The sequence below is a fragment of the Dipodomys merriami genome, unplaced genomic scaffold, assembly GCF_024711535.1.
Source record: "Dipodomys merriami isolate MVZ:Mamm:240054 unplaced genomic scaffold, mDipMer1.0.p SCAF_60, whole genome shotgun sequence".
NCBI classification, from domain to species: Eukaryota; Metazoa; Chordata; class Mammalia; order Rodentia; family Heteromyidae; genus Dipodomys; species Dipodomys merriami.
In genome coordinates, this window is record NW_027206180.1 from 2,961,118 (window position 1) to 3,084,529 (window position 123,412).

A 123,412-nucleotide genomic window follows, 5' to 3' on the forward strand; every position below is an offset into this window, starting at 1 on the left:
TTGTCAGGAGGATTGCAGTCTGAGGTCAGCCTGAGCAAAAAGTTTGAAAAACCCCATCTCAACTGAGAAAGGCAAGGTGTGGTGGTAAGTGCCTGCTATCCCAGCTGTGCTGGCAATGTAGATAGGGGGATCTCAGTCCAGCCTAGCCTGGGCATAAATGCCAGATTCCATTTGGAAATGATTAAAACAGAAAAGGAGGCGGGGGGGGGGGAGGGGGAGGCCCAAGGGGCAGAGCACCTGCTGCTTTGTGAGAATGATGGAAAAGCGCGGGGAGGCGGGAGGTGACAGAGGTCAGGTGGGGTGTGTCCAGCTGAAGGAAGGCATGAGCCCCATGGAGAGACCAGGCATGAAGCACAGCTGGCACAAAGGCCCTGAGGCCAGTCAGAGCAAGAGCAGCAGAAATGTTTGTGGCTGGAGTACAGTGAGCCGGGCTGAGGGGCTTTTAGAGCTGAGGGCGGCGGAGAAAATAGAGCCTATAGTTCTCAGTGACTCTCTAGACTGTGGGGAAACTGAGTCAGGAGCTTAGGCTGGTGGAAAAGAAGTGGCCTTGGTAGGTCTGAAGGGCTAAAGCTTGGCCTGTGCCCAGCACTGTGCCACCATGCCCCTGTGACCCCGGGCCTGGCCGGACGGGCTTTGCGGGGTAAGGCCGGCTGGGCCCCGTGGTTTGAGAGGCGTTGCCACGGGCCACCACCACTTCCAGCCACAGGAGCCTGAGCGGAGCTGGTAGCGAGAGGGAGGCCAGGCCACACTGGGCCATGCCAGGCTCCTCCCGGCCCCGGGAAGGGGCGCTGACCCTAGACTGTCCCGTGCCAGGTGCCAGGGCTGCTGGGCCAACACCGGTGTTTGGCTCAAATTCCAACAGGCGCAGCCAGGTGCACGGCCCCAGCCAGGGCCCCCTCTGGGAGCCCCGGAAGGGACAGTGGGGCGGGGTGGCCGGCCAGGCAAGACGGCAACCTCAGGAATGCCAGGCCTCGCCCCAGCTTGGCCTGAGCTGTGGGATCCCCAGTACCCCAGCCCCAGCCTGGGTCCCGGGGCGCCCTAGGGCAGCAGACGCCCTGTCCATCCAGGCCACACAGGCCCAGGCTGTGCCACCCCATCAAAGCCTCTGTGTGTTAGGGTTCACAGAACAACAGCTCTAGGCCATCTAGAAATTTATGTGAGGTCCAGGCAGGCTAGGTTTGAGCCCTACTGCCTCCATGTCCTCCTGTGTGAGCTTTGAAAACTTGCTTAACCTCTCTGGGCCGTACCTGTGAAATGGAAACAGTACTTCCCCAGCAGGATTGCTGCCTTAGCAGTGCTAGGCCGATCATGTGACTGTTTGTGGGACAAATATGACTGTGTGGCGCTGCGCCCTCTGCAGTGCCCTTGGTCCCACTCCCAGAAGCCCCTTCGTGGCAGTAAGTCACAGGTTCCCCACTGTGCCATGAGGTTACGGGGTTCCTGGATGCCCCAGTGTTGGGGAGCAGCCAGCAGGTGTCCGGGCATCACGGGGTGCGTGGGGTTGATCATTTATTAAGGATTCAGTGCTAGGGCCCCTCAAAAGACAAGTGCTAGCAGGGCTCTGGTGGCTCACGCCTGTCATCCCAGCTACTCAGGAGGCTGAGATCTGAGGATCATGGTTCAAAGCCAGCCCAGGCAGGAAGGAACAACTAACCAGCACAAAGCTAAATGTAGAGCTGTAGCTTAAGTGGTAGAATGCTAGCCTTCAGCAAAAAAGCAAAGTTTTGCTAAGGGTCCCTGAGTTCAAGTCCCTGGACAGTCACATCAGTCACATTCTCTCTCTCTCTCTCTCTCTCTCTCTCTCTCACACACACACACACACACACACACACACACACACACACACACCAACTCAACCCCAGCATCCAACCCGCTGTGTGATCTGGGCCATGTTACCGAACTTCTCTGATCTCAATCTACAATAGGCAGCTTGTAAGGAGCACCAGATACAGAGTATGAGTGGGATTTTACTTCCCATCCTCCACTTCTGGTTCTGGCCTTCACCAGGCTGTCCTCAGCCTTCTCTACCTAGACTGGATTTCTCTTTCTTTCTTTCTTTCTTTCTTTCTTTCTTTCTTTCTTTCTTTCTTTTGTTGTTGTTGTTGTTGTTGTTGTTGTTTGTGGGGCTTGAACTCTGGGCCTGAGCTCTGTCCCTCAGCTCTTCAGCTCAAGGCTAGCACTCTAACACTTGAACTACAGCACCACTTCTGGTTTTCTGGCGGTTTATTGGAGATAAGAGTTTCATGGACTTTCCTGCCCACTATCCTCAGATCTCAGCCTCCTGAGTAGCTAGAATTACAGGTGTGAGCCACTGGCCCCTGGCTTCTTTTCCTTTTTATTGGTTGTGGGGCTTGAACTCAGGGCTTGGGCACTGTCCCTGAGTTCTTTTGCTCAAGGCTAGCATTCTACCTAATGTGTGCCACAGCTCCACTTCGGGCTTTTTTGGGTAGCTAATTGGAGATAAGAATCTCATGGACTTCCCTGCTTGGGCTGCCTTGAACTGTGATCCTCAAGATCTCAGCCTCCTGAGTAGGTACGATTACCAGCTCCTTGTTGGGTCCGCTCTCACCTCTTGAGTTCAGCCAGCTGTGTTGCTGTCACAGGACCTGCATCAGGTAGAGGAAGCTCTGCCATTCCTACTTTAGTGAACATTCCGATCACAGAAAGCATGCTAGGTTTTGTCAAATGTCCTTTCTGTGTCTAGCATGATTGTGTGGCCCCTTTAACTTTTATTTCCTGCTTGAAAGCTTTGGGTTGGAAATGTTGATTTTTGTGGGGTTTTGTTGTTGTTGTTGTTTGTTGGTCATGGGGCTTGAATTCTGGGCTTCAGTGCTGTCCTTACACTCTTCAGCTCAGGGTGAGTGCTCTACTGCTTGAGCCAAAGTGCAACTTCCCGTTTTCTAGTGGTTTATTGGAGATAAGTGTCTCATGGACTGTCCTGCCCTGGCTGGCTTTGAACCGCGATCCTCAGATCTCAGACTCCTGAGTAGCTAGGATGACAGATGTGAGTCGCCAGTGCCCAGCTGTGGGTTTTGTTTTTTTTTTCCAGGGGTGAGGGTGGGGTGCAATTGTGCAGCTCCCCTATAAGCCACAGGGTCGGGGTTCACAGGTAAGGCACTGAGGGCCAGAGAGGACAAAGTAGCTCCCAGGGTGGGGGTTGGTTCAGGAGTTGAGGAGCTGGGGTAGGAACCAGCGCAAGATGGAGAACCCGGGCTTGCTAGTGCTTTTTGCTTAGAAGGGAGGAAGGAAGCAGAGGAGGGAGGGAGGGAAGAAAGGAAGGAAAGGGAAAAAAAAGGAAAGGAGAAAAAAGAATCCATCAGTCGTTTCCTTAACCGTCTCCAGAGAGATTTTCTGCGGGTCTCCGGTCTCCCTAGTAATGGCCTGTGGTGTTCTGCCAACTTCCTCGTACCAGAACAAGGGCAGCGGTTGGGCCCAAGCCAATTTCCTCTGTTATTAAAAACAACAACATGTTAGCTTGGGCGCCATGGCTCTCACCTGTCGTCCTGAGAGCCGAGGATCTCGGTTCAAAGCCAGCCTGGGGAAGGTAAGTCTGTGAGACTGTGGTCTCCAGCTAACCACCAGCAAGCAAGAAGTGGCGCTGGGGCTCCAGTCAGAGTGCTGGCCTCGAGGGAAGGAGCCGGAGAAAGAGCCCGGGCCCTGGGTTCGAGCCCCACTACTAGCCTTTAAACAAGGAGAGGGCAAGCGGGAGTTTCAGGGGTTCGCCTGCCCATTCCACAGACAGGGGACGCGTCCGCTGGAAGCGGGGAGGGGCCCGGGCCTGGGTCCGAGCTGCTGGAGCGGGGGAGGGTGTCAGGAAACTAGGAGCCACAAGTGGGGGATGGGGCTCTGAGATGTGGATGAAACGGGGGGGGCGGTCCCAGGCTTGCGAGTGGGGTCTGGGTGTGACCTGGGGTGAACCAGGAGGCGATCAGAGGGTGCAGGGCGGGGCAGGAGGTCTCTGGGGGAGACCTGGGTGCTGGCGAGCCGCGGGGCCCGACCGCACGCGGAGGCGCGAGGAGCGGGAAGGCCAGGCAGCGTCTCGCCAGCCGCCCGCCCAGGCCCCGCCCCCCCAGGCCGTGCTCCACCCCCAGGGCCACCATCGCTCCCGGGCCCCGCCCACAGAGGCGGGCGCCCCGCCCACACGGGCCCCGCCCACCCGTCCCGCCCGCTCCCTCCCGGCGGCGCGGCCCGCGCAGATCTCCTGGTTGACAGGCGCCGGGGCTGGGTGAGTGCCTCAGGGGTGTCTCCGGGGACGCGGACGGGGTCCCGGGATGCCGCGCCCTTAGCAGGACTTCCGGATGCCGTGGGACCCCCGAGAAGCGGCGGGATCGGGGAGGATGGCGGACGCGGGAGGGGCCCCGCCGGGAAGGGTCCAGCCTCGGGGCGCTTCCCCCCCACTCCGTGCGGCAGGTTGGGCTCGGTCCCCGCGGTCGGGCCGCGTACTTGGGGGCCCCTCCCCGGAGAGGACGCCGTCGGCGCGGCGGCGGCTCAGGAAAAGGCGCGATTCGCCCCAGAAGCTTCAAAGCTCAAAGTTTCAGAATCACAGGATTCCGAAACAAAAAGCATCTCGAAGTTTCGGGGTCTCCCCGGACATCCGCGCGCGCCCGGGTCCGGCCCGGAGGGGTCCGGGACCGCGTGCCCTCGGCGGGGCCCCCGGGCCACAGGGGTTCTGTGTCACCCCTGCGCCCGACAGATGCTGGGGGGAAGCCTGGCCGGGGTGGGCGCCGCCCCTCGCGGCCGGCCCCGCCGCAGCTCTCCTCCCGCCCTCTGGTTGGGATCCCGGATCTGCGGTCCGCGATCTCCCACCTGGGTGGTGCGGTTCCGCCCGCAGCTCCAGTCCCGACGGCGGCGGCGGCGGGGAGGGGAAGGGTGTGGGTGTGTTCTCTGTTTGGGGCCACTTGGTCTTCTCTACTTTTCCTGCCGGTTTCCTCCTTCCCTGTTTTGGAGCTGATGTCATTGGCTGTTGAAAATAATTTCAAAAAGCCACTCACCTTCTGAGCCCCCACCGCACCCCATCAGCCTTAACAAAGTGCGGTACCCCCCCCCAGCTGCATGGATCCCACTTTGGGGTCATTTTTCAAGGAGGCGAGATTTACATTCATGTTGCCTGACTCTGCGTCCCCTCCCACCCCAGCTTCGCAGACGGGCTCAGTTATAATAGGGCTAATCCAGATGGCTGTAGAGAAAGGCTAAGGTGGTGCCTGGAATTCCTCCAAGGCTTGGTTTTATCAGTTGGATCCGGAGCCAGAGGGTGTGGACTGGCATGGAAGAGCACCCATAGTGCACCTGGCTCTCCTGACCGCCAGCCTGGCACTGCCATCTCAAAGAGCTCCGACTCTGGAATAAACGTCCATTGTAGGCCTACTACAGGAGAGGCCCATCGCCTCCTCTCTACTTCTTGTTTTATGGCATTAATAATGCATGCTTTCATTTATGTTTGAAAAAGTATCCTTGCAATGTTTTGGTGAATTGAATCACTCAGTGATGGAGCGGAGACGTAGCATCCATTTCTTAAGATACTGGAATGAAGTAATTCCCTGTCTTTGGCAAATATATTTCCCTTTGTTCTTCCTTCATTTGCTTTTATGGGCTGGCTGTGGAGACTGATAACATTACTCTTGTCCTGTAGACAAACAATACAGAAGAAATGGCTCCTGGCCCTGAGGGGCATGTGTGGGACAGGGGGTTGGGGAGTACTGGGGATCGGGGTATAGCTCCCTATTGCCCCTGGAACTCTGGAAAGTAAGGGAGAAGTCAGGTTGTGGGTCAGGGAGCATTATGTGGGAAAACCCGAAGTGAGAGTACTTGTGGGTACACCGTTCGAATAAGCAGAAGATCCTTAGCAAGCCTACAGAGGGGGTACAGGCAAATCCAGGGTGAAGGGTAGCAAAAGGGGAACCCACAGGGCGAAAAGTGCTGGAAGGCCCTTCCAAGCCTAAGCTAATTTTCAAGAAGAGAAACAGAGCCTGCTTTCCTGCTGCTAATCAAATCACAGACCTGCTAATCTGAAGCACAGCCTAATTTCACATTGAGACTCAGCAGAGGGGGGAGAGGGCTTACCTCCAAAGATGCGCTTCCCCAAAGCCGTCCAGCAGGCAGGAAGAAGGGAACCCACAGGAGGAAGTCCCAGGCTTGGCACTATGACTTGGTCTATTTGATTTTGCTTTACTGCCATAAAAATAGCCTAGCAGCCTGGTGGCCTATCTCTGTGGGTAAACAGACTTCCTTAACTCCATGTTGCTGTAGTCCACACATGGTTTTGATGTCTGGAGACCATTTGGCCACCCATCTCTCTCTCTCTCACACACACACACACACAGATCAGTTCTGAACTTGATGTGTGTTTGCTCCATTCAGAGATGCTTTGGAAGCCCAGTACTGCTCCCTGGGTCTCCGGCCTCTCACCTCATCCTCTCGCATCCTCAGCTGCAGTGACAGTGACAGTGACAGGCTGGGACCCTTTGGAGCCAGGCAAGTTGTCTCCTGGCATTGAGTCTTGAAGAATTTTCTGGGTGTGTTAGCCGGGGAAGTCCCCTTCCCGAGGGCGCTGCCAACACTCTCAGTGTCTAAAGATGAGGTTACTAGAGGAACGAGTAACAGACTTCTTCCGGGAAAGTTTCATGTGACATGGAGCCTTGCAAAGGCCCAGGAAGTGCCATTTTTAGATTAGATTCACTGACACAGGACAGCCTGCTGGACAGGTGCAGACAAGAGGCTGAGGGGACCTGGCCAACCTCTGCTCAGCTTCTCCCTGGGGGACCTGTCTTCTTTCCTTGTGGGGATGGGGCCCCTGTGAGCAGAGTGATCAGAGTCTTCTGATGGCTCCCAGACAGGGTAGGTATCTTTCATCGAGGGGCCAGGAAGCTTCTAGAAATAGTCTCAGGCTCCATGATAGGCTTTCCCCAATTTGAGGGGAGAGGAAATTCTGGTACCTCATAACAGGAGGAAGTCGGAGAGAGAAGGTTTTGGTTCTGAGGCCCATCCAGCCTCCTTGGGCTCAGAGTTCCAACCTCCTAAGCACCATAATCTGGGTGATTACTTTGTGTACCCTAGTAGTATGTGGACAGAAGAAGGAAATGGTCTAGGTGGTGTTTTGGGGGGGGGGTGACATTGCCCTGTATGCCCCTCTCCCTCCTAGGGGGTTAAATCACTAGGATTCAAACCCAAAGCTTCTGAGAAAGTGGGGGTGGAGTAGACAGGACTCGGGGGCCAGTCAGTTGCTTCAAGGGCCATGTACTGGTGTTCTCAAGCTTTCTGTAAAAAACCAGGTGCTGATGGCTTGCGCCTGTCATCCTAGCTACTCAGGAGGCTGAGATCTGAGGATCCTAGTTCTAAGCCAGCCCAGGCAGGAAAGTCTGTTGAGACCCTTCTCTCCAATTAACCAGCAAAAAGCCAAAAGTAGAGTTGTGGTTCAGGTAGTAGAGTGCTAGCCATGAGCTAAGAGACAGCCTCAAGTTCCTGAGTTCAAGCCCCAGTATTGGCACATGCGCGCACACACACACGCATACCCATCTATAAAAATATTACTATTTTAGGAAGCGTGGAAGGGGAGGACGGGCATTGTCTTGCTGTGTGCAGTTTTCCTCGTGTGTGGTTGTGTATCTTTTGTCCCTTGTTTCTCTGTGACTGTCACCAGGATGACGCGGGCTGGGTCATGGGTTCCGAGGTGTTTGCGGAAACCCGTGGCCTCTGTGGGAAGGGGGCGTGTTTTTATGTGCTGGTTTCTGGAGGCGCAGCGCACTTTCCCATGGGTCTGTTTCCTACCCGCAGATGAGCGTCCACAGATTTATACTCCTGCTATATTTGAGCCTGACCTCAAACTTTCGGTCATCTTATCTTTGATTTGTGGGACTTTTGGCCCGAGAGAAACGCCCTGAATTCCAAAGTTGGAAGTTGAAATATTCCTCTGAAGAAAAAATTTTGGGGGGTCCTCAGGAGCTTCTGGTAACAAGTTGTTTTTCATGTGTGTGTGTGTTTGGTTGTTTTTAAACTGGTATTTGAATTCACTGGGGGGGGGGTCAAATTCCTGTTTCCTCTCCTGAAAACCATTTTTGGCCTTCCCTGGCCTTCCAGGCTGGTTTCTGTCCTGTTATAAATGAACCCATCATTTGCATGTCATAAATGAGCCTACAATTTGCATGTCAGCCCCCCACTTCTTTTGGCTTAAGGAATCTCTCCCCCTCCCCTCCTCCCCTTCCTCGCCTCCCGCCTACCCCCCCCCCCCCCCCCCCGGGGTCATTCCTGTGAGCTACATATTCTTGGAACTCTGCCTATGGTTCTTTGCTGGGCTCCGGGGTGGGGGAATTGAATACTTCTTCTTTCTTTGAGGAAGAATTGATCTTGGTGTGTGCAGTTGGTGGTGAAGAAGCTGCTGTCTGCCTTTGCCTCCACTCGCCCGCCTGGAATGCCAGGCTGTAGAAAGCAGCTCTCTGCAGCCGTGTGCTTTGAGCCATGTTTCCCTCCCACATGTTGCTGAAACTTAACTTGTGGGAAGTTTTGAAATGGACATCTGTTGAAGAGGAGAGGAAGGTTTATAGACAGACATAAATGTGCATTCAGCTGCGGGGAGGGTCCTCAAAGCCTAGCCTTTTGCTGATAGTTTGAGGCCTGCCTGTCTGCCTTCCTTCCCTCCCTCCCTCCCTCCCTCCCTCCCTCCCTCCCTTCCTTCCTTCCCTCCCTCCTTACTCCCTCCTTCCTTCTCTCCTTCCCTCTCTCCTTCCCTCCTTCCTTCTGCTTTGAGATAAGGCCTAGTTAGTGCAGCTTAACCTAGTTCCTTACACCTGTTTCCAAGTGAGATCCCTAGAGTTAGACATTGTTGTGTGTTGAGGGTGGGAGGTTGTCAGTATTGGGGCTTGAGCTCAGGGCCTTGCACTCTTACTTGGCTTTTTTTTTTTTTAATCAAGGCTGGTGCTCTACCACTTGAACCATACCTTCACCCCCAGCTTTTTTGCTGGAAAATTGGAAATAGGAAGTTTTAAGGACTTTCCCACCCTGGCTAGCTTTGAACCACGGTTCTCAAATCTTAGCTTTCGGAGTAGCTAGGATTATAAGCGTGAGCCACTGGCACCCAGCTACATCATTTTAATATTGGTGTGAGTATTGATTTGCAAGAAGGATGTCAAACTAGTACCAAGAGATCCCCTTACGCAGGTCCCCATTTTACCACCCCAAGTTACCCCAGCACATGCTGGCACCGCAAACTCTGTGCTGGGTTTGGGGCCGGCCAGCATCATAACCACCGTCTGAGTCTGAGCCAGGTTCCTGCCGAGGGAATCATGGTGCAGCCTCCTGTCCGCCCGGCCTCTAGTAGCTTTGGGTAGTGTCCTGTTTCCCATGGCCTTGACCATCATACCACGAAGAGATGGCGCAGAAAGCCCCTCGAGTTGGGTCTGTCTGCTGGTTGGTTCTCTTGATTGCTATGGGGCTCTGGGTTCTGGGGGAAGACCTGTGTGCAACGAGCCTTTCTGGTCCCACTGGGGCTAGTGCTGCCTGCGTGAATGTCATTTCTGGGGTCGGGAGCAAGGTGGCAATGGTTACTTTTCCTCTATGCGATTCCCCTGACCTGGATTTTCAAAGAGCCCCCTAAGCCTAGTGGTCAGGAGACGATGAGGCTCCTGGGGTGGACTGGCTGCCAAGATTATTTGGAATCCATATGTGGGAAAGATGTGGCTTTTCTTCCTCATTAAAAAAAAATAGACCTTCAGAGCCAGGTATGTGTGTGGTGGTTCGGGCGTGGGAGTGCATGTCTGTAATCCTGGCTACCGGAGAGGCTGACATAGGAAGATCTGTGTGCAAGACTCTGAAAACTGAAGCAAAAAGGCCTGGCCCAGGCTCAAGCGGTGACTGCTCCTAAGTAGCAGAGTATGAGGCATTGAGTTCAAATCCCAGTATTGTGAAATCAACAACAACAACAACAATAAAACCAGATTGGTTTTTTTTTTTTTTTCTCCTTTTTCAGTGCTGAAGATGGAACCCTGGTACTCTCAGCCTTGAGGCCCGGGGCAAGCAAACAGCCCATCTGTGCTATATGCGCTGAAGGTTTAAGAAAAAGATGCTTGTGAGTCCCGAGTGTGTGGTTGAGACCTGTAATCCTCACTTCTCAGGAGGCTGAGACTTGAGGATCATGGTTTGAAGCCAGCCCAGGCAGAAAAAAAATCCAAGACTCTTATCTCCAGCTAACTAGCAAAAAGCCATGGCTTTTGTTTAACTAACAAAAAAACCCCCAAAAAACCATGGCTGTTGCTTACGTGGTAGAGTTGAGCTCAGGGATAGTACCGGGCCCTGAGTTCAAGCCCCAGTGTCGGCACACAACTTGTAAAGAGCTTCCATCAGCGGTACTGGGTTCCAGCAGCCCCGACAGCTAGGCCCCAGAGCCCAGGAGCCGACAGGGCCCCCGGGCCCAGGAAGTAGGCAGGACTCCAGGGCCCCACAGATGGCCGCTAGCTTACTCACTCCAGGATGTACCCAGCAAGGGCTGCGTGTTGGGGGGCAGCTTCCTGACCTTGACTGTTCCAGAACCCACCAGACACAAGGGTTCACAAGGCCTGGGCATTCTATGAAAGAAAAGGGAGGTCCCTTCTGCCCCACACCCTGACATCAGAAACTCACTCTGTATGAGTGCCCCCCTCCCTGCCCCCCGCTAGCTGATGGAGAACTGGGGACAGCTGGCCCTATACAAAGTCTGTGCCATGCCTGTCAACCTTTGCTCTTTCCTGTCTTGATTCCCTCCCTCCCTCCCTTCCTCCTTACCTCCCCCCTCCCTCCCTCCCTTCTTCCCTCCTTCCTACTTCCCTCCCCCACCCTCTCCCTTTTTTCCCTCCCTCCCTCCCTCTGATTCCTGGAAGGGAGCAGGAAAATTGAGCAGGGTTCTACCTAGAATCTTCTATCTCAAGGTGGAGGAAGGATGTGGGGTGTGGGGGGGAAGCCTCCTCATTCTAGGGGGAGAGAGGAGGTGAGTGAGAAAGGAAGTAGAGATCTGGGGGCTCCCTTAGACCAAGCACTCAGGAGACCTAGGCGCATAGCATGCCTTAGGGTGTCATTCCTGAGCCCCAACACTATTAACTCTTCCGCCCATGGGGCTGCCACATCTTCACTTTGCTGGGGTGCAAGTCCTAGGAAGGCTTGTAAGCCGCAAATTGGGGGCCCATGGTGGGGGAGTGGCATGGGGCAGCCATTGGCCCCAGGCTGGAGTTTCAGCAGCGTCTGGGGTAGTGCAGAGCCCCAAATGCACACAGAAGCTCACCCTCCCTCTTCTCTTGTCTTTCTCTCCTTCTCTCCTCCCCGCATCTCTTCCTCCCTTTTCCATTTTTCTCCTAAACCTTAAGAAGGCAGAGACAGACAGACAGACAGACAGACAGACAGACAGACAGACAGACAGACAGACGGACAGGTTGATTAGGAAAAGGCTAAGATGCTGTTTGGGGGTGGATTAGAGGCTGAGAGTCTGAAAGGTCCCCCTCCTCCTAGTTCTGGAGCTCAGGGCTGGGTGGTGTTGGGGTGAGCCCTGCCCCCCAGGCAGGCCCCCCTCCCCAGCTTTGATGTGTGTCTCCCTGTGGTGAGTGACCCCGCCTTGCTGGGTTTGGAGACTTATTTTTAGGACCTAACTCTCAGTTTTTGGCAAGAGTCATACTTGTTTTGGGAGGGGATGTTCTAGCTGCGCTCCAGCCCTTCATTATGGAACCAGAACCCACTGTGAGTTTCCCCCAAAGACCCAGCCTGGCACCGTGAGGACCACCGAGTCTCAGCCCCACCTCTGACAGCCAGACTCAGTTTCCTTTTGTGTCTACTCCTACACCTACCTATTGGCTAGCTGCGTCTGTAAGGCTAGTGGGTAGGGGCACAGGGCTTGGAGAAGGGGTTCCCTCAGTAGTCCTGGGGGTAGGTCCCAAGCCCCCCTCGCCCACCCCGCCATCTTCCAGACTGCAGGTGCCATGTTCCTTAGATGCAGGTGCACCCTGCCACCCTAGGTGCTGGCCAGTGAGCTGGAAGAGCCGCGCGCTGTGCATGCTGGGTAGATGGTTGCTCCCGAGGAAAAACCACTTCTTTCCTGTTCTGTGGCTGCTCCCCACCCAATATCTTCAATCACTCGTGGCTGTCCACCAACGGGAAGCAGCTGCTGGAATCAGAAGCCTGAATCATCTGCAAACAAGGAGGGAGGGAGGCAGTTCAGGGGACAAAAGGCCAGAGATGACATCACTCCTGCCTGGGCCTGGGGGGGACAGGAAGTGCGGGGACAGACGTGGGGATGGGGGCACATGTAATGACTGATTTTGCTCAGCAGGGAAGAAATGTTCCCTCCGTCCCCAGTTCTCCCCCCAGCACCACCATGCTGTGTGTGTGTGTGTGTGTGTGTGTGTGTGTGTGTGTGTGTGTGTGTGTGTGTGTGTGTGTGTGTGTGTGTGTGCGCGTGCGCGCGCGCTTTGTATGTGTGTGTGTGTGTGCGCATGCATGTGTGCCAGTACAGGACTTGAACTCTGGGCCTTGGCACTATCTCTTTGCTTTTTCATTCAAGGCTTGCACTCTACCACTTGAGTCACGGCTCCACCTCTGGCTTTTTTGGTGGTTCATTGGAGATGAGAGTCTCACTGACTCTCCCGCCAGGCTGGCTTTGAATCCTCAGATTCAGCCTCCTGAGTGGCTAGGATGACAGGCGTGAGTGGGGGGGGGGGGCGGTGGAGAGGGGCTCTCTTCTGTGTGTCGTTGAAGTATGAATCTACGCTGCCAGGCATGGCCCAGCACCGCTCTGGCTTTGTTCATGCGACTCCACGTTGCATGCCTGGGAGAAGCTTGTGTTCCTACACACAAGACCACTTCTGTTCGGCCTCACGTATGTTAAGTTTGTGTATATGCTGTCCTAGCTGGAGCCTCAGTTTCCCCCGTGGGTGCTCTGTGAGAGGCCTGGGTGTCTGTCATCTTGCTTTTACCTGTAGGTCTTTTTTTTTAATTTTTTCCTCTGCCATATAAACTTTTATTTGAGCATACTTTTAGATTTACAGGGAAGTTGTGAAATGCACACGGAAAGTTTCTGTGTGCACTGTGTTCTGTTGCTAGAACACAATGACCTCTTGAGTCATGCCTCCAAGTCCTTTTTTGCTTTATTACTTTATTTTGTTTTGTTTTGTTTTGTTTTGGGTCCAGTCGTGGGGCCTGAACTCTGGGCCTGAGTGCTGTCCTTCAGCTCTTCAGCTCAAGGCTAGCGTTCTACCACTTGAGCCACAGCGCCACTTCCAGCTTTTTTCTTTTTGCTTATGTGGTGCTGAGGAATCGAACCCAGGGCCTCAGGCATGCAAGGCAAGCGCTCTACCACTGAGCCAACTTCCCAGCCCCGCTTTGTTACTTTTTCCATAGGTTCTTCCTAACTTTTTACCTGGGCCAGCCTGGATTGTGATCCTATTCACCTATACCTGCATAGATAGGGTAACAAGTGAGCTGCCATGCCCGGATTGTTGGTTGAGATGGGGTCTCTCTAACTTTTTTGGGTGGGCTGGTCTCAAACTCTGATCTTCCCCATATCTATCTCTTGAGTAAGTAACTGGGATTACAGGTGTGAGCCACCACACCCTGCCACATAGACTGGGTAATTTATAATGAAATATCTCAGCTCAAAGTTCACTGAGTGGCCAGGAGGTGGGAAGGGGGGTCAGGGAACCTCCTGTTCTCCCAGGGTTCCTGTCCACCTTTGTGCTGTGTGCCCTCCTGTCCTCTGGCTCCCCTTGGTGTCTTGGCCCCCACAGTTTAGCAGAGTGCTGGTGCCAGGAGGTGCCAGGAGTGAAGGGTGCGGGGGGCAGGGCTACGCCGCACAGCCGCCGCCTGTTTGCGGTCTCACTGTACTCCACCCGCTTCTCCTGCGTGGGAAGGCCCAAGCGTGGGTCAGCGTGGTGATCCCAGCCCCAGGCTCCACCGTGAGAGGAGATGGGGGCTGGAGACAGGAATGATCTGGGGGCACTGGTGGGGGCCAGTCTTTCTACACTCCAGTGCCCAAGCCTCGAGGACACCTGGGAAGAAGAGCCAGGGTGGGGGGCACGGGGTGGGGGAGGGAGCAGAGGCGCCTGGGGGGCTGCTCAAGGGCCTGGGGCTGGGGGGTGGAGAGGAGTCAGGGCCCCCCAGGAGCACCTGCAGGGTGTGCAGGTGGCTTAAGGAATACAGAGTAAAGCCAGGCTCAGACCTGCCGTCCTAGCTGCTCAGGAGGCTGAGATCTGAGGATCCCCGTTCAAAGCCAGTCCATGCAGGAAAGTCCCTGAGACTCTGATTTCCAATGAACCACCAAAAGAAGCCAGAAGTAGTGCTGTGGCTCAAGTGGTAGAGCGCTAGGCTTGAATGAAAAAGCTCAGGGACATTGCTCAGGTTCTGAGTTCCAAGTTTCAGTACCAGCATACACACACACACACACACACACACACACACACACACACACACACACACACACACACACACACACACACACACACACACACACACACACACACACACACACACACACACACACACACACTCCAGTTTCGGGGGTAGGCTTGGTTGTGCACGCCTGCAGTCCCTTCCTTGGGAGGTGGAGGCAGACGGTCACAAGTCCAAGGCCAGGCTGGGAGCCCAGATGGAGCCCACAGCTGTGAAGGGGCGTCTACTCCAGTCTCCCTGGAATTCAGTCAGGCATTCCCGGGCTCGGCTCCAGGAGGCTCCAGGAAATTGGGTCTCCTGGCCTTTCCCCCTTTCTGGGGCCCACCTGCATTCTTTGGCTGGCTCCCTGTCCCCTGAGGCCTTGGTCCCATGGGTAATCCAGGTCATCTAAGACCCTTCCACACAGGTGGACAGTCCCTGTGCCATTTAAAGGGACAGTCACGAGGTCAGAGGTCTGAGGACATCCTTCTGTCTGCAACACGGGGGTAGGGATTTAGACTAACCTGTGAATGTCTGCTGTGAAGCCCCCTTCCTTTCAGCCCGCAGTCTCTATCCAATGACCCAGATAGGCCGTTCCCATGGTGTCCTGGGAGAGGTGCGAGGGGGGTCATTGGCCCACTTTCCAGATGAGGAAAAACCGAGGCCCAGAGAGAAACTGGAAGTTCACCTCAGTTCCCATTGATGGGAAATGGTAGAGCTGGGATCTGTGAGCCAAGGAGGCCTGGGCCAAGCTGTAGACCTGATGTAAGATCCCACCCTGTTGGTGCTGCCTGTAATCCCTGCTACTCAGGAGATGGGGGTCGGAGAAGGCAGGTGTGGCTTAAGTCGTAGAGTGCTTGCTTGGTGAGCATGGGGCCCTGAGTTCAAATCCCGTGCTGATCTTCCAGTCCACCTCTTAGCTTCCTGTGAGTCCTCTCGTTTCCCTCTGTTTTGTCCATTCCTCTTCAGCATCTCCCCCACCCCTTTCCCCCATGTTCTGACTGTTCCAGAATCCTTGGCACCTGCAGACTGGGCTGCCTGAGTCCTTTGGAGCTCGCCAGCCTCAGTTTCCCCACAGGCTGGCTCCTGATGGGCTTCCGCCTCACCTCTGAAGCAGCTGTCCACCTTGGGCCCTGTCCTGTCCTCCTCCTCCTCCTCCTCCTCCTCCTCCTCCTCCTCCTCCTCCTCCTCCTCCTCCTCCTCCTCCTCCTCCTCGCTTCTCCTTAGTGCTCTGCCGGCAACAAGCAGGTCAGAACGTGCTTCACCCGGAGCCCAGGTCGCCGTGGCTTCTGTGGGGGTGGCAAGAAGCTCATGATGGCGGATGTGCACGTGTGGCGTGGGGTCAGCCCTCACCACATCCTACTTTAGACCTTGAGCCACAGGATCTTGGGAGGGGCTCCAGAGCCCCCCTCTGCTCTTCCAGGGGTTTAGGGGGAAAATGCCTTCCTCTTGGCCAAGGTGAGAGGATTCTAGAAGCTTCCCAGCCTTCGTGGAGGTCAGTGTGAGAGCAGGGATCCCCATATCCGGGGTAAAAAAAGGGGGTCCCCCAGAAAGGCCAAGAAGCTGAAAGGCTGGTGGGGTCCAGTCACCTCTCCCCAGACTGTCCTGGGTCCATAGCATTTCCTGGGTCTTGGGTCATCATCTGGAACATTCCTTGTCATGGAAAACCTTGGTCTCTAGAGCAACAGGTACTCACTGTCCTTGAACTCTGATCTTCCTGCCAATGCTGAGATTCCAGGCGTGCACTACCACACCTGGCTCCTGTGAAACTTTGATCCTGTCAATCAGTTAGACTCTGCTCCTCTTATCCTGTCTCTGTCACCTGTGGCCCGGGGGACACTTTCCTGCCCTGCGCCGGCTCACACTGGTTCCAGAGTCAGGGATGGGCGCTGGCAGAACCAGAGGTGGCTTCTCCGGCCCAGGACGCCCACAGCGCTGCAGAAATGAACCCCACTTTGAGGTTGGGGAAGTTGGCATTTCCTTCCTGTCTGATTCCACCTTGTTCCCACGCCCCCGCGCTCCCTGCTGCACAGCCCTGCCCCCGCCCCCCCCCCCTCCAGCTTGCCAGGAAGGGCAGGAAGGTTCCAGAGGAGCCTCGCCACTCCCTCCTCAGCCAGGCAGCGAGCTTTGCGGCTCACACGGTGCCCACGAGGCGCTCTTCCACCTGAGCCAGGCCCCCGGCCCTTTTGGCTTGTGATTTCCTCTTGGGACTCACTTCAGCCCCTCCCCCCACACCTACCCCTGCCATACAGCTGGGATTACAGGTGTGTACCACCACACCCGGTTTAGACTGTCAGGGCTGAGATCTGAGGCTCATGGTTCAAAGCCAGCCTAAGCAGAAAAGTCCCTGGAACGCTTACCTCCAGTTAACCAGCAAAAAGCCAGAAGTGGAGCTGTACAGAGCTCAAGTGGTAGAGTTCCAGCTTTGAGGGAAAAAGTTCAGGGGCAGCAGGCAGGTCCTGAGTTCAAGCCCCAGGACCAGCACACGCATGGTTTTCTCCTTGCGGTGGCTGTAATGCAAACCAGATTGGGAGGTGCTGCTGTGTAGCAGGGTTTGGGGTGCAGTGAAGGGTCACATGGCATTTGTCATCTGGGCTGTGCCCAGCGGGTCACCAGGGCTCAGAATGGACAAAATGCTGGATTTTCCTTGTCCCTGGCCAGGGTGATACTGGCTGTGTCACTTCGGGGCTTGGGTGCAGCATGGAAATGAGGAACCTTGGTTCATGAGGCGTGGGGAATTTGGGGGCACGGTGGGGCTGATGGCTACTTGGGGTACACACTGAAACCAGCCCACGCCCTGTCCTGCAGGGTGGGAAGGCCTCACCCTACAAGTCTGTGCAGTGATAGGTAAAAAGAGACCTGCAGCCTGGGCGTGTCTGTGGAGGGGTTGGGCCGGACTTGGGTACCCGGGCTTCGACTCAGTCTTTGAGGTGGACAATCAAGGGCCACTCGCAGGTCACAGGGACAAAGACGAACAACTGGCGAAGGGGGAAAGAGACCCCTCTGTGTCTTTTCGTTTCCCCACAGTGCTCCCCATTACTATGGCAACCCAGACCCCACAAGGGCCGCCGGTCTTGAGCGGTCTGCTGACTGCTCAACCGTCCAGGCCACAGCTGGGTTTTTCCATGACAGAAATGTGGCCTTGCTGTTTGGTTGCATTTGGAAATGGGGGTTTCCTCTCGTTTCTCCTTTTATTGCAGAAAAGGGGGGCATATGGAGGCAGGACCTCCACCGTTGGGCGGCCCTGAACACACCTTCTGGGGTGACATGGGGGTACGGTTAGACACAAAAGCCAAGGAAGTATGTCTTTCATTGTAATAGGTTTAAGCGAAGCGCAGTGACGCCCGCCGCTCCCGGCTCTGTCCCAACTGACCAGCCAGGGGACCGGCCGGCCACCCACCTGGGTCTCCACGCCCCCTGCCATGGGGCTGTACCCCAAAGCCTCACACTTCCTGGAGGCTTTTAGAAGCTTCTAGAATCCACCTCACACCTATCTTGCTGCATTTCTTGACTGTTTTAACCTGTGTCCTGGGTCCCGCTGGGAGTGTTATTCCTCAGTTCCTCCAGTGGGGTCCCAGAGGCTCCCCTAGCAGCCCCTGCCTCTAAAACAGGTGATCATGGCGGGGGGGGGGGGAAGGGGGGAGGGAAAATGTCCAGGCCCCGCAGTGAGGCCGGCTGGACAAACAGACTCACAAAGCCACCACTGTCCCTGCCGCTGCCCGGGCCGCGCCAGCGCCCAGCGTAACCCGAGCCGCCCTGGCCAGCCCTTCCTGCCCCTCCCCAGCCATGGCGCCTGGCAGGCTTTGTGCCAAGGGGACACAACTCAGAGGCCCCTTCTAGACTTTTCTTCCACTCGCAGGAGTCACCGGCCTCCTAACCCCCCCTCAGCTCGCCCCCTCCCATGTCCCTCCCCGCCATGCTGTCATCCAGATTGGGGCTGTGTGTGCATCTTGGCACTGCCCTGACCTTGGTGATCATTTGTGTGGGTGTCTGCGCGTTCCCGAGGCAGGAGAACATGGCGGCTTTGGGCCGATGCCCGCATGGGGGAGACCGAGGCCCCGGGGAGGGGAGGTGTTTGTGGGATTCCTGGGCACGAGATTTCATGGTGGCCCGCTCTTGGGGACCCTGGTGATGGCCGGGCTTAGTCACCTTCTCCCATCTCGTTCGTCAGGTAGAAGACTGGAGACATGGCTTTCTTACCCAGCTCCTTGTGTTTCTGCTTTAGGTAAAATGTCAGTTCCTGGACCTTACCAGGCGGCGGCGGTGGGGCCATCCATGCCCACCGCACCCCCGTCCTATGAAGAGACGGTGAACAGTTACTACCCAACAGCCCCAGCACCCATGCCGGGGCCTGCCACGGGGCTGATGGCAGGCCCAGACGGGAAAGGTGTGAACCCACCTTCGTATTACACCCAGCCGGGGCCTGCGCCCAACCCCAACGCAAGTACGTGGGACCCTGTCCCCCTTAGCCCTTAGCTCCTTTGCCCTCTGCCCCTGGCTTGTGGACTCTGGCAGTCAAGTGACTTGCTTAGGCAAGACTGGCATGGTAGCACACACCTGTAATCCCAGGCCAGATTAGACTACAGTGTGATATTCTGGCTGAAAAGTAACTAAAGCACCAAGTCGGAGGGGGTGGTTCAGGTGGTAGCGTGCCTGCCTGACAGGCAGGAGGCCCTGGGGGAGTGAAATTGCTTCAGGCCTGCGTCGGGCAGGCCGCCCTCTTGTTCTGGCAGCTGCTTCTTGCTCCTTGCTCGCTGGTCCTTCCTGACACCCAGGTGTGCCCAGGTGTGCACTGACTCAGTGTCACAAGCACTTAGAAGGAGCTCTCCAGTTGTGTGAGATGCTAATCAGAGCATGTGGGCCTACTTGTCTGACTTATACCTCAGTTTCCTCACCTGTAAGTAGGACACAGTGTTCAATGTGGTGATACATATCTGTAGTTCCAGCGACTTGAAAGGTAGAAGCAGGAAGATCATGGTTTAAGGCTGGCTGGGGCAAAAGTGTGAGACCTTATCTGAAAAACAAGTTTAAGCAAAAAGGACTGGAGGTGTGGCTCAATTGGTAGAGCACCTACCTAGCAGGCATGAGACTCTTGTGTTCACTTCTCCAGTGTCAGGGTAAAAGAAATCAACAGCCAGTGGTCGGCCACCGGTGGCTCATGCCTGTCATCCTAGCTACTCAGGAGGCTGAGATCTGAGGATGGCAGTTCAAAGCTGACCAGAGCAGAAAAGTCCCTGTGAGACCCTTATCTCCAATTAACCATCAAAAAGCCAGAAGTGAAGCTGTGGCAGAGGGCTAGCCTTGAGTAAAAAAGCTCAGAGACAGCACTCAGGCCCTGAGTTCAAGTCCAGACTGCACAGGAAATAGGATCAGTGCAGTAGTGAGCTGCGTCATTTCTGGGGAGAGGGCTGGCATGGAGCGGCTTGGGCTCCGGGCTGCAAACCCAACGACACGGGGACGGGGTCCCTGCATGTGGCAGCTGCCCTCGCCCTGGGCTTCCCAGTGTCTTACCTGCCTCCACCAGCCCTCCCCCTGATCTTGGGGTGCTGGGCCCCCCCAGGGCTGTGTGAAGAGCGCTGTGGGCGGATCCAGTCCCCATTCCTAGCACAAGCCAAACCAGCCTCCTGCCCTGCCCGCCCTTCGCACCCTGGCTTTCTAGTTCACTCCTCTGAAACCTCCAGTTCAGGGCTTGCAGCATCCGCTCGGAGTTGGGCGGCAATCTGTGGTAATTCTAGAATATTCCCACCGCCCCCCAGAGAAGCCCCCTCAACCCTCCAAGTCCTGCCCCCACCCACCAGCCACGCACCTCTGCCTTCAGCACAGCAGCAGCGGGGCCCACCGGGGACTCGAGAGGGGCGGGCTGAGGGGGACCCCCGGGCGGCCTGAGAAGGGGGAGGGGGAGTACCCGGGTCACCCAGCACCACCGCCGGTGCCTGCTGCCAAGATCTCCCCATAGGAAGGTTCCAGAACCTGTTAGCAAAAATTCTGGAAATCGGCCACTGTTCTTTTCCTCCTCCCTTTTTGTAATTTCTTCCCTCTCCTCCCCTCTCCTCTCCTCCCCTCCCCTCCCCTCCCCTCCCCTCCCCTCTCCTCCCCTCCCCTCCCCTCCCCTCCCCTCCCCTCTCTCCTTTTCTCTCTCTCTGTGTTAAAATATACACAACATGCAATCAATTTAAACCTTTTCTTTTGCAGTACTAGAGTTTGAACTCAGGGCCTTGTGCTTGCTAGGCAGGCTGTGCTGAAGGCAGAGGTGCGTGGCTGGTGGGCGGGGGCAGGACTTGCAGGGTTGAGGGGGCTTCTCTGGGGGGCAGTGGGAATATTCTAGAATTACCACAGATCGCCGCCCAACTCCGAGCAGATGCTGCAAGCCCTGAACTGGAGGTTTCAGAGGAGTGAACTAGAAAGCCAGGGTGCGAAGGGCGGGCAGGGCAGGAGGCTGGTTTGACTCGTGGCAGGGCTGTGCTAGAAATGGGGACTGAACCCGCCCACAGCGCTCTTCACACAGTCCTGGGGGGGCAGCACCCCAAAGAGCCTCCAGAGCTTTTGACTTTAGCTTATTTTTGAGGTACAGCTTCATTCTCTTGCCCTCAGAGCCTCACACTAAGATCCTCTGCCTCCCAGATAGCTGGGGTTACAGGAGTGTGCCACCACACCTGGCTCCATTTTAAGGTACAGCTCAGTGGCAGTAAATGCATTCGCCCTGGAGGACGCTGTTACACCGTCCTGCTCCAGAACCGTCCTCTGGGAAGCTGCCATTCTGTCCCTCTTCCCCTCCCCCGCAGACCCCGACCCCCAACATGCCACTTCCAATCTCTGCGTGCTTTCCTGGGGACTTTGCAGAGGCTGAATCATATCCTCCAATTCTTACCCTTTGGTGACCAGCCTGTGCCACTTGGCACAAGTCCTCAAGGCCTATTTAGGTTGTGGAACGTGTCTGAATGACCTTTCTTTCTTTTTGGCTTGAACTCTGGGCCTGGGCACTGTCCAGCTGAAGGCGAGTGCTCTACCATCTGAGCCACAGCGCCACTTCCATGCCCACACTTCCATCCACACTGCGGATGGACCACTTTCCATTTGCCCCTTCATCTGTGGGCAGACATGGGGGTAGGGGCGGAAGAGGGGGGCTCAGGTGTCTGTTGGAGCCCCTTCCCTTTCCCTTCTGGGGCACTACTCTCTCCCTGCCCCCCTCCCTCCATCGCTAGCTGTCCCCGCTCCAGCGCCTGTGCTTTTGTTACCAGTTGCAGTGCAGACGGTGTACGTGCAGCAGCCCATCTCCTTCTTCGACCGCCCCATCCAGATGTGCTGCCCCTCCTGCAACAAGATGATCGTCACCAAGCTGTCCTACAACGCCGGCGCCCTCACCTGGCTGTCCTGCGGGAGCCTCTTCCTGCTGGGGTGAGTCTGTCCCCCTCTACTCCAGGCCCACACGCAGCCAGGGCCCCTTCCGGGCATCGTGGGATGACCTTTCCTTGCTTTTCATTATCTATCATTTATCCATCTATCATCCGTCTATCATCTATCCATCTGTCTGTCTGTCTGTCTGTCTGTCTGTCTGTCTGTCTATCTATCTATCTATCTATCTATCTATCTATCTTTGTGTACTAGCTGGAGCTCAGGGCCTAGGCAAGCTAGGCAGGCTCTGACCATGCTCACTGCATCCCAAACCTTCACTTTGGGGTCTTTCTTCTTCCCTCCCATGCTCCCTCCCTCCTTCCCTTTCTCCCTCCCTTCCTTTCATTCTTGTGTGTGTACTTGCCCTGGGGCTTGAACACAGGGCCTAATGATCTACCCCTTGAACCACAGCTCCTCTTCTGGCTTTTTGGTGGCTCATTGGAGATGAGAGTTTCAAGGACTTTTCTTCCTCAGGCTATGTCAAGCCCTGATCCTCAGATCTCAGCCTCCTGAGTCATTAGGATGGCAGGTGTGAGCCATCAGCAACCGGCTGATAGATACTTGGGGATTTTGTGGGAGCAGTGTGGTTGGTTTCTACCCACCAGATGCCCATAGCACCCCACAAATTACCCCAGGCCTGCTGTGTTCCCCTGTGGAGAACCACATAGCTCAGACACTGGGGCATCTAGACACCCCTTTCCATGAATGGGCACACAGAGCCACTCAGACCAGGCGGGTGGGAGGGGCTCAGGGGCTTACTTTTCTTCTAGAATTTCATACCTAAGTTATCATGGCTGCCTGCGAGAAGCTGTGGATATTCTGTGCATTGGCTGCTTCCACAGAGCCTTCCAGAACGGCTTACTCTTTTCTGTGTGAGGCAGTGGATGTGGGCTGTAAATATTTATGTCTGTGCAGGTGTTCTCTCAAAGAGAGGCTTGTTCTGCTCTGGGAGAGAAATCAGAGGGACCACAAGTTTTCCCCAGGCAGATGGAAGGAAGGAGCTGGGCATGCTGGCTCACACCTATAATCCTAGCAACTCAGGAGGCTGAGATCTGAGGCCTGGGGTTCAAAGACATCCCAGATAGGAAAGAAAGTCCATGAGACTCTTGACCTGAAGTAACTATCAGACAGCAGTGAACAAAAACGTATGAAGCCATGTGTTCAAGCACCAGCATCATGCATATGTATACATACACACAGAAGTTTATCACCTTTGGATCTTTGTATTAAAATTGACTTTCATCTTTTAAACCAAGGAGAGACAGAATAGAAGGAAAGTTCTGAGTCCCTCTGCTGAGGAAGCATTTGAAACCCAAGTATCCTTTCTGGCTCACCCTGCTTCTCAATGGCAGAGGGCAGCCAGGTGTCCACACACTCGCTGTGTGGCTGCGGGCAGGTGACTTCACCTCTCTGCAGACCCGGGGGCTGCTGGGAATGGAGTCGGCAGTCTGTGCGGACATGGGTGCTCTCAGAACCCTAATACTAGCAGAGACACGGCCCACCTCCAAACCTAGGCTCTGCAGGCGCACAGGGTTGGGTGATGCGCCCGTGTCTTTGTTCCCGCAGGTGCGTGGCGGGCTGCTGCTTCATCCCCTTCTGTGTGGACGCCCTGCAGGATGTGGACCACCACTGCCCCAACTGCAAAGCCCTGCTGGGCTCCTACAAGCGCTTGTAGGCCCAGGCCAGCCTCCTGTCCCCCGCCCAGTGGGGAGGCCCCGTGTCTCCCCTCTGCAGGGGCTCCACCTCTGTGTCTTTTTTGGGGGGAAGTGGAGTTGCAAAACCAACAACCTCTAAACCCCAGAAATGGCTGCTGGAAGTCATACCTGGGACTTGCAGAGACCATGACCTTGACAGCAGGTTCAAGTTCACCACCGCCCCTGGAGATTCCCTCCTAAGATGGCCGCCTTATTTACATACCCACATTTGCATACCCTCATCTGCATGTCTTCATCTGCATACCCTCCAGGACCTGCTGTCTGCTGGCTTCTCCAGCCTCAGTGGGCCTTTCTGGTGTTGTCTTTGACACAGCGGCCATTGCCTTATTTCTTAGACTGTTCTGTCTGAGTATGGCCGCACCACCACAGAATCTGGCCTTACTGAGTTTTGGGGCTGGGCTCTCAGAATGAGTAACTGCAGACTTTAGTGATCTAACTCATTTGAATTTCTTATTTTTTTTAATGTATGGAAAGGGATATTAACACCAGGTGTGCACCACCGAGGCCATAAAGGCAAAAGGCAAAAGGAGAGAAAGAAAGCTTCATTTTGTCATAATTCTGATGTTCTTGTTTGCCAAGACCCGAAGGGATTTTGGACTCCGAGATCTCCACCACTCTGACCAAGATTTGGTTTTGGAAGCTTGCAACCACCTGACAGGCTCCTATCCCCATATCTGCTAGTTCACATTCTCTCTCTTTCTCTCCCTCCCCCCCCCCCCCCCCTCGCGTGAGACTGGGTCTCACTATGTTTCTAGGCTGGGCCTGGAACTCTTGAGTTGAAGCAATCCTCATGAATAGCCAGATAGCAGGACTATAGACATCTGCTACTTACCTGGTTGTTGTTGTTGTTGTTCTTTTCTTTTTCTTCTTTGACACAGAAAAATGAGTAGTGGCCTTTCCATGAGTGTTCTTGAAAACTTCTTAGCTGAGTACTGGTAGCTCATGCCAACATTCCTAGCTATTCAGGAAGCTGAGATAAGATTGTGGTTCGAAGCCAGCTCAGACAGGAAAGTACATCAGACTCTTCTCTCCAACTAACCACCAAAAGAGATGGAAGTGCAGCGGTGGTTCAAGTGCTAGACCTCTAGCCTTGTGCAAACAAGCTCAAGGACAGTGAGTACCCAGGCCTTGAGTTCAGGCCCCAGGACCAGTACGCACGTGCATGCATGCACACACACACACACACACACACACACACACACACACACACACACACACACACACACACACACACACCTCTCTATTGTGCACAGATCCGTTTGGGTGGGACTGTGAGGTCTTCTCATTTTGGGTCATCTGACGTCTTCCCTGGTTTGGCCACAGTCCCAAAGGACACTCATGTCCGCTATGATTCCCCAGAGGCGCAGCTGTGGGGTGACAGCGGAGGACCCCCAGGTCCCTGATTTCCAGAACCCCAGTGGAGGCCGAGTGCGCTGCGGCCGTCTGTGCACTGGCGCTGCAGCCAGGCTCCACGGAAGCATCAGACCTTGAACTCCAGCCGTGCCGTCGGCGGCTGTCGGTCTGCTACGGCCCTGGATGGACAGATGGCCCCTGTGTTAGGAACATGCCCGTGGGATTTCTGAATTCTGGACACCACATGGTACTTTGGTGTGATCTGCTTTCCAAAAATAAAGACCTTGGTTCATTCGGTGACCTGTGTGTCGGCTCTTGGGTTGGGGAGAAAGCCGTCCCGTTGTGTTTGCTATGAAGTGTGTTTACTATGAAGTGTGTGTATGTGTGTGGTTTTTGTCTGTCTGTGGATTTGAACTCAGATCCTCACCCTTGCCAGGCAGGCACTCTTGCTTGACTTCCAGACCAGACGCAGACGCAGACGCAGCTGCAGCTGCGCATCTTCTCCGCGGTGCCAGGCCTCCGGGCTGAGGAGCGAGGGTCGGGGTCTTGCGGGAGGAGCCGCGTGGGAACGCCTTGGTGCTCAGCGCTGACACAGGGCCTGAGGTAAGAGCTTCTGGGTCTGGGCGGCAGCTCTCGTAGTGCACAAATGCCGACTGAAGGGCTTGCCGATGCCCGCTGCGGATGACTATAGTCCAGGTACATTTTGCCAGGTGCTGTGGCTCTGCCTGTCATTCTAGTTACTCAGGAGCCAGGTGTGAGGATCACAGTTGGAAGCCAGCCCTGGCCAGAAAGCCCTTGAGACTCTTACCTCCAAGTGCACAACCAAAAGCAGGAAGTGGAGCTGTGGCTCAAATGGTAAAGTGCCAACTTGAGGAAAACAAAAAGAAAACAGCTCCCAGGCTGTGGGTTCCAGGCCCGGTACTGGCGTGGCACATAGAAAGGAAAACTTCCACTGTCTCCCCTCCCTCTCCTGCTTTATCCTCTGGATTTGTCTGTCTGGACGCTGCAGGTGAACAGGCTCAGCAGTTTGGGGGAGGGGGGTAGGGGGGGTGGTCTGGGTTTTGCGTCACTGAGATGCATGCTATCTGGGGTGTCTCTGGAGCATTTTCATGTCTATGGCTGGATTGCGATTTATCTAGCAGGTGCCCAAAACAAATTCAACTCACGTTTCTTTGTATAATAATGGTCAGCAGCTTTCTTTTGTTGCTGTTAGTTGTCAGGCTTGAACTCAGGGCCTGGGCGCTGTCCCTGAGCTTTTGTGCTCAAGGTAAGCGCTCTACCACATTGAGCCACAGCGCCACTTCCGGTCTTCTGATGGTTTATTAGGGAAAAGAGTCTCCCAGACTTTCCTGCCTGAGGCTTTAACCTGTGATCTTAAAATCTCAGCCTCCTAAGTAGCTTAGATTACAGGCGTGAGTCACAAGTACTGGTATGAGCAAATCTTTTTTTGACACTGTCACCCCTTCCTTCGCTCTCCTAGTTTTTCCCTCCATGTTTCTTTTCTTTTTTGTCGGTTGTGGGGCTTGAACTCTGGGCCTGGGCGCTGTCCCTGAACTCTTCAGCTCAAGGCAAGCACTCTGCCACTTGAGCCATAGTGCCGCTTCCAGCTTTTGCTGTTTATGTGGTGCTGAGGAATCGAACCCAGGGCTTCGTGCATTCGAGGCAGGCGCTCTTCCACTGAGCCACCTTTCCAGCCCCCACGTTTCTTCTTTTTAAATATAGTTAGTGGTGCTGCTGGAGTTTGAACTTGGGGCAGGTGCCTGCCACTGAATCATGCCCTCGGTCCGTTTTCTTTTTTAGGGTTACTGAAGGTGAAGGGGTTGGGGTTCTGGAAGGAGAGGGGGGCGTCTAACATGCTCTCAGGCCCGAGTCTCGGGGTGTGCCGGGCACAGCTGTGGGTGCGCTGGGGCTTCAGTGCGCACAGCTGAGGATGATTTGGGAGCGGGGCGGCGCCAATAAAGCCCAGGCGGGGGTCGCGGGGCTGGCCCCTCGCAGCAGCAGGACGTGGCACCTGGAGGTGCGGGGCCCTGGGGGACAGACAGAAGCGGATGGGGCGCTGTCTTGGCCCTGGCCCACACGGTCCCAGTGAGGTCTCAGCACCCCAGTTTCTCGGCCGGGCCCCGCAGAGCTCCTGCCGGCAGCAGGAAGGTGAGTCTGACCTTGGACTGCGCCATGTGGGAGCAGAGAACGAGGAAAGGTAAATTAGGTTTGTGGGTACCAGGTGGGGAATAACCCATCCCCCGACTTCCCTGCGGGCAGAGCAGGGGTGAACACCAGCTACTCAGATGTGTTCTGATCCTCTCAGGCAAGTGTCCCCTTTCCCACTTAGCAGACGAGGAAACAGGAGTTCTAGGGGGCCCCTCTGCCCTTCATCCCTTTTTCCTGCTGTGTAGTATTCCATAGCATAGCTGAGCCCCAGCATGGGTACTTGGGTGTTTCTCAGTTCCGAGCCATCAGCGTGGCTGTGGACGGTGGCGGGGGCTGGAGAGGAGGGGAAGTGCTGAGATTTAAACTCTGTGTCTGCCATTCCTCCCCAGCCACAGCCCCATGGGAGAAGCACCTTTGAATGCGCATGTCTTTCATCCCTAAGATGGAGCCTCTTGGGGTGAATGAAATGAGAGTCCGTTAGAGTCCTTATTGAACAGTGCAAAAATAGCTTGTATGGCCTCAGTTTCCCTCTGTTCTCCACCTGGACATAATGTAGAGCCTCCTTATCCTTTTACGTTGAGTGAGCCCAGAGAGGGCGAGAGACATACAACTAATGTAACGTACAGTCAGCAAGGAAATGAGCCCTCACCACCCTGCCCTTCCCCTCAGGCCCCCTAGGCCTCACTGGACCCCCAGTCTCCTTCTTGAACCCTTTCCTGGCCAGGCCTTTGACTATTCAAGTCAGACCCAACTGCTATTTATCTTCTTGCTGGTCTTGGGGCTTGAACTCAGGGCCCGGGCACTGTCCCTGAGCTCTTTTGCTCGAGGTGAGTACTCTACCACTTGAGCCACAGCACCACCTTTGGTTTTCTGGTGGCTCATTGGAGACAAGAGTCTCACAGACTTTCCTGCATGAGCTGGCTTTGAACTTTGATCCTCAGATCTCAGCCTCCTGAGTAGCCAGGATGACAGGCATGACTCCCTGGTGCCTGGCAGGGCCTTATTTTTTAGAAGCTTCTCCAGTGTGGAAGGCTCCGAACTCTGGTTCTGGGAAAGGTAAAACCAAGCAGACAGAAAGACAGGGCTGCCTCTCCAGGCCGGGATTGAGGAACGGCTTTGTGCAGACCCGGGGGCGGGGTGGGGTGAGTTCCAGGTTCATTGGCTTTAACCACCCACCGCCCATTGCAGTAATGAGACATGCCTGTGCTCTCCATATTTTCACCCCGCTACTGGCGCACATGCGCACATGCAAATACCAAAAAGAAGCAGGTGACATCGATTTAAATTGTTTTTCTTTTGCCAGTCCTGGGGCTTGAACTCCCAGCCTGGGCACTGTCCCTGAGCTGCTTTTGCTCAAGGTTAGTTATTGGGGTGGCGGGGTGAGGGCGCTCACTGGCATGTTGAGGACCCCAAACACCACCCCCCAGATGCTCTACCACTCGAGCCCCAGCTCTATTTCTGGTTTTCTGGTGGGTAACTGAAGATAAATTGCTCACAGACTTTCCTGCCCGGGCTGGCTTTGAACCACGATCCTCAGATCTCAGCCTCCTGAGAAGCTAGGATGACAGGCGTGAGCCACCAGCACCCAACTTCAAAACTGTCTTAACCTTGATTTGCATCCTGAGCACACTTGATATCTGAGGCTTGTGCAGAGCGAATGTGGACGGTAGATTTGCCTTGTAAATTCTTGGTCTGTCTGTTGGTCTGTCAGCTTGTCGGTTGTTCAAGCTGGGATTTGGGCAGGTGTCGGCTGCATTCACAGCTGCTTGAGGGTTGGAATGAGCGAGCGGAGCGGCAGCTTTTCACGCGGGTGGAGTGAAATGGAATGAAGCTTTCGTGGCGCAGTGGCAGGATTGCAGGTGTGGTGGCCGCGGTGGCCGCATGGCGGAGGGGGTGGGGTGGGGGTGGTGGCCTGTCCCGCGAGGTGGTCGGAGCTGAATAACTGCATGGACGGGGTTGGGGTGAACACCGGGTGGTGGTGGGACACCTGGGCCCACACTGTTAGAAAGCATGGCCCTTCTGGAAGGTTCCTGGGAGCTGGGCTTGCAGGATAGCTGGGGTGTCATGCGAGCACATGACCACATTAACGGCACTGGGTTCAAGTCCCCGTGAGCAGCTGGTGGCTGAAATACGTTGTGTTTGCTGCCATTTCACAGCGCAGCAGCCATCGAGGTGGCGGGGACCCTGGATACAAATAGGTGGTGGAAGGACTCGGGGTGTGGGCACCCTCAGGCCAGACCTGAGCAGGTGGGGAGAGGGTGGGCGGGGCTCAGGGATGAGGTGAGGGGTCCCTGGCACGGGGTCCTTGCCCCGGAGGTGGAGGGCACCGAGCTCTGTGGGTCACTGTGTGGTCACTGCGTGTCCTCCACAGCGTCGATGGCAGGGGCAGGGCGGGGTGCGGGGCTCGCGGGGCAGCGTTGTCTTGGTGGACCCACTTGCATGTACATGCCCAGCTTCCCTTCTGTCCATCCATCCGCCCACCCTCCCATCCACCCATCTCTGTGTCCATCTATCCCTCCGTCCACCTATCTGCTAATCCATTTGTCCATCCATCTGTCCATCCTACCATCTGTCCATCCATTTTGTCCATCCTCCTGCACATCATCTGTCCTCCACATTCCTGTCTACTTGTCCCTTCTCCCATACATCTGTCCTTCATCCATTTGTTTTTGTCTGTCCATCCTTCTGTCCATTTGTCCATCCATCCCTTTGTATGTCTACCCCTCTGTCTATCCATCCTCCCATCAACCCTTCCCGCCCCCCCCACTTCTGTTTGGCAGTGAAGTGAATAAGCTGTGGCCCGTGCTGCTGGTACCCACGTCCACCCTGGGTCGGGGACTCAGTGTTTGATCTGTAACCCAGGAGAGAGACTTGGGGCAGAGGAGCAGATGGATCACAGAAGCTTCTAGATACCTTGGAGTGCACTGTGGAGAAAGAACTGGTTAGCAAGGGCATTTTCTTTTCTGGTTTTCCCCTTTCTTTTCTTTCTTTCTTTTTTTTTCAGTCCTGGAGCTTGAACTCAGGGCCAGGGCACTGTCCCTGAGCTTCCTTTGCTCAAGGAGCCACAGCTCCACTTCCAGCTGTTTTGGTTTATGTGGTACTGAGGAATCGAACCCAGGGCTTCATGCATGCTAGGCAAGCAAGGGCATTTTCTTTTCTTTTTTTATTTTTTTCTTGCTAGGGGGGGGGTTCAGTCGTGGGGCCTGAACTCTGGGCCTGGGCGCTGTCCCTCAGCTCTTCAGCTCAAGGCTAGTGCTCTACCACTTGAGCCACAGCGCCACTTCTGGCTTTTTTCTTATGTGGTGCTGAGGAATCGAACCCAGGGCCTCAGGCATGCAAGGCAAGCGCTCTACCACTGAGCCAGCAAGGGCATTTTCTAAGGACAAGGATCTGATTCCACTTTCCAGGCCGGGCCTAATGACTATCTCCTCCTCCTCAGATGGGACCAAGGTGGGGGGGACCCAGTCTTCTCCCCCTCCAAGCTGAGCCACTTTTGTGACCCTCAAGCCTGGAGCCCCCCTGGTTCTCTTTCCCTGGGCTCCCCTGACAGTGGCTCTGCGGAGCTCCGCCCTTCTCACTGAGAACTCCTTGTCAGGAATCTGCTCTGTTCCCATCTCAGTCACCTGTGACCTGGGGGACACTTTCCCGCCCCACCCCAGTGTGTGTCTTAGTCTCCATACCGCATCAGAGCATTGGCATTGGCAGTGCGCAGGACGCCCACAGTACTGTAGAAGTGAATGCCGGTTGGAGGTTGGGGAAGGTGCTTTCCTTCCTGTCTGATTCCACCTTGTTCCCACAACCCCGCGCTCCCTGCTGCACAGCCCTGCCCCCGCCCCGCCCCCCCCCCCCAGCTTGCCAGGAAGGGCAGGAAGGTTCCAGAGGAGCCTTGCCACTCCCTCCTCAGCCAGGCAGCGAGCTTTGCGGCTCACACGGTGCCCACGAGGCGCTCTTCCACCTGAGCCAGGCCCCCGGCCCTTTAGCTTGTGATTCCCCCTTAGGACTCACCTCAGCCCCTCCCCCCACACCTACCCCTGCCATACAGCTGGGATTACAGGTGTGTACCACCACACCCGGTTTAGACTGTCCAGGCATCTCCTCCATCCCAGCAAACAAGGACCTTGGTCCCCAGTTCACAATACCCGGTAGCAGGCAGCCCAGGCTGCCGGCCACCATTCTCCCTGCTCGTTGGACCCCAAACCCCAGCTAGATGAACCTTGAAAGTATCTCACTGGCTGGACACAGCAGTTCACACCTGTAATCCTAGCTACTCAGGGCTGAGATCTGAGGCTCATGGTTCAAAGCCAGCCTAAGCAGAAAAGTCCCTGGAACGCTTACCTCCAGTTAACCAGCAAAAAGCCAGAAGTGGAGCTGTACAGAGCTCAAGTGGTAGAGTTCCAGCTTTGAGGGAAAAAGTTCAGGGGCAGCAGGCAGGTCCTGAGTTCAAGCCCCAGGACCAGCACACGCATGGTTTTCTCCTTGCGGTGGCTGTAATGCAAACCAGATTGGGAGGTGCTGCTGTGTAGCAGGGTTTGGGGTGCAGTGAAGGGTCACATGGCATTTGTCATCTGGGCTGTGCCCAGCGGGTCACCAGGGCTCAGAATGGACAAAATGCCGGATTTTCCTTGTCCCTGGCCAGGGTGGCACTGGCTGTGTCACTTCGGGGCTTGGGTGCAGCATGGAAATGAGGGACGTTGGCTCACGAGGCGTGGGGAATTTGGGGGCTCGGGCCCAGTGGCTGCCTGGGGTGCACACTGATACCAGCCTAGGCCCCGTCCCCGTATCTGCAAGGTAGGAATGGCCCCTGCTTCTGGAAGAAATGACATGGGGTGAGGAACACCGTCCAGGCTCCGCAGTGACTCACCACCACGGCCCTGGCCGGCTGGACAAACAGACAAAGCCACCACTGTCCCTGCCACTGCCTGGGCCGCGCCAGCGCCCAGCGTAACCCGAGCCGCCCTGGCCAGCCCTTCCTGCCCCTCCCCAGCCATGGCGCCTGGCAGGCTTTGTGCCAAGGGGACACAACTCAGAGGCCCCTTCTAGACTTTTCTTCCACTCGCAGGAGTCACCGGCCTCCTAACCCCCCCTCAGCTCGCCCCTTCCCATGTCCCTCCCTGCCATGCTGTCATCCAGATTGGGGCTGTGTGTCCATCTTGGCGTTGCCCTGACCTTGGTGATCATTTGTGTGGGTGTCTGCGCGTTCCCGAGGCAGGAGAACATGGCGGCTTTGGGCCGATGCCCGCGTGGGGGAGACCAAAGCCCGGAGGGGGGGTGTCTGTGGGATTCCTGGGCACGAGATTTCATGGTGGTCCGCTCTTGCGGACCCCGGTGATGGCCGGGCTTAGTCACCTTCTCCCATCTCGTTCATCAGGTAGAAAAGACTGGAGACACGGCTTTCTTACCCAGCTCCTTGTGTTTCTGCTTTAGGTAAAATGTCAATTCCTGGACCTTACCAGGCAGCGGCAGCGACAGGGCCATCCATGCCCACCGCCCCCTTGTCCTATGAAAAGATGGCCCCAGCACCCATGCCGGGGCCTGCCACGGGGCTGATGGCAGGCCCAGACGGGAAAGGTGTGAACCCATCTTCGTATTACACCCAGTCGGGGCCTGCGCCCAATCCCAACGCAAGTACGTGGGACCCTGACCCCCTTACCCTCCTTTACTCTTTGCCCCTGGCTTGTGGACTCTGGCAGTCAAGTGACTTGCTTAGACAAGACTGGCATGGTAGCACACACCTGTAATCCCAGGCCTGATCAGACTAAAATGTGATATTCTGGCTGAAAAGTAACTAAAGCACCAAGTCGGAGGGGGTGGTTCAGGTGGTAGCGTGCCTGCCTGACAGGCAGGAGGCCCTGGGGGAGTGAAATTGCTTCAGGCCTGCGTCGGGCAGGCCGCCCTCTTGTTCTGGCAGCTGCTTCTTGGTCCTTGCTCGCCAGTCCTTCCTGACACCCAGGTGTGCCCAGGTGTGCACTGACTCAGTGTCACAAGCACTTAGAAGGAGCTCTCCAGTTGTGTGAGATGCTAATCAGAGCATGTGGGCCTACTTGTCTGACTTGTACCTCAGTTTCCTCACCTGTAAGTAGGACACAGTGTTCAATGTGGTGATACATACCTGTAGTTCCAGCGACTTGAAAGGTAGAGGCAGGAAGATCATGGTTTAAGGCTGGCTGGGGCAAAAGCGTGAGACCTTATCTGAAAAACAAATGTGTGGTTCAACTGGTAGAGCACATACCAAGCATGCCTGAGACTCCGAGTTCAAATCTCCAATATGGGGAGGGGTGGATCAATAGCCAGGTATGGGTGGCTCACACCTATAATCCTAGCTACTCGGGAGGCTGAGATCTGAGGATGGTGGTTCAAAGCCAGCCTGGGCAGAAAAGTCCCTGTGAGACTCTTATCTCCAATGAACCACGAGAAAACCGGAAGTGGTGCTGTGGCCCAATGTGGCAGAGGGCTAGCCTTGAGTGACTGAGCTCAGAGACAGTGCTCAGAGCCTGAGGTCAAGTCCAGACTGCACAGGAAATAGGATCAAACTGTACACTAGTGAATTACATTTATTCCAGGAGAGGGCCTTGTGCTTGCTAGACAGGTGATTTTACCACTTGAGCCACACCTCCAGAGCTTTTGATTTTAGTTTATTTTTGAGATACAGCTTCATTCTCTTGCCCTCAGAGCCTCACACTAAGATCCTCTGCCTCCCAGATAGCTGGGGTTACAGGTGTGTGCCACCACACCTGGCTCCATTTTAAACATTTTTAGGTACAGCTCAGTGGCAGTAAATGCATTCGCCCTGGAGCACGTCTGTTACACCATCCTGCTCCAGAACCGTCCTCTGGGAAGCTGCCATTCTGTCCCTCTTCCCCTCCCCCGCAGACCCCGACCCCCAACATGCCACTTCCAATCTCTGCGTGCTTTCCTGGGGACTTCGCAGAGGCTGAATCATATCCTCCAATTCTTACCCTTTGGTGACCAGCCCGTGCCACTTGGCACAGTCCCTGAGGCCCATCCAGGCCATGGCACGTGTCGGACCCTTTTTAAGATCATTTGCGCCTTTTCAAAGGACATAAAGCCCCCTCCTCTGGGGACAGACATGGGTTCCACCCTGTGGCTACTCATCTCAGCTGACTGCTGGAGCCCCACTCTCTCCCTGCTGGGGCCCTGCTCTCTCCCTGCACAGGGGTGGAGGGGAGGTGGGGGTGGGGGCCTCTTTCCCTGCCACCCCCCCAGCTCTCCCTGCTCACCAGCGCCTGTGCTTCTGCTGCCAGTCACGATGCAGACGGTGTACGTGCAGCAGCCCATCTCCTTCTTCGACCGCCCCATCCAGATGTGCTGCCCCTCCTGCAGCACGATGATCGTCACCAAGCTGTCCTACAGGGCGGGCACCCTCACCTGGCTGTCCTGCGGGGGCCTCTTCCTGCTGGGGTGAGTCCGCCCCCCTCGGACCAGGGCCTGTGCACAGGCCAGGGCCCTAATGTGCCTTTCTCCGATCAAACAATCTGTTCTCTCTCTCTCTCTCTCTCTCTCTCTCTCTCTCTCTCTCTCTCTCTCTCTCTCTCTCTCTCTCTCTGTCTGTCTCTCTCTGTCTCTCTCTCTCTCTCTCTCTGTCTCTCTCTCTCTCTCTCTCTCTGTCTCTCTCTGTCTCTCTCTGTCTCTCTGTCTCTCTGTCTCTCGGGTTGTGGGGCTGGAGTTCAGGGCCCCGGCAAGCTAGGCAGACACTGACCATGCTCATTGCTTCCCCAGCCTTCCTTTCTGGTCTCCCTCCCTCTGTCCCTCCCTGCCTCCCTCCCTCCTTTCATCCATTGCTTCCTTTCTTGTGTGTGTGCTGGTCCTGAGGCTTGAACTCCGGGTCTGGGTGCTTGTCCCTGAGTTATTTCACTTAAGGCTAGCGTTGTAATCCTGGAGCCACAGCTCCACATCTGGCTTTCTTGGTGGTTTATTGGAGATGAGTTTCAAGGACTTATCTTCCTCAGGCTGACGTCAAACCCTGATCCTCAGATCTCAGCCTCCTGAATCACTAGGATGACAGGTGTGAGCCATCAGCACCTGGCTGATACATACGTTGGGATTTTGTGGGAGCAGTGTCCTTGGTCTCCACCAGCCAGATGCCCATAACACCCCACAAGTTACCCCTGGACAGAATCACATAGCTCAGGCACCAGGGTGTCTAGAAACTACTTTCCATGAGTAGGACACAGAGCACTTAGAGCAGGTGGGCTTGGTGGTGGTGGGGGGCCCTCAGGGGCTTCTTTTTCTTTTAGAATTTCATGACCTAAGTTATGACTGCCTGAGAGAAGCTGTGGATATTCTGTGCATTGGCTACCTCCACAGAACCTTCCAGAATGGCTTACTCTTTGCTGTGTGAGGCAGTGGAGGTGGACTGTAAATATTTATGTCTGTGCAGGTGTTCTCTCAAGAGAGGCTCGTTCTGCTCTGGGAGAGAAATCAGAGGGACCACAAGTTTTCCCCAGGCAGATGGATGGAAGGAAGGAGGGAGGGAAGGAGCTGGGCATGGTGGCTTACACCTATAATCCTAGCAACTCAGGAGGCTGAGGTCAGGATTGTGGTTCAAAGGCATCCCAGATAGGAAAGTCCCTGAGAATCTTGACGTGAAATAACTATCAGACAGCAGTGAGCAAAACTGTGTGAAACCCTTTGTTCAAGCCCAGCACCAGCACACACATGCGTGCACACGTACACATAGAAGTTCATCACTTGCTGTGTGGCTGCGGGCAGGTGACTTCACCTCTCTGTGCAGCCCCAGGGGCTGCTGGGAATGGAGTCAGCAGTCTGTGCGGGCATGGGTGCTCTCAGAACCCTAATACTAGCAGAGACACGGCCCACCTCCAAACCTAGGCTCTGCAGGCGCACAGGGTTGGGTGACGCGCCCGTGTCTTTGTTCCTGCAGGTGCGTGGCGGGCTGCTGCTTCATCCCCTTCTGTGTGGACGCCCTGCGGGATGTGGACCACCACTGCCCCAACTGCAAAGCCCTGCTGGGCTCCTACAAGCGCTTGTAGGCCCAGGCCAGCCTCCTGTCCCCCGCCCAGCGGGGAGGCCCCGTGTCTCCCCTCTGCAGGGGCTCCACCTCTGTCTTTTTTTGGGGGGGGACAGAAATGACTGTTGGAAGTCATACCTGGGACTTGCAGAGACCATGACCTTGACAGCAGGTTCAAGTTCTTGTCCACCCTTGGAGATTCCCTGTTGAGGTGGTTACCTCATCTGCATACCCTCATCTGCATATCCTCCAGGACCTGCTGTCTGCTGGCTTCTCCAGCCTCAGTGGGCCTTTCTGGTGTTGTCTTTGACACAGTGGTCATTGCCTTATTTCTTAGACTGTTCTGAGTATGGCTGTATCACCACAGAATCTGGCCTTACTGAGTTTTGGGGCTGGGCTCTCAGCTTGAGTAATTGCAGACTTTAGTGGTCTAACTCATTTGAATTTCTTATTTTTTTTTTAATGTGCCGAAAGGGATATTCTGCACCCAAGAGGCTATAAATGCAATAGGCAAAAGGAGAGAAAGAAAGCTTCATTTTGTCATAATTTGTGTTCTTGTTTGCCAAGACCTGAAGGGATTTTGGACTCTGATCTCCACCACTCTGACCAAGATTTGGTCTTGGAAGCTTGCAACCACCTGACAGGCTCGGTCCCCCCATTTGCTGGTTCACACTTTTTCTTTTTTCTTTCTTTCTTTTTTTTTTCTTTTTTTTTGTGAGACTGGGTCTCACTATGTTTCTAGGCTGGGCCTAGAACTCCTGAGTTGAAGCAATCCTCATGAATAGACAGCTAGCAGGACTACAGACATCTGCTACTTAGCTGTTTTATTTTTTCTTTTCTTTTTCTTTGATACAGAAAAAGAAGTGAGTCATTGCCTTTCCATGAGTTTGGGAGGTTCTTAAACTTTTTAGCTAAGCACTGATAGATAGCTCACTCACTCCTATAATCCTAGCTACTCAGGAAGCTGCGATAAGACTGTGGTTAAAGCCAGCCCTGGCAGGCGAGTCCAGCAGACTCTCCTCTCCAATTAGCCACCAAAAAAGCTGGAAGTACAGCTGTGGTTCAAGTGCTAGACCTCTAGCTCAAGGACTGTGAGTACCCCAGCCCTGAGTTCAATGCCCAGGACCAGTGTACACATGTACACACACACACACACACGCGCGCGTGCACACGCACGCGCACACACACACACACACACACACCCCTTCTGTGCACGGATCCCTTTGGTTTCTAGTGGGACTGTGAGGTCCTCTCACTTAAGTCATCTGACATCTGTCCTGGTTGAGCCACAGTCCCAAAGATTTCTGGATTCCCCAGGGGCGCAGCTGTGGGGTGACAGCGGAGGACCCCCAGGTCCCTGATTTCCAGAACCCCAATGGAGGCCGAGTGCGCTGCGGCCGTCTGTGCACTGGAGCTGGAGGCTCCACGGAAGCATCAGACCTTGAACTCCAGCCGTACATTTGGCGGCTGTTGATCAGCTATGGCCCTGGATGGAGACATGGCCTCTGTGTTAGGAACATGCCCGTGGGATTTCTGTGTTGGGAACATGCCCGTGGGATTTCTCTGTGTTAGGAACATGCCTGTGGGATTTCTGAATTCTGGACTTTGGTGTGATCTGCTTTCCAAAAAATAAAGACCTTGGTTCGTTCAGTGACCTGTGTGTCGGCTCTTAGGCTGGGGAGAAAGTCGTCCTGTTGTGTTCACTGTGAACAACCTTTCATCGACGCAGGTCTTTAGTTGTCCAGACAGGCTGAGTGGCTTGCTGTGCTGAGGTCAGTTCAAGCCCCGGGTGTCACTGATGGTCACAGCCATGGCTCTCACGTGGCTCGCTCAGCCCCCTCCCCCAACAAAGTGTGCTTTGTTCACTGATGGGGCGGGTGCCACCAGGTACGGGGAGAGCGCGAGGAGATGCCACCTGCCCCTGCCCTACATGGCTGCCCGGCCTGGTTGGGAAGTCTGCTAGGGTGTGGCTTGTGTCGTCCCTGGAGCTCTGCGCCACGCAGTCCTTGTGTGGCTGGTCTTGTCATGTGGCCAAGTTTGTGGGTACACTGGGATGGTGCTCTGAAAATCAGCTCAAATTGTTATTCATGGTGTGCAGTGTCTTGCCTTCATTCCAAAGTGCCAGCGGGTGCCAGTGGCTCACACCTGTCATCCCAGCTACTCAGGAGGCTGAGATCTGAGGATCAGGGTTCAGAGCCAGCCCCGGCAGGAAAGTCTGTGAAACTCTTCCCTCCAATTAACCACTAGAAAACTGGAAGTGGCACTGTGGCTCAAGCAGTAGAGCACCAGCCTTGAGCAAAGAGCCCAGGCCAGGAGATTGACAAAAAACAAAACTGTGAAATATGGGTCGTGGGGAGTTTAGTGTTGGGTGCCTGGAATACAAAGCATTCAGTTTACAGTGTGTTGTGTGTGTGTCTGTGTCACTATGTTTTTGTGTGTCTCAGACACTGATTTTGTCTGTCTGTGGATTTGAACTCAGAGCCTCACCCTTGCCAGGCAGGCACTCTTGCTTGGTTTCCAGACCAGATGCAGACGCAGCCGCAGCTGCGCATCTTCTCCGCGGTGCCAGGCCTCCGGGCTGAGGAGCGAGGGTCGGGGTCTTGCGGGAGGAGCCGCGTGGGAACGCCTTGGTGCTCAGCGCTGACACAGGGCCTGAGGTAAGAGCTTCTGGGTCTGGGCGGCAGCTCTCGTAGTGCACAAATGCCGACTGAAGGGCTCGCTGATGCCCGCTGCGGATGGCTATAGTCCAGGTACATTTTGCCAGGTGCTGTGGCTCTGCCTGTCATTCTAGTTACTCAGGAGCCAGGTGTGAGGATCACAGTTGGAAGCCAGCCCTGGCCAGAAAGCCCTTGAGACTCTTACCTCCAAGTGCACAACCAAAAGCAGGAAGTGGAGCTGTGGCTCAAGTGGTAAAGTGCCAACTTGAGGAAAACAAAAAGAAAACAGCTCCCAGGCTGTGGGTTCCAGGCCCGGTACTGGCGTGGCACATAGAAAGGAAAACTTCCACTGTCTCCCCTCCCTCTCCTGCTTTGTCCTCTGGATTTGTCTCTTTGGACGCTGCAGGTGAGCAGGAGCAGCAGTGTGTGTGTCGGGGGCGAGGATGGCGGGGGGTGGGGTGGGAAGGAGGAGTCCTCCCCAGGTCCCGGTCTGGGTTTTGCGTCACTGAGATGCGCACTATCTGGATGTCTCTGGAGCATGGCAGGAAGAACAAACGTTCTTCAAGTCTGTGCATGGACTGTTTCACCCCCACCTGCCAGCAGGTTCTCCAAACGACCTCCACCCCCACATCCACCCCCACAATCCCCCCCACAATCCCCCCACCTCCACCCCCACAATCCCCCCACCTTCCCCCCTACAATCCCCCCACCTCCACTCCCCCCCACCCCCCCGCTCCAGCCAAACACAAAAAAACAAAGCTGGTGATTGTCAAATGGCTACTCCTGGTATTGACCATCCAAAGAAATGAGTGGCCATGTTTCTGTGTATGCCCCAAGAGAAGGGGTGGGGAGGGGTGGGGTGGGGTGTGAGGGGGAGGGGCGGCTCGGGGTGCTGGGCTCAGGGGCTGGGTGCAGTGGGGGCTTCGGGGCGCGCACAGGTGAGGATGGTTGGGGAGGGAGGGGCGTCGCCAATAAAACCCAGGTGAGCGTTGTCAGGCCGCACTTCCGGGTCTGACGCGCTGGCCCCTGGGCCTGACGCAGCAGCAGCAGCAGCAGCAGCAGCAGCAGCAGCCCCTAGAGGTGCGGCTGGGGCGCTGGCAGGGGCGGGTGGGGGGCTGTCCCAGCTTTAGCTTGGCTCACCAGTCCCGGTGAGGTCTTAGCACCCCAGTTTCTCACCCAGCCTGGCGCAGCTCCCACCGGCAGCAGGAAGGTGAGTGTGACCTGTGACTGTGCCGTGTAGGAACAGGGAATGAAGAAGGGTAAATTAGGTTTGTGGGTACCCCACTTCCCCGCGGGCAGAGCAGGTGTGACTACCAGCCACGCAGGCTGTCCTGACTCTCTGGACACTTAGAGATGAGGAAATAGTTCTGAGGGGCCCTCTGACCCTCACCCCTTTTCCTGCTGTGTAATATTCCATGGCATAGCTGAGCCCCAGCTCAGACACTCGGGGCGTTTTCCAGTTTTGAGCCCTCACAACACGGCTGTGGACAGGCGCTTTGCCTTCTGGGTGATATGGCGGTGTGGGGTGGCGGGGGGCTCGGTATGTGTTTGGCTCTTTGGGGGGGAGGTGCTGAGATTTAAACTCTTGTCATCCCCCCCCCCTCGCCACAGCCCCAGGGGAGAAGCACCTCTGAACGTGCATTTCCTTCGTTCTTAAGATGGAGCCTCCGGGAGGGAATGAAACGCGAGTCTGATGGGGCCTTGCCTTATTGAGTAACTGTGTGGACTCAGTTTTCCTCTGACCTCTCTGTTCTCCACCTGGACAGTGTAGAGCCTTATCGTTTCTTGTCCTTTTATGTTGAATGAGTCTGGAGAGGTGGAGACACTTTCCTAAGGACACACAGCTAATGAAACAAATCAGCAAGGAAATGAGCCCCCACCACCCGCCCTTCCCCTCTCCCCAGCCTCACTTGCCCCCCGCCCCCCCTTTCCCTCTTGCACCCCTTCCTGGCTGGACCTTTGGCTTTTTGAGTCAGACACAGTTGCTACAGGGATTGATTTATTTTTTTAAAGCTTCTCCAGTCTGGAAAGGCTCAGAAGTCTGGTTCTAACTACAGCAGAGGCAAAAGCAAGCAGACAGAAAGATGGGGTGTCTAGGCCGGGCCAGGGTTAAAGAGCTAAAGAGCGGCCTCAAGCAGACCCGGCCGAGGGGGAGTTCCAGGTTCATCTCCTTAACCGCCCACGCCCTGAGGGAGCCTGATGGGAAATGTCTGTGCTCCCCCCCTCCAGTGCCTGCGCACACCAAGAAGAGCAGGTGAATCCCTCCCTCCCTCCCTCCCTCCCTCCCTCCCTCCCTCCCTTCCTTCCTTCCTTCCTTCCTTCCTTCCTTCCTTCCTTCCTTCCTTCCGGTTGTGGGGCCTGAACTCTGGGCCTGGGTGCTATCCCTCAGCTCTTCAGTTCAAGGCAAGCGCTCTACCACTGAGCCACCTTCCCAGCCCCTGATAACTTTTTTATACTGCTTTTTATTTTTTTTTTATTTTTTGCTTATGTGGTGCTGAGGAATCAAACCCAGGGCCTCAGGCATGCAAGGCAAGCGCTCTAGCACCCTAATAACTTTTTTAAAGTATATATTTTTATTGTAAAGATACTGTACAGAGAGAGGGTTAGTTACATGAGTAAGGTAGTGAGTGCATTTCCTATGGAGCATTGTTATCCCCTCCTTTGTTTTTCCCCTACCTTCCCTTCACTCCCCACCTCCCCAACTTTTCCTCCCCCCCTTGCCCTGTGCCCGAAGTTGTACAGTTCGTTTTCAACATAGTGTCTTGTACATCTCATTGTTACAGTGGATCCACCTGGATCCCTGTTTAAGCATTTTGTTTTTTCCCTTTCCCTCCCCAAATTAGAAAAATGTATATACAAGATGCAGGGCACTGGAATCAAATACAGTGAAAACAGGGGCTATACCATGGGGGAAGAACATAAAAAAAAAAAAACAAAAAAAATCACATAGTACATTTAAAATACATTTAAAACAATAGCAAGGGGCTGGGAAGGTGGCTCAGTGGTAGAATGCTTGCCTTGCATGCATGAGGCCCTGGGTTCGATTCCTCAGCACCACATAAGCAGAAAAAAACAGAAGTGGCTCTGTGGCTCAAGTGGTAGAGTGCTAGCCTTGAGCTGAAGAGCTGAGGGACAGTGCCCAGGCCCAGAGTTCAAGCCCCACAACTGACCAAAAAAAAAAAAACATAGCAAGAAAGATAAAACCACTTGTATCCCTATCTTGGGGTTCATTTCATTTAACATCATCCTTTTTTGGGGGGAGGGGGTCCGGTCATGGGCCTGAACTCTGGGCCTGGGCACTGTCCCTCAGCTCTTCAGCTCAAGGCTAGCACTCTACCACTTGAGTCATAGCGCCACTTCCAGCTTTTTTTTTTCTGGTCATATATACATAGCTTTTGACCTTTTCTGCTTGTCCTAGATATATACTAGTTATTGCAAATAAGGGAAACCATGGGACCAATGTTTCTTTGGGCCTGGCTTACTTCACTTAATATAATTTTTTCCATTTCCTAACAAATAGGGCAATGTCATTCTTTCTGATGGAGGCATAGAATTCGTGTGTGTGTGTGTGTGTGCGTGTGCGTGTGCGCGTGCGCGCCATTCATCTATTAAGGGGCATCTGGGTTGGTTCCATATCTTAGCTATGGTAAATAATAACTTTTTTTGTTGGTCATGGGGCTTGAACTCAGGGCTTGGGCACTGTTCCTGAGCTTCTTTTGTTCAAGGCTAGTGCTCTACCAGTTGAGCCATGGCACCACTTCCAGCTTTGTGGTGGTTCATTGGAGATAAGACTCAGCGTACTTGCCTGCTCAGGCTGGCTCTGAACCCAGATCCTCAGCTCTCAGCCTCCTTAGTAGCAGGGATGGCAGGTGGGAGTCACCAGCACTTGGCTGAAAAACTGTCTTAACCTTGATTTCCATCCTGAGTGCATTTGACATCTGATGCTCAGGACGGAGGAGTGTAGACAGTAGGTTTGCCTTGTAAATACTTGGTCTGTCTGTCTCTGTTGGTCCATCGGTGGGTCTGTCTATCCGTCCATCCATCTGTCTGTTGTTCAAGCTGGGATTTGGACAGGTGTCGGCTGCATTCACAGCTGCTCAAGGGTTGGAATGAGCGAGCGGAGCGGCAGCTTTTCACGTGGGTGGAGTGAAATGGAATGAAGCTTTCGTGGCGCAGTGGCAGGATTGCAGGTGTGGTGGCCGCATGGCGGGGGGGGGGTGCGGGGGGGGGTGACGGCCTGTCCCTCGGGGTGGTCGGGGCTGAATAACTGCCTGGATGGGGTTGGGGTGAACACCGGGTGGTGGTGGGACACCTGGGTCCGCGCTGTTAGAAGGCATGGCCCTTCTGGAAGGTTCCTGGGAGCTGGGCTTGCGGGATGGCTGGGGTGTCACGTGGGCACATGGTCAGGTGACCACATTAACGGCACTGGGTTCGAGTCCCCGTGAGCAGCTGGTGGCTGAAATACATTGTGTTTGCTGCCATTTCGCAGCGCGGCAGCCATCGGGGTGGCGGGGTGGGGCGCTTGCTGGCATGGTGGGGACCCTGGATACAAATAGGTGGCGGAAGGACTCGGGGTGTGGGGTCCCACAGGCCAGGCCTGAGCAGGTGGAGAGAGGGTGGGCGGGGCTCAGGGACGAGGTGAGGGGTCCCTGGCTCGGGGTCCTTGCCTCTGGAGTTGGGGGGCACCGAGCTCTGGGGGTGGCTGTGTGGTGTCTGTGCAGTGAGTGGCGTTGACGGCGGGGCGGGCGGGGTGGGCGGGGCTCCAGGCGGCGCTGGGCGTCGGTGGGCGCGTCCTCCGGCTCGTCCTGGTGTCTGCGCATCACCTCCACCTGCCCCCATGGATATGTCTGGCTTCCCTTCTGCCCATCCATCGTGTGTCCATCCATCAGCTCATCTGTTTGTCCATCTTCCTACATGTCCATCCATCTGTCCTTCCATTTGTCCATTTTGTCCATCCCATCTGTCCATCTACCTGTCTGTCCATTTGTCCATCCTCCCATCTGTCCATCCATCTATTTGTCCATCCATTTTGTTTGTCCATCCACATATCTGTCCATCTATTTGTCCATCCTCCTATCCATCTGTCTGTCCATCCATCTGTCCGTCTGTTTTTCCATTCTTCCATCTGTCCGTCCATTTGTCGGTCTACCCATCTGTCCCTCCTCCCATCAGCCCTTCCCCCCACTCCTGTTCTTGACAGTGAAGTCAGCAAGCTGTGGGCTGCGTGTGGGCAGGCCGCTGGGGACTCGGCGTCTCTATCTATAATCCGGGAAAGAGACCAGGGGCAGAGGAGCGTGTGTACCGGGGAAGTTTCGAGAACCTCTGGAATCGCTGTGGAGTCAGAACTGGTCAGCAAGGGCATTTTGTAAGGATGGGGACCTGGCCCACTCACCAGGCCAGGCCTCCCGACTATCGCCCCGGCCTTAGAGGAGACCCCAGTCTTCTCTCCAAGATGACCCCCTTTTGTGACCCTCTAGTCTGGAGCCCCCTGGTCCTCTCTCCTGGGCCCCCCCTGACAGTGCTGCGGACACCACCCCCCTCCCCACTGAGAACTCTCTTGCTAAAAATCCAGTGCTTCGGGAACCCGGGATGGAGCCAGGTTGAAAGGCTTGGGGTCTCCTCGGAGGGGTCCGCTGTCCCCAGCATCATCAGATGCGAAGTCAGAGGCCCTGCTTGCCATTTCCAGATGGCTAGGGCAGTGGGGACTCGGGTGGCATTAACGTCCCCTGCTTTGGGACCCCACCAGACTGCTGAAGACCTGGGACCACCAGCAAGGTGGAGGGGGGCCGGGTCCCATCGCCCCCTTAGCTGAGAGCTTGGGGCAGTGGCGCATTCCCCTCTATCCTGGACATACATGTGTAATTACTGGGGGTGGGGGGGCTTGAACTCTGGGCCTGGGCACTGTCCCTCAGCTCTTCAGCTCAAGGCGAGCGCTCTACCACATTGAGCCACAGCGCCACTTCTGGTTTTCTGGTAGTTCATTGAAGGTAAGAGTCTCATAGACTTTCCTGTCCAGGCTGGCTTTGAACCACAATCCTCAGACATCAGCCTCCTGAGTAGTTGGGATGACAGGCGTGAGCCACCGGTGCCCGGCTTTGTATAATTTTGTGTGTGTGTGCCAGTCCTGGGGCTTGAACCCAGGGCCTGAGCATCTTTGTTCAAGGCTGGGGCTCTACCACTTGAGCCACAGCTCATTTCTGACTTTTTGATCATTAGCATAGATAAGAGTCTCATGGTCTCTCCTCTTGTGCTGGCTTTGAGCCTCCATCCTTCAATCTCCGCCTCCTGAGTCTAGGGTGAGCAGCACACGCCATGGGTGCTGGTGTCTCAACTTCTTTCCAGAAGTTGTCATCACTTGGGGAGCGATCTGCTTCCGCAAGGACCTCCTCTGTGTTCATTAAAGGCAGCTTCTTCCCTCTTTCAAAATAAGGGCCTCTGTCCCCTGAGCCTGGGGCCATTCTCATGCCAGTGTTGGGGAGGGGTGAGGAGTCCAGCTGACTGATTGATGGGCTTTGGCCTGCCCGCATTCCCAGGCCGGGCGTTGCTGGTGGGAGCTGGCGGCATTCCTGCGCTCGCTCTGTGTTGGATGCCTGCAGCTTCTCCCCGGTGCTCATGGCGACCAGCGTCTCCTGGGCAGCGCTGTGGCCCCGGCTCTGCTCTGACCGCTGGCCTGGGAGCCGTGGGAAGCCACGTGCCCTGGGCACCCGCGTGCCGGTTGCTGCAGCTACGGGGCAGCCACTGAGCCCGGACAAGGTGCAGCGGAGCCCAGCCTGGCCATCCCACAGAGCCCCCAAGCCAACATGGGGGCAGTGGGGTACTTTGGGGTCTCCAAGGAGCAGAGATTGGGTAGCTACAGCTCATGCTGATACTGGGAATGTGGGCCCTTATTAGATGCTGTGTGCAGCCAAGATGTAATTCCCTCCCTCCCTCCTTCCTTCCTTCCCTCCCTCCCTCCCTCCCTCCCTCCCTCCCTCATCCCTCCCTCTTCTCTCTCAACCACTCCCTTCTCTTTGTGGGTGGTATGAATGGAGCCCAGGGCCTCGTGTGTGCTGAGCTGTGCCATGCAGCCCAGCTCCAGCCGCAGACAGGTGCTTGGGAGCCGGCAGCACCGCACAACGGGCGTTTGTTTGCTTTTCACTTTGCTGGTCCTGGGTTTTGAACTTGGGGCCTGGGCGCTGCCCTGAGCTGCTTTTGCTCACGGCCTCTGCTCTCCCTCTTGAGGCACAGCGCCTCCCCAGGAACACCAAAAAAAGTACTTTTTCCCGACTTCGGGAACCCTAACCCTCAGCACATCACCTTTATAATAACAATTTTCACAAAGGGGGGAAAAGCTGGTTTATTTTAAAGCCAGCCACCCGCAGTCCACACCTGTGATCCCCACTGCAGAGGCTGAGGTCTGGAGGATCACAGTTCTAAGCCAGCTTGGGCAGAAAAGTTGAAGAGACTCTCTCCAAAGTAACCAGCAAAAAGCAGGGCTTCAGGTGTGGCTCAATGGTAAAGCACCACCCACAGCAAGCTGAATAAATGCGGGGGCCCTGAGTTCAAGCCCTAGCGCTGCCAAAAATAAAAATTAGGCTAAGGAGGTTAACAGCTTAGACTTGAGTCCTGGCTCTGCTCTGGGTAGCACACGCCCCTGCACCCGCGTCCCGTCCCGCGGGCCAGGCCTGGGCCCTCCTTCCTCTCTTGGGGGTTGCAGGGTGGGATGGGGTGCGCCAGGGGTGTCTAAGCTCCATGCTGAGTGGGCCCAGGCTGGGCCCAGGGCCTCCCCAGGACCCGCAGCAGGCAGCTAGCGTTTCCTGTGGCCAACCACAGCCCAACCCTACGAAATGGAAAATTCCAGAAAGAAACAGTCTCTCGGTTTTATACTGTGCCCTGGCTGAGAGCTTGCGTCATCTGGTGTGTGTGTGGGGGGGGTAATTGTGCCTTTGCGCTGGTCTCGAAGCTGTCAGGTAATGGGGGGGGACTGCGTTCTCTCACAGCACCTTCACAGTGTCTCCGCTCATTTGCACCTGTGGTTGGCGCGTTGACTCCGCCCCCAGAGGGCCCGTGCGGGTGCCCACGACCCTCTGTAGGGCTCCCTGGTGGTCTCCCCGGACCCCAGGGTCCCCGTCTGTCCACAGTGGGGTCTTTGAGTGGTCAGCTGAGCCCTGGTTGTGGGGACCCCTGTCCTGTCTTGGGGGGAGCAGGGGCAGTCAGGGTGCCTGCTTGTCCTGTGGCCCTGGGCTGAGGGACAGCTGCTAGCCTGAGACCCAAGGGACTCTGAGAGAGGAGGCTAAGCTTCCCAAAGCAAACATCTCCGGAACCCCAGGGGTTCTGTGCATGCTGGTGTGAGGCATGCCAGTAGGCCTCAACCTACTTAGTAAATATGGAAGGGAGGGGCAGGAGGGAGGGGCCTTGAACTCAGGGCCTGGGCTCTGTCTCTGAGTCTTTTGCCCAAGGCTGGCACTCTGCCACTCTGAGCCACCGCGCCACTTCCGGTTTCCTGGTGCTTCATTGGAGATCAGAGTCTCATGCACTTTCCTGCCCAGGCTGGCTTTGAACCAGGACCCTCAGCTCTCAGCCTCCTGAGTAGCCAGGATGACAGGTGTGAGCCACCTTACCTCCCTCCCTCCTCCTGCTCCCTCCTCTTCTGTTTTGGACAAGGTCCGGCCGTAGCCTAGACTGGCTTCCACACTGTGATTCTTCTGCCTCAGCCTTGTGTGGGGGATTACAGGTGTCCCTGCGTCCCGCAGGAGGCTGGCTCACCTGCCCGCCAGCAGGTGTCCACCAGCAGGTGGGGGTGGCTGGGAGGACGGCTTCCCATCCAGTCCACGGGCGCCCGCCCCGCCCTGCCCCCTTGGTCCTTGAGGCTGCGGGCCTCTCCAGGGGCACGCCATGGAAGTTGGCTGTTTTCTTCCGGGGGTGGGGGGGGGGTGGCAGCCAGGTGGCTTTGGCGCTGTCTGGGGTACTGTGGTACCCAGAAGGGACAAGGGATGAGGTCTTACTAGTTCTTGGGGTCCTGGCTTGGCTTTCTGTCTGGGGACCTGTGCCAAGAAGGAGATTAAATGGGGAGGCTGGAGTTTCCCATGAGGGAGAGGCAGAGGCCCAGCTTGGGCCTGACTGGAGCCGAGGCCCAGCAGATAATGGGGCCATTGTTCCCGCTGGGCCTCTGGCTAGGCTGGAATTAGCATGCCAATGCACCCCGTGCCCTCCAGGGAGATGGGGTGCATTCACGGCAAGTGCTGTGGAGAGACACCCTCCCCCCTCCCCCAACCGAGGCCAGGGGATCCTCTGAGCACTTACCCAGGAGCCCAGAGCTGATGGGGGTATCTCAGAGTGACACCAGGCCCCTGAGATAGACCATAGTCACACTCGCAAAAATGCACGGAGATCTGGAAACATTGTATTGATGACAAGACACAGGAGCTGATCTCACACCTTTAATTCTACTCCGGAAGATTGCGGTTGGAAGCCAGCCAGGGCAGGAAAGTTTTTGAGACTTTTTTGTTGGTTATGAGGCTTGAACTCTGGGCCTGGGCGCTGTCCCTCAGCTCTTCAGCTCAAGGCTAGCGCTCTGCCACTTGAGCCACAACGCCACTTCCAGTTTTCTGGTGGTTTATTGGAGCCTGTCTGGGCTGGCTTTGATCTCAGCCTCCTGAGTAGCTAAGATTACAGGTGTGAGCCACCAGTGCCCAGCTTGAGACTCTTATTTCCAATTAACCACCAGAAAACTCTAAATGGAGCTGTGGCTCAAAGTGATAGAGTGCTAGCCTTGGGCAAAAAAGCTCAGGGACAGCCCCTAGGCCCTGAGTTCAAGCCCCATGGCCGACCAAAAAGCAAAGGGAAATCTTGGAAACTCCACTAAGCTTTGCACCTCCAGGGTAGACCTTACCGGGCAGGGTAGACCTCAGGACCCCGTTTGCAGATGGGTAAACTGAGGCTCACGGATGCCAAAAGGCTGTGTAAGTGGTCCCCACACAGCTGAGATGACAGGTGTATACCACCACACCCAGCTGTTTTGTGCTGAGATGAGGTCTTGCTGACGTTTTCCCCTAGGCGGCTTGAACGGCGGTCTCCTCCCCTTATCTCCTGAGTAGCTTAAAATATCTGGGCACTGTAGTTAATGCTTGTAACCTCAGCTATTCCATTGGGCTTTTGAAACCTCAATAACTGGATGGACAGCTGGATTCATTTCCAGGTTGCAGGTAAGACAAATAGAGCTGCGGAAAATTGAGCATAGATTTTCATTTTTCTCAGGCAAACATCTAGAAATGGAATCAGCAGGCGTGTGTAACTGCATGCTTGCTTTCTGAGGAGAATGTCCAGCCTGGTGTGGTGGTGCATGCCTGTACTCCCAGCGCTTGGGAGGCTGACGCAGGTTAACAGGAGAGAAGAGGATCTCAGATTCATCCACCCAGGCTTCCTCGGGAACTGTAATCCTCCAGATCTCAGCCTTTCGAATAGCTCTGTTTACAGGCCGGTACACCAGCACTTGGTGTTCACTGGGTCTTTTAGGGTACGGTCTCCTTCCTGCCCAGGTGTGTGTCTGAGCCTTGATTTACCCATCTTCCTGCTGGATCACAGGCATGTGCATCCTTTCCCTGGAGAGGGAGTCTCAAAGACATTTCTGTCGGCATTGGCCTTGAACCACGATCCTCCAGGGCTCAGCCTCGTGGTGGCAGGATTGCAGGTGTGTGTGGGCCAGTGAGGAGGGGCCCTGGTGCTGAGGCTTCCCTCTTGGCCCCCACACGCCCCTTTCTCCTTTTGTCCTGTCTGAAGAATGTCTTCTAGGTTCCAAAAATGATTCTCCTGCTTGTGGCTCCATGTTGGGGGCGGGGTCCTCCTTGAACCAGTTGCTGCCTGCAGGGTAGGGGTGGGGCTCCTGCCCCGTGGGCTCCCACATGGAGACCCGCCGTGGGTCCCCGCGCTGTGTCCAGGGACTTTTCTTCCTTTTTCCTTCAGAGATCTCTGTCTCTTCCTTCTAAGCACCTGTTGGCAGCAGCCATTTAGCCCAGTGCTGTGGCTCCTGCCTGTAATCTTAGCTACTCGGGAGGCTGAGATTGGGAGGATCGTGGTTCAAGGCCAGCCTGGGAGAACACCTTGGGGGACCCCCCTGTGTGCTGAGCAACGCATTTAGCATCTCGCTTAGACTTAGTAAGTTCCACTTGATGTATTCAAACACTTCAAATGCAATTCACACCAATAACGCGTAGGCCTCATTCTGGGCGTGCCCCACGCCCGGGGGAGCTCGCGTGGCTCGTCACTTGGTCCAGAGGTTTGGAGGGGAGTGTGTCGGCGTGACCTCCAGGCTGCTCCGTCGCTGGAGGGAGAAGCGGCCGCCTTTCGGGGCGGCTCCAGCAGTGGGTGCCAGGTGCAGTCCCGGGGTGGCAGGCCGCTGTGCCGCGGGCTCTGTGCGCTCTGGGTTTCACACACGCGCAGGGCTGCCTGGGTGGCAGCTTCGCTTCTGGTCACGGATGAGGGCGGAGCTTGCTCTGGTGAGTCTGGTTATCTGGTGGCTGATGGCCGTGGTGGCGGCTCTGCGGGCCCCTTTCTATTCCACAGCGCTAACGCCCCACGTCTCACTCCTCCTACAGCTTAGTATTTTATGCTACTTCACAGCACACACACGCGCACACACACACACACACACACACACACACCCGCAGTTGAGTCCTGTTCAACAGCCTACCACTCACGAACATGCACTATTCACTGCACCACCTCTGCCAACTGGGTGGGCCTGATGCTGTGGCCACAGCTGGCCTGGGGTGGGGGGCTGGGGTGCAGGACCGTCCTTCCTGCACGGGGGAGAACTCAGGGCCACTCTGTCTCGGGTCCCCGAGGTCGGGGGTCCCGGGGCTCGGCATGTCTGTGAGCGGTGCAGGTCCCATCGGGGACAAGCGTGCGAGGACGGAACGGCGGATCCCCAGCCAGGCCATGCTGGAGCTCTGGAGGGGGCGTGGGGACAGGAGTCTTGAGGGGTCCTCCGGGGTCAGGCCATCCACTGAGATGGGGGTGCAGGGGGTGTCCCCAGGAAAAGCTCTTCCAACCACCAGGGCTCCCGAAGCCTAGGGCCGGTGCTGTGGTTGTGGGGCGCCCCTAGTGCTCCTTGGGGACACAGTCACCCTGTCCCCAGCACCTGGCCGGATCGCACAGGATCTTCCCCCTGGTTCGTTCTGTCTGTCCTGCCCTGGAGGTGGCTGCGTGCGCAGACCGCAGGGCCAGCACAACCCGGTCCTGGGGGACCCCGGGGCCGTGGGCAACGGGGGGGGGGAGGGGATGGGCGGCGCCCGTGCCACACATGGGCCAGGCAGGGCTGCACAAAGGTGGCTCCTGCCCTGCCCTGCGTCTCTCTGCAGCCCGCAGAGCTGGTGGGGGCCGAGGCCAGCCAGGCCGCAGCCCGGGGCTCCTGGTCACAACCACAGAACAGGACTTTGGGGGGGGGGTCACCGAAGCCTGGCCACACAGCACCAGGGACTCAGTTACACCCAGCGTGGCCGGCAGGGGGTGGCCTGCAGCTCGGCCCACGCCGCCAGCTCTGGCGCCATGCGAGAGCAGGCTGGGTTCCAGCTACTCGTTACCCTTGACCGAGACCCGGCCGCCTCTGTCGGGGATGGTCGTCCTCTTCGACGGAGCTTCAGGAGGGACGCACATGGAGTGGTGAGGGAGGAAGGGGACACCCGCCTATCCAGCCCAATCAACCCTGGAGATCAATGGGGTGGCAGATGTCGCAGCCAGATTGCCCTCACATCCATGGGTTCCAATAAAGCTTTATTGTAAGCCCGGCGCGGGTCCCCGGCGGGGCGGCCGGGGTGGGGGACAGCCCGGGCGCTGCAGGGACACTGAGGCAGCAGCCCGCACCGCCTCTCCAGCCGCCGGGCGGCCGTCCCCCCCCACCTCCTCTCAGGTCCTGTTCTAGGGTTTCTGTGCGTGGATCTGGGTCATCTGCTGACGCCTGGCGAGAAGCGGGCGTGCCTGTGTGGCCTCAGGTGGACGCCTCAGCAAGGGGACAGTGCGCGTGCCTGTAATATGGGGGTTGACTGGCTGGCAGAAGTGTTTCTATGACCGAGGTGACAGTCACCCCCTCTGTGGTCACGTCCAGGTCCAGGTGACCTGCCAAGTCTGAGCTAAATCTATCTGCGATTCCCCAGAGGGCCCTGGCCATCCCGGCGAGGGACACACGGGAGGGACAGAGGGCAAGAGGCTTCCCAGGTCCCCCCCCCCCCCCCGCTGCCACAGCCTGCCCGCGTCCTCTCACTCCTGGGCCCAGGCCCGGGGGTCGTGACCCGGCCGGCGGCAGCTTTCCCAGGCACACCCAGCTTTCCACTCCTGGGCCAGTCCCGCACCACCTCCCCCCTCCACGCTGCTACCCCCCTCCTTACCCTGCGGAGGCTGCTCAGCAGCTAGGCGATGGCACCTGCCTGGAGCGAGCCCTACAACTCCCCCCGCTTCCAGAGGCCTCAGTTTCCCCTCCAGCGGCACCAGATGGTTCTGGCTCTGATCCGCCTGTGGCACGGGGGGCTGCGGGCTGAGCAGGCGGCCAGCTCCTGAGTTTGCTTCCTGTAGGGAGTGGAGGAAGTGTGTTGGAGGTTGTGGGGTTCAGGGGTGACACGGGGTGCATAATGGAAGGGACCAGCACGTCCGGGGCGGGGTGCGGATGCTCCTCGTGAGGGGGGCTGGCCCCTGGGAGGGTTCACAAGGGCTTCCATCTGTCCTCCACCCTCACCCCAGCCAGCGCCCTCCCTCAACCATCCCCCTCCCTCTGTCCTCTGGAACCCGGGGTGGGGTGGGGTCACAGACGTGCAGCAGGCGCAGGGCCTGGGTACTGGGGGGGGGTCACAGACGTGCAGCAGGCGCAGGGCGCGGGGATTCACGCGCTGTGTGCGCTGTGGTCTCCTGTATGCAGTGCTCCGTGCTAACCAGTTCCGAGAAGCCAGAGGCGAGGGCTCCCTCGGGGCCGGGTGGTGCAGGGCGAGGTCTGCGCTGTGGATGGGCCGCAGCTGTGGGCCTGTGTCCCGCCCCGCGGTGGCCCCGGGCGCTGATGCCGGCTGCCTAGGGCTGAGCGGGCAGGCGGCCTCTAGCGGCCATGTTCGGAGCTGCAAAATTCCAGAGCGGGGAGGGAAGGAAGGACTCCCCTCCTCCCCTCTCACTTCCCCCTTCCTCTCCACCCTCTCTCCTCCCTCCCCTCTCCACCCTCCTCTCCACCCTTCCTCTCCACCCTCCCCTTTCTCTCTTCCCATCTTCTCTTCCCTCTCCTCCCCTTCCTTTCCATCCCCCCTTTCCTCCTCCCCTCTCCCCCCTTCCTCCCTTTCCATCCCCCCTTTCCTCCTCTTTCTCTCTTCCCTACCTGGCCACCCTCCCCTTTCCTCTCCTCTCCCCTCCTCTTCCTGTCCACCCTCCCCTTTCCTCTCCTCCCCTTCCTGTCCACCCTGTCCTTCCTCTTCCCTTTCTTCTCCCCTCCCCTCTGTCCTCTTTCTCTCCCCTTCCTCTTCCTCTCTCCATTCCCCCTCCTCTATTCCCTTCCCTCCACCTCATCTTCCTCCCCTCCTTTCCTCTCTTCTTTGTCCTCAGCCAGGGCAGAAAAATCCCTGAGATGCCATCACCCAACTAACGAGCAAACAGCCAGGCCGGAAGCATGGCTGAGACTCATCTCTAACTAATAAGCCAAATGCTCGAAGTGGCCCTGTGGCTAAGATGGTAGAGTGCTAGCCTTGAGCAGAAGTGCTCAGGGACCGGGACCGCACCCAGGCCTTGATTTCAAAGTCCACACCTCACAAAAAACATGCCCAATGGGACAAGCCATCCCTGCAAGGAGCACCTAGATTCCCCCGTGACGCCTCCCCCCCCCCCCCCCGGGCCAGGCCAGTCCTGACCATCAAGAACCCTGGAGAGGAGAAGATATGCCATCACATCCTAAATGGAGCCACTTTGTGTCTGCCCTTTCAGAATTAACCAGAGCTGGGAAATCCAGAGCAGCAGTTAATAAGCCTGCCCACCTCATGTCCATACCTGTCTTCCTTTCTACCCGGATAGGAACTGGCATTCTTATCTTTGGTACCTGCAGTTTGTATTTATAGTCAGTCTTACACGCAGGACGCTGCCTGGGCAGCCTGCCGCCATCTATCACCCAGACATCTACCAAGGCCTTCTGCAGAGACCCTAACTAGCCAAGTCCCCCAAGTTTTAATTTTCAGCCCTGAACCCTTCCTTTTGCTGTTTGTGCGCCTTCTATTTTTTCTGATTGCTCAGCCCCTGCCTTGTGAGATTTCTTTCATCCAAAGCCACACATGTGTCCACCACCAAGTAAGGGCCACAGCTGCCTTCTCCTGGACCAGAGGGGACATCTGTCTCCTCCCCCTCCCCCCCTGTGGATGCCCTTTGCCAGCAGGAAGTGGCCGTAGAGTGTCTGTGTCCCTTTCATAATGATCAAAAAAGCCCAGGATGTAAGATCTGCCCAGGAAGACCCCTGTGCGAGGCCCTGCGTGAATCTGCCAGTAGACGCCCATCCCTCCAGCGGTTAAGTCCCTGCCCAGTACCTGTGCTACCCGGGCGACCGCACACCTGCAGGAGGGAGAGGTCACATCTGCATCTGGCATGGCCACACCTTCTCCCCGCCCCTACCTTCCTTAAACCCGGCCGTGTCTCCAACCTGCACTGGGGGCCGGTGGCTCGGAACAAACTTCTTACCTGCCTGAAGACCGAGTGGTAGTCTCTTCAGCAACCTAATTAAAATCTAACACCGAGGAGGCAGCTTCTCCTTTGAGTTCTCAACTGAAAAAGCCGGTAGAAGCCAAGAGCCGTGTCCTTGGCCCGCTAGGCGAGAGGCCGGGTGCTGTGAGGCCCGCGGGCCAGCAGGGGGCCCCCGGAGCTCCATGCTGAGCCCTGTGTGTGTGAGATTGCCATGTATTACAATGGGGCTTCGCTGACAATGTACCTTGAGCAGATTCACCCTCTGTTCTACTAAGCTTTAAGGAGCTTAGTGGGTTTCTGTCCGCGACATGAAATCCTGCTTCAGTCATGACCCATCACCCCACTTTCCCAGACCAGCCCCTTTTGTAATCATAGTCTATGAATATGATTTTCTTTTTGGCATAGGCTCCTTGTCCTTGCAGAGCCTTCTGAACAAAGGGCAAAGTGCTTCTACCTAAATCCCAGGGCCCGGGCTGGGAAGGTGGCTCAGTGGTAGAGCGCTTGCCTTGCATGTCTCAGGCCCTGGGTTCGATTCCTCAGCACCACATAGGCAAAAAGAAAAAAGCCGGAAGTGGCGCTGTGGCTCAAGTGGTAGAGCGCTAGCCTTGAGCTGAAGAGCTGAGGGACAGTGCCCAGGCCCAGAGTTCAGGCCCCACAATCAGACAAAAAACAAAAAAACTAAATCCCAGGGCCCCTGGCTTGAAAGCAGAAGCAGGAAGCCCAGAGTGGCTGGGAGGAGGAGGTGGGTGCTGCCCCACAGTGGGGCTCATGGGGTGCCCACAGCTGCCCTGGGGCTCCAAAATGGACGTGGATTCAGCCCTGAGGGGAAAATCGCATCCTAACCACGCCATCAGCACGTTGTCAACCATCTTACCCAGATGCCCGCACACTGTCAGTCACCCTTCCTGCGGGGACAGGGGGGAGGTGCACCAGTAAGCAGGATAGGAACACACTGCAAAGCAAGGGCGCATGGGTGCGTGTGTGCACGCCCAGAAGTGAAAGAAATGGGAGGGGGAACAAAGGAGGAGACAGCAATGCTTGATGAGAAATGGACTCATTACCCTGCCCAAGTCATTGTAACCCCTCTGTACGATATTTTCACAATAAAAAAAAAACAAAGCTGAGGAGGCAGAGTATGAGAGGATCACAGTGGGAGGCCAGATTGGAAAGAAAAATTCATGAGACTCATTCTCAACTCCCATAGCAGTGTCCGGTGACACCTATCGTCTCTAGCTCCATGGGAGGCTGCGGTGGGGAGGATCGAGGGGAAAGGCAGCAAGACTCCATTTGTACAAAGGGAAGCTGGACACACTGCTGAGATCCCAGCCACTCGGGGGAAATCCAAGGCAAGACCCGGCCCTTGAAAGGACTCGTGAAAAATGGGGCTGGAGGCATGGCAGCATGCACTGCGCTGAGCCTCAAGTTCAAACTCGGGGTCCCCACCCCAACAAACAAGTAGGCCAGACTGCGGTTCCATGCCTGTAGTTCTAGATATTCAGGAAGCTGAAGCAGGAGGACCTGTTAAAACCAGCCTCTTGAACAATGATGGTAAAAGCAGAGGCTGGGCCTGGGCACCGGGGGCTCCGGCCTGTCATCCTACTCAGGAGGCTGAGATCTGAGGATCATGGTTCACGGCCAGCCCAGGCAGGAAAGTCCGAGAGACTGACTCTTCAATTAGCCACCAAAGATCCAGATGTGGCGCTGTGGCTTAAGGGGTGCTAAGGAAGCTGAAATCGGGAAGATTTCAGCCTGGGCAAAAAAGGTGGTGAGGTCATCTCAGCTAGCAGCTGGACATGGTAGCACAGCACAGAGTGTGAAACAGGAGGATCACAGGTCTGTGGGAAAGACCCGATCTCAAACTAACACTGCAGAAAAGGGCTGGCATAGCCCATGTGGTAGAACCCCTGCCAAGAAAGCCTGAGGCCTTGAGTTCAAACCCCAGTACTACTGAGAGGGGGGGAGAGAGAGAGGGAGGGGGGAAGGAGAGGGAGGGAGAGGAAGGGAGGGAGAGGGGAAGAGAAGGAGAAGGAGAGATGGACAGGGAGAGAGGAGGGAGAGACCAGGAGAGGAAGAAGGAGAGGAGGGAGAGAGGGAGGGGAGAGGGGGAAAGGGGAGGGGGAGGGGGGGAGGGGAGGGGGAGGGGAGGGGGGGGAAGGAGGAGGAGGGGAGGGAGGGGAAAGGGGAGGGGAGGGGGAGGGGAGGGGGGGGGAAGGAGGAGGAGGGGAGGGAGGGGAAAGGGGAGGGGAATTCAGCTTTCCTGCTGGTGGAGTGTGAATGAGAGTACTGAGTGTAACTATTACGTCATGAGGTAGGTATTTAAATAATACCCAGAGCCCGTGGGGCTGCACCAGCCCTGGCCGCGGTCCTGAGCCCTTGTCCCACCCGGGCAGTGTGTGTGGCTTGCACGCCAGCCCTCCTGACCTGACAGGCCCACCCAGACGGAGGAGGGGCACTTCCAAACATTTTCACAGTCATCCCGGCCCAGCTGGGAGATGGTTTTTTAAGATAGGCTCCCCCACCCCCCAGTTCCTGGGGCTTGAACTCCGGGTCTGGGCGCTGTCCCTGAGCTGCTTTTGCTCAAGGCTAGCCCTCTACCACTTGAGCCACAGCGCCACTTCTGGCTTTTTCCTTTGATGTGGTACTGAGGAATCGAACCCAAGGCTTCATGCATGCCAGGCAAATGCTTTACCACTGAGCCACCTTCCTGGCCCTGGGAGACATCTTTTTGAAGATCAGGTGACATGCTGCACTCATCCATCAAGAAGTCCAACCAAGGGCGATGTTTCACCGCGAGGATCGGCTTCCGCTCCAGTGGGCAGCAGCCTAGATGGCTACATGCAATGTGCGTGGGGCCCCTGGGCTGGCCGGAGATCCGGAGGATCCAGGGGGAGGCCTAGACAAGAAGAGTGTACCAGACTCCCGTACCCACCATGGGAGTGTGCCCATGCGCCTGACAGCCAGCTATGTCCATGCCAGGACAGGAAGACCAGACTCTACCTTAAAAAGACTCAAAGCAAGCTGGGCACCAGAGACTCACGCCTGTAATCCTAGCTACTCGGGAGGCTGAGATTTGAGGATTGCAGTTCAAAGCAGGCAGGCAGGAAGGAAAGTTGTGAGACTCTTATCTCCAATAAACTACCAGAAAACTGTGGCTCAAGTGGTAGATCACTAGCCTTGAGCTGAAGAGCTGAGTGAGGCACAGCACTCAGGCCCAGAGTTCAAGCCCCATGGCCAAAAAAAAAACAAAACAAAAAATCAGGCAGGCACCAGTGGCTCACGTCTATAATTCAGGAGGCTGAGATCTGAGGATTATGGTTCAAAGCCAGACTGGGCAGGAAAGTCTAAGATTCTCTTATCTCCAATTAACCACTAGAAATTGGACGTGGTGCTGTGACTTAAAGTGGTAGAGCACTAACCTTGAGCAAAAAACCTCAGAGAAAGCACCTAGGCTGTGAGTCCAAACCCTACAACTGACCAAAAAAAAAAAAAAAAAAAAAAAAAAAAAAGCTGGGCCGGTGGCTCACGCCTGTCATCCTAGCTACTCAGGAGGCTGAAATCTGAGGATCATGGCTCAAAGCCAGCCTGGGCAGGAAAGTCCGTGACACTCTTATCTCCAATAAAACACCAGAAAACTGGAAGTGGCGCTGTGGCTCAAGTGGTAGAGCGTTCGCCTTGAGCTGAAGAGCTGAGGGACAGCGCCCAGGCCTGGACTTCAAAGCCCTTGACCGACCAAAAAAAGAAAAGCAAAAATGGGCCAGGAATGTGGCTCAAGGGGTAGAGCACCTGACTAACAATTACAAGGTTCTGAGTTTAAATACCAGTACTGCACACACACACACACACACACACACACACAAAACAAAAGCAAACAGGAGCTAGACGCTGGTGGCTCACGCCTGTCACCCTACCTCCTCAGGAGGCCGAGATCTGAGGATCGTGGTTCCAAGCCGGCCCAGGCAGGAAAGGCCATGACACTCTTACCTCTAAGCACCAAAAGACAGAAACACTAGCCTTGAGGACAAAATCTTAGGGACTGCACCTAGGCTGATGGTTCAAGCCCCAGGACCAGCACCAAAAAAACAATAACTCACTTCTTAGTTGAATCTACTTAAAAAGTCAGCATAAGCAGCAGCCAGTGCTGGGGGCGGGGGAGGGGGGTGCTGCAAACCCACAAGGTGCTAACTCAGGGGCAATGCCCTGTCTTCAGAGCGGTCGGGGCCACCTGTGTGTGTGTGTGTGTGTGTGTGTGTGTGAGTGTGTGTGTGTGTGTCCCTGTGAGTATGAGTGTGTGTGTGTATGCGTGCACACACAAAGCAGGCCAAAGGCCCAGGAGAGAGAGCAGAATGCATTAGGGACTCCAGTAAAGGCCTATTTCAAATGGGGGGGGTGGCGGCGGGGGGCACTGCCCTCCACTCCCTGACAACAGCTGGCCACATCTGGGGGTAAAGGTCAGAGTCTTCCTATTACAGTGGATTCCAGAGGATTCAAGGGTTGAGACACACACCACCAAACTGTGGAAGACCTATGAGAAAAACATGTTTTTATATGCAGCGTCTTGATTTGTGCCCAGGGCTGGCTGGCATGGGCAGCAATCACACACACACACACACACACACACACACACACACACACACACACACACACACACACACACACACACACACACACACACACACACACACACACACACACACACACACACACACACACACACACACACACACACACACACACACACACCCTACACCTGGGATGACAGGCATGTACGTGCCCCCTTGGTATTACTTGTTGAGATGAGAGACTCACTAGCTTGCGCTAGGCTGGTATCAAACCACGATCCCCCAATCTCTGCCTCCCAAGCAGCTAGGATCCCAGGTGGGACCCACAGAGCACAGCTTGAGACTATTGACAAATTTAAAGCAAAACAAACAACCCAAGCCCCTGCTGCCAGGGTTTGCGGCAGCCCTAGACTGCGGAAGCAGGAGCCGGGGTTGGGGGAACCGGCGCTGCGCGGCCAGCTCTACCTTCCCGGGTGGTATTTTTTTTCCAGCCATGCTGGCTTGAAGTCTGGGCCTGGAGGTAAGAGTCTCATGGTGGCTCACGCCTGTCATCCTAGCTACTCAGGAGGCTGAGATCTGAGGATTGTGGTTCAAAGCCAGCCTGGGCAGGAAAGTCTGTGAGACTCTCATCTCCAGTTAACCACCAGAAAACCTGAAGTGGCGCTGTGGCTCAAGTGGTAGAGTGTTAGCCTTGAGCTGAAAAGCTGAGGGACAGAGCCCAGGCCCAGAGTTCAGGCCCCACGACTGACCAAAAAAAAAAAAAAAAAAAAAAAAGACTAGTAGGTGCTGGGGCTCATGCCTGTAATCTGTAATCTTAGGAAGCTGAGATCTTGAGGATCAAGGTTCAAAACCAGCCAGAACAGAAAAGCAGGCAAGACCCCATATCCAAAATAAGCAACAAAAAGCTGTACTGGAGTCTTGGTTCAAGTGGTGGAACACCAGCCAAGGAAGTTTGAGGCCATGAGTTCAAACCCCACTACCATCTAAACACTGAGTGGTAAGCGAGTCAGGTGTCTCTAGTCAAGAAACCCTTAACTGGGAGCTGGTGGCTCACACCTGTAATCCTAGTTGCTCAGGAGGCTGAGATCTGAGGCTCTCGGTTCAAAGCCAGCCAGGGCAGGAATGGCCATAAAACTCCAATAAACTACTCAGAAAACGGAAAGTGGCGCAGGGCTCAAAGTGGGTAGAACGCCAGCCTTGAGGATAAAAGTTCAGGGACAGCACCCAGGCCCTGAGTTCAAGCCTATGACCAATAAAAAATAAAGTCTCACAGACTTTTCTAACCTACTCAGGAAAAGCCAAAAGTGGCATTGTGGCTCAAGTGGTAGAGAACTAGCCTTGAGCAAAATCCTAGGGACAGCAACCAGGCCGAGTTAAAGCCCCAGGTCCAGCAAAAAATTTTAAAAAAGACAACAACTGCTGGGCGCTGGTGGCTTAGGCCTAGTAATCCTAGCTACTCAGGAGACGAGAGCTGAGGATCACGGTTCAAAGCCAGGCTGGGCAGAAAACCAGAAGTGGGGCTGCGGCTCAAGTGGTAGAGCGCTAGCCTTGAACTGAAGAGCTGAGGGACAGCACCCAGGCCCAGAGTTCAGGCCCCACGACCAAAAACAGCAACAAAAAAAGACAACCACAAAACAACAGCGACAACAACGAAAACCCCTCTGTCACCATGGTCATACAGCTTGGACTACAGTCAGCCTCGCTCATCTAGGCTACAGCCTAGAATGAGGCCTTAGAGCTGCTTCCTAATGGGGCCCTGAGGGCCTGGCACGCCCCCCCCATCCCTCTGCTGTAACAAGAAGAGCTGGCGCCCCACGACCCCCTCCCCCCCAGGGACACTGTGAAGCTCTGTCCTGTAGGCCACTCGGAGGAGACTCGATCTCCGCTCCTTGGAAGCATGGGCCCCCGGCTGCTGTGGGCCTGGGGGGTGCCCGGCTCGGGCCAGCTGTATCCCGGTGGCCCCAGGGTCACCAGGGGGCCACCAGCTGCCTTTGGGGATCTGAAAGGCCCTGCCTTTCCCAAGAAGCTGCTTTCGGGGTTTCAGGAGGGAAGTGGGGAGACAGGAAACCACAAACCCATAGAGCTTGACGAGTGGGGTCACCTCTTGGTCCCAGGGGTGGGGACAGGGCCAGCAGGCAGCCCAGCGCCCGTCCAGCGTGGGCCTGGGGCCCCGCCGAGGGGGCCTTGTGCTGTCCCGGGGCGTGGGGACCAGCCAGACAACCCGCCGTTGCGCCGACTCTGAGAATAACAGAGAGGGGCTGGGGACTCCTCTCAAGCGCCCCAGGCTGGTGCTCCCCTCCCTGCCTGGGCCCCCAAAGCTGGAGCCAAGTCCTGGGGCCAGTCTGTCCTCCTGACCCCCATCCTGGCGCCCCCAGGCAGGCTGGCAGCCCCTGGGAGAGCCGGGCACAGCCCGGGGGGCCATCCTGGGAGCTGAGTTTGTCCCGAAGCCTTCTGGGAAGGCATCGGGCCCCAGGCGCGGCAGAAAAGGGTGAAATCAGGCAAGAAGAGACATGTTTTTCCAATTACTTCCCAAACCACCCATGTTGGAACATTTGCAAAGCTGGTTGCTTGTTTTCCCGTTACCCAAGATCCCTTGCTCTTTCCTCATAAACCATTTTGCAAGGGTTTCCAGGGAATCTGGAACGTGGGATAAACAGGATGCTCATGGTCAATGCTGCAGCCGAACCCCTCGACTCCCCTGCGTGGGGGGGTCACCATCACCTCCCTCAGCGCCTGGAGAGCCACCGTGGTTCCTCCCCACTGACATTTCTTTCTCCAGCCAAGGCTGGGCCAGCCCACCAGACCCAAGAGGCCCGGATCTGGGAGCAGCGCTCGCTGCCACAGGCCCGTCTACAGAGATGCGCAGCACCCCCTCAAAGGCGGGGGTCGAGGTCACGGGCACAGCGAGCATTTCCGTCCCGCAGCCGGGTGGCAATGCCTGCTACCCGGCTCCAAAACCCGGCACCACGCCACCTGGATGCCAGGACTCCGCCAGCGCCTGGTGCCGGGCACAACTCCAAGACACCCTCTGCACACGAGGTCTCCGCCCTGGTGGGGCCTCCTCCTCTCTGGTCTTGTCAAACATAGGTGTTGCTACAAAGGGACTTTAAGGGGACCCCACCCTCCTCCCCCCCTCGAGGCTGGGCAAAGGGCCCAGTTCACACCAGCCCAGCCTGGGGAGGCCCAGGTAGTGAACTTGTGTCATGAATCACTGTGGTCCCCAATCTCTGGTCTCAAGTATGTGTGTGCCAGTCCTGGGGCTTGAACTGAGGGCCTGGGCGCTGTCCCTGAGCTTCTTTGCTCAAGGCTGGCGCTCTACCACTTGAGCCACAGCTCTACTTCCAGCTTTTTTGGTGGTTAATTGGAAATAAGTCTTACAAGCTGGGTACCAGTGGCTCACACCTGTAATCCTAGCTACTCAGGAGGCTGAGATCTGAGGTTTGAGATTTCAAAGCCAGCCCAGGCTTTGAACACTGGAAATGGAGCTGTGGCTCAAGGTGGTAGAGCCCTAGCCTTGAGCGAAAGCGCTCAGGGACAGTGTTCAAGCCCCACAACCAACAAATAGAAAGTCCTATAGACTCTCCTGCGTGGGCTGCCTTCAGACCACCGCTTAAGTCTCAGCTTCCTAAGCAGCTAAGATCACAGGTAGGAGCCTGGCTTCAAGTACCACCTGTCACCCACTGAAGACTCCGTGTCCTCGCAGGCCTCCCTGGAGGCCTCCCACGGCCACCGCAGGCTCCCGAGCGCCAGCAGGCACCGTCCCAGCTGCCCGGAGCCGAGGAAAGTACCAGCTCTAGCCGCCAGGGCCTCCGTTCTCCCCAGGGTGAAGTCTCCCTGTTAATGCTGACCCCAGCTGCCTGGCTCAGGTGGTTCTGTCTGGGTTCTCTGTTGCAAAGTACTCTTTCTACCCAGGCTGGTCTCGAACTCAAAGACCATCCAGCCTTTACCTTTCAAGTCCTGGAATTACAGCCTTGTACCACCACACCCATCAAAAATACATCCAAAAATATTGTGGGCTTTTTTCTTGTCATTATTCCCTAAATGCAACAGAACAACAATTTCTACGGTATTTCTATTGTGGTAGCGTGTCACGAGCCACGCAGAGATGAATTTGAAAGTAGGGAGGAAGGGGGAGAGGGCAGCAATGGAGGGGTGAGTGCAAAGCATGTGATACGCGCGTAAGGTGACAGCATGGTGTAACCCCTTTCTAGGTAAAATAAACACACCCCAAAAAAGAAAAAAACAACATAAAATACATACGGCACCAGCGGCTGGCGCCTGTAACCCTAGCTACTCAGAAGGCAGAAAGCTGACAGTCTCGGGGTTTGAAGCCAGCCCCGCACACAAATCCAAGAAACTCCTATCTCCGTTTAACCAGCAGGAAAACAGAAGTGGAGGCGCGGCTCAAGCAGTAGAGCACCAGCCTTGAGTGGAGAAAAAAAAAAGTCAAGCGAGAGCATGAGGCCCTGCCAGGCGCCGGCCCCCCAAAACAAGCTCATGAGTTAGGGGTTACTTTTGTCCTAGCTCCCACATTGGACGGAGGCGGCTGGGTGGACACGGTCCCCTGCAGCAGTGCGGCACGCCGTGCCCCGTGCCAGCAGCTAGCACCGCCCACCCAGACCCAGTGCTCCGCCCCCCGCACCACCCCAGCTTCCCTTACTCACCCTGAGAAGGCTTCCACATTTAGCGCCATCCCGGCGGCCCTCCGGGCTCCCACGGCCTCTGTCCCCGGCCTGGGAAGGTGGCGATGCCCCTCCCTCCCCGTTCCTGGTCTTCAGGACTCGGGGATCCCCACTGAGAGGGCTGCTGCCCATGTGGCCGGCAGCAGCTTGGACCCCTTCCTGCCCCAGAGGTCGGCGGCCCAGGGAGCTTCAGCCCCACAAGCCTCTCCCTGCGAGCTTTCTGGACGCTGAGGATTTTAGGGCCCAGCTGCGGGGATTAAGTAAAGCTGCGGATCAGCTGGGCCGAGGCCTGGGAGGGGCTGATAATCGGCCTGGCTCCCCCTACCTCTGCGGTCCTGGGCCCCACCTGGGGATGTGAGGGGGCTGGAAGCCCTTGGGCGCGCCTCACGAGACGCCCCTTCCCAAACCGGGCACTAGCTGTGGGTGCAGAGCAGCCTTCCACCGTGATCTGCACCTCATGACCTTTCACCCAGGCCCGTGACCTTGGCAGCAAGAGGGATCTCATCAGCGAGGCTATGATTGGGGAAGATGCATGTGAGGTGGGCAGAGGGGGGTGAGGAGACAGTGGGGAGGGTGGAAGCAAGCACGCCTCTCGTCTCCCCCCCCCCATGTCCCCAGCTCATAGCTGGGGGACACGAAAGCCCATGGAGAGTGGAGAGAGGTGTGTTGTGTTTTGAGTACCGGCTCAGCTGCCTGGACCCAGGTGAACAGCCTCGGCTGGAGATAGTTAACCTCTCTAACCACCCCAACCACCACTTCCCCGCAGACGGGCTGGGTGCGGATCGAGGCCCTGGGCCCCTTCCGCCAGCCTGGCAGTAATAAATGACAATAAACGTTTTCATCGCTTATAAAAGAGAGCTGCAGAAACTCAGCAAGGTCACACCTGTAGTAAACAGGGCTGGGGTTGAAGGTCAGAAGCCCGTACTGTCCCCACCCCGCCCTGGCCACGGTGGGCAAAACTCCCACAGCTGTGAAACTTCTCGTGGCCGTGTGTTCCTCGGCCTCACGCAGTGGTTTTCCATTCTGGTCACTGCTGAACACTGCATTTCCTAGGGCTCAGGCCAGCCGCGCTGCCCACAGTGGCCAGCAGGGGGCGCCCGTGCGTGTGTGTCCCGAGCAAGGAGGCGGCACCTAGCCACCAACCACACAGCGTCCCTGACCACAGGCGCCGGGCACCATGGCTGGCTTGCAACACCTCCCCAGAGGCAGCTTTTCCAGCTCAATGAGGACATGCCTCCTAGGTAAATAAAGTCAGGAGCACAGCCAGGGCACACACTCGGCTGAATGTGCATCCTCTACCAAGGGTCCAGGGACGGCTCTCCTGGACGATCATTCTGAGCCTTCTTTTACACGGGTGTCTCTATTTGTCTTCCCTTTTATATTGTTTAAAAAAAATAGTAGCCGGGCGCTGGTGGCTCACGCCTGTAATCCTAGCTACTCAGGAGGCTGAGATCTGAGGATTGCGGTTCAAAGCCAGCCCGGGCAGGAAAGACCGTGAGACTCCTATCTCCAATAAACCACCAGAAAACTGGAAGTGGCGCTGTAGCTCAAGTGGTAGAGCGCTCGCCTTGAGCTGAAGAGCTGAGGGACAGCGCCCAGGCCCAGAGTTCAAGCCCCACGACCGACAAAAAAAAAAAAAAAAAAAAAAAAATACACGTTTGGTATTCAAGATTGGTTTCCTTTCCTTCTTCTTGTGCTGGTACTGGGGCTTGAACTCACCTGTTGCTGAATGAGTACACTTCTGTGTGCAATCCCTTCCAGTGGCTCCTGGTGTGTGCGTGCGTGCATGCGTGTGTGCGTGCATGTGTGTGAGTGCGCCAGACCTGAGGCTTGATCTCAGGGCCTGGGTGCTGTGGGCTGGAGCTCTACCATTTGAGCCATACCTCCACTTCTGACTTTTGGGTACTTAATTGGAGCTAAGTCTCACACCTGGGTGCCCATGGCTCACACTTGTAACCCTAGCTACTCGGGAGGCTGAGATCTGAGGATGGTGGTTTGAAGCCAACCTGGGCAGGAAAGTCTGTAACGCTCTTATCTCCAATTAATCACAGAAAAAGCCAGAAGTGGTGCTGTGGCTCAAGTGGTAGGGGACTACTAGCCTTCAGCAAAAAGCAGCTCGGGGACAGCACCCAGGCCTAGGGGGGGAAAAAAAAGCCTGACAGATTTTCCCGGCTGGGCTGGCTTCAGATCTCTGCCCTCAGCCCCCAAGAGCCAGGACCGCAGCCACTAGCACTGGGTCCCGGGTTTCATAGTGAAATCTTCACCTCCCCTCAGTCCCGCCCGGCCTTAGATCCACGCCCAGACTCCACGGTTCCAGTTCCACGCTGCACATCAGCTGTGTGGGCCCCCCCCCAGAACCAGCCTTCATAGCTTTACATCCCCACCCCCCGCAGGGCTGAGATTCACGGGCCGACAAAGGAAGGCGCCCGGGTTCGAGGGCCGGGAACCCAGGGTAACTCCAGGGCCCGCACAGGGCAGCGTGGGCCGCATGCACGGCCTGGGGCCAGCGACAGACACACAGACGGACAGGACCCGAGATACAAGCAGGATGGGGTGTGGATGGGGCCGGAGGCACGGGTCTGATCCGTGGGGCGGGGTGGGGGAGCCGGGCCCGGGGCTGGGCTGCGCTCTGGGTTTCCTTCTCTCCCTCTCTCCATCCCGGGCCCGCCCGGCCGGCGCTCCGCCCTAGGCTGGGCCAGGACCCCGGCCGCTCTTCTGGCTTTCTGAATTGTGCACCGACGCCCCCCCCCCCACACATACACACCTGGAACATTCTGTGGAGAAGGCTTCAGCTGTGTAAGAGCTGAAGGAGCCACAGGCGTTAGGCGCCCGGCGCGCAGCGGGGGGGAGGGGGTGAGGGGGGCGGGGGGGGTGAGGGGGGCGGGGGGGGTGAGGGGGGGCGGGGGGGTTGAGGGGGAGCGGGGGGGTTGAGGGGGAGGGGGGGGTTGAGGGGGAGGGGGGGGGGGGTGAGGGGGAGCGGGGGGGGGTGAGGGGGAGCGGGGGAGTGAGGGGGAGCGGGGGGGGGTGAGGGGGAGCGGGGGGGTGAGGGTGAGGGGGGGTGAGGGTGAGGGGGGGTGAGGGGGAGCGGGGGGTGAGGGGGAGCGGGGGGGGGTGAGGGGGAGCGGGGGGGGGTGAGGGGGAGCGGGGGGGGTGAGGGGGAGCGGGGGGGGGTGAGGGGGAGCGGGGGGGTGGGGGGGGCGGGGGGTTGGGGGAGCGGGGGTGTGAGGGGGAGCGGGGGGGTGAGGGGGAGCGGGGGGGTGAGGGGGAGCGGGGGGGGGGGTGAGAGGGAGCGGGGGGGGGGTGAGGGGGAGGGGGGGCGGTTCCCAATAATGCAGCGCAGCGCCGGGAGCGCGCGGGCCCGCCGACCCCCCCCCCGCCCCCTCCTCCCCTCACCCCGCCGACCCCCCCCCCTCCCGCCCGTCCGGCCTCGAAAACCTCACTTTGATTTGGTAAAGAACTGAAGCCACCTCCGGATGCGATCTCATCCGGGACCGAACACCCGCCCGCCCCACGGAGAGAGCTCTGTGTTCACACAGACCGCGGCCCGGCTGGAGTGCGTCTCCGGCCCCGCCCACCCGGCCCGGCCCCGCCCACCCCGGGACCCCGCCCACCCCGGCCCGGCCCCGCCCAGCCGGCCGCCCGCGGTGGGCAGCTGAGGTTGGGAGAGGACTCCGCCGCTGCGGGGGGGGGGGGGGGGGGGGTGCTGCTCAGTCCCGGTTCCTTTAGAAAATCGGGTTTCAGGACGGGGCACAGCAGGGAAGCCCTCAGGGCAAGTCTACCCACAGGCAGGCGCCTCACACCAGCTCCCCCCCCCACCCCCCCCCAGCACCCGCAACGAAAGTAGCTTTGAGTTTTCACCTCAGAATTCTGGAACAGGGATAGCAAGCCCGGGGGCAAAACTGACCATCAAGATGCACCCCCCCCAGGGTGAGATGGGTCAAAATTCACCATCAAGATGCCCCCCCCCAGGGTGAGACGGGGCAAAATTCACCATCAAGCTGGGGGCGCGGCTCACCCCAAGCTCCAGCCCTAGTGCTGGAGAACAAAAATTGAATGAGATGAGGCTGGGAGGGGCTGGGCATGGTGGTGCACAATTTTAACTTTTTTTGTTGGTTGTGGGGCTTGAAGTCCGGGCCTGGGCGCTGCCCCTCAGCCTTTTGTCAGTCGTGGGGCCTGCACTCTGGGCCTGGATGCTGTCCCTCAGCTCTTCAGCTCAAGGGAAGCACTCTACCACTTGAGTCATGGCCCCACTTCTGGTTTTCTGAGTGGTTTATTGGAGATAAGAGTCTCACTGACTTTCCTGCCTGGTCTGGCTTTGAACAGCAATCCTCAGATCTCAGCCCCGAGTAGCTAGGATCACAGGTGTGAGCCACCGGTACCCAGCTCTCTAAGTCTTTTATACTCCAGGTTAGTGCTGTGCCACTTTGAGCCACAGCGCCACTTCTGTTTTTCTGGTGGTTAAATAGAGACAAGTCTTATGGACTTACTTTCCTGCCGGGGCTGGCTTCAAACCATGATCCTCAGATCTCAGCCTCCTGAGCAGCCAGCTGGTGTAAGCCACAGGGGAGGCAGGGCAGGAGGCCGTCCAGGACTCTGTCTCCAAAACATAACACAATCAAAGAGAGCCTGAGGGGCCACAGTGACTCCATGGGGTCAGGTGAGGACTGTGAAGCCCTATAAACCAGACTTGGCTTTGTAACATCTCACTATTCCTGCAGTAGTTGCTGTTCTAATACACTGTATTAGTGATAGAGGAAAAGCTGAATGCAAGCTTATAGGAACCCCATGCTACCTTTGTAAATCTGTAGATCTAAAACCTTCTAAATAAATGCATGCGCACATACATATACAAAGTAAGCAAGAACTTTCCAGTTCTCCCAGCAGCCATAATTTGATGCCTACCATAGACTAGGCACTGTGTAAAAGTGGTGTGTGCCATCTTTACTCCTCATACCAGTTGCTATCATCTGGGTACAATTTGCGTTTTATTGATAAGAACAGAGAGGTTAGACGACCAGCTCAAAGCCACCTAGCACTAGGTTAGCAATGGATGAGACTCAAATGTACATCTACAGGACTGCAAAGCTCTTACTGAAGCCAGTTATCCTGAAAACCTCCACACAGCAGACACACAACCAACTCACGCCGGGCGCTGGTGGCTCAGGCCTGCAATCCTAGCTACTCAGAAGGCTGTCTGAGGATTGTGAAGTCAGCCCAGGCAGAAACATACTCTTATCTCTAAGTAATCACCAAAAAAAAAAAAAAAAGCCAGAAGTAGAGCTGTGGCTCAAGTGGTAGAGCGCTAGCCTTGACACTCAGGGACAATAGCAGCCAGGCCCTGGGTTCAAGCCCCCGGACACACACAAAAAACAGAACAACAACAACAAACCCAAACTAGCTCACAACAAACTTCATGCAGCTAAACCCAGGTCCACAAATGAACACAACTGCTTCCCATATGTTCTAGCTGTCGTGGTTTGAGAACTAGTGTCTCTTGCTGCTGGGGTGCGGCAGTGCCAGGCCACAGCCCCGCCAAATGACCATCATGGGATGGGGCCCGGGGAGGGCCGGGAGGGTTCCTAGGCGGAGCAAGTCCTGCGTGGCGCTGTACGGGTGGGCACTCTCCCATCATACGTTTGGCAAAGCCCCCAGAATGCATACTGCACAGTGCACCCTAATGTCCAACTACTGACTGCAGGTGGCGCAGGGTAAAGGCCCAGAAGATCATTCAGTAAATGTCAGATGGACATGTTCGTGGTGGCTGTTCCTGGCTGCCTGTACTAACAAATGGCCCTTGGCAGGAGAAAGGCTCAGCACGGAGGGCATCCATGTAACAATTCACTGTAAGACACTGCTGCCCAACTGAAACAACACACCACATCACAGCACGCAGGTGGAGGAGGAGGAGTGTGAGGCCAGCCGAGGCTCCCCAGGGAGACTTTAGCAACAGGACCACGCACAGTGTGGGATCTCTACTTCCTGCCAACCAAAACCTGCTTGGGGGGAAAAAAAAAGCAAAACTGTTTTCAAAAGCAGACACTGGATACAAATTTGTCGGTGGTAGAATATTGACAATCAGGTAAAACTCTGCTGGCATAGGGGATACACATGGCCCCCCCAATGGTGAGGCAGAGCGGCTCCCAGAGGGCAGGCTGGGCTGGGCTGGGCTGGGCTGCGCTGAGCAGCCGCTTTGTTCCCAGCAGGAATCCGCTGTCACCATCAGTGCTTTCTGGAGTGCAGGAAGGAAGTGGCTGGAATCTTGGTGGAATCCAAGCAGAGGAGATCTGAACCTGTGCCCCATCTTGGGGAGGTGAGAAAACCGAGTCAATGCCAGTGTCCTCGTTTCTCTCCCTGTCTGTGTCCAGTCACCGCGGGCAGCGTCTGAAACTCCAGCAGCGATGGCAGGGTGGTCGTGGAGAAAGAGCCATCACTTTTCATCAGGGGACGGTGGAGGCAGGAGCTGGAGTCTTCCAGTATGATGAACTATGGCGGGCCACCATGGCTGGGCGGACACCCACCCTAGCAGCAACCCCTCTCCCAGAACCCTTTGAGAACTGGACCCCAAGTGCTGGCCGGGAGGTGCTCAGGGCACTAACATTGCCGGCTGGGGCCAGCACGGTGGGAACTAAGGCAGGCTGCGGTGGAAGTCCTCCACCTCCAGCTCCCACATGCTCCGGTGCACGGGGTTTTCGGACAGGTCCGTCATCTTCACGGCCTGGAGGCTGGGCTCGGGGCTGCAGGCCTGGACCACTCCCATCACCATTACGTACTTTCCTAGGAAGACAGCAAAGAGGACCGGGGTGAGGCTCCTGCCTGAGCCCCTCGGCGCCCTGGCTGTGGGCGGCAAAGCCTCACGGACGGGGAAAGGACACAGAAAACCATCGGGGCCCTCGGGCAGCTAGGAGGCTGGGCACAGAGCGTACGCCTAGCAGCCTGAAATGATGCCTCTATTCCTGGTGACATAAATGTTCAACCGGAGGACATTCTGTGTTCAAATCTTCACCCACCTGTGTCTTCATGCACCAAGCCTCCAGGGGCGACGAGTTCTAATCACACTCCCAGGGCAGGGGCAGAAAAGCCAAGCTCTCCTCTAATTCTTTCTCCGTGCTCCCTGCCAGGCTGTGCCGGCTTTCTGTGCAGACCGGTCCGCTGTCTGCAAAGCCACTTCCTGACAGCCGAAAAGCAAATCCAATCTTCCCTTCCCCAGGTTGCCAAAAAGCTGGGCAGACACAGCCCCTCCCCCTGGCCCTCTCCACACACACACTGGCCCACTGTGCAGTGTGCAGCGCGAATTCCTGCCACCTCCGGCTCTGTCCCGCCCGGCCAGCGCTGGGCACACACGAGTCGTCAAGGCAAGGGCAGGCTGCTACGAGGATGATCTAATGCCACGGTACTAACCACGACTCTCTTCCAGTCCCTGGGGGAAATGACTCTCCTTGAAAGCACAGCTTGGCTAGTCACAAACCACACAAAATGCAATTGTGTTTAAAAAAAAAAAGAATTCTCCAAACTGCAGGAAGGGCAGGCAGGCGGCCAGCCCCACAGCACGCCCCGTTTCCTGGTCAGGGCTGAGTCTGAGCGCAAGCCCAGGGTTTGGCCGCCCAGCGCTGAGTTTGCCCTGGCAAGACGCTGCCAGCTCTCAGCATCCATGTCCACACTCAACTCGGGTCCCTGAGCTGTAAAGTTCTACAAAGGTACCAGCTGTACACTCCTCAGTCAGTGGAGATGAAAGCCCACACATGGAAGGGCTGAAGGCCAGGCCAGGCTGTCGGGCCAGCCAGGCTGGCTTGCAGAGCAAGGCAGCAAGACACATGACACCCTGGTGACCGCGGGGGTCGCGCCCCATGCCCTCTCCAGTGTCTGCCCTTCTCTTTTCCCACACGACCCTCACTAGACTTGGGGGACTGCCCAACTGCCTTCAAGAGGCTTGGCCTGGCCGGGCACCGGTGGCTCACGCCTGCAATCCTCGCTACTCAGGAGGCTGCGATCTGAGGACCATGGTTTGAGGCCAGCCCCGGCAGGACAGTGAGATTCTTATCTTCAATACACTACTCAGAAAAAGCTGGAAGTGGCGCTGTGGCTCAAGTAGCAGAGTGCTAGCCGTGAGCACAAAAGGCTCAAGGACAGTGCCCACGCTTTGAATTCAAGCCCCAGGATCGGGGAGACGGGAGAGGGGGCTTTGCTGAGACCCCAAGCTTCATTGCTTATCGGCAGGGATGGCAGAGACTTTTTGCAAAGGGTCAGATAGTTAATATTTTAAGTCTTTGTGGACTGTAGGCTATGTCACAGGGCACCTCTATTGGTAGAGTGGGACACTGACCTTACACCTTATGGAAACTACCAGTGTGTTTCAATAAAGCTTCACTTTTTGGGGCTGGGAAGGTGGCTCAGTGGTAGGGCGCTTGCCTTGCATGCCTGAGGCCATGAGTTCGATTCCTCAGCACCACATAAACAAAAAGAAAAAAGCCAGAAGTGGCACTTTCACTCAAGTGGTAGAGCGCTCGCCTTGAGCTGAAGAGCTGAGGGACAGCGTCCAGGCCCAGAGTTCAGGCCCCACAACCGGACACCAAAAACAAAACAAAACAAAACAAAAAAACCTTCACTTTTCCTTTTCCTTTTTTTATTTTGGTACCTGAGTTTGAACTCCAGGCCTCGCGCTCTCTTACTTGGCACTCTACCACATAAGCCACTCCTCCATCCCGGCTTTTTGTTGGTTAATTCGAGATGGAACCTTGAAGACTTTTCTATCCAGGCTGGCTTCTGAGCTCTTGCGATCTCAGGCTCCTGAGTAGTATTACAGATGTGAGCCAGTAGCCCCTGCCTGTGAATTACTGACTTGTGAATTACATACACTTTTTTTCATGTCATGGTGATTTCTTTTAGCCACTTAAAAACATCACACCCATTTCTAGCTGGCAGGCTAAGTGACAAGTAGTATGGACCTGAGGTTCGTCAGTTCTGGGCTGGAGCTAAGGCTGAGGAGTGGGGCGTGGGGGGGGGGACCCTGAACATGTCATAGACAGCAAGAGTCACAATAGGCTGAGGCCTCACCCAGGACAGGGCAGCCACCTTCGGGTCATGGTCTCCTTGACATGCACACAGCAGGCTTTGGGTCTTTTTGCTCAGAGAATAAATCCAGAAAGTTTAAAAGTTCTGACAGTGTAATGGGAAAGATGTGGGCCAGGAATTCAACCTGCCTTTGAGTCCCAAGCGGTGCAGGCTAGACCAAGACCAAGGGCCCCGCCTCCAGTTAGAATCCAGACTCTCAAAACAGGAAGGGCCCTGGGATGGGGAGGAGGTGTGGGGGAGACGACGACCCCACAGGTTAGGTCTGGAGGTAGCGGCCTCCTGCCACCCCACACAAGTTCTGTAGGGACCAAGGGTCCCCAGGGGAGCCGGTTCCCAGGCTGCCCCTGGGTCTCTGCAGCCCAGGCGGCCAGCATGACACCCCGGGCCTGCACAGGATCAGTGGACACCCCGGGCATTAGTGGGTGTCCAACGCCTGGCACGTGGAATAAACCGGTTCTCAGGGCACCTATGGAAAACAGGCTCTGAAGCTAAGCTGCCAGGGCCACAGCCCAGGCCGCCCCAAAGCTCAAAGGGAGCTCCAGGCCCCCCCGGGACTCCCCGCCCCTAGGGGCATACATTCTCGGCCTCCCTGGCCCCCGCGAGCCCCACCCCAGAGGACTGTGGGGCGCAGGTCCAGCCCGAGCACGGGCGGTTCCGGGGAGAGGCAAACTCCACTGCGCGGCGGGAGGGACAGACGGTCGGACAGACGGACGGACGGAGGGGGGGGGTGCGGGGTCCCCGCGCGCCTCCCGCGGAAGCCCGGCGGCCGGGGAGGCCCGGTTACCTGGGACGAGGCAGGGCCGCCCGCGCGGCACCCGCTCCAGGCCGCGCACCGAGAAGGCCCCGCTCGGGTCCCGCAGCCGCGCCTGGCCGCCGGCCGCCGCCAGCACGGTGCCCTGCATCCACACGGCCTCCAGCTCCAGCGGCCCGCGGCCCGCGGCCGCCCGCGACAGCCGCCACGCGCCCGGGCCGCCCTCCGCGTCGCGCCGCAGCTGCTCCGCCAGCACCTTGAGCGGCGGCGACCGCGGCAACCGCACGGCCGCGGGGCCGCCCGCGCCCGGCGCACCCTCGGTCGCCGCCATCCTGCGTCGCAGCCGCCTTCCCGCCAACTTTGATAGGCAGCGAGGCCTAGTCCGCAGCCACCAATCAGGAGCGCGCTGGAAGGGCTGGCCAATAACCCGCGACGGGAGGCGGGACCAACGGGCCAGGCGGCCCTCTCTAGCCCCCGGGAGTGCGCATGCGTACGTCAAGTAAATAAACGCCCCCGAAGTAGTAATGAATGAGTGAAATTCTGCGAGGGCCAGGGGAGGTAGAGCAACGTAAATGGGTTCTAAATTTCCCGAGCTCATCTGTTAAATCCCCCAGCCTGGAGAGGCTAATGTCAACTCGTCATGTAATACTCAATTGGTACAATAAGTTATGAACCCAGTCAGGAAATGATCTATGTAAGCCACGGCTATGCTAATTAGTCTCTTGATTACCTAAAGTATACCTGTGTCAGTGTCACACTAGGAGGTGGAGCTGTGGCTTCCAGCGGCAGAGCACCAGCCTGACGCGAAAAAGCTAAGGAACGGCACCCCGGCTCTGAGTTCAAACCCCAGTACTGGTGCGCGCAGGCACAATGCACCCCACTGTTTCGCATAAATGTACACAATCACGTGTCAATTTACAAAGTAATGTAAGGACGACGAAGTTAGAAGGGAAAGGGGATGGGACTGCGCTCATAGATTTTGCTTTTTGTATTTTACTATCAAGTATTTCCTGCCCGGGCTGGCTTCCAAGCGTAACCCTGGGATCTCATCCTCCTGAGTAGTTAGGGTTACAGGTGTGAGCCACCTGTGACCAGCTATCAAATAGTTTTAAAGTTAATAAATTACCATACTTTTCATGAAAGAAATGCACGCTAGTTGTAGATGATTGAAAACAGGAACTTGAGAACAAAAAAATGTAAAATAAATCAAAAGTCACCAGTGTTAACTTTTGAGTATGTTAAATTACAGGTTTTAAACTATCCAGGATTTGCACATTGTTTTCACTGAGTAACATCTTCCACACCAATAAATACCCTTCTGCATGGTCTTGAATGATAGTCTAACACTCCAGTAGTCTCTGTCCATATCTAGCCAATATCCTATAGGGGGCAGTTAAAGTTATTGCCAATTGTTGTTTACAAATATTGACTATTTGAAAAGCTTGGTGTGCTGAGCGCCAGTGGCTCACACCTGTAATCCTAGCTACTCAGGAGATCTGAGGATCACAATTCAATGCCAGCCCAGGCAGGAAAGTCCTGAGACTCTTATCTCCAGTTAACCACCTGAAAACCAGAAGTGGCACTGTGGTTCAATTGGTACAGCACTAGCCTTGAGCTGAAGAGCTGAGGGACAGCGCGCAGGTCCAGAGTTCAAGCCCCACAACAGGGGAAAAACAACAACAACAACAAAAAAAAAAAAAACAACAACCTGGGTGCCAGTGGCTCACACCAATAATCCTAGCTACTCAGGAGGCTGAAATCTAAGGATCATGGTTCAAAGCCAGCCCGGGCAAGAAAGTCCATGAGATTCTCTCTTATCTCCAATAAACTACATAGAAGAAGACAGAAGTGGCACTGTGGCTCAAGTGGTAGAGTACTAGCTTTGTGTACAAAGAGGCTCAAGGACTGTACTCAGGCCCTGAGTTGAAGCCCCAAGCCTGGAAAAAAGAAAAAAAAATATGCAGAACTAAATTTTTCAGATGAAATCCCAGGAAATTTCTCCTTAAAAACTGGCTGTCCAGCTGGGTGCTTGTGGCTCTCTCCTGCAATCCTAGCTACTCAGGAGGCTGGGATTTGAGGATTGTGATTCAAAGCCAGCCCAGGCAGGAAAGTCTGTGAGACTCTTATCTCCAATGAACCACCAGGAAACCAGAAGTGGTACTGTGGTTCAAAGAGGTAGAGTGCTAGCCTTGAGCAGAGAAGCTCAAGGGTTCGTTCCCAGGCCCTGAGTTCAACACCCACAACCAACCTCCTCCTCTCCCAAATTGGATGTCCCTAATCAACAAAATCTACAAACCCTACACCAGGGACTCCTTTAGGTCACAACCAGTCTGAGCCATGCCCACAGCCCCACTCCATGGCAGACTTTGTACTCACAGCTCCCCACAGCTCCAAACCATCAGCAAGAGGGTGGGTTTGGTTGTTTTTCAGTACTGGAGTTTGAACGCAGGGCCTTATACTTGCTAGACTGGCGTTCTACCACTTAAGCCATGCCTCCAGTCCGAGTCTTTGCAGGTTATTTTTCAGATGGAGCCTAGCCCACTTTTTCTACCTGGGCTGGCCTGGAACTCTGATCTTCCAGATCTCAGCCACCTGGGTAACTAGGACTCCAGTGTGAGCCTCTGGCGCCAGTGGCCTCGTCTCCATGCTGACCAGAGACACCTCTGGCCTGCCAGTGTGCTGCTGCCGGCCTGATGTGTCTTAGCCTTTGATGGACTCCTTGCTCCATCGTGGCGTAACTACCTGCCACCATGACCTGCAGGGAAGCCATCCCTTCCCTCCCTGCACGCTGGAATGACAGAAGCCAGGCAGGGTGCCTCAGGCCTGACGGCGTTTTAGCCCAGGTAATCCTGCCGAAGGCGGCTGTCCCAGGTGCACTGGATGACGCTGAACGTGTCCCCTGTCTTCCTCCAAATACAAGCCAGCAACAGCATTTGCTGACTGTCCATGCACTGAGACCTCCAAGGCCGCGGACCGAAACCCACCTTTCCTCTTTGTAAGTTGGGTGTCTTGTGTTTTTGTTACAATGATGGGAAGCTGACTAACACTTCAGGGAGGTTTTCAACTAGAACAACAACAAACAAACAACAACAACAACAGGTACCCAGGGGGTGTCTGCCCAAGGCCACACAGCCAGAATGAGGTAGAGGCAGAGCCCGCGCGGCCCTCCCAAGCTGGAGTCCTCCCATTAGCACCGGTGAGAAAACAGACATCATAATATCCCCAAGGGAGCTGCCATCCGGAACCTCTGCTGTGTGTACCTGGGTACATCTGTGTCACACAGAGGGTGTCAGGTGACAACCCCAGTCAGGTGAGCTTGTTTACGTGAAAATTCTCCTGGGGCATAAACAAGAAACCAGAGCTAAAGCAATAGACCCTCTTTCTCATAATGAGCCTAGTTCTGGGAAAGTGAAACTTCCAGAAAGTGCAGCCTAGCATCCCTCTGCCTGTTTGCATCGCTCCCTTAGCGCTTTACTGGCTCTGCCTGTGATTGGTAACGTAATGAGGAAGGAGGTACTGGAGACTTCAAAATGCAGCCAGGGCATGATGACTGGCATTGTACAGATGGCTCTTGGATGGGGGTTCAGCCAGAAGACAGGGGCAGTTTCTCCAAAGCTGACCAGCCCAATGTCCAGGACAGAGGCTTAGGGGACATGTAACCCTCCTGGGGTCAGGCCAGCGGGCAGCACTGTGTCCAAAGGAGGCTGGCTTTGGAAGGACTTGAGACTCAGCCTTCCCTAGCACAGCTGCAGCAGGGAAGTTCCGGGGCCCCTGCAGCTGGAGGGGGGAGGGGAGGCCAGTCCTGCACAGGCTGAGCATGTGCTCAGGCTGTCCCTCAGCTGGACAGCGTCTTCTTCTGGTCATTGGACAGCAAAAGGTGACACTGCCCTAAAGGAAGACGACAGCCAAAAACCTCAGGACCAGCATGCCCACAGCCTCTCTGGCGCTCTCCTGAGTGACTGAGGCTGCTCATTACCTGTGCTCACCTCTCCGTGGCCCCGCCCCTCCAGTTCGTGGTCTGCAAAATCTCTCACGTCTGTCTGTGCCCTGAAAGAGGGCTGCAGCGCTATTTTCCTGTGGCGACCACATAATAAACTTGCTTTCTCTGCCCTTCACCCTATCTCTAGATCTCATGGATAGGGGTGAACGGCCAAACCTGATGTGTGGAACACCAGGAGTTTGGGCCTGGGGGTCGACAGCCTCTGGTTTCTGGCTACCTAGCTGGGTGCTTGGGGTTGGCTCCTTCCCGAGGCCTGGCCAGCCGCCCACTGCGGTCCCCCAGGGGCCGGGCAGGGGCTGGGGCTCTGGGAGGAAGCGGTTTCATCTGGGCAGAGGGAAGGTGTGGCGAGCTCCCTGGGGCGACTGTGGGTTTGTGCTGGGGCAGATGCCTGTGTCCATGCCTGGCTCTCCATAGCTGCGGCTGGGGCAGGAGAAGGAAGCCACAGGCAGCTTACAGGAATCAGGGCTTCTGGGGCTGGGAAGGTGGCTCAGTGGTAGAGCGCTTGCCTTGCATGCCTGAGGCCCTGGGTTCGATTCCTCAGCACCACATAAGCAAAAAGAAAAAAGCCGGAAGTGGCGCTGTGGCTCAAGTGGTAGAGCACTAGCCTTGAGCTGAAGAGCTGAGGGACAGGCCCATAGTTCAGGCCCCACGACCGGGCCGCCCCCCTAAAAAAAAAAAAGGAATCAGGGCTTCTGCGGGGCAGCAGATGTAAAACTGAAGCGCGTGTGTGGACGTGTACACAACACCCATAAGGATGGTTTACCTACAGATGCACCTACACGTGGGTCCACATGTGCTCCAGCCCAAGTGCACGTCCTGCTGCATCCTCACAGCGCTGCGGCTGATAGGGACTAGTGAGCGTGGGTAGGGACAGATGGGAGGACACAGCGGCCCAGAGACCGCAAGGGACCTGCCCTGGGTGGCCAGCGCATCAGTTTCGGGAGCCTTGTAAGGACTCGAGACAGGAAGTGAATCCTCATACTGGAGCTCAGTTGGGGGAAGTCAAAGCACACCCAGGGCCAGGGCCCCCCGACTCCCAGAGAAAATCTATCTTACGCTCCAAGACATAAACGGTTGCCCAATTAATACATAGCTGATCCACCTTGAATCTGAGGGGGCTTGACTGGGGCTTGGACTCCCCCAGAGCCCCTTTGTGATGGCCTTTCCCGACTCTCCTTTTCTGGCCCCCAGAGGCAGGGGAGGCCAGGAGCACCAGCCCCAGGGTGGAGGGAGCTCCACTCCTGGCCCGCTCTGACCTCTGGGCACATCTTTGAGTAGGTTTCCCAGGGCTGCGCTGAGGGTGGGCGCGGGGAGCTCAGAGGACGTCAGGGCTGCGTGTGGAGAGGCTCTGAGACCTGCTAGATTGCATGTTCCAGCCCTCCGGTATTCCTGGAGCCCAGGCACTCACTCCAGAGGTTGCAGACTTGAGGACCGCAGGCTCACCAGCCCACGGGCTGCACCACCGAAGAGCTGTGTGGCTTGGGCACATCCCTTCAGTCCCAAGCCATGTATATGACACACGCACCTGCATGTGCGCACACGCACACACACACACACACACACACACAGGAATGATGGATGCTTGCTGCCCCGTCTGGTTCCCCAGCCCCATCCTCTGTTCCATTATTCCTGGAACTCCAGCCACGCAGGCCTTTCTTTTCCCTCAGGATGCCAGAGGCCACCTCAGGGCCTTTGCGTATACTGTTACTACTCCAGGGACATTCTTCCCTCAGACTGTCAGACATTTTAGTTCAAAAATGGCTTCCCTGAGAGCCCAGTGCCCCACACCCAGTGGTAACGTGGTAACTCCATGCCAGCCTCGCAGGTCCTGCAGAGCAAGTGCTCTGGGCCCCTCTGGCCCCTCTCCAGTGTGAGCTCTGGTCCCAGGCTGAAGCTTCCTGGTCTATACTGGCCCTGATGGCTTTGTCAAGTGGCCTTAGTGGTAGCATGTCTGCTGGGGGTAAAATACAGGGTGAAACCCTGTGGCAGGGCGCTGGTGAGGCCTGCCACGCACCAAGGCGCAGCAGGGTGGCGGTGGTGATGGTGGTGGTGGTGATGGTGGCGGTGATGATGGTGGTGGTGGTGGTGGTGGTGGTGATGGTGGGTGGTGATGGTGGTGGTGGTGATGATGGTGATGATGGTGGTGATGGTGGCGGTGATGATGGTGGTGATGGTGGTGATGAATGTGATGGTGGTGGTGGTGGTGATGGTGATGGTGGTGATGGTGATGGTGGTGATGGTGATGGTGGTGGTGGGTGATGGTGATGGTGGTGGTGGTGGTGGTGATGATAGTGTTGGTGGTGGTGGTGGTGATGGTGGTGATGAATGTGATGGTGGTGGTGGTGATGGTGGTGGTGATGGTGGCGGTGGTGATGGTGATGGTGGTGGTGGTGGTGATGGTGGTGATGAATGTGATGGTGGTGGTGGTGGTGATGGTGATGGTGGTGATGGTGATGGTGGTGATGGTGGTGGTGGGTGATGGTGATGGTGGTGGTGGTGGTGGTGATGATAGTGTTGGTGGTGGTGGTGGTGATGGTGATGGTGATGGCGGCGGGTCTCCTGCCCCTTGCTCTACCCCATCCCCAGCCAGGCTCCAGACAAAGGCGCGGGCCGGGCGCCAGCCTCCCCCCCCCCACCTCATTCTCCCCATTCACAAAACCGGGCTCCTGGGAGGCTGCGGAAAAGCAGCGCTGCGTGCCCTGAGGCCAGGTCCGCTCACTCACACGGGTCATCGACCTGACAGACAAAAACTAGAATGCGGTCTGGGAAAATGAGCACCCAGCCGCCCCCAGCCCCCGTCTCCCCCCCCCCCTCCCCGCACGGGCGTGCGTGAGACCCCAGCAGGCGGACTGCACAGCCCGTCCCCGGCCACGCCCCCACGAGACCACGCCCACCGAGACCGCGCCCCACGAGGCCACGCCCCTAGGCCACGCCCCTCCCGGAAAGGGGCAGGGCGGCTTTGGGAAGGGACTCCCTGCCGGGCATGCGCCGTGTACCCCGCGGGGGGCCTGGGACCCTCCCCGCGTCACCTCTGGCACCTGCAGCAGCCTGGCCCCCGCAGGTGGACTGCGGGTCTCACGGGCGCCGCCTGACCTCGGGGCACAGGGGTCTCCAGCTGCTCACCTGCACTGGGGGACAGGTGGCCTTCGGTCCGCCCTGCGGCCCCAGCCCGGGCCCAGACTAGTCTGGCGCCTGGCGCCGCAGGCCGAGGGAGGGACCGGGAGCGGGGAAGGCAGGGGCTTTCCGGGAAACACAAAACGAAAGGTGCAGGCGTGCAGCGAGGCGCAGGGTGCAGGGCAGCGGGCATGCAGGGGCACAGGGGTGTAGGGGCGCAGGGTGCAGGGCAGCGGGCATGCAGGGGCGCAGGGGTGTAGGGGCGCAGGGCCCAGGGCTGCGGGGGCGCAGGGGTGTAGGGGCGCAGGGCCCAGGGCTGTGGGGGTGTAGGGGCGCAGGGCCCAGGGCTGCGGGGGTGTAGGGGCGCAGGGCGCAGAGCTGCGGGGGCACGGGGGTGTAGGGGCGCGGGGCTGTGGGAGTGCAGGGGCACAGGGCGCAGGGGTGCAGGGGCGTGGGACCCAGGGCTGTGGGGGTGCAGGGTGCAGGCGCGGGGCGCAGGGGTGTAGGAGTGCAGGGCCCGGGGGTGCAGGGGTGTAGGGGCGCAGGGTGCAGGGCTGTGGGAGGTGTAGGGGTGCAGGGGGGCGGTGCCTCCTTTCCCCTGGGCGCCTCCCACACCTGAGCGCTGGCAGGCGGCAGGCAGGTGAGGTGCGAGGACCCCAGCCCCTGTCCTCCCTCACCCCACTGCAGGGGGCCTGGGACTCCAGGGTGGGGTGAGGGGGGCCCCCAGCCTCTGCATTCCTCACCTCTTCCAGCCCGCGCTGGGTTGCCCCAAGGGCCACCATTTGAGAACCGCTGCTTACACAGCTGCGGAACATTCCTGAATAAGCCCATCACACATGTCTGCATTCTAGAGGATCCTCTCTCCTGGGTTCACCAGACACCCCTGGTCCTTCAGGAGAAGCGGGGCAAGGCCCCAGCAGGCTGCCCACCCCCAGCCCATGGCCTGTGACCCGCCCCCCAACCTCCCCGATCATCTCTGCTGTGGACACTACAAGGTGAACATGGAGGTCTCAAATCAAGTGTGGGGCTGCAAGCCATGGTGCTTGCCTATCATCCCAGCTACTCAGGAGGGTGAGGCAAGAGTGCTGCTTGGGCCCAGCAAGTTCGAGACCAGCCTGTGCTACACAGCAAGCCCCATCTTAAAACGATGAAGGGAAGGGAGGTAACGCAGCGGTATTGGGCGGTGATCTGGACGTGAGGGTGAACGAATGAACTCCATTGTTGCTGGAGTCGCTTGCGTCCTTTCTCTCAATTATGTGATGCCTTCTACCAAGATGCCACCACAAAAAGACCCTCGCCAGAGGCAGCCCTTGATCTTGGACTTCCCAGCTGCTAGCGCTAAATATCAGTTCAATATAAATGGACCAGTCTGTACTCCGTTACAGTAACACCAAATGGATGGACTGAAGCAACTCTTCACTGTAAGTCATTCTTGTATACTTCACCAAGAACACCTGCAAATTCTATAGAGTTGCTCAAGGACACAGTTACGAAGTGTCCTTCGCCTGGCACTGTGTGTAATTCTACTTTAAAGTCAGAACATGTATATCCATCAGGAGGGGAAGAAATAGAAAAGAGATGTCTCCATATGGGATACTGAAACAGCAACAAGAGAAATGGACTAAGAAAGGAGGGAGAGAAAGCCAGGCCCAGGTGTTTCACGCCTGTTACCCTACTCGGGAGGCTGAGATCTGAGGATCTTGGTTCAAAGCCAGCCCGAGCAGGAAAGTTGTGAGACTCTTATCTCCAATGAACCACCAGAAAACTGGAAGTGGTGCTGTGGCTCAAGTGGTAGAGTGCTCGCCTTGAGCTGAAGAGCTGAGGGTAAGCGCCCAGGCCCAGAGTTCAAGCCCCACGACCAACAAAAGAAAAGGGGGGAGGGTAGTGAAGGGGGAGGGGGGGAGGCAGGCAGGTCTGCTCAAGTGTGGCATTGAACACATTTTAGGATGTGTCTGGCAGCATCTCCTGGGCTGGACAATCACCTTGCGCCTGAACAATGCCAAGGAGAAATGTGGCCACGTGTTCATCCAAAGACACATACAAGGCTGGGCACAGTGGCTGATGCGTGTCATCCCAGCTACGAGGGAGGCTTAAAGAGGAGGATCGAGGTCCAGGCCAGCCTGGGCAAACGCGTGAGACCCTAGTATAGAAACAATGAGAGCAAAGGGGCTGGGCACGGCTCAAGCGGTGGTGCACCTGCCTAGCAAACGTGAGACCCTGACTTCAGTCCCCAGTCACACACACACACACACACACACACACACACATGTGCACACGTGCATGCACCACGTGCTGTCACAGCAGACCAGAGCAGGTGAGCAGGTGAGCCAGGTGTGGCCTTCACACTGGGGGATAGTGCCGAGTGTGGAGAAGGCGGGAATGCAACTGTGGACGTCAGTGTGCACAACGCGTGTGGAAGCCGTGTGTGGAGGCAGTCTGTGCCACGTGCTGCTGTTTCTAGGAGCTCCAGCGCAGGGCCGGCCGGCAAGGCCTCCAACGCAATCTGGGTGGTCACTGGGTGTGCACACCACAGCCCGCGGCGGGCCGTGTCCTGCAGTGCTCACTGAGCCGTCTCGCTCTCGTGAAACACAGGGCAGGCTCACCGTCTCCCCTGGGCCCAGCACTGCCCACAGACCCAGCTGCAGACGCTCCACCTGGCAAGCCAGAAGCTTCCTCTCCTCCGAGCTGTGTAGTTGTGACCGTCTATAGTGATAATTCCACGCCTCTCTGGTGGCTGTTTCTCAGCATGGGACTTCAGGACTCATCTCATCCCCGTGGTGGCATGGGACAAAATGCTTTCTTTCTTTCAGGCTGAGTTATATTCCACGGTACGTGTGTGTGTGTGGGGGGGGGGTTCAGGCTGCGATACCATAACAGAACTCCGCAGGCTGGATACCTTATACACAGCACGGGTTTGGGGACCGAGGAGGCCAAGGTTAGTGGCGGCCTGGGCCACTAGGGGCAGTGGGTGTTTGACAAGTGCACAGATGAGAACGGAAGAGGGAATGCGTTTCAATCATGACGCTGCACACGGAGCCGACCCCCAGGACGCCAGGCGCATGCTGTGCAAAGCCATGCCGTGGGCACCTCGGATTGATCCAGTCTGGAGGCTGCGCCCGGCAGAGGTGGTGGCAGATGGACAGGCGAGGGCAAGGCCAGTGCTCTCTGATCCTGACCACATTGCATCGGTGGGCCAGGCCATCCCCTGGCGGGGAAACGACAGAAACAGATGGAGCAAAGGCCCTGGGGCAGCAACCGCTTTCCTACTTGAGAGACCTAAAAGGGGCTGGGGCAGAACCCTGAGGATGCGGGGAGGACGGGAGATGGAGTGGGGAGGGTAAGTTGTGGGGTCCACCTGTGGAGGTGGGTGCACGGGCAGACGACGCAGCCAGGAAGAGATGGGCCGGGACGCTGGGCTGTCTCTCCACACTGGGGGCGGACAGAGGCCTACACCTTTTGCCAAGGTATCTGGTCAACAGGTGAAGGCACTAGGCAGAGGGGAGGCAGGAGAAAGGGTGGAGGCTGGGCCTGAGGCCGACTGGCCCACAGGAGTTTGCTGGGGTCTTTGCCAAGCCAACTGAGGGTAAAGGGGGCTGGCTGGGCAGATGGGGGGCCTGCAGCTTGCAAGGGTAAGCCAGCCTGCCTGCCACCTTGGGCCCTCCGGCCTCCAAGAAACCTCGCGGGGTGGGCGGGAACTCCTAGCTTAGCCTGCCCGATTTTGAAGGGACTACCTGGTATGAGACCTTGGAGAAGCTCTTTGCTGTCTCTGCGTATTGGGGAGTCAGACGGTTTAAAGGAATTCCCGAATGCAAGGTGTCAGCACCCACATGTGCATGCCAGCCTCCACGGTCCTGGTTACAGTCTTACAGGCAGGCAAGGGGCCTGGGGCGGGACAAGCAGGCTTGCTTCGGGTCCAGCTGGATCCAGGTGTTGGGAGACCCCATACAGGAGCCCTGCTCCCCAGAAAACACTGCTTCTACTGCAGCAGCCAGGTCCCCCGTACCCCCTCCCCCGGGAGAGACCCCCAGCCACACCGCCCTCCCTGGCTGGCACAGTGCCGGGGCTGTGACAGGACCACAGGAAGGATTTCTCACTTTTATTTTAATTTTTGGTGAACTAGGGTTTGCAGCCAAGACCTCATGATCCCTCAGCTGGAGCTTTACTGTCTGAGCCACAGCCCTCTTGGCTCTCTGCAGCATCGTTGGAATTACAGGTGTGAGCTCCTGTGCTCAGGCTCAGATGTTGTTCAGTTCTCTCCAGGAGGGCGTGGGCAGAGGAAGTGTGATCAGAGTGCACGGGGGAGAAGGCTCCAGCCCGGTTAGTCTCGTCTCCACGCGCGTGTGCTCACCGCACAGTCCCGTGCTCCCACCTGACACGTGCGGCCGGCAGCAGCGGGGCTGGGCTGTGCTGGATGGCAGTCCTGGCCATGCCCACACTCCTGCCATGGTGTCACTATGCCCCCCACCCCCACCCCGGGCCTGGCGCCAGCGCCAGCCTGGACGGGACGGTGGAGAGTCACTGCTGAGCTATCTGGCCCTTGCAGCAACCTTGCCAGGCAAAGCCTGGCTTGTGTTTCTGGTTCGTTTTCTTCTTCAGTGCTGGGGGGTAGGGGGGGAGTTTAAAACCTAGGCCCTCAAACACTGCTGGGCGGGACGGGGGGGGGGGAGGTTCCACTAAGGACTCCCTGGCTCTCCTGTTCCCATGAGACTGAGGCTGCCAGGGCTGCATGGAGCCTGGGACCCCCCAGCTCAGTGTTGGCTGGGTTCATGAATGGAGGACAGGCTCAGCCCCAGGCCCAACAGTGCATGGCAAAGGAAGGGCAGCGCAGGTGAGAAGCCACAACTCCACCAGGCCCGGGGCTCCCCTCCATGTCCCCGCCTCGCACGGCCGGCCTAGCGGGCCAGGCCTGTCCTGCGGGCCCCCTCTGCTTTCCGTCCCGGGGCTGCTCTGGACCAGGGCTGCTGTTAGTCACAGGGATGTGGGGGTGGGACCCCAGCATGACCTCCTCCAGGCCCCAGCCCGGCCTCCACAGATGGAGGAAAGGCTGTGTCTGAGTGTGCATGCATGCATGCATTTAAACATGCATGCATGAACACATGCACGTGTGTGCACATGTGCACACGCACACATGTGTGCGTCACATGAGTGTATGTCTGCACACGAGTGTATCTGTGCATATGCTGCATCATGCATGCATGTGTGTGTGTGCACGTGTATTGGCTTCCTTTGTACCAGTTTCCCAGAAGAGTCAAAGGGCCTGAGTGCCCCCTCCCAAAGTTGGTCCATCACATGAGTGGGTTCTCGTGTCAGATGGGTTTGCACGGGCTCTGGGGACGAGCCTGTCCGCTCCCAGGCATCCCAGGCCCGGGCCCCGCCCAGAACCAAGCTCTGCTGCTGGGAAGGAGAGCTTGGCACGCCATCAGGCAAGAGACTGTTCACCATCAGGGCGGTGCAGGCAAGGTGGGGGTCCCCCAGCTGCAGAGGCACACAGCCCCCACTGCCTGGCTGGGGAGGGCTGTGGGTCCCTGGGAACCCCAGCTGCACAGGCTGCCAGCCACAGGGGCAGGGGTGACTGGAGAGGAGGGCGAGGAGGACAGGCGCAGCTGGAAGCTCAGTTTCTCTTTCCTGTCAGGCCCTGGCTGTGCACTCAGGGGCCTGGAGCCACGCGCGCGCGCGCACGCACTGCTGGTACTGCACAATCTGTGTGTGGCCAGTTTGATTCCCTCCCTTCCACAGATTCTGTCTGCCTCACCCCTCCATCACGATCCCCCATCTCATTCCTTCTTCAACCACCATCTGCAGGAGTCACACTGTTCTATTTTCACGCATGCGCATACAGAACTTGGATCATATTCATACCCACTCACCCCCTTTTGTTGGCCCCCTTTCTCCTGCTGGCCCCTCTACCAGCTGGGCCTGCATACTTTTTTTTTTTTTGATAAAAGGGGATTCACAGGGCTGGGAAGTTGGCTCAGTGGTAGAGTGCTTGCCTTGCATGTATGGGGCCCTGGGTTCGATTCCTCAGCACCACATAAGCAGAAAAAGCCAGAAGTGGCACTGTGGCTCAAGTGGTAGAGTGCTAGCCTTGAGCTGAAGAGCTGAGGGACAGCGCCCAGGCCCAGAGTTCAAGCCCCATGGCTTGAACAAAAAAAAAGAAAGAAAAAAAGAAAGAAAGAAAGAAAGAAAAAAAAGACAAAAGGGGGGATTCACTACTCAAGAGCCAGGGTACCCAAACCCAGAAGGCCCTTGTGTCCCATTTCAGCCCCCAATGCCCCGTGTGCTGGCTGTGACCTCACAAAGGTGAAGGGAGGGTGGCGGGGGAGGGGACGCCGGGGGACAGGGCTGGAGTCCTTTGGGGTTCAGTGTGGGGTGGGGTGGTGATGGACACGGGTTTCCTAGCAGGGTGGTGCCCAACAGGACAGGCTGTATGTTATGTTTAAAATTCTCATCTGGGTGCAGGTGGCTCATGCCTGTTATCCTAGCTATTCATGAGGCCGAGATCTGAGGATCAAGGTTTGAAGCTGGAGCAGGAAAGCCTCAGACACTTTTTATCTCCGATTAACCACCAAAAATCCAGGACTAGGAGCTGTGGCTCAAGTGGCACAGTGCTGGCCTTGAGAAAAAAGCAAAGGGACAGCGCCCAGGCCCTGCGTTCAAGCCCCAGTCCTGGCAGACAGGCAGGTGCGCATATGTGTGTACACACACACACACACACACACACACACACACACACACACACACACACACGGATGCACGCATACACACAATTTTGCTCATCTAGCCAGCAAATAGAATAACTCCAGCACAATGCTGTGATTTTAAGACTGTGAGACGAGAGGGGCATTAACGGTCCATTCAGCAAACGCTGTCCCCACCATGAGGCTGCCCCGGAGAGTTCCCTCCCCCTCCCCCATTCTGACTAGGGTGGGGATGAGAACCGAGGCTTGTGGGTGAGGGAGGGGGGGCGTTATTAAGCAGGGCGCAGGCCAGCTGCTGCCACAAACCCCAACACCTCAGAGGTGGCCGAACACTCGGCACCCCAGTGAGGCCCGGCGTGCACGTGTTCCCCATGGGCCACTTGCTCGGGCCCTGAGAGGGGCCTGTGGCCCTTCCTACTCTGCAGACGTGGTGACCCTCTTTTAGTCCCAGGCTTTTTCTGTCCCCAGAGCTCTCTGTGCTGGCCCAATTCTGGTCACCCTTGCTGTGTGGCAGCCGTGCCCGCGTCCCCAAATCTCGTGTCCCTGGGGTCACAGTGAGGACCCAATCCTGGTGCCATGCCATGCCCGAGGCTTGGCTGGCGGGGGGGGGGGGGGAACGACACAAAGTCAGATACAGGGACAGGTCGGGGCACAGGACTCCCAGCCCAGGCGGCCTGGGGAGCTCCTCGGTCCCTCTGTTGGGAACCGTAGGAGCCACATGCTTAGAGGCCTAGGGTCGGCTGCTTCTGCCATTATGTGACAACTTTCAAAGCGTCTCATTTGTTTGGTTGCTCTTGAGCACATCTGCCCACATCTGGCAGCTGCTTGGGACCAGGAGCAAGCCCCGTGCCCAGGGCTGAGCTTGTAGGGCAGCTAGGTGTGTGTGTGTGTGTGTGTGTGTGTGTGTGTGTGTGTGTGTGTGTGTGTGTGTGTGTGTGTGTGTGTGTGTGTGTGTGTGTGTGTGTGTGTGTGTTGTTGTTGTTGTTGTTGTTGGCCTCAAAGTGCCTGTCTCCAAATGTTCTCAGCACTTCCTGAGACCCCCATGGCAGCTGGAGAGGGCCACCCCAGGAGTGGTCCTGCTGCCTGCCGGAGCGCTGAGCACACCAGCCGAGGATGGCCTTGTCTCCCCCCTCCTTTCTGCTTGGACAGCTGCTGAGCCTCCAGCGAGGCCTTTGTTCAAGTCTGTGAAAGATCTCTGGCGCTAGGTGTAGAGGACTTGTCTAGCAAGTGTGAGACTCTGAGTTCAGTCTCTAGTACCACAATAGCAGCAAGAAAGGAAGAAAGGAAGAGACTGAGAGAAAGAGAAAGGAAGAAAGAAAGAAAGAAAGAAAGAAAGAAAGAAAGAAAGAAAGAAAGAAAGAAAGAAAGAAAGAGGGAGAGAGGGAAAGAGAGGGAAAGAGAGGGAGAAAGAGAGGAAGGAAGGAAGAAGGGAGGGAGGGAGAATTAGTAAAAAGCCAGGTCCTGTGGGCAGAAGCCCCCCGGGGTGGGCCTAGCTGGGCAGTCAGACCAAGGGGTGGAGTTGTGTTTTTTAAAAATAATTTATTTGTAACAACTTCCAAGTTTGAGAACAAGTTTCAAAAGACCATGTCCAGTTCAGATCCTAGGCACTCCGGGCACATGCGCACGCGTACGCGCGTGCGCGCACACACACACTCCCTCTCCCTTCACACGGCACAGCCGCCACCTCTGCCCCGGCTGTGTTTCAGCGCCAGGACGCCAACAGCCTCTGGCTTCCTCAGAGAAACATCAGCGCAGATCTGGGTTCTGTGATGTTGCCAAACTTAACTCTGCTACCTCGGGTAACCCTAAAATTCACAGGGGCCATGGGGCAGATCATACACAGCCAGGATGGCCCCAATCCTTGGGCACCGCTCCCATCCTTGGCCGCGGTGCCCACGCCGGCCTGCCCCCTGGGGCCTCAGGCTTCTCCCAGTGGCGAGTGCCACGTCCCTCATGGCCGCCGGCCCCTCCCCGAGGCTGACGCAGGAGGGCCGCTTGCCTCAGCTCACGGGGGAAGCCAGGCTCCTTCTTGGGCGAGGATGTCACGTGGCTGTGTTCACCGTGTTTCCCGTGGCTGGGGCATGAAGCGTGCCACGCAGGACTGCGTCACTTACGTATCACCGCGTTCGTAATGACGTCTCACTGAGCGAGCGAGCGAGCAAGGTGGGTGAGCAGATGAACGGATGGACAGATGCCGCCTTGCCACCCCTTCATTGTGACACCGGCAGCCTTGGGCTCGGGTCCCTGCCCTCTCCACACATGCCCATATATGGGCATGATGTGCGCCACCTTGACCCTCTTTGACCTCACAGTGCCTGGGAGGGGCCGGGGATCTATAAGAGAATGAGTCCCGGGGGCCCTGGCTCACAGCCCCAAAAGTTCCACCTGCTCACAGGTTGGCTGGCTCGACCAACGTGGTGCCGCTGCTCTGAGCTGAACACAGGCCAAACTTACCACCTAGCACCATGGCCAGATACTGCTGCCGCAGCCGGAGCCGGAGCAGATGCCGCCGGAGGCGGAGATGCCGCAGACGCAGGAGGAGATGCTGCCGCAGACGCAGGAGAAGTGAGCACAGGCCTAATTGGGAGGGAGGACCTAGAGATCTAGGGCCTGAACCCCCCTCTCCGTTTTTTTTTTTCCCTAGGGTGCTGCCGCCGGCGCCGCAGATGCACCCTGAGGTGCAGAAGATGCTAGACGCGCACAGCAAATCCATCCAAACACCTGCCTGAGAATTTTACCAGACTTCAAGACCCCACCGTCACATCTGGAGAAGAGGAAGACCACCATGCCGTGCGCGTACAGGAGCCTGATGAGGAACAATGCCGCCTGTCAATAAATGTTGAAAATCATCCCACTCCCGCCTCCTGTCCTTAGTGGGGGAGGGGAGGGCGTCGGTGCTGATGGTGGGAGTAGGGGGGTCGGAGGGGGTGGCAGAGAACTCAGAAGCTCAGAACCTTGCACAGTGGAGATATCACACCAGAGGAGCGCCTTGAACCTGCCTTCCCATCTCCGTGGAGGAGCGCCAAGCGGGGCGGTGTGCGTTTGAGGCCTGGTGCCTGAATGAGTGTGGTGGCACCTTGCCTTGGGTTCATTGTGGGGGGTCACAGAGCCAGTATCAGGTTGGGGAACGTTGGGGACGTGGGCATGGACGAGGGCCTGGAGTTCAAGCCCCCCCTGTACTGGTAAAAGAAACCCGAGCCACACCTGGGGCTCCAGGTTGTGCAGGCTAGGAGAGCCTTGCTGTGCCATGGTGGCCGTCACGTGCCCTGGGCACCACCCAGCCACCACAGGCCCCAGCCCTGGCTGGCGCGCCAGCTTTTGGTTTGCGTAGAGTTGTTCATCCCCAGGCACCGGTGGCTCATGCCTGTAATCCCTGTTTCTCAGGAGGCTGAGATCTGAGGATCATACAGAAGGCAGGAAAGTGTGTGTAAATTCTGGCTCAAATGGTAGAGCACCATCCTTGGTCAAAAGTTGGTCAGGGACAGTGCCCAGACCCTGAGTTCAAGCCCCTGGATCAGCACGTTAACCCCTGCCACCCCCGAAAAGGCTTCACTGTCAGTCCTGCTTCCTCTGCCGCGGGCTCTCCCCCCACGTTGGCTCAGAACTGTTTGCTGTCCTACACTGCTGGAGCCCAAAGGCTCCAAGTCAAGGGCGGGCTCCCTCCAGAAGCCTCTCAGATGAAGATCCAGTTTTTGGCCTTTCCCAGCTTCTACAGGGCCCCGTGCGCCTTGGCCCAGGGCCTCAGCTTTCCCTCACCTTTGAAGCTACGTCTCTCTCCCTGAGTCTCCCCTGTGTCTCCTATCTCATAAAGACCTCTGTGATGGCGTGCCCACCCAGGACGCCAGGGTCTCTCCCCACACAGGTCCCTTCTGCCACCAGACGACATATCCACAGCTTCACACACAGGTTCGCATCCATCCACCCCCCAGCTGTAGTCCCATTTTCTGTGTATTCTGGGGGGACGGGAGGCATTAATCTGTCCACCACATCCGCCCCAGGCTCCAACACTGGGAAATGGATTGCAGATGCTATGGATCTGGTTCTGGACCATAGCATCACTCGCTTGTGGGTCTGATAACACCAGGCATGGTAGTTAACATCATAGTCTTAGCTGCTCAGAGAGTGGAGCGCAGGAGGATCTTGAGTTTCAGGCCAGGCTGGGCACATGGCTCTTGCCTAGTGTGTCCATCCCCAGTACCACACAACACAACACACATTGCATGTTGTACTGTATACACTTTTTTTTGAGGGTGCTGGAGATAGAATTCAGAGCCGCACACGTGCTAGGTAACACCCTAACACCCCAGCCCCAAAGGTACAATTTCTATGTTTCTCTGTGTCACAATTAAACGTGTGTGTGTGTGTTGGTCCTGAGGCTTGAACTCAGGGTCTGGGCGCTATCCATGAACTTCTTTTGCTGAAGGCTCGCGCTCTACCACAGTGAGCCACAGCTCCATTTCTGTTTTTTTTTTTCCGAGGTTAACTGGAGATGAAGAGTCTCACTGACTTTCCTGCCCAGGCTGGCTTCGAACCACGATCCTTAGACCTCAGCCTCAGCCTCCAGAGGAGCTAGGTGAGCCACCGGCGCCCGGCTAAGGTAGAGAAGCCCTCTGCTGCTCTTGGGCTGGGAAGGAGCCTCTGAGGCCACCTGGCCTTCAGCTCAATTCTGGCCCTGTCCACCCCTCACCAGCAGGGACCTTGAGCCGCCTTGGTTTCCCCACAGAAAAGTGAACGCGGGGAAGATGGGGGGAAGTGGGGGGACTGGAGAGGGTGGTCATGCTCAGTGGTGGGCCCATGTCGCGGTAGAGCCCCAAGGACGCGGGGAAGCATCTGGAATGAATGAGTGTGGGAGCACTGCAGGTCGCCTAGCTTTTATTTGGACACTAAGAAGCTGGCTACTGTTCTTGGGACGAGCGGGTCTCCGTGCTGCCAGGGCCGGCCTGCCCTCACCCCCAGGCTGAGTGCCTGGCACAGCCCTCACAGGGGCTGCGCAAGGGGGGGACAATCACGGGTGGGCTGCCATGTCATAGTGGGGACCCCCTTATATTCGGGGCCCCAGGCAGCCTTGCGCACCAGATCAACATCAACACCAAGCGCAGGTGGCCGGGCCTCACCTCCTCCTCCACCAGGCCAGCCGCAGCTCAGCTTCTCCTCGCCCAGCACCATGGTCCGCTACCGTGTGAGAAGCCCCAGCGATCGCCGGCGCCAGGGGCGGCCGGGGCAGGACCAGGACCGGGACCGAGACCGGGACCGAGACCGAGATGGAGACCGAGACCGGGACCGAGACCGGGACCAGGACCAGGGCTCAGACCAGGCCGAGGCCTACGGAACACACCGGGGCTGCGACCGGTACCGCAGCCGCTGCTCTGGAAGAAGGCTGCACGGGATCCACGGGCAACGCCGGTCCTGCCGCCGCCGGTCCTGCCGCCGGTCCTGCCGCCGCCGCCGCCCATGCTGCCGCCGCCGCCGGTCTTGCCGCCGCCGGTCCTGCCGACGCAGGAGACGCTGCTGTAGGCAAAGACGGCGGGCGGCACCGCTGAGGCCCGCCCGGTCCTCACCCCGCTACCCCAGGCTCTTCAGGCCGCAGCGGGGAGGGGGGAGGCTTGGGATCACCCCCAGCCCCAGCAGCTTCCAAAGGCCAGGCCTGGGCCCCCTCCACCCCAGGCTGACCCCGGCAGCCCTACTACCGCATCTCTTTTCTCCCCAAAGGCTGTAGGAGGAGGAGGAGATGCAGGAGGCGCTGCCAGTAAGCCCCCACGGCCCCTTCCCTACTGCCCAAGCCAAGGAGCAGCCACCTGTCCAAGGAAGATCTCGCGAGGCCGTAACACCCCTCCACGCTGACCCTCAGCCTTGATGCCTATGCCAAGTTGCCAAGAAACCCACAAGACCTGAGTCATGAGCAACACCACCTGCCAAATAAAGCTTGACACGAACCCACGCGCTGCGTGCCTCTGCTCTGTGCGCCTGTGTGCATACGTGTGCCTGCGTGCGTGCGTGCGTGCGTGGTATAAATGCGGCAAAGTGGTGGCCGAGACACTGTCTCGTCGTAGCCCTCCCTGAGGCCAAAGGCCTCGTGCTTCTGCCTTGACCCCCACTGCCAGGGTGGTGAGCGTGCTTGGTGTACACTGGAGACAATCCCTGAAATGGGACGGCTGCATGGTACAACCTGCCCTGTCCCCCAAAACCGTGAGGCCGGGATGCTCGGAACAGAGGAACATCAGAGAGATGCGTGTTCCCACCTCCCATGTGGCTGGAGCAGTCATCACACAGACCTTGCGACACTCACGGCGGCGGACCGCCTGCACGGCGCGCAGGGCCCTGCCTTCCATCCCAGCACCACCACCCTCCAGAAAAAGAAAAACCACCACCTCAGTAGCTGCTGCCTTCCAGCATGCCGGAGGACCCCACTTCTGCCCTTAAAAGGGGGGGTGTGCACCCGGGCAATGGTCAGGAAGTGACATTTTAGGTTCACAGCTCAATGGCCAGAAACACGTCAGCCCCCCCCCCCACGTGTGACCCCATCTCCACACAGGCCTATCACCCTCAGCTCCAAGACAAGCCCTCCCCCTCAGGCAGGACGCCCACCCCTCCCCCCCTGGGCCCCGGGGAGGGGGGTTCTGGGGTGGGGCTGCGATGCATCAGAAGACTCTTTGTGACGTCAGCACCCGGTCCCCCCCAAGCCACCCTCACAGCCCCTCTGCTCTCCAGTTGCCGCCCCCCCCTGGTCTGGAGAGACAGGCAAAGTCGGCCATGGGTTCCCGTTGCGCAAAGCTCAGCTCTGGCCACAGCGCGGGCCAGAGCTCAGGCCACAGCCGCGGCCACGAGTCGTCGATGAAGAAGCTCGTGGCCTGCGTGAGTCAGGACAACTTCTCCCTGTCGTCGGAGGGTGAGGAGGAGGAGGAGGAGGAGGAGGAAGAGGAGGAGGAGGAGGAGGAGGAGGAACAGCTCCCCGTGCAGGGCAAGCTGCTGCTGCTGGAGACCGAAAGACAAGAGGAGCACGCCCAGGACAAGACCATGGCCCAGCCGAGCCCCGAGCCCAAACAGACGCACTCCTGACCTGCCGCTGCAGCCCGGTGAGGGGTGCCCACCGCGGGTGCCCACGCACATCTCCGACCTGGCAAGGACGTCACACAAGAGTCAATAAAAAGTCTCCAAGGAACTCTTCTCTCTGGCTTTTCTCCCCTCCCTGCCGACACGGACTACGCACGCGTGTGTGCACGGGTACTGTGACAGGACACTCAGTGGGTGGGGAGCGGGGGGGGGCTGCCCCAGTGGCAGTGGGACCCCCCACACCCCTGCTCTGGGTGGGCAGCCACACTGGAGCGGGGGCTCCTCCTCACCCCACCAGCGCCCTTGCTGCTCTCGATGCCCGCTCCCAGCCTCCTACCTCCTCCTGTCCAGAAGAAACGTGTCCCCCAAAGACCCCAAGTTGGGAGAGGCCTGCTTCGGAACATTGCTGGGGGGTGGTGTGGAGGCAGGGAGGAGGCAGGGGACAGGGAGGAAGAGGAAAGAATGATGCAGGGAGGAGGCCGGAGGAGGCAAGGATGGAGCGGAGAGGAGGCAGGAGGCGGGACTTGGTTTGGCCACATCCCGTTCTATTTGCCCACCCAAGCACGTGCTGAGCTCGGCACTGGGCCTATAACATGGTGCCTGTCCTGAGGACCGAGCCCTATAGGTGAGCCATACAAGGTGAGGGGTGCGGGGGCACAGCCCCACCCCCACACGCAGACCTTCCAGAGCCTCCAGCAGCAGCGCCATGCGAGCCCACAGACTTGGCCCACCCGAGGGAAGCGGCCAGGCTGGACCCACATTGCTCCAAGGCTGTGCTTTCTGTGGTGGTGAGCTAGAACCCAGAGCCTGCTCATCTCAGGACAGTGCCCCACCACTGCACTGCGCCACGCCACGCCACGCCACGCCTGGCCTCCAGCCGGGTCTCTGCAAGTCTTTCCCTGGGGTGCCGGCTCTTCTGTGCCCAGCAAGAGCACCAGGCAGTGGGTCTCCACACTGAGGTCAAGGGTCTTAGCTTAATCCTGTCCACAGAGACCCATTTTCCTCTGAAGGCTCCAGGAGTAGAGGCGCGGACACGGGTGCCCTGTGGCACTTGGTACTGAGCCTCCTGGATGTGTGAGTATTGCCACAGAGGTGGACTGGCTGTGGCCCGGGGCCGCCTGTGCATTGCTGCTCCTGCGGACCATTGTCCAATCAGTGCTGGGCCCGCCTGCCCCGCGCCCAGCCACCCACCACCCCGTGAGGGCCAGGAGGCCAAGAGCAGCCGCTGGGGCTCCGCAGGCTGGGCCCGCACCGACGGCCTGGCAGGGCTGCTCTCAGGACATGCTCCCAATGTCCTGTGAGGCGGGCAGTGACCGGCCAGCACCCCCTCTGCAAACAACAGCGGGTGCTGGAATGCACCGTATAACTGACGGGAGAGGGTGGGGCAGAACGGAACGGTGCCATGCTGGAGGAAGGGCCAGAAAGGGAGTGTGCTTAGTGGCCAGTGGAGCACTTGGACGGGTGGACAGATGGGTGAGGGGGTGAGCAGAGGGACGGAGTCATGGAGGCCAAGGACCTGGGTGCCAGGCTAAGCTCCATGGAGGAGTGAAGACTCAGAACGCACGTGCCCACGTGGGATGCACAGCGCCACTCAATCTGATCAGAGCCTCCACTCTTAACCAGAGGTGGGATGCCCCCCTCCCCCACCGCACTGCAAGCTAACCTGCCTTGCCCTGCCTTGCCCTGGGCTGCGCGTCAGGGGCAGACTCTGTCCTGGTCTGGCTTCAGGCATCATCCTCTGTTACCTGTGCCATCACAATAGGCACCAGCTATATAACCCATGATGCCAGGACTGCGCAGAGCTGGGCCTGCTGGGAGAAGAGGAGGAGGAGGTGGCCTGCCCCTCCGAGTACACCCCCATGGACACCAAGACGCAGAGTTCATCCACCACGGCCCACTCCCAGCCTCCCCACAGCAGCAACCAGTGTTCCTGCAGACTCCACTGCCCGGGCTGCAGCTGCAGCCGCAGCCGCAGCCGCAGTCCATCCAGCTGCCAGAGCCCCAACCCTAGCCCCAGCCCACCATCCAAGAGCTCCAGGCAGGCCACCCCACGGCCCACCCACCACAGTGGCTGCTCCAGGAACAGAAAGACCTTGGAGGGGAAGGTGAACAAGAGAAGGGTCATCAAGAGGGGCAGGCAGGGAAACAGAACCAAGAGGCGAGGTGCAGGTACGCTTCCAGCCGGGGAGACGCAGATGAATGACAGAAGCTGTGTGGAGGTGATGAGCTGGGTGGCGGGTGGACTGGATGCACGGGCTGGTTAGACACGCTGGCTAGTAGGTGGCTGGATACGGCTGAGGGGTGGGCGGATGGGCTGTGGATCGCTTGGGCTTGGAAGAGATGGCTGCGTGGACGGATGAGTGGAGGAGCTGACGGCACTGGGTGTGGAGGGACACTGGGCGGATCCACTCAGGCAAGCTCCACAACGCCTGGTGGGCAGTCAGGACAGAGCAGGTTGGGTCTCGGGTCCAGCCGCGGCTCACCGTCCCTCCCGCTCCTCCGTCAGGGCGAAAGCATAAGTGAGGTGGTGGCACTCCGGGCTGCTCTGTGTGGGATGCATTCGGAGGAAGGCCACCATGACGGATGCCTTGGTGACCGCCACCTTCTCGCAGGAACACGTCACCACGGTGATTATTGCAACACTCATTAAAGCTTGAACTGGAAGGCCATCCTGGAGTCAGCCTGGTTTCAATCACAGAGTTGTCGCGTGGGCTGTCCTAGCTTGAAAGCACAGGTGGGGGCAGGGACAGAGAATGGGGCGGGGCTCTGCAGAGGGGAGCAGGTGCAGTGGTGCCAACCGCACACATCCACCCCCAGCCTCCACCACGCACGCGCACGGCCATGTGCCAGCCACTTGCGGCACACAGCGCCACAGGTTTGGGGTGGGGTGGCCAGCCTGGAAACAGAATGGGGTCCTGCAGTGAGGTACGGTCTGGCAAAGGCTGGTATGCAGTGGGGCCTGTGGGGGACCCCCAGAGCGGAAGAGACCGCCCTCCCCGGGCCGCTCCCACGGTCTCTGAGGACCCGCACTGTCTGATCGCTGTCACTCAGTCCCTCTGGAGCGAGCCTGTCCTGGAGGCCAGCAGGTGTATGCCAGCCTTCCAGGGAAGGCCTGGGAGCTGGCAGAGGAGGGGGACAGCAGCCGGGCCCGGGCCTCACCCGCGCAGGGCCCTCCATGGCACACTGCCAGTTGTGCCCTCTATCCTGCCCTAGACCGAGGCCCATTTTTCTGGAAAACTTGGGCTCGCCCCCTCCTCACAGGACCAGGTGCTCCCCAGCCTGCGGGCCCCGAAACACAAGGCTGAAGCTGGGAGCCTGGTCAGTCCGGCCTGCGCTGCCCGTGCGCTGGCTCTTCTGACGACGGCGTGATGGGGGTCGGCATCGGGGGTCAGCCCTGCAGCCTCTGTGGACACTGGGAGGCTCCCCGTTGCCCACGTCTTGCTTGTTTGTGGGGCAGAGGGCCTGGGACACGTGTGCTGGTGGCTTAGAACAGATCGAGACCTCGGGAACCCACTCCTGCTGTCCTCCCAGGACCTCTGCAGCCTGCCGCTCGCTCCAGGGCCCCGGAGTCCCCCAAACCCCTCTCCATGGACCTGGGGTCCACCGCAGGAAAGAATGAGGGGCAGAGATGACCTTCTGTCCGACACAGGGAGGAGGGTCTCAAGCCAGGTGTGCCCGGCCAGGGTGCCCTGCCCCTCTGGGCCCTTGGGCCATGGCTCCACGCAGGGGCACAGACAGAGCTCTTCCAACGACCACATGTGCCTAATGACCGCCCTGTGCACTCAGGGAGAAACCTGACCCCTCCCCCCCACCGGCCAGACCCCACCAACCCCTCCACCACACCCCTCCACTCTCTGCCTTGACCTTTAAGCATGCTAGAGAGCTGCACCCCAGGACCTTTGCACTGGCCCCCCTCCACATCCTGCTTTTATCAAGGCCTTGGTGCTGCTGTGACGCTGTAAGAGGTTTAACTCACCCCCACAAATACTCAGTTGCCCCCTTTCCTTCCCATTTTTTCCTATGGGTGCTTAGCATGATGGGAACGACTAAATTCAGTCTCAGCTGTGCTTGGGGGCCGCTGGCTTCCAGTGTCAGACATGCTAGGTGCTCCCAGTGCCAGGCATGCTAGATGCTCCCAGTGTACGGCATGCTAGGTGCTCCCAGTGCCGGGCATGCTAGGTGCTCCCAGTGTACGGCATGCTAGGTGCTCCCAGTGCCGGGCATGCTAGGTGCTCCCAGTGCCGGGCATGCTAGGTGCTCCCAGTGCAGTGCATGCTAGGTGCTCCCAGTGCCGGGCATGCTAGGTGCTCCCAGTGTACGGCATGCTAGGTGCTCCCAGTGTACGGCATGCTAGGTGCTTCCAGTGTCAGACATGCTAGGTGCTCCCAGTGCCGGGCATGCTAGGTGCTCCCAGTGCCGGGCATGCTAAGTGCTCCCAGTGCAGGGCATGCTAGGTGCTCCCAGTGTATGGCATGCTAGGTGCTCCCAGGGCCGGGCATGCTAGGTGCTCCCAGTGCCGGGCATGCTAGGTGCTCCGTCAGTACCTGCCAGAGACAGAAGGTCCCGCTTTTCAGATTTGTATTCATCCCAGGCCCCACTCAGGCCCCCAGGGGTCACAGCCCCCTTCTCCTCCTCCCCAAATCTCACTGGCCAACGTGTTCCAGGAAAAGCAGGGCAGAGAGCACTTTCAGAATGATGCGGGGCTGCTCTTCCCAGCAGAGTGCTGCCCAAGCTGGAAAGAGAAACTGCAAGGCTGCGCTCACTGCCCCACCGGCGCCCTGCTCCAGGTCCCCTGTGCACAGCTGCTCTGAGGAACTGCACCCCAGAGAGGGCAGGGCGCCTGCCCAGGGCTGCACAGCTGGGTGGCAGCAGGTCCCGGGGCAGGCGGGGAGGAGTGTCCCGTGCAGGGTGAGCGCCCGAGGCAAGCTGCCCAGACGCCTGGGAGCTGGCAGCCAGCCCCGTGGAGCCGCTGGGCATGTTTCTTTTTCCACTCTGCTGTCTGGGTTGGGTTTCGTTTTGAAGTTGAGGCTTCAGAAAATGAAAGCTAAGCCGAGTGACTGTTAGTGCGCTTTTGCCGCCCAGAACCTGTGACCCCGGGCACCTGACTCACCACCCAGGGAGGGCCGGGGGGTGGGGTGGGGGTCATGTCCACTGGACAGACCGGGGACCGTACACACTGGGGACTGGGGTCCATAAGGGCAAGACCTGGGGAGGCCTCCGCAGGTGTCTCTGGTTTCTTCGACATGACAGCCCAGGTGGAGACCCCCAGGGGTGGCAGGGGAGGGGCCTATGGCACAGTTGGATGGGGCAAAGCTTCACGGTCAGAACCCCAACTCTGCCCTGTGTGAGCTGTGTTCTCTGGAAAGTGTGGGGGGGTGGGAGGGAGGGAAACAGCAGAATGGAGAAGGACAATGGCTTCACCAGGTTAGATCCCCACCTTGGCCCTGCAATGAGCTGTGTACCCTGGGAACACAGAGTCCCCAAATTCACGGTTTACTTTAGCAGAGCGAATGAATGAAGGTGGCGTCTGCAAGGACGGGAGGGACAAGGGGGTAAGGGAAGAGGAGGTCCCAGGCTGGGGCAAAGAGGTGCTTTCCCAAGCAGCTCCTGAAGCCACCAATGGGAAGAGAGGGTGTAGGGACTATGAGCTAGTTACAGTCCCCCCAGCCCACCCCAGACACACACAGAGGGACCATGGGCTAGTGACACGGCCCCAATGCAGGACCCTGAGCTAGCGATAGGACCACCCCCTCCCCTGCCCCGTGCAGAAGGACCATCAGTTAGTGGCAGCCTCTGCAGCAGGGACAAACGTCTTCAGAGCCACCCCGCCTCCCCGCCTCCTCCAGGGCACAGCAGGACTGCTTCTCTCCCACTGTCAAGGGTCACATCCCACGCCGGCCCCCCTGGGGGCCCTGGCCAGCCGGTGCTCCCGGGAATGTCTGCGCTCCAGGCACCTGGGATGACCGATGGCACAAACACCTAGCCGCGCTTGCTTCCGGCTCTGGTGGTCGCCAGCAGGGTCGGCGGTTGCTCCAGACAAAAGGGCTAGTCGCCTACCGAAGTCACGGGTTAAGAAGTGACCGTGCTGGCCGTGTCCAGGGCTCACACCCATAATCTGGAGGATCACCACTTGAAAACCCGCCCTGGTGGAAAAGTCCCGGGACTCCCAAAGAACCGTCCCGAAGCCGGGCTGGAGGTGTGGCTCCGGCGATAGAGCCCCAAGCCAGCCAGGCCAGGGTGAGGCCCGGCTCTGAGCCTGGCTTTGCGGGCCCTGCACTCCCCGGCCGGGCCCCGGCGGGGCTGTCTCCGTCTCTGGAGGCCCCCGCGGCCGGGGCCCAGCAGCCCCGGGTCACACCCAGTCCACACGGCGAGGCCCGGCCGGCGAGCGGCCTGCAGGGGGCAGTGCGGGCCCGGGCCCGGGGCCGGGACCCCCCGGACTCGGCTCCCGCCCTTCACCCAGGCCCGGGGCCCCCGACCTCGGGGACGCAGCCGAGCCCAGGTGTGGAGGGGCCCCGCGGATCTCTCCCCGGATAACGCGGAGGGCGGGCGGGCCCGGGCCCGAGCTCTGACCCGCCAGCCAGCGCCCATCACCGGCGTCCTCGGGCCTCAGTTTCTCCCGCTGTCCCGCAGGAGCCGCCCGGGGAGGCAGGGGAGAGGCTGGCGCCGGCCCGGCCGCGCCCCGTTTCCGAGGAACTGGGATGGGTGGGTGGGGCGCCCCTCCCGCGCCGCCCAGGGCTCCCCCGAAGCCTGTGGTCTGGACGGCGCTTCCTGGGAAGTCGGAGCCGGGCTGAGCCGGCGGCAGCTGCGGGGGGGGGGGGGGGCCGCGGGCGTGGAGCGGGGGGGGGGGGGGGGCGGGGTGCGCCGGGCCGGCTGCGGAGGCGCGCGGGAGCCCTGCGGGCTTCCCGGAGGAGGGGGCCGAGCGCGGACCCCCGGGCCCCGGAGGGGGTGTGGCCGCGCCAGCCGCGGCGCCCCGGGGACCGGAGAGCCGGCGCGCGAGTGCGGGCTCGGGGCTCCAAGGCGGCGTCCCGGGCGCTGCCAGGCGAGGCGCGGGGAGCACCGGGACGCAGCCGGGGCGCAGGCCGGGCGCGCCGAGCCCGGGGAAGGGACCCAGGGGGCGCGCGCTCCCGCGGAAAGAGAAACCGAAAGCGAGCGGGGGCGGGGCCGGGGGCGGGGCCGCCCGCGCCCCCGCCCCGGGCCGGTTTAAAAGCCTGGCGCAGAGGCGGGCGGCAGCAGAGCGAGCTGCGGCCGTGGCAGCGGCACGGCTCCCCGCCTCGGAGCATGCGCGAGAGCCGCCCCGGAGCCCCCCGCCGCCCCGCCCGCCCGCGGCGCCCCGCGCCCCGCCGCCAGGTGAGCCGGCCAGCGGGCGAGGAGGCGGGAGGGAGCGGGAGGGAAGAGAAAGGCGGCCGGGGCCGACCTAACCTCCAGGCCCGGCGTGCGGGATCCCTGCCGCCACGCCCCTGGCTCCCGCCGGCCCCACCCAGGCCGACCCCCGCGCGCGGGGATCCCGCAGCGCAGCGTTTTCCCAGCCTCTCTGCCCAAGTCGCCGCGAGCGGGCGGCAATCCCCAGCGTGGCCGGCAGGCGGCGGCCGCGGGCCGGGCGGCCGGGGTCGGGCCGGCTTCCCGGCCCCGTTCCGCCAGCCGCCGCGAGGCGGGAGCTCCCCGGCCGCCTGGAGGGGGGCCCGGCGAGAGAAGCCCATTTTCCAGACGGGGCCACGGAGGCCCCGGGGCGCCGCGCGGACCCGGCGCTCCGCCTGGCCTCGGGGGTCCGGCCGCCCCCCCGGACCTGCCGCGCTGCACCCGGGCGCGCGCTCACTGCCCGTCTCCCCAGCAGCGCACCCCCGGACGCTATGGCCCACCCCTCCGGCAGGCCCCTCGTGTAGGATGGTAGCACACAACCAGGTGGCAGCCGACAATGCAATCTCCACGGCAGCAGAGTCCCGACGGCGGCCCGAGACCTCGTCTTCCTCCCCCTCGTCCTCCTCGGCGCCCGCGGCCCCCGCGCGCCCGCGCCCCTGCCCGGCGGCCCCGGCCCCCGGCCCGGGCGACACGCACTTCCGCACGTTCCGCTCGCACGCCGATTACCGGCGCATCACGCGTGCCAGCGCGCTCCTGGACGCCTGCGGCTTCTACTGGGGGCCCCTGAGCGTGCACGGGGCGCACGAGCGGCTGCGCGCCGAGCCCGTGGGCACCTTCCTGGTGCGCGACAGCCGCCAGCGGAACTGCTTCTTTGCCCTGAGCGTGAAGATGGCCTCGGGCCCCACGAGCATCCGCGTGCACTTCCAGGCCGGCCGCTTCCACCTGGACGGCAGCCGCGAGAGCTTCGACTGCCTGTTCGAGCTGCTGGAGCACTACGTGGCGGCGCCGCGCCGCATGCTGGGGGCCCCGCTGCGCCAGCGCCGCGTGCGGCCGCTGCAGGAGCTGTGCCGCCAGCGCATCGTGGCCACCGTGGGCCGCGAGAACCTGGCGCGCATCCCCCTCAACCCGGTCCTCCGCGACTACCTGAGCTCCTTCCCCTTCCGGATCTGACCGGCCCGCCCGGCGGCCCGCCCTGCACGCAGCATTAACCGGGCGCCTGACCGTTTCGTTATTATTATTATATTATTATTATTATTTGCCTGGAACCACGTGGGTGCCCTCCCCACCCGGGGTGGAGGGAGTGGGTGTGGGGGGGCGAGGCGCTTCCCACTCTCGGCTGGAGACGAGGCCGCAGACCCCTCCCCACTTCTCGGGGGTGCTCCCCCCCTGGTGCTCCCCCTGGGTTCCCCTGGTTGTCCCGGCTTATGTATGGCTGGGGCCAGGACCTGAACTCGCACTCCTACCTCTTCATGTTTACATATACCCAGTATCTTTGCACAAACCAGGGGTGGGGGAGGGTCTCTGGCTTTATTTTTCTGCTGTGCAGAACCCTATTTTATATTTTTTACAGTTTCGGTAATAAACTTTATTATGAAAGGTTTTTTGTTTTTTTAGAACAAGTTTCCAGAGCGTGTGCTTTGCTGAAAGTTGTATGGGGGGGGGGGGGGTCTGTGCAGGCTCAGGGGAGGAGGGCTTCTGCCTGGACCCGGGGCTGGGGGTCAGCTGGCTTCAGAAACTCTTGGTCTAGTTTTGGTGTGTGTCTGGTAAGATGGCGGCCAGAGACTGAGCTCCTGACGCGTGCCAGCCCCTCTGTGCCTCCCCTGCTCCCACTAATCCCAGAGAGAAACAGCCCTGTGGCTTCGGCATGGCTCTGTCCCCACCTTACAGCAGAGAAAACCGAGGGTGGGCCATCGCTCACTCTGTGGTTGTCCAGCCACAGTCTGCTTGAAATGGATGACAGAGAGGAAACTTCTTTGCTTCTAGACCACAGCAACTTCCAGGAAGAGGGTGGGGGCGAGATGGGGGCTGGAGGACTTTTTGGAAGGGGGTGTGGCCGTTCTGAAACTGCATCCTGGAGGCCTGGTCCGCAGGGTCAGGGTCGAGCTTGTTCTGCCTGCTTGCTTCCTGCCCTGTTCCGTCTTGGGTGCTTTTCGGTGAGCACCCAGCTAGGAGCCAGAAAGATACTCTTTGTTCTGGGGTGGCAGTAGGGCCCCGCTGGTGGCCTGGGCCTCCGCTTCTGCCTGGAAAATAGGCAGCTTGCCTGAGCACGGGGACACTGTGCCAGGATGCTGGTGGGGCAGCTCATAGCGCAGGAAGCGCCCAGGACCCTGGGGCTCACGTTCCTCCTGAGGAGCAGTAGCACTCGCTGCCGGATTCTCAGTGAGTGGGTCATTGTCTGGTTTAGGGGGACACAGCAAAGCCCTGCCTCCTGGGACATGGGAGGTAATGGGATGTCCTAATACTTAGTGATGCCTTTCGGATTTGAAAATGGAAAACAGCTGGCCAGCTGGAGTAGCCTGGGCTTGTGCTGGGCATGAGAGTGCTTGGGACCCCATGGGTGGGGATGGCCCGAGGACAGTATCTGCTTGTGGATCACGAGGCCCTGGCCCTATCTTTGTTCTCCACCCCCACCCCCACCCCAGGACAGCACCTGGATTGGAGAGGAAGGTTTGGAGATGAGGTACCAGGGCACCCCCCATCACCACCCCACACAGGATGCATCAGAGGGCTAAGAACCGCTGTGCACCACCAGGAGAGCACCACAACAGTACCAGTCACACTGCCACCAGGCTTAGGTGGCACTTGGCATGGATCTGTGGGCACCTGTGTATAGCCTTCACCCTTTGCCCCCCACCTCCTGAGGCCTCTCTTTGCAGATGAGGCCCCGGGCGGGCCTCCTCTCAACAGGGCAGAACTGGCAGGTAGTTTACAACACGCGTGGGGATTTCCTACTTTGAAAAAAATTTTAAAATCCTATTTTCATTATGCAAGTGCTACACACTAACCCAGGCCTGGTGTCAGAGCGGAGCGGCATAGTCAGGAATGAAGGTCCCTGCAAGCAAGTGCATGGGCGGCTCTTTATGAGTCACTTGAAAGAAAAAAAAATCCATGCTGACCCACAGAAGGGGACCTGAAAGCCCCACAGGGCTATCTATACTCCAGTGCCAGGGCAGGCGACCGGCGCGCGTGTGCATGCCACACCTCGCGGCTTCCTGGTGGGGCAGATTCTCTTATCTCACTCTCAAACCTCAGTTTCATGATTCAGGAGCGCTTATGTCAACTGTAGGCGAATGAAAAGTGAGAGGAGGGCTGAGACTGGCTGGTGTGCCGGAGTCTCTGCCATGAGCTGCGGGACAGGCAGAATGAGAAGGGCTACCTCTCTGCAATGATGAGGCTGATCCTCAAAGCCATCCTTGAGCTGGTAACCCGGGTCCCCATTTTTGTTGGACAGAAGCTGGGCAAAGTCTGTCTGTGGGGAGGTCACAGCTCAAAAGGCTAGCCAGGCCTGGGGCCAGCTCTTTCCCACTCCACACACTCAGTTTCTTAAAGAGTGGACAAGGAGGAAGGACTACAGGAAGCCAGTGAAAGGCAAACTCCGCAGCTCACTGGGGTCCCCAGCCTTGCAAACAGGTAGATCTCCCAGGGAAATGGACAGCCAACCCTTTCTGTGAGGTGCCCAACAAAGCTCACGTTCTCCTAGCGCAGAACGTGGCCTGCAGCAGGGACTCCACACACGTCTGCCTGCAGGCTGAGGCGCTCAAACATTGGTAAGACGGTGGGAAAATCCTGAGTCCCGGGTCCTGGTACCAGGGCCACGCGGTGAACCCCCCCCCACCTCAACAACAAAACCCGCAAACCAGAAGGAACCAGAGAACAGAGGCCTGCGCAGCGCGGGAGGGACGTGCAGGCCCTCGTCTCCCGGAAGCCATGCGCGGGGGCACCCGACAGCAAACAACTACGTATGACCGAAGGAGACAAGAAGGACACAGGGAGTGTGTGACAGTGCCCGGACGAAGCCGCAGAGCCGTGGTGGGACAGGGACTAGGAGGATCCTTCGGGGATGACCCTGAAGCTGTACCTGGAAGGAGGGACACAAGCCCGCCGTGGGGGAGCCTGGGGGACATGCGGGCAGCAGCGTGGTGGAAGGTGCTGGAAAGGCTGAGCGGAGGCGAGAGAGCGCGTGAGGAGTCTGGCGGGCTGCGGTAGGGAGTGTGCACTTGAACTTGGGGGGTGGGGGGTCCGGGGTGGCGACTGGGCAGAGCCTGTGCCTGGCTTTTTGTCGGGAGAGGGCTGGGGGCGGGGCCGCCGTGGCCACGCCCCTCGGCTCCAGCCAATCAGGACAACAGCAAGCGGAGGACGCAGGATGCAGAGCCCGCCCTCCCACGCAGCCGGCCTCCGTCAGGGCAGGCCCCCCCCACTCCGGAAGCGGCGCTTCCCCCCCTGAAGGCGGCGGGGGTGCCGCGGAGCCCGTGGGGGCCTGCGTCCCCGCGAGCCCACCCCCGAGAGCCGGCACCGGGCCCAGGGCGGCACCTGACACACGCCGTGGCGGGCTCGGTGCCCCCAGGCCCCTGCGTCTGCACCCCGCACACGGCCCTCGAAGGCCCACGGCGCCAGCAGGTGGCCTCGGCCCAGGTGTGTGGCCACCGTACTCACCGCACTCCCTCCTGCGTCCGTGCTTTTCGCTGTTCCCCGTCGTCGGTCGTTGTCGCTGGCTGTCCTCGTCCTGGTCGTCGTCGTGTCCGTGCCGGGTGGAGCGAGCCCCAGGCGGCCTCGGAGCACCGCGCCTGCGCACTGCACCAGGCGGGCTCGGAGCACCGCGCCTGCGCACTGCTGCTCTGGCGGCCGCGTGCCACGCGCAGATGACGTCACCGCGCAGCCGACCTCGGCTCAGCTGTGCTCGCCGGCGCCCGGCGCCGCTCCGCTCAGTGCGGCCCTGTCCCGCAGCGCTCGGGCCTTCTCGGCTCCTCTCCCTTCGGGCCTCCCGGGCAGTCTCGGTTAACACCCACGTGTCCAGCCGGCTGAGCTCTCTGGGCCCTCGGGAGACCCCACAACTCAGAGCCAAGGTCATGCCAGGGCAAGGTCATCCCCATCATCCGGGCCATCCGGGCTCTGGCCCGGCCCAGCCTGCGCCCCGCGGAGTCCTGAGCCTCCTCTTCCTGGCCTCACCCACCGCGAGGTCGAAGGTAAATGACAGGAGGCCGGCGGGTGTGTCTTACCCGCGGTGACCAGTGAGGAAATGTAGCCACTTGGGCAGAAGATCCCTATGGGCTGGCCCAGGGGTCAGGGGTCAGCAGCACAGGAGCTGGTGGGGGCCGGGGAGGCCAGGGACCGTGACACAGGACCGACCGGAAGCGTGACGCGTGGCTGATCTCTCGCCTCCCGCCGCCGGGGGCAGCACGGGCCAGGGGCAGGAGGAGGGTGTGGATCAGGAATGATGGGAGGGGGTGAGGCCCGGATGAATCAGGAGGCCTGGTGAGCATATCCACCGGGCCCTGCTTCGGGAAGGTCAGGAGGATGTGAACACGTGCACATAAGAAAATACATCACCGCCCAAATCCAGGAGCTATGACACACCAAGCAGGCTGCACCACAGCCATGAAGCCACACGGACCTGGCCCCGTTCTCGCCCATCCACTGCTAATAATAGCAGTAGAGACAGGTTTCCTCACGTCGCCGAAGCCATTCAGGTATAACTTCCCATTGAGTCCTGTGAAACAGGTATAACCATTGTCGTCCTCACTTTGCATCCCAGTTGCAAACAGTGACAGAATCTGGGCACCCTAGGGGCTGCGCCAAGGAGACATCAATAATGATACAAGTTTATGGACAAGGGGCTTTCTAATCTAGTTTATATTTTGCATTTTCTTCAAATGCTTGTTTTGTTTGAGCCAGAGTCTCATTATTTGGCCCAGGCTGGCCTCCAACCCTCAACCCGCCTGCCTCAGTCTCCCAAGCATTGGGATGATAGGCAGGTGCTGGGTAAATGTTCTATCAAGGAAAACCACACATAGCAATCTGGCATCGACTGACACGGAGAGATAACCTGTCAATACTGCAATGAGGCCCAAACTATATCTTAAGTTTGCATCTAGATTTGCTCTGCGCACCTGATTGGCACCTGAGCTCTTGGGTCTGGAAGTTCAGAGGAAGTGATTGGCTGATTCTCACTGCTCAGTAAACAGTGCGGTATTCTCAGGTAACTTGAGTCCTTGTCCCCAGCTCGAGCTGCAGAAAATGAAACTCAGCCTGGGAGCCTGGATCTGTTTATCTCTCCTTTGCCAAATTCCGTCCACACAGCCCGGTGACAGGCACAGTCCGGGTTCCCAGAAGGTGGGTCAAAGTGAAAGTTGGTCTGGAGTCCCGCTGGTGGGGTGTGGGGACAGGATCCTGAAAGTGGCGGCGCCATCTCCTCCACCCTCTGCACGTGAGGGTAAAGGGCTCCCCCTGCCCTGAGCTCTTCACAGACCAGGACCCGGGGGCCAGGAGGCAAGCTCCTGCCCACTGTCTACAGCCAGTGCAGGTAATCCATGCGGCATTTCTACCACGCAAAGTGACTCCAGACTGTTCTGAGAATCTGCCATGCTGGTCCTCACTCTTCGGGGGGTATTCCAGTCCCTTGGCCATCCAGCCCTCATGTACATTTCCAGCTTCGTGCCCATTGCCCTCATCACCTCCAGCCTTCGACCTCTCAGGTGGAAAGCCTTTGAAGACCCCCTTATTTCGTCTTTACCTGGAAAACTCCTACTCAACCGACAAAACCCAACTCAGCCACTGCCTTCTCTAGGAACCCCTCCTTGGTGGTTTGGTGGACCCTATTGCCTGTGTGAGATCACCAAGAGGTTTGCTCTATCTTCTAGACAGGGATCATCTTCATCTTCTTAGCTATACAACCTCTCTGTGTCATTATCCACCCATTTAAGTATAGGAAGGGGTGGGGAAATCCTTACTATATTTTTGCAGTTGTTAGACTTGAACTCAGGGTTCTGTCCTGAGTTCAGCTCAAGACACTGTCCCTGAGCTCTTTTTGCTCAAGACTAGTGCTCTACCACTTGGAGCCACCACCCCACTTCCATTTTTTTGAGTGGTTAATTGGATATGAGTCTCACGGGGGACTTTTCTGTCCAGTGTGGCTTTGAACTGTGATCCTCAGATCTCAGCCTCCTGAGTAGCTAGGATTACAAGAGTAAGCTACCAGCACCGGACATGCATTGATATCTTTAAAGCTCTCAGAAGTATGAATGGGACAAAGTTCTCTAGGGATGGGATGTCTATCGCATTGAGTATTGAGATTGGGCTATCGAGATCAAAGGGAGGAAGGGACAGAGAGAACAGGGAACATGAGATGGAGAGAGAGCCAAGAGGGGGGAAGGGAGAGAGGAAGAAGAGAAAGAGAAAACAAGAGGGCAGAGGAAAGTGAAAAAGAAAAAGAATAACGGGACAAAGATAAGCAATGACCCATAGATGGGTGAATGAATGGGTGAAGAAATGAGTGACTAGGGCATGAATAGTAAAAACGGTCAATGAAGCCCAGCACCAGTGGCTCACGCCTGTAATCCTAGCTACTCAGGAGGCTGAGATCTGAGGACCGTGGTTCAAAGCCAGCCCCGTCAGCAAAAGCCAGAAGCGGCACCGTGGCTCAAGTGGTAGAGTGCTAGCCTTAAGCAGAAGCAGCTCAGGGACAACATCCAGGCCCAGAGTTCAAACCCCAGGACCGGCATTAAACAGGCCAACAAATGGGGAGGCACTGGTGGCAGGGCCCTGAGATGCAGCCTTCCGCCCAGAGGCTCCGTCACAAGAAGCTCCCTGTTCCTGCCTTGGTGGCTGCCTGCTGGGACTACCAGGCACCCCCGAGCCCCGGCCAGGCCCCTGTCCTGAAGTGGAGGCTGCGGCTTTGACCCTATGAAGCAATGCCACCCAGCACAGAAGCCCCAGCGCCGAGCTCTGTTCCAACCACAGAAAACAGAAAGCAAAAGCTGAGGCCCGTCACCCCGCCTTCCTGTCCCTCAGCTGGTTTCTTAGAAATCAGCCACCCATGCCTCTACTGGTGGTGGCTTGGACTTCCTCCCTGGTCCAGGGCCCCAGCCTCCTAGTAGCAGGTGTCTCGGTGCCAGGGGAGACAGGGCAGAAGGCAGCGCGGGAGCACGCTGGGAGTCATGCTCTCAGCCTGCACATGCCGCCCGGGGCACGCTGGGAAACGCCTGTGAGCCAGTCACAGAAGGAAGGAGTTGTGGGTATGGCTTAAGGACCACCCAGGCCTCAGCAGGCCAGGGCTGCTGAGGCCTGGGAAGTGGGCAGGGTGTGTGTGTGTGTGTGTGAATGTGAATCAGAGCCTTCTAGAAGGCTCTGTCTCTTCTGGGAAGTTCACCTGCAGCCTCAGCATCCGGGCAGGGAAGAGCACTGGTGAAGACGCGGAGGTCAGCCTGCGTGCTGGGAGCTGACCTGTGCGGGAATGTTCTGGAGGTAGACGTGTTTCTCTATTTTGGGAGACAGGTGAAGAGTCGTTGATTTGCCCCAGGTTGCAGCAAGGATGGGAGTGGGGCGGGGTGCAGGACACCCCTGTGTCCACGCTCTTCCAGATGGGACTCAAGCCACCCCTAGGCCACAGTTCCAGTTGTCCTGCCCGGACCAGACTCTGGCTTCTCCATTTCCACACACTCCGGCTCATCTAAAGCCTCGCCCCGTCCCCAGGGGCTCGGGGAGGCCACACAGCCCTCAGGACCACAGTGCGGATTCACACCCAGGTGTGCCCACCCCACACTGCCTTCTCCTGAGCACACACCCGCGCGGACGGCCTGCATCCTCTCTGGCACGGAAGAAGGAGACCGAGGTGGTGTCTGGAAAGCCTGGACATTTGCTCCCCCCACCCCACCATGGCATGCTGTGAGCTACAGCTTGGCACTCCTGAAAGGACCGCCAGCCAGTCACAGCACAGGCCACAGGTAGGCGTGGCCCAGCCTAGCCAATCAGGATTCATAATGTCCCAGTTTAGGGTAGGCATTTGACCTAACTTCCACTCACCAGAGAACCCACAATCCTCAGATCTCAGCCACCTGAGGAGCAAGGATTACAGGCATGCGCCACCAGCTCTGGTTATTTTGAAGATAGGGTCTTGATTCTCCCCCCAACCAAGCCGTCCTAGATTGAAATTCTATGTATGCTTCCTGCTGCAGTGGACACACAAGCACGTACCACACCATGCCCACTTCCTATATTCCATCTAACACATACATAATATAGAGCCTAGGGGCATCGCACTGTTACCTGTCCCCAGCCATGCCCGAAAGCCACCTCTCAACTTCCCCGGTCCATTGACCACATTTCCTCCGCTGCCTCTGTGTGTCTGTCTGCCCCTTGCGCTGCAAAGAGTACATTGGAGCTGAGTGTCTTAGGGAGACACAAGCATTCTTCAGGTGTGTGAGAGAGAGCCAGGGTTCCCTGTGCCGAGGCTGGGAGCCATTGTAGCTTCTCCTTCATGGTTATTCTTGTGGGGGCTTTTGTTGTTGTTGTTACTGTGTTTTGTTTTGTTTGTTTTACAGAGTCTCTTAGCCCAATTCTCCTATCTCAGCCTCCTCAATGCTGGGGTTACAGGTGTGTATCACCAAGCTCAGCTCATGGTTGTTTCTAAAATGACTTATTGTTTTTCTCCTTGAAAACAATTCCACGTCATTACTATTATTATTAAAAATGTCTATTTTTTAAAAAATAAAACTGTTGTTTTTAAATCTAAGACCAGGACTTAAACTTGGTATCTGATGCTTTTGCTCACTGCCTGGTGCTCTACCACCTGAGCCATACCTCCAAGCCTGAAACAATATTTTTCTTGCAGTGTGAGATTGGGTGGGGAGTAGAGGTTCCCACAGCCCTTCTGCCCAGCCTCCCCACGACCAACTCCAGCTCCAAATACTGCTTTTATTCCCTCAGTTTCTCCCCCCCCCAAAAAAAAAAAAACAAAAAACCCAAGCTGCTTAAAACTAGCCAGCTGGGCGCCAGTGGTTCACATCAACCATCCTAGCTATTCTGAAGGCAGAGATCTGAAGATCACAGTTCAAAGTCAGCCTGGAGAAAAAAGTCTGAGACTTTTTTTGTTTTTGTTTTTTGCCAGTCCTGGGGCTTGGACTCAGGGCCTGGGCACTGTTCCTGAGCTGCTTCTGCTCAAGGCTAGCACTCTACCACTGGAGCCACAGTGCCACTTCCAACTTTTTCTGTGTATGTGGTACTGAGGAATTGAACCCCAGGGTTCATGCATGCTAGGCAAGCACTCTACCACTGAGCCACCTTCCCAGCCCAGTCTGAGAGACTTTTATGCAAAAAGCCAGAAGGAGAGGTGTGGTTCAAGTGGCAGAACACCCACCTAGAGAGAAAAGCCTGAGGCGCAGCGCCAGGCTCCAGTGCTGGAGCAAAAACGAAAAAGACTAACCAGAGTAATTAAATAACTTAGTAAGTATTTAGGAATGAAATACATTCTGACCTGAGTCTTACAGATACATCTATGCGCCTCCCCCCTTCCCCCCCTCTACCCCCCCCAGGAGCAAAAGCCCTGGGCAGCTGACTGACAGCAGGAAATCACAGCCACTGATTGGGGAGCGAGACCCACCCAGGAGCAACTGCCAAGACCAGCCCTGACTGGGGGGGTCGGGGGGGGGGATGAGGAAGTGATCTGTTCTGGAGTCTCCATAGTCCCCACTCTGGGAGAGGCTGGCACCTGAGATTCCCTTAACCACCCCGGGGGACCTCCCCCTGGGTTCCTCCCTCCATCTGAGGTCCTCCCCCTCCCCCCGGGGCCCTCCCCCTCCCCCTGGAGTCCTCCCCCCGGGGCCCTCCCCCTCCTCTGGCTGTGAGGGCCCAGCGCTGGCGGAGTCCCGCTGCTTGGCGGGCTGGGCGGCCTCGCTGCCTTCCAGGGCAGCACCATGGAGGCCAGCCTGTGCCTCCTGGTTGAGAGCCCCGGGGCGCTTGTGTAGGGCGGAGGAGAGGACTGCAGGGTCCTGGCCCGAAGTCCTCTCTGTGGTCCTCGAGCTGTCCCTGATGTCCCCACGGCGGCCAGGCCCCGAGGCGGCCGTTTCCAGGTGGTCAGAGGAGCTCTGGGTGGCAGCCCGGGGGTGGGGGGGCGGTGGCCCCACTTCGGGGAAGTCGCCCCGCCGGAGTTCCAGGAAACAATGTGCTCGTGGAAACGTTCTTCTTGTGGCCCGGTCGGGTCACATGGCTTGGTGGGGACCCACGTCAGGCGGGGCCGCAGGCCCTGGGCAGCGAGGAGGGAGGCGAGCTGGGCAGGAAGGCGGCACTGCCCCGCCCCGGCCCCGGCCCCGGCCCGGCGGAGCTGGTGCCCACGCGGCATCCCGGGCGGGGCGCAGCCTGGTCTTCATCTGGGGGGGGGGTCAGGTCTCGAGGCCCTGTGGCAGCCCTGGGACACAGAACTGGGAATTTCTGCCCTTCCCTGACATCAGAGCACTCGAACCCGGGGCGCCTGGAGCATTTAGCACCTGTGGTGTGTACTGAGCAGCTCAGGGACCGTGCTGGACCTGGAGGGTCGGTTCAGACTCCTCTGCTAGGACAGGAAACTTCAGGAAGTCTGGGGGGATGGAAGGTAACAAGCAGAAGAAACCCCCAGGAAAGCCGCTGCGGCCATGTGGGGAGAGAGGAGCCAGGAGCCAGCGAAGAACAGAGACAGCAGCAGGAGCAGCACCGCCAGCGTCCGGAAGGGATGGCGGCAGGGGAAGGAGCGGCAGGCCGGGAATCCCGGCATCAGAAGTGGACAGGCGATGGGGGGGGGGAACCTCAAGTCCCAGGCCACTGGACGGAACACAACGAGACCCTGTCCCCTGAATCTGCGTCCCCAGGAGCATGAGCTGGTGGCCAAGAAGTCTCTGGATGCTCACCAGGCCTTGGGGTGGGCGTGGCTTCCACGTGGGCTGTCAGAGGTGGAGATCCGCTGTGTGTGTGGTGGGGGGGGGCCGGGCAGGTGCTCCAGGCTGCTGAGCGTGCAAAGACACACGGAGCCTACAGGAACCCGGCCAGTGGAGGCCACGCTGGACACCCCCCCCGTCCCCGGTGGCGCATCAGCCCACTGGGGCACATGGGTAGTCCCTGCCCGCCCCTGGGGCTCGGGAACCCTAATGAACGCTTCCTTTTAAATTTGTTATTGCCAGGTGCTGGTGGCTCACGCCGGTCATCCTGGCTACTCAGGAGGCTGAGATCGGAGGATTGTGGTTCAAAGCCAACCGGACAGGAAAGTCCGTGAGACTTTTGCTCCAATGAACCACCAGAGAACCATAAGTGGCGCTGTGGATCAAGTGGTAGAGCGCTCGCCTTGAGCTGAAGGGCGCAGGGACAGTGCCCAGGCCTAGAGTTCAAGACCCACTAACCGACCAAAAACAAAAAATAAGGGGGGGAGGGGGGAGGCTGGGAAGAGAGGTGAAGGGTAAACAAAGGAGGAGGCTGCAATGCTTGGTAAGAAATGTATGCATTATCCTGCCCATGTAATTGTAACCCCTCTGTACAGTATGTTCTCAAATAAAATAAAATAAAATTTAAAAACAAAAACAAAAAATAAGTTATTGTATAGGTGATATGCAAAGGGGTTAGGGTTACAGGACTCAGACAGTGTAACTCCTTTTGAACCATGTGTTCCCTTCCATTGCTCTCTCCGTCTTTCCCTCCCACCCCCACCCAGAAGATTGATCCAGTTCATTTTTCTCAGTGTCTAGTGAGTGTCACTGTGGTATTTGTTCATTCTTGTTCCACCTTTTCTGTGCCCACTCTGACTCTCCCAAAAGGAAAAGAAAACAAAAACAGCAACAAGAGCAACTAAAGAATCTCATTTCTGGGGCTGGGAAGGTGGCTCAGTGGTAGAGCGCTTGCCTTGCATGCATGAGGCCCTGGGTTCGATTCCTCAGCACCACATAAGCAAAAAGAAAAAAGCTGGAAGTGGTGCTGTGGCTCAAGTGGTAGAGCGCCAGCCTTGAGCTGAAGAGCTGAGGGACAGTGCCCAGGCCCAGAGTTCAGGCCCCACGACCGGACCCAAAAAAAAAAAATTAAGAATCTCGTTTCCTTTTTTCGGCGTTTATTGCATAGAATATTATTTCGTATGGTCTGTCCATAGCTAATGAGCCTCCGGATTACCTCCTTTGGCCTCTGTACGTTAATGAGTAGGTTCCTGTGTAATGTATCATGTCCTGGTGTTATTTATTTTAGTCACTCAGTGTGTTTACACGCTTACTTTTTTCAAGTGCTCATACCGGGGTGGTTTACACCGGGTTGTTACACAGTAGTTGCTAGCTGATCATAGAGGTTGGCAAAGGTGATCACCAGCTACTCCTTAGTGGCTGAGACTTCCAGAAGCAGGAAATGCTCATTCACTGACCACATTTCTTAGAGAACTTTCTGGAAAAGGTCTTGTGCTAGAGGGAGGAAGCCTCCTGCCAGGGTGGGACAGAACTTGGGAACCGGTGCCTAAAGCTGGAGAGGATCTTCAGGAGGCTCGGCAGGCCCTGTGGGGCCTGTTTCTACACATCAGCCGCTGCCTCCTCCCAGGCTCCACACTCTCTGCCCCTGGGCCTTTGCACATTCGGATTGTCCTCTAATCCTTCCCGTGAGACTCAGCCCAGATGCTCCCTTTCCCAAGACCTCCAGCTCAATCTTCATCACTGGGCTGATCTTTGACCCAACTGCTTCAACAACCACCCCATCTCTTCTTCCTCCCCCACCCCAAACAGAGGCTCAGGGAAGGAGTGAGTCGGCCAAGGCCACCCTGCCCAGGCCCATTGTCCCCTGCAAGTTCTCCCATGGAGCCAGATGTGGCCTCTGGCTGGAGGAGCCCGTGTCCACGCTGTGTGGGGTTGGAGGGTCCCGCGGGGCCACTCAGGCCTCCAGAGGGACAGCCCACCCTCCCCGCAGCCCTGCCCGGAAGACACAGGAGGAATTGAACCCAGAACCCAGGCCAAGCCCTGCCCCCTCCCCTCCCCCCCACAGGCAGCTTCTGGGAGCGGCTGGGGTGCAGACAGGAGGCTGGGGGACAGCGGGGAACCACCGAGCCGCCGGAAGAGGCAGAGGAGAAAGTGAAAGGGGCCAGACTCCCCCGGAATAGCTGCGGGTGACAGCAGGAGGCGGTGACACCCCAGCCCCCACCCAGGGAGGGCTGAAGGACACCCAAGCTGCAAGACAGAAACAGGGGGACCGGCTGCGGCTTCCTCTGCCGGCTCGGCCACCTGCTGGCCGTGTGGCGCCCCTCTCTGGGCGTGGGGGGGGGAGGTTTGCAGCTCATGAGAAGCAGGCTGCTTCATGCACCAGGAGCACGCGCACATGGGTGTGTGTGTGTGCGCACATGGGTGTGTGTGCACACGCCTCTGGGAATGTGCCTTCAGGTTGCCAAGCAGAGTGTTCTGATCTTACAGGTGTCCCCAGTGTCGAGAGTGGGGGACAGCGGGGAGGAGGGGGAGGGAAAGGGAAGGGAGAGGAGGGAGGAGGAAGAGGGGAGGAGGAGGGAAGGAGGAGGAAGAGGAGGCCACTCAGGGAGGAGGAGAAGGAGAGGGAGGAGGAGGTTCAGGGAGGAAGAGGAGGAGGAGGCTCTGGGAGGAGGAGGAGGAGGAAGCTAAGGGAGGAGGAAGAGGAGAGGGAGGAGGAGGAGGTGACAGGAGGAGGAGGAGGAGGGGAGGTGTGTGTTTCTGTGTCTTCTTCTTTTTTTGGGGGGGGGTCGGTCGTGGGGCCTGAACTCTGGGCCTGGGCGCTGTCCCTCAGCTCTTCAGCTCAAGGCTAGCGCTCTACCACTTGAGCCACAGCGCCACTTCCAGCTTTTTTCTTTTTGCTTAGGTGGTGCTGAGGAATCGAACCCAGGGCCTCAGGCATGCAAGGCAAGCGCTCTACCACTGAGCCACCTTCCCAGCCCTGTTTCTGTGTCTTCTATCACACTTTGCCTCCTCTGTTAATTACAACACTCGTATACACACACTTCTAGGGGCTGGGGGGGCTTGGTTGGCCCCAACTTCCCGCCCCCCGCCCGGCCTCGCAGGCCGGAGGTGACAGGGAGACCAGGGTGGCTGTGGGCTGTTCCCAGCCTCAGAGATGGGGGCGGGGAGCCCCACGTGGCTGGCCTGGGGGAAGCGTGGCGGGTCCTGCGTGGGGCGCCGCCCCTGCTTTCCAGGAAGGAGTGGCAGAGACTGGCTGGGCTCCCTCCGGGCTGGTGCCTCACCAGAGACGCAGGGCACAGGGAAGACTCCCACGGGGCACAGGGGGGGTCCGTTCACCATGCCCCCCGCCCCCCCCCCCGCTGCCCTCAGCCATGACCGGGCAGAATGGAAGTCACCCAAACCCCCGGGCTGAGGCAGGCAGTGGTGTCTGGTGTCTGGCGCATCCACTCTACCTGCTGTAACAGCGCTTGCTCTGGGACATTAGTTCTAGAACATTCCCTCTGGACAAGATAACCCCGCGAGCAGCCACCCCCAGGCCCTAGGGAACCCTGAAGCTGCTCTGGGTCTGGACACAGCATCTGGGGTGTGTGTGTGTGTGTGTGTATGTGTGTTCAAAGGTCCCGGGGCAGGGTGGCAACAATCCCCAGGAGACGTGGGAAGGAGCACGGGTGGGGATGAAGGGGGACCCCGAGGCCAGGATCCCAGCCACAGGTTCTGCAGAGACTGGGCTGGTGTGGGGATGGGCAATGGTCACCCCAAACCTTGGAGGCACTTGGGCTGGGAGGAAGTGGTTTTCCCACCTGTGCTGGTGGGATTTCCAGGGGAGGGGACCCCAGGGCTTCTGGGAGGCTCCAGGGCTTCTCTGGGGGGCGGGGAGGGCGCCCAGGGCTCCCCAGGACAGGGCTTCTGGGAGAGGGTGAATGGGGGACACCTGAAGGCCCTGTGTGAGTTCTGGGGGGTGAGGGTTGCAAGGAAGGGGAGGTAAAAGGTTCAGGAAGGACCCCAAGGCCCAGGAAAGGCTGGAGACCGCGCCCTGTGCTCTGCTTGGTGTCCAGCGCTGTCCTCACACCTGCACGGGCTGCCCGGGGCCATCTGGGGGCAGAGCGTGGCCCCGCCCTCCCTCCCCTGCCCCGGTGGGACCAGCCTGGCCTTCGTCCCCAGCAAACCCTGCCCAGTGCGGCCTGCCAGCCTCTGTCCTCACCCCTGTCCTTCAGGGCCAGCTCTCAAGGTCAAAGCCAGCCAGCTTCCTTCAAGGCTGAGCTGGGTTCCCAGCAGGCCGTGCGGGTGGGTGAAGGGGGGACTGTGGAGGGGGCGTCCCCAGGATGCCCCCATCCTTCTCCTGGTTCTCAGCCCCGTAAGTTCCTGTAATAACACGAAGGAAATGAACGATGACGCGGCCCCCACTGGAGAGCGCGTACTCCACTCGGCTTGTCATTTCTGGAATGTGGCGAGAGAAAAGTTAGTGTTCCAAGTTTCAGTTCCAAAAATAGACTCCAGGGTGTCTCTGCCTGCAGGATGGGGCCGGGGGGCTCCCGGTGCCAGCAAATGCAGTTTAGGGGTGCTGGGGGGCTGAACCTTGGGCTTGGCTCTGTCACCTCTTCCCTCAGACCCAGACCACCCTGTGCCCTGGCCGCCCATTTGCCACCCCAGCCGGGGCGGGGGGGGGGGGCTTGGTCAGGGGACTCATGGGTTGACAGGGACAGCAGGATAATCCCTTCCCCCCACATTTCTCCAGCTCCGAGAACCCCATCTGAATCCTCTTTCTGGACAGAGTCACGTGGCACCCCCCCCCCCCAATCTGCACCTCTCTCCTGTGAGCTGTGGGGAAGGGCTCCTGGCTGATTTGTAGCCACCAGAACCTTCTGTTGGGACTACTGCAGTGGTCTCTCTCCTGGTCTTGTGCCATCCCCTGTCTCGTCTACTTTCTCCCCTGGCAACAGGGAGAGCTTGCCAAAACATATCTCATGGAGTCATGCTGCCAATTACATATGTTCCCGGATCACTGCTGCCACCGGGATGGCGTCCATGCTGACAAGGGCTAGTAGTATTCAGCGTCTCCAGCCAGCACTTCCCAAACTCCACACTCAACCAGATGCGCGCCATTCCCAACACCGAGTCCCCAGCGCACTTCCTGCCCAAAGCACCTGTCAATCACCTCCTATCAAGACCCATTCAGGCTGTATTAGGGTGCACATCAGACCCTCCAAGAAGGGCAAGAGGCCCACATGTAAAGGTAGGCAGAAAGGGGAGACCAGACCCCAACTCCACTGCCACCACTGAGCCAGCCTGGCAATGCCCCCACATCCCAGCTGCCCCTGGGGCTCCATGAAAAATTCTCTACCAGGAAGTTCTCCCATTGACTCCAGAGCAGCTTCTCTGATTGGCCAAGCCTGGTCACATGCCTCACTCTAGCTGCAAGGGAGTCTGGGAAAGTACGCATGGGCTTATTTGAGCTCCTCCAATGAGAAGCTCCAAGTTTCTGAAATGCAGACAGTGGGAGGGGAGTGAAGCTCTGTATCTTCCCCAACCCCAGTGCTCCCCAACTTGGGAGAGACATGGTTGACACTCTACTCAACTAGACCTTGACCCATCCTATATCCAGCCCTGGAGGATGAAAAGTCCTGTGCCTTCCTTACGCCCACTGTGCACACCTTTCCTCTGACAGCTATTGGAACAGCTCCTGGAACCCCAGTCTGTGGGGGACACAGGCTTTATGGGGGAGGGCAGCCAGTGGGGCACACACTGAGCATGTACAGGCGCCCAGCCTGGGAAGGCTTCCTGGAAGTGGTGATGCTGGGTGTCAGAGGAACAAAGGTGTTGATAATGAGTGCCAGGTGGATACTGTGGCTTAAACCAAAACCCTGGAGGAACTGGAGGGATCCTGACTCGGCTGGCATCACGGGGAGGCAGGATCATCCAGGAAGGAGGCCATATTTCCTGACCCTGGTTTCCTCTGGGGCGATCTGCCAGGGCAGCGGAGGGCCAGACTTAGCTGAGCGCTTCACAATTGGCCCTGGGGACCAGCTGGGCTGGAGAGACTCACTTGGGCAGGAACCACATGAGCGAGGGGGGGGCAGGGGGCGCTATCAAGAGGTGTTACCATCAGCAATCCAGCTGCTGTGGGGGCCCATCCAGGCAAGAGCGAGGAAGGCAAGTCCCAGGCCCTGTCGGATGACCTCAGTTTCCTTATTTGCAAGAGGAGAGTGTTGTAAGCCTTTGAAGCCGCCCACTTTCTACTCCATCCATCCATGGTGTCCGGGAAGCTGAGGAAGCCGGCATGGAGTGGGGAGCTTGGGCTGGCTGGCACAGGTGGCTACTTAGGTGTAGGGGTTTCAACACATAGCTTCTGCTTGCTGGGAGAGGAAGGGGCTGGGCTAGTACAGCCCCACCCCCCCCACCAGGTGTTTAGGGACTGTCAGTACCGGGAAGTTATTCCCTTCCAGGAAGCCAACCCCAGGAGAGGCCCAGTCCCCCCATTTGCATAGCTCCAGTAACAGGAAGTGGGGCCACATTATCTCATGAGCCAGGCTGGGCTAGCCCGACTGCTCATTCCCATCAGCCCCTGGACAGAAGCCCCAGCAAGGCTGGACAACCAGTCTTCGGGCCCCAAGGCCGTCCCCTAGCCCACCTTGGGGGAGTCACACCTGGGGACCCCAGCAGTCTACAGTGGGGGGGGGGAGGAAAAGGGGGCGGGGCCCCAGCCAGCTGTGCGCTCCCTGGGGGTCAAAGTGCACCGTGAAGCTGCCAGCTGCAACCTGGCCCCCCTGGCTTCCCCTCCCTGTTTGCCCCCATCCTTTGCAGGATGCAGGGGTTCCTGCAGGATGCCTGAACCTGAGCCCCCTCCCACCCCCCGCCATGTGGGCAGGGTCCCGAGGACTGGGGAGCCATCGGGGGCTTCAGCACCACCAGGTGTCTGGAAGCCCAGGACCTCGTGGGTGACAGTGCCTACCCCTGCCCTGGGGACCCTTGTGCCTCCCAACCGGGGTAGGGGAGGGAGAATGCCAGGGGGCTGATGTCCCAGGGGGCTCGCAGTGCCCAGCCCCCTGCACACACACCTGCTCTTGATGGCTGGATGATCCCCGGGGTGAGCAGTGTCACTGAGTTGGGGCCCAGTGGTGGGAGGAAGGTTCTAGTAAGAGGACAGGGCTCCCCCAGGCCCCCTGTGCTCCTCAGAAGGCAGGCCATGTGCCTGGTCAGGAAATCTGGGCAGGCTTCCTGGAGGAGGAAACAAGGCAACTTCACCTTGTAGAGCCCCTAACTTCCTGGCTGGCACTGCTCATGGTGGTCCGTCTGATTCCATCTGAGGGGACCACCCCCCCCTTTCCTAGGATCTGTGTCACCATCTCGGAGCCCCCTGCCCAGCTAGGGGACATCATGCCTGTGAGCTGGACCCTGTCCTTCCTCCTCCATTACCAAAGCCGCGGGGTGCAACCACCTTCCCTCATTTTCCTATGCAAAACTCTTTCCTCTCTTGAAGTCACACGTGCTAGGCAAGCATGGTGGTTTCAGTTAACCCTCGGCCCTATGCAAATGTGTGTGTGTGTGTGTGTGTGTGTGTGTGTGTGTGTGTGTGTGTGTGTGGTGACAGTACTGGGTCTCGAACTCGGGACCCTGCACCTGCCTACCTGAGCTGGGCCATGAGCCACACCTGCGGTTCTTCTTGCTTTATTTCTCAACTAGGTCATGGGCTTTTACCTGAAGCCAGTCTGCACTACAATCTTCTTATTTCCCACCCTCACCCCCGACCCTGCCCCATGCAGCTGGCACGATAGATGTGTGCCACCATATTTAGCTTGTTGATCGAAATAGGGTCTCACGAACCGATGGTCCTAGCTGCCTCTGAACCACAACCCTCCCCTTCTCCACCTCCTGAGCAGCTGGGATTACAGACGGGAGCCACGGCTCTAGGCTCTCCTTTTTCTGCATAACATATAGGCTGCTCTATTTGAGCAAAGCCTCTCCCTGGGAGGGAGGACAGACGGATGGAGCCCCTGCTTCCTCTGAGCGGCCTCTGTGAGGGGCCAAGAAAGCCCCTGCCTTGCCTCCGACGGCCCAGAATCCCCAGCACCGAATTCCCCGGCACCGCTGGCACCATCGCACAGCCCCTCAGCCCCTGTGATGGCTCTTCCTCTTGCTCTTCCTCGGGGCGGCTGCAAGCCTCTCACGGGCCCAACTGCCCCCCCCCCCCGCCCCAGCCCTCCCTTGCCAGGAAACCCCAAGAGGCTCCTCAGCAGGTGGCTTAGTGGCAGCTGTCCTGAGACTCTCCTTTGCTGCAAAAATGGGGGTAGGGAGACCATTAGCTGGGGGGGGGGTGTCCAGGGAAGGAGCCCAGACATTCACTGTTGTAGGCTGGGATCAGGTGCCACGTGGCAGGTCACGTGTGTGCTCACGTGTGTGTGTGGGGGGGGGGGCGGGGGGTTACCCTGTCCCTACCACAAGGGCCGGCCCCTGGCTCCGCCCACAGCTCCCGCAGCCCCTCCCCCCCACCCCCAGGCCAGTTCCTGCTGGTTGCCTTAAAAATCCTGACTCACTTCGGGGGCCAGTCAGCGCCAATAGGGCCAGGATAGTGACTCAGGAGGACCCGCCAGGATGCTGGGCACCACCCCAAAACGAAGTGGGGCATCATACGTGCACCCTGAGCCATGGGCCAGCTGCCACCTGACCTTTGGCCTCCTCCTAGTGGCCCTGGGCAGCTCATTCATTCACTGACTCACATCTCTGCTGGCTCATTCATTGATCGTGGTGGCGCGGCCACGGCCGCCCAGACCTTCATTCATTAGTAATGAGCGCGGCGCCCTCCGCCCCGCCATCCTTAGGTCCCTTCAGCCTTCTGGTGCCCAAAGGAGGAGCAGAGGGAGAAACTGAGGCTTGGGAACCGTTGTCGTGAGCGGTGAATCTTGGCCTCCCCTGCTGATCAGGTGGACTGTCCCCCAGCCCCCACAGCAGCCATGTCCCCAGGTGTGACCCTTGAGGACAGGGACCTCAGCTGGCCACCCGCGTCCCTCTGCCCAGCCTCGTTCCCTGTGGGGGGCAGACTTCAGTACAACCTCTGCAGGGTGGCGCCGTGCTGTGGCTAAAGCCGGAGGGGGAGGGTGGGGGAGGGCTTTCAGGCCAGGAGGAGGGCAGGCGGAGCTCCAGACAAGCCCAAAGGCCTGAGAGCCAGGTGGTGGAGCAGGGGCGAGGCTGGAGCTGGGGTCCGCCCACCTCTGAACAAGTCCCTGGTGATTGAGAACCTGGGAGCACCCTGAAGATGCAGGCAGGGAGGGAGGGAGAGAAAGGGGTTTCTACCCCCCCCCGTGGGACCCTCACCTGGGGCTGTCAGGACCCCCTGGGATGCACGTCTAGGCCCAGCCTTCGGGTTCTGGAGTCCTATCCTTGCTAGGCCAGGAGATTGTGACAGTGGCTGACGCAGCCTGAGCTGGACCATGAGAACAGACGCTTACAGAGGAAAAGCCACATGTGCTGGCCACCAAAGCAACCACGGGCAGACCGGGTTGTTGTTGGTCAGCTTTCCACCACTGTAACAGCCAACCAGACGCAATCGACTTATAGAAAGGTTTGTCTTGTCACGTGCTTCTGGAGGGTTTTAGCCATGACCCACTGGCCCTGTTGCTTTGGGCCGCAAGTGGTGTGTTACAGTGGGAGGGGTGGGGCTACCACTGTCCCCTCCCAAGGGCAACACCTCCAATGACGTACAGACCTCCCCTAGGCTCCGCCTCCTAAAGGAGCCACCCCTGAGTAGCCCCAGCGGAACTCACAGATGCCACCTGAGCCCCCCGGACCCTCTGCCCTGAGCTTCCAAGGACTCCGACTGGCACTGGCTGGCGCTTTACAAAGGAAGACCCAGCCCAGAGGGGCCCTGGCCTACACCACACCCTGGCAGGGGCATAGCAGGGCGTCACTAGGCTTTTCAGGAAGAGCTGGAGAGCGGAGCACC

At 58.0% G+C, this 123,412-nt stretch overlaps 6 protein-coding genes and 2 long non-coding RNA genes across 9 annotated transcripts; 6 read left to right on the plus strand and 2 right to left on the minus strand.

The window, feature by feature from the left end:
* The first annotated feature begins 18,598 nt into the window (after window positions 1–18,598).
* On the plus strand, window positions 18,599–23,535 carry Litaf (lipopolysaccharide induced TNF factor). Its single transcript, XM_070003473.1, has 3 exons — window positions 18,599–18,817; window positions 21,612–21,768; window positions 23,332–23,535. The coding sequence occupies exons 1-3, from the start codon at window positions 18,604–18,606 to the stop codon at window positions 23,438–23,440; spliced, it is 480 nt and encodes a 159-aa protein (XP_069859574.1). The 5' UTR covers window positions 18,599–18,603; the 3' UTR covers window positions 23,441–23,535.
* Window positions 23,536–23,558: 23 nt separating this feature from the next.
* LOC138814532 (lipopolysaccharide-induced tumor necrosis factor-alpha factor homolog) lies at window positions 23,559–37,642 on the plus strand. Its single transcript, XM_070003475.1, has 4 exons — window positions 23,559–25,436; window positions 32,406–32,606; window positions 34,244–34,400; window positions 35,884–37,642. Exons 2-4 carry the CDS (start codon window positions 32,411–32,413, stop codon window positions 35,990–35,992), a joined length of 462 nt encoding a protein of 153 aa, XP_069859576.1. The 5' UTR covers window positions 23,559–25,436; window positions 32,406–32,410; the 3' UTR covers window positions 35,993–37,642.
* A 13,751-nt stretch (window positions 37,643–51,393) lies between these two features.
* LOC138814534 (uncharacterized) lies at window positions 51,394–106,334 on the minus strand. Of its 2 annotated transcripts, none has more exons than XR_011368020.1 (5): window positions 106,229–106,334; window positions 54,294–54,488; window positions 52,527–52,702; window positions 51,989–52,166; window positions 51,394–51,628 (listed from the first exon to the last, which is right to left on the minus strand). It is a non-coding gene; the product is annotated as an uncharacterized lncRNA (long non-coding RNA). The 2 variants fall into 2 exon arrangements; XR_011368021.1 differs by lacking the exon at window positions 106,229–106,334 and adding an exon at window positions 66,978–67,041.
* Window positions 69,588–73,688, minus strand: Rmi2 (RecQ mediated genome instability 2). Its single transcript, XM_070003336.1, has 2 exons — window positions 73,391–73,688; window positions 69,588–70,311 (listed from the first exon to the last, which is right to left on the minus strand). The coding sequence occupies exons 1-2, from the start codon at window positions 73,686–73,688 to the stop codon at window positions 70,163–70,165; spliced, it is 447 nt and encodes a 148-aa protein (XP_069859437.1). The 3' UTR covers window positions 69,588–70,162.
* On the plus strand, window positions 89,523–90,023 carry LOC138814465 (uncharacterized). Its single transcript, XR_011368012.1, has 2 exons — window positions 89,523–89,734; window positions 89,814–90,023. It is a non-coding gene; the product is annotated as an uncharacterized lncRNA (long non-coding RNA).
* On the plus strand, window positions 92,226–93,106 carry LOC138814466 (protamine-2-like). The gene is made up of 2 exons (XM_070003354.1): window positions 92,226–92,679; window positions 92,879–93,106. Exons 1-2 carry the CDS (start codon window positions 92,334–92,336, stop codon window positions 92,917–92,919), a joined length of 387 nt encoding a protein of 128 aa, XP_069859455.1. The 5' UTR covers window positions 92,226–92,333; the 3' UTR covers window positions 92,920–93,106.
* Prm3 (protamine 3) lies at window positions 93,823–94,333 on the plus strand. Its single transcript, XM_070003355.1, has one exon. The coding sequence runs from the start codon at window positions 93,920–93,922 to the stop codon at window positions 94,223–94,225; it is 306 nt and encodes a 101-aa protein (XP_069859456.1). The 5' UTR covers window positions 93,823–93,919; the 3' UTR covers window positions 94,226–94,333.
* On the plus strand, window positions 101,457–103,182 carry Socs1 (suppressor of cytokine signaling 1). The gene is made up of 2 exons (XM_070003476.1): window positions 101,457–101,566; window positions 102,051–103,182. The coding sequence occupies exon 2, from the start codon at window positions 102,101–102,103 to the stop codon at window positions 102,743–102,745; it is 645 nt and encodes a 214-aa protein (XP_069859577.1). The 5' UTR covers window positions 101,457–101,566; window positions 102,051–102,100; the 3' UTR covers window positions 102,746–103,182.
* Window positions 106,335–123,412: the final 17,078 nt, after the last annotated feature.

Excerpts from the sequence above, each read along its gene's own strand:
- LOC138814466 (XM_070003354.1), top strand. The coding sequence starts at position 92,334 with ATGGTCCGCTACCGTGTGAGAAGCCCCAGCGATCGCCGGCGCCAGGGG. Across the intron at positions 92,680-92,878 it reads CCGACGCAGGAGACGCTGCT|GCTGTAGGAGGAGGAGGAGA; the intron begins GTAGGCAAAGAC and ends TTCTCCCCAAAG.
- Rmi2 (XM_070003336.1), bottom strand. The coding sequence starts at position 73,688 with ATGGCGGCGACCGAGGGTGCGCCGGGCGCGGGCGGCCCCGCGGCCGTG. Across the intron at positions 70,312-73,390 it reads GCGGCCCTGCCTCGTCCCAG|GAAAGTACGTAATGGTGATG; the intron begins GTAACCGGGCCT and ends CTGTCTTCCTAG.
- Prm3 (XM_070003355.1), top strand. The coding sequence starts at position 93,920 with ATGGGTTCCCGTTGCGCAAAGCTCAGCTCTGGCCACAGCGCGGGCCAG.
- Litaf (XM_070003473.1), top strand. The coding sequence starts at position 18,604 with ATGTCAGTTCCTGGACCTTACCAGGCGGCGGCGGTGGGGCCATCCATG. Across the intron at positions 18,818-21,611 it reads TGCGCCCAACCCCAACGCAA|TTGCAGTGCAGACGGTGTAC; the intron begins GTACGTGGGACC and ends TTTTGTTACCAG. Across the intron at positions 21,769-23,331 it reads GGGAGCCTCTTCCTGCTGGG|GTGCGTGGCGGGCTGCTGCT; the intron begins GTGAGTCTGTCC and ends TTGTTCCCGCAG.
- Socs1 (XM_070003476.1), top strand. The coding sequence starts at position 102,101 with ATGGTAGCACACAACCAGGTGGCAGCCGACAATGCAATCTCCACGGCA.
- LOC138814532 (XM_070003475.1), top strand. The coding sequence starts at position 32,411 with ATGTCAATTCCTGGACCTTACCAGGCAGCGGCAGCGACAGGGCCATCC. Across the intron at positions 32,607-34,243 it reads TGCGCCCAATCCCAACGCAA|TCACGATGCAGACGGTGTAC; the intron begins GTACGTGGGACC and ends TTCTGCTGCCAG. Across the intron at positions 34,401-35,883 it reads GGGGGCCTCTTCCTGCTGGG|GTGCGTGGCGGGCTGCTGCT; the intron begins GTGAGTCCGCCC and ends TTGTTCCTGCAG.